Source organism: Melopsittacus undulatus, chromosome 3 (assembly GCF_012275295.1).
Source record: "Melopsittacus undulatus isolate bMelUnd1 chromosome 3, bMelUnd1.mat.Z, whole genome shotgun sequence".
Taxonomy (NCBI): domain Eukaryota; kingdom Metazoa; phylum Chordata; class Aves; order Psittaciformes; family Psittaculidae; genus Melopsittacus; species Melopsittacus undulatus.
Genome location: NC_047529.1, coordinates 45,225,251 through 45,347,146, shown reverse-complemented (window position 1 = coordinate 45,347,146; position 121,896 = coordinate 45,225,251). Strand labels below are relative to the sequence as shown.

At 37.9% G+C, this 121,896-nt stretch overlaps 1 protein-coding gene across 3 annotated transcripts; it reads left to right on the top strand.

Annotated features, from left to right (window-relative positions):
* The first annotated feature begins 659 nt into the window (after positions 1 to 659).
* On the top strand, positions 660 to 101,950 carry COL12A1 (collagen type XII alpha 1 chain). Of its 3 annotated transcripts, XM_031052759.2 has the most exons (66): positions 660 to 935; positions 3,514 to 3,621; positions 11,755 to 11,871; positions 12,622 to 12,765; positions 13,660 to 13,716; positions 14,400 to 14,663; positions 14,777 to 14,941; positions 15,410 to 15,583; positions 16,076 to 16,366; positions 16,567 to 17,169; positions 18,527 to 18,799; positions 21,068 to 21,340; positions 22,264 to 22,536; positions 34,096 to 34,365; positions 36,171 to 36,437; positions 38,441 to 38,633; positions 39,649 to 39,770; positions 42,330 to 42,479; positions 42,565 to 42,684; positions 43,841 to 44,005; positions 44,189 to 44,335; positions 44,976 to 45,115; positions 46,276 to 46,405; positions 47,390 to 47,535; positions 47,813 to 47,942; positions 48,738 to 48,877; positions 49,624 to 49,753; positions 51,178 to 51,317; positions 51,581 to 51,713; positions 51,815 to 51,841; positions 52,177 to 52,319; positions 53,939 to 54,068; positions 54,891 to 55,030; positions 56,106 to 56,235; positions 56,927 to 57,069; positions 58,087 to 58,216; positions 59,152 to 59,294; positions 60,770 to 60,899; positions 61,093 to 61,212; positions 61,846 to 61,992; positions 62,801 to 62,917; positions 63,327 to 63,473; positions 63,933 to 64,007; positions 64,570 to 64,709; positions 65,780 to 65,903; positions 66,093 to 66,236; positions 68,441 to 68,605; positions 69,761 to 69,799; positions 69,893 to 70,031; positions 72,161 to 72,303; positions 72,679 to 72,788; positions 77,857 to 78,006; positions 79,188 to 79,265; positions 79,882 to 79,968; positions 80,802 to 80,855; positions 81,382 to 81,477; positions 83,421 to 83,474; positions 84,962 to 85,015; positions 86,323 to 86,376; positions 87,516 to 87,587; positions 94,106 to 94,141; positions 94,251 to 94,317; positions 95,905 to 96,093; positions 97,232 to 97,300; positions 98,317 to 98,487; positions 100,866 to 101,950. In XM_031052759.2, exons 2-66 carry the CDS (start codon positions 3,549 to 3,551, stop codon positions 101,045 to 101,047), a joined length of 9,369 nt encoding a protein of 3,122 aa, XP_030908619.2. In that variant the 5' UTR covers positions 660 to 935; positions 3,514 to 3,548; the 3' UTR covers positions 101,048 to 101,950. The 3 variants fall into 3 exon arrangements, with proteins under 3 accessions (XP_030908619.2, XP_030908617.2, XP_030908618.2); XM_031052757.2 differs by lacking the exons at positions 11,755 to 11,871; positions 12,622 to 12,765; positions 13,660 to 13,716; ... (10 more) ...; positions 38,441 to 38,633; positions 39,649 to 39,770 and having other exon boundaries at positions 673 to 935; XM_031052758.2 differs by lacking the exons at positions 11,755 to 11,871; positions 12,622 to 12,765; positions 13,660 to 13,716; ... (10 more) ...; positions 38,441 to 38,633; positions 39,649 to 39,770 and having other exon boundaries at positions 678 to 813.
* The last annotated feature ends 19,946 nt before the right edge of the window (positions 101,951 to 121,896 follow it).

The following is a 121,896-nucleotide window of genomic DNA, read 5'->3' as shown; positions in this document are numbered from 1 at the left end:
TGCAAGGGAGAAGGCTGTGGGGACTCTACACCCTGTCTCCTCTGGCCCGGGGAGCTGCAACGGCCCCGCTACCAGCGGCACTCGAAACGACACACCTATAAGCTAATGGGGGTGGTTTAATTTATGTAGGAGGTACGGGATGAAGGCCAGACACACCTGAACGGTGTCAAAATGACTACGTTCTTCTGCCCCTAAGGCTGCCGGCAGCGGCACCGGCGCTACCCGCGCTTAGCTGCACGGCTGTCCCGGGGAACGGCCCCGGGGAAGGAGTCAGTGAGGGGGGAAACACGGGGACTGCGTGGAAGCCCCCGCTCGGGAACACCTTCCGCGCCGTCCCTCGAAGCCGTACCCAGAGACTCAGTTTTTCCACTGCCCTCCGTGTCCCCCGCCTTTGGGAAGCCGAGGAGGAGGAGAAGAAGGGAGGGGGCGGCGGGCCGAGCCCCTGCCTCCGGGCGCACTGCCGCGGCGGCCGCCCGCCTCATGCCGCAGGAATGTGCGGAGGTATGCGCCAGTTTCCAGAAGTGGATCCCCTTCCTTGCTGGAGTAGAGCAGCGCATATATCACCCGGTGGCAGCAGTCCACCTTCCCTGCAGTTTCGTAACCGCTTACGAGGGTAAACTGAGAGTTGGGAACAGCCCTCTATTAAGTAGCAGATTGAGAAGAGGTTCTTCCCACTTGGAGAAGGCAAGTCTTCCCAGACAGACCCCTCGCATTGGGAGCTACAGTAATCCAGGCGCCTCCTCTGTGCTCATCTATTGCCGCTGCTTCTCCTCCTCCTCCGCCGCCGCTGCTACTTGCTGCTCCCTCCACAAGGTGCCTCCGGAGCTTCATCCTTTCTTCTCCCTTTATCCAGGTTCGACGGCTGCTGCTGCTGCAGGCACCGCCGGAGGAGCTACCCTGCCACCGGCTCCGGCCCCCTGCAGCCGCCCTAGAAGGTCTGTGCCAGCGCAGGAGAAGGGACCCCCTGCCTTCCCCTCGGCCGACCCCTTCTGCCTGCACGTACCCACCACGCACACAGCTCCTTCTTATAAGCTTTATGGCTGAGGCTGGCAGTGCCGGGCTGAAGGCTGGCACATAAAGGTGGAAAGAGCATCTGTGTGTCTCTGCGTGTGCGGGCTGGGCATGCCAGCGCCGGCTTGCGGGCGTGAGGCCGGAGAGGTGGAGGAGAGGAGCAGAGCGAAGCGCCCTGAGGGGCTGCTGGCTATCAAGACCCAGGAAGGGCATGGGGGAACCCGGCGGTGGCGGTGTCCCGGCCGCGGTGGCTCCCTCCGGTGGGAAGCTCCGGGCGGAGCCTGGTGTCAGCGCCCGGCGCGCCTGCAGGCACGCTACTTGCTGCGGCTTTGGCAGGAGCTCTCGCTTCCGTCCCTTGTGTGTACAGCTGCCGGTGATGCTTTCTCCTCTTTCCAAGGTGGTTTTTTAATGCCTTTGATAGGTAGTGGTTTTTGGTTGTTGTATTTTTTTTTGTTTTTCCTGTGTAGTTTTCGTTTATGTTGCTTTTTCTGCTCGAAAGAGGTAAGCGTTGTGCACTGTGCGGTTTGGATATGCTTTGGCTAAGCTTTTGTAGGCTGAATTAGTGTGAGGTTGGTCTGGCATTGGTGAAAGACGTGTTTGGGTTTTTTTTGTTATTATTATTATTTGTTTAGAAGTGGTTTCTAAGATCATTGAGAAAACCTTTAGTCCTGACACAGTCTGCTTGTGTCCCTGCTGAGCCAGAAAGAGGATCTTCCCTCCGCTGCATCCAAGCTTCTGCACGCCTAAATTTGCGAGATTAAAACAGAGTGATTTTAGGTGGGCGAATGAATGCTTTGGCTGAGATGTTTTATATTTCGACAGAAAAATATGTATCGGAAATGGCAGACCTGCAGCAGTAGTCAACTTTTAGGTGCCTTTATGAGCTGATTAATTTCTGTTGCTCTTCAAAAGGATCAAAAGATGGCACTCCAAGCCCACACGACATTTCCATGACAAAAGTCAGTTTATGTTGAGTTTAGGCAATCCTTAAACTCGCTGCAGAACACAGTAGATATGCTCAGGGATTCCTGTTTCCCACACAGAACAGTGATCTGATTTTGGAACGTTTGGGATAATTTAATGCTAACCATGGTATTTCTTGTGTTAGTGTCAGGGAGTTGTTAACATCAGTATTACTCTTCTGTTTAGCCACTGGAAGTATTACTGGACTGAAACCATTGCTTAGTTTTTCTTCAGGCTCTTGGTGTTTTTATCTGCAGCACAGGCATTTGGCTCAGGCAAGTACATACAGCTGCCTGGCAGAAACCTGTTAAGTTCAGTGAGAAATTCTTGGATCTCCATAGCATCTCCTCACTAAATGTGCCTTGCTGGTTAGTTCTCTAGATGGCAGAAGGATATTATTTCCCCTTTCAGCTATTTCTGCAGACTAATGATTTATGTATGTTTCTCTTGTTTTGCTCTTGGCACATTCCTGATAAAATCTGTTGCCTAATTGCTTTTGGAATTCTCTTTCCTCCAGCCTAATTATGATATGTGATGCATTTATGGATTTTATTCAAATAAATTACCCCTCCCCTACTTTCCACAATAGAAAACCCCAAACTTCATAAACACTTACATGCATATGCAATGAGGACTGTTTGTATTAACCTTTACTTAGACAAGCAAATAATCTGGAAGTTTTACTGGGGTAATGTGGGAGTAATTTGAGGTGACCTAGAACGTATAGTTATGAAGGTAGAGATGCTTGCAATTGGGACCACTAATTTGGCCTAATCCCACCTATTTTGCTAGACAACCTGTAGTGGTGGCAAGACTCTTTCACCTGCCTGCTTTTTATAGTGTATTTTAAATCTATTTTCTCTCAGGACATGTAAATGAATTATCAGATGTTGAAACATCGTGGCTAGACAGATGTGTCAGGTTTCAGTTGTGTGTTGCACACACTTCTGTATAATCTATTTCAGACCAAGAAATGAATAGCATATTTGTGAGCAGAACCCCTCAAAAAAAGTTTTATTACAGTTTCCAAACTGCCTTGAGACCACTAAAACACAGCTAAGTAAGTGCTTTAACAGTTATGAAAAAGGAGCCGAATGAAATCTCCAGCTGAAAGAGACATTTAGTTGATCCAAGGCAGGAATGACCTCTGAATTAGCTATCATCACACATGGCGATGAAGTCATGGAGCTCCCTCCTGGCTCCTGCCTGGGCAAAGGCATGGATCTTCATTGCGCTTCCCTGATCAAATTAATCCCAACTAGGTTAAAGCTGTGTGTGCTCCCTGAGATTGGAAAGGGTTCAGCAACAAAAGGCACAATTATTGTGAGACAAGACTCTCCAGTTAGTCATGCAGATCTGTCATCGTCTTGGACAGCTTTCAAGTCTAGAGGTTTCAACCTGGTCCCGTGGGTGGGGCTGGGGATAAGGGAACAAAGTGAAATCCATGGTTTGTCTTTTTTATGTCTCATGAATACACCCACACAGTCCTCTAATCCACACGTATCATTTCCTTCTCCTTTCTCCCCCCTGTCACTGCAGATTCATTCATGTTGTTGTGATCTGAAAGGGCAGAAATGAAGACAGCGCTCTGCTCGGCAGTCGCTGCTCTGTGTGCAGCCGCCCTCCTCTCCTCCATCGAGGCTGAAGGTAACCTCCCCCCCCGCCCCCTTGCTCCCAGTGTCCTACTGACCAGCAAACCTCCCACCCAGCCTCTGAGCTACGTGCTCTCTCTCTGTTTTTGAGTATAACTGCCTCGCGTTCTCTCTTTCTCTCCTTTAGAGAAATGCTTCTTCTTCCTTGCCCAGCTCCTTCTGTGCTCTGTTTCTCCCGGCTAGTCTGCCGGATGGTAGCTCCCTCTCTATCTCTCTGGTGTGCTGTCCACACCACCTCACAGACAGGACATGGGCCGCCTTGGTGCAGTGCCCGAAGAGCCCACTGCCAGTGGACAGCCTGGCATGGCTGGGGCCTGCAGTGCTGCCCCTATGATGGATAGAGAATGGCCAGGCTCTGCTGTAGTCTCATTTAGTCATGTTGAGAGAGGAAACGGAAAACCCACCACCCAGCAACCCACAGCTTTGAAATAAAATACTCCAACAGAGTCTGGCTCTCTGCGCCTGTATGTTTTGTCCTGGCTGGGACCCCTGCCCCTGCCCTGCTGGCCTGCTGGCTCCCCAGCCTCCCCAGCTTGGCGCGGCGACCCCTCGCTGAGCCCTGGGGTGGCTGGACCCTCCCTTGGGGTGGTTTGGCCTCCATGTTGGTTTTGATTAGGGGGACTGCCACCACCATGGCATGTGGCCTGGGCACCACGGCAGGGTGGCTGTGCCTGGGCCAGGCCTTGCTGTAGCAGTCAGGGCCTCAAGGCTTTGGCATGTATGTGGCGCTGTCACCCCCAGTGAGGCCTTTCTTCTCCTCCTTCTCTTCCTCCTCCTCCTCCTCTTTTCAGAGCCCTTGCCAAGTCTCAGAAGGTTGAGGTCTTTGTCAGCCCATGGCAGTGTCCTGGCTCTGGCTGCAGAGACCCAACATCGGTCTGGGGAGACCCATCATGGACACTATACTCACTACAGCATGGCTCCAAATGGCCTGGCCATGGTGTGTTTGCCTTCCCAGTGGATTAACAGCATGTGTGGTGACAACCTCCCCAGTCACCATTTGTGTGAGCTGTGTGGCTTTGGTCATAGTAAGTGTTTCTGCCAGCAGTGGCTGCCAGGAGAAATAGAGATGCTGAAAATCCTGTGCTGAAATGACTTGCTTGACCTTCGGGATGTGACCATCATAGGGTGAACAGAATCACTGGCTGTGAACTCCTGCGGATTTACTGGAAAAAAAACCCAGAAGCCAGCCAACTGATAATTTTTTTCCCCTTCCTTCTCTTTCTGTATTGAACCGGAACAAGTTCTCTGATCATGGCCTGTGTTAAGCTTCTATGTCTGGACTTGGTCACTTTGGCTGATGGCTTCTAAAAGCATGGCGTGTCAGAGATGTCTCTGGGGCATTTGCTCTCCCAACAGTGTAGTACTTGCTTGGGGCATGCAGATGTAAAGTACACTGGCTTTCTGGAAAAAGATAACATTTCTGCCAGCAGTACAACATCTGGTCACCCTAGGAGAGAATCAGCTTGCTGCCTCCCTCTTGAGCTGCGTTATTGTTGGCTGAGGAACCAAAAAAGGTCATTTGAAGTCATTTTAGAGTTGCATTTGCAGGACTGCCATGCCAGAGAAAGCAAAGAAAGCAATGGGCAGTTTTGATGAAGGAAGGGAGTGGATGTATTTGTGTGTATTTCCCCATGTTAGGAGGGTGCTCACTATGATCTGGAGTAATGTTGCTGTTGTTCTGCACCAGGGATTACGTGTGTGGAGTAGGTTATTTCAAAATGTAAGTGAAGGTGTTTTATTTAGCTATAGTGTTGACTAAATCAGTCATAGCTTGAGTACTGTTAACGAAGCCACAAAAATGTATTTGAAGAAGCACACTGTTATTTAATAATGGCAAAAATAGATGTATTGCCAGACAAGATGGCCAAGCTTTAGCTCTCAGGTTGAAGGATGTGCCATTAGTAAACAAAACTGATCTTGTGAGTTGTAGAGCGCTCCTGGATAGGGCCTCCATTACTCTGCATTCAGAACTGTGTATTAAATAAAATCTCTAGTTCACAGTGATCAGTTTTTAATGAGAAACTTCTTCCAGCTTCAGAGTCTTGAAGTAGGAACAGAAAAATGTCTTGATCAGGAAGTACAGTGAGAAATAGTGGTGCTGAAAATGGAAATTCAAAGGTAGGAGTACCTTAGGATTTGCTCTGGTGGAAATTGCTTTTGTAAAGTTGGTTTTTTTTTTTGTTTGTTTGTTTTTTTTTTTTTTCATTATACTGGTCATTCTCCCTCACAGTTTTAATTTTGTACTTCAATTTTACATCAGTTTGTAAATTGCATGTTGTATCTTATTTGGTTTAGTTCTGGTACCATTACAGCTTAAATGATGCCTGCTGAACTGACTCTCTTCTGTGGACATTTGTCCTTTATTCTATTTTTCCAGCTTTCAGATTACATTATAGCAAATCTCTATCCCACCAGTCAGTTTTCTCTCACTCTCCCCCCCTCTCCATCTTGCTGTCCCCTCCACTTCTCTCTCTCATTTTGTTTTGCTCCTTCGAGTTTCCCTATGGTGTTCACAAGAGATGCAGTTTGAATTTTCTTTTCCTAAGGTGTGGGCAGATATTTGGTGGGATGAAAAAGTGAGAGGAGATATGGCAGAGGGCCTTTTGATGTGATAAAGATTGTTGATACAGGGTGGGAAGAAGGAGTGAAAGCAGAGGGAAGGAAAATATTAGTTCTATTTTTCTGTCTTCCTTCAGCTTTCATTTTTCAGTCTATCCTGGGAGTAGATCTGGTGTTTATCCTATACTGCTGTTCATAGATTCCTAAATCTTCCAGGATGAAACTGTTTCTTCATCAGCATCACAGCTGCTCTGCGAGTACTTCATGAGAGCTGTGCTCTGTTGCTCTTGGCAAGGCAATGAGTGACAGTAATGGTGTCAGAGCTTTTTACACAGACACAGCAACACAGGGGTTTCTAGCTGGACAATCACTGTGGCAGTAGAGGGTGTAAAACCAACATACAGCCTAAATGCATTCATGGCATTTCACTGGAGAAGCTGTTTGTTTACCCTGCCCACAGGGAAGCAAATCTGTTTTCATGCTCAGCATTTTTGCTCTTTTACAGTGAAATTCTTGTTTTATTTTGCAATCCTTCTGACATCTCTCAGCTTAAACTTCTTGTGTATGATGCTATATTTTATGCCGTTTAAAGCATTTTTTGCCTTTTTAGTCCTACACCATAATACTCCAGTGCATTCCCTGTGTGTCCTCATGCCAAGTTTTCTTTCTGTCACTTTATTTTTTTCCATCTGTGTTCACAAAAGCCAGGGAAAAATCTATGTCCTTTCACTAGATAAGATTTCTTTTCATTATCTTCATTATAGTTAAGCCAGGTAGATTAGTATGTGAATATCCTGTTAGTTATAATCTTAAGGTAATGCTGTGATGATGTCTTGGCTTGTGTAGTACTTCGCATTTCCCAGTAATGGGATTTTAAAAGACACAGGAAAGGAATGAGGAAATCGTTGGTTCTGTGTGACCTCACTGAAGCTGTGAAGGTGCTGACTTTTCAATGTAACAAAGCTTCTCATTGTTAAATGAGAAAAAGTTTCTCATGTAACAAAGCTTGTGTTGAGTACATTAATTTTCATTGACTGAATGGTTTAGAGATGATCCGGGATAGTTGAGACTTTTGAAGTTAACTACCTATTTGCTTTGGAACTGGTTGGTGGGACCATTATTTTGTTACCTTTTGGTGTCTGATTTCTATCTTTTGAGAAAGTAGTTGTTGATTTCCAAGTTCCCAAGGAGAGAATCACATAGATTGATGTGTGAAATTGAAATCTGTATATATATGAGGGTGACTATAAGTCCTTGGTTTTTTTGCTGCTAGTTAGAAGCAAAGTTTATACGTGTGTATGTTTAGACACACACATGCACATACATATATATGCACAAACATGTGTAAAAGTTAGTATATATTTATGCATGTGATTTGTGTGTATGCATGCAGTTATGTTTAGTTACGTAAATATAGTTAGAAATACATATATTTAAATGATTTTTTCAAAATACTTATGAGCTATATGAAGAAATTTCATATACATGTATAAAAGTAAAAAATGCAAACATACAGGTGACAATGCTGCTGGGTTGTGATTGCAACGAATATCTAGGAAGGCTGAGAGTCTGTTCTTGACGAAGTACCTAGGCAATAGCTCATTCTTTTTCCTATTCAGATTGGCAGTATTGGCTTTAAAGGAGCTTGCTGAGCATTTGATCTAGTTACTTGTGTCAAATCCATGCTATTTATTAAGAAAATAATGTGTAAGGACTTCTGGCCTCTTCCAGCCTCAGCAGGGCTTATCTTAGTGAGAGCAAGGCTAAGATTATTGTGTAGCTTCCGTGGCCTGTATGTTATGTTAACATGGGCTAACATATTATTTCACATGCTAATTATAGGGAGTCTTTTCCAGTGATGGAATTACAGACTTTTTTTTCCACATAGGGATTGTTGATGGTAGCTGTTTCCAAGTTACACCACTTTGAAGTCTGTTTATAGACTTATATATTTAAATTGCTTATCTTCTGATTATATTTTACTTTCTCTTATGAAGATATTAATTGGGATCCTCTGGCAGTAACATTGTGCTACGTGTTAAAATCTGTAGATTAGGTTTGTATTGCATACAAGCTAGTATAAGACAAACACAGCATAAGAAAGATGCCTTCCTCTATATTTTCTATTTGAGAAAAGATCCTGTTATTATACATGTATACAGGAGTGGCAATGAATTAAGTATATTATATTTGATTTTTTTTGTTTGTTTGTTTTGTTTGCTGTTGTGGTGCATAAAATAGGATATCCAATTGAGGAAGTTATCATAGTTCTAAGAGTGTTGGAAATTGACACTGTGTAAACATTACTGTCATAGAGCAAGATACTTTCTTAATATACTAAAAACCTGTAGGGGAGCCCTAAATTTCTCTGCATCAGCAGTGGAATCACTGTATGAAGGCAATACTATAACACCATTACATGTTACGATCACGGTCCTCTACCTTGACAAGTCAGTGAGAGGTTTGGCATGGATTTTGATGGACACAGGATCAGGTTGATCAGCAGTGTCAATACACTGTAAGCACAGGTACAACTTCACTTATGCAAATAGCCTGACATCAAGACTGCTTGCTTGAGTAAAGCTGCGCTCACACATAAGCCTTTTTAGGTTGCAGTTTTAAGATTTGTCCCTGTAATGGGACAAACTCCCACCACAACCAGGGGCATTTTCTTCCCAGAAGTCTGGTCTGATTCTGTATTACAGATTTATTATTTTTCCACTGGTGAATTCCATTCTGGAAGAAGAATTTTAACACGGTGAAGTAACAGTTGCTCTGTTTGATTATTGCAATAAGTTTTTTATCATCTAAATGTTTTGCTGTACTTCAGATCGACTTACTGCTTTCAATCATATGACCCTGGTTTGGTCTTCATCCTGCAGCTGGTTTCATATGAGTGAAATCTGACCCATGTGACGTTCTGGAGGTTGTTTGAGTATTGAAACCTCACAGGCCATCTGGAAGACATTTTGACAACATTGGATCCAAACTGGCTTTTTTAAACTCAGGCAAAGTTCCTTTCTGGATTTCAAAGGGAGAAGTGTTCAATGATTGAGTTTCATAAGTCAGCCACAGGTTGAGAATGAATGCATTTAAACTGCAACAAAGAAGACCAGGGTTAGGTATTGGGAATAACTTTATGATGAGAAAGACAGTGAGGCATTGGAGTAATTTCTGTGAAGTAATTTCTTTAAGAATGATCTGAGCAAACATGTCATTAATGACATGAGGTGGCTGATCATATCTTGGCTGTGGGATGGATGAGGGGACTTTCTGAGGTCCCCTGCAATGCCATTGCTCTAAAAGGCTGTGAACACCTGGATGAATGGATGCATCACTTCTGTATCAATGTGCTGTTACCTTCCAAGATCCACATCTGAATTTTCATAAAATGGATTAAATTCCTGTCAAATGTTAAAGACTTTTCCTCACAGTCAATTTTTTCAGTTTATCTGGAATCCGGTCATTTGGATATCAACAAGTTGGGCTGCTGCTGTCCTTCAGCAGTTAAAGCCTAAAGTCTCTGCTGCAACATGCCAATTTACTTGCAAGGTTGGTGGCGCTATTTTTTCCATGTACTGAATTTTTTTAAAAGCATGCTCAGGTCAGTTGTCTCTGCCTTTGCATTAAATTTGTCCTGAGCCATTGCTACTGAAACAATATTTTATAATGATATTCTTATCACCTAAGTGTATTTTACTATTAACATGTGTTGCATGATTTTCATACTAAGTAACTATCCTGCTGTCTCTAGCATTGTGATACTCATAAACAGAATGATGAATAGACTATGCATGCAGGTTAATGGTCTAATCTCACTGCCTGTGTATGGACAATAGGAAAAATAACATTTACTTCAGTACTAGCTTATCTATTGTATCAGTATTACAAAGCCATATTATCCTATGTTTGGAAATGACAGGAAATTAAAAGGAAAAAAGATGCCTACACAATTGGTTGCCAGTTTTTTTGAACTCAGTATTACTTATTGCAATTGGACAGTGTCTTTTCCTAAGTATATATTCTAGCATTGATTTCTTTATCTGCTCTTTATATTCAAAACTGAAACAAAATCTGGCACATGATGGAGGTCTTCCATGAAACAGAGAAGATCTGTCTATTAAAAACGCCTGCAAAATGGTCTCACAAGTAGTTAAGGAAAGTATGGCTGAATCTAATCTTACTTTGTAGACCTATTTAAACAATAATATGTAGTACACCTGCCATGCACTGACAGTGAGTCAGTAAAATACTGCATGAATGAGCATGCCAAATTTACAAAGAGAATATCATTATAAAATATTTATGAAACGTCTTTGTGTAATGAACCTTGTACATGGAGGCTTTTGTCCATCGTGGGAAGCTAAAAAATAATAATCAACATTTCATTTACATATGCATGGTGCTACAAAATAGCGTATGAAAACTATTTCTTCCTGTTACTGTTCAGTTATTTCTGTCATCAGCTCCTTCGAGTTTTATTTGCAGTCATTTGTTCAGATCATTGGTGCCCTCTTTGCTGTTTTCTATAAATTCTGTAAAATAAATGTCCATAAATATACTTTGATGTTGTCTTTTCATAATTAACCATTGTGTTGTTTGGAACCATACTGGCATTTTATGTTAAAATGCCACTACTAGTATGGGTACACCTGCTGCAAAGGGAACATGAAAACAACAGTTTACACCTTCGAAATTGTACATCAATCTGGTGTAAACAGGTAGAATCTTATTTTTGTGAACTTTTACATCAGCTCAAATATTTCAGCAAATTGCAGCCAATACAAGTCCCATTTGTTTTCCCCTTAGTTCCTGAATCCTTTGCAGCCATATGCAAAGTATAGTGGCTTCTAGGAACACAGGGGTGGAGCTCTCCATATTTAGAATAAAATGACACATCAGTACATTATTACTGATATACATTTTAAATGTATATTTGATCTAGACCCTAGCAGAAATTGGTTTGCTGAATATTAAATGCATAATATTTTCTTGTATTCTTAAAAATGCTTTTATCTCTGCCGAGTTCCTAGATTCAGTGAAATTGATAAGAAATACAACTATGCAGAGAGTATATTAAAAAGCTGATCAATTCTTTGATGTCTCATTAAGAAGAGTAGTGTGATCTCAATGTCCTAAATGATCTCATGATATTGTAAGCAGGTTATGATTTGGCATGCTTGTACGGATTGCACCCAGCATGTAAAAAAATTTCCTTTAATTGTTATGTGAAATGTTTGCATATGTGGTGATTATCTGTGAACTCATTGTACATGTATCCAAATGTGTTTTCTATTGTGCTTGATTTTGCTGGCCATTCTTGAATGTCTTGGCAACTCAAGAAACATATGTTCTGTGCTGTCCTCTGTAATGCGTATACTCTTTCATGTTTTGTCATATCTTGTCAGCTTTTAATTTTACTCTTTTTCCAACAACATATCTTTATATTTGTTGGAAACAAATTTATGCAAAGACAATTTTAGTAAGCTTTGCTAAAATTATTTTATTTATTCATTTGCCAAAGCTTGTTCAAACTGTTAAACATCCACCTGGTATAAATCTTTTGCAGTTAATCCACCATCAGACTTGAATTTTACAATTATAGATGAACATAATGTTCAAATGTCATGGAAAAGGCCACCAGATGCAATAGTGGGTTACAGGATAACTGTGGTTCCAACAAATGGTGAGTTCTGTAAAATTTTATTATGTCATTACATTTTTTGAAAACTTGGGCTTATTTTCACTTACATCTAACTTAGTGGCTATTAATGTCTTTGTGAAGTTTCTGGTCAAGACTGGGTAACAGCAAAGGGCATACAGGAAGAAGCAGTGATTGTTCCAAGTTAGAGTTTGTCTTATAGCGTTTACCCTTTGAGACTGCAGGTAGTAAGTTTTGGATGCCTTTCCTTTGTGAGGAGCAAAAGGAAGGTAGAGTTATCATTCTGCTACTCTTCTATGCTTTTACATTAGCTAGGGAATTGTATTATGCTTCATTCAAATACTTCTCTTGGGGGAAGTATTGCATGTGTCAGGTAACAATGCAGTGATGTCATATAACTTCCTGATAATTCTGTGTAAGACATCCATTATTCTATTTCTCTTTGAGAAATTATCAGTGTAAATGTGATACTGAATCAGAACTGGACCATGACTTGTTAGATAATGGTACATTTTGTATGTGATTTTTAAGTTTCAAATTTCCTGTAATTTATTAAACACTTCAGTAATTTTGATCATTACTGAGAATTGATTAGTTTGAAGTTTCATGTTTCAAAATTCATAATTCAGGACAAAAGAAAGCATGTCATTCTGAAATTATCATTGGAGTTTAGAGAGATTATTCTCTGTTTCATTTTTTTCTTCCTAATGATCAACTGTCATTGATATTACTAGATTTAAATGCTGCATTAACTGTTTTATATATTTATTGCAGATGGGCCTACTAAAGAATTTACTCTTTCACCTAGCACTACCCAAACTGTCTTATCAGATCTTATACCTGATATAGAGTATGTTGTATCAATAGCTTCATATGATGAAAGAGAGGAGAGTCTACCTGTTTTTGGCCAACTGACAAGTAAGTATGTGTAATACCAAACAATATAAAGGAGTGGTCATGGACAAAATATGGCTTTGTTCCAGTTCCTCAACAAAATTGCCACACACCTAAACTCTGATCAGATGTAGCTGTCTGAACAGCCTTTTTCAATTAAGAATAATTCCCAGTAGAAGCAGAGGTAATTTGCAAGTGATAAGAAGAGACTAACATGCGTATATCATGTCTGACCACCTGACAGAATTCTTTGCAGGAGGCCACTGGCTCTTTTGAGCTAAACCTACTTCCTATAAACTGCATGTGCTGAAGTCAAGGAGAAGGCTCTTATTGACCTCAGTAACAAAGGTATCCGAATGGCTTCCCATGTGTGAGGGAAAAAAAGAAGGCTAATTACTTTCATCAAACAATAAAATGTGACTTAGTAGATTTATATGATGGTAAAATATGAAACTAATTTTTTTATAATTTATATTTAATAGATAAAACATAAACCAAATTAAATACAAAAGTGTTAAGCACATTGGACTATCATCTGTGATGCATTTTGTCACATATACCAGGCTTCCCAGACAACCATGGGAGAACTACTTATGATGAGTTCCTCTATGTGTTAGAGAGAGGTAATACTGGTATATCATCCAGGGATGTTGTAGTTAGTTTTCAGGAAATTACTATATGAGATGTACAAATTCAGAGGATTCTTAATTCTTTTTGCATTTTCTATATTTTTTGTTGACCTGAATGTTATGTTGTCAAACCTGTAAGTACAGGTGATGTATACCTGACTTGCATTTATATTTTCATGTTCTGAGGCTTGTCAGATTTGTGTCTCTATTTTCCTACATGCTTTTTTTTATGTTTACAAGTTTAATCTGATTTCCTCCGTTAATACTTTTTATGTTGTGCTTTGTGCAGTTCAAACAGGTGGTCCAGGGCTACCAGAGGAAAAGAAGGTTGAGGCTCAATTACAAAGTAAGGTGTTTTGTTTTTCAACTTATCTAACACTTTAGAGATAGGTCTAGCTCTAGGGCACTATAAAGTTAAACTGTGTTCCTCTGTTACCTAGCAATGAAATTAACATGTAAATTGTCCAGAGCTAAGAAAACTTGGGAAGGGACTGGGGTGGAAGGGATTTATAGCTGCCTAAGTTGCAAAGTTGGTACTGAAACTAGGAATTTTATGCAACTAACCTGAGGAATTCTAAGAATGTCTTAGTCCTACTAACAAAAGACATTGTGCAATGGATAAAAGACATTGCAGAGGAACCTGTGCAGCAGCCTTTATGGGGAGAAAAAGATACAAAACAGAAGTGGTACAAAAGGAAATGTTCCTATAACATCAAACTGTTGCAAAAAATTTTGTGTGTGAGTTTTCATCTGGTGTGGAATAACAGATCTTGTGAAACAGCCTGAGAAGTGTCTCAAAACTGAATATCTAAGTGACAGCTCCCTTTTGATGATGGCAGGTAGAAGCCTTGTATGGGTGTTCACTTATGTTACTAGTGCTTCCCCGAGTAAAATATTCCAGATAGGAATGTCAGTCTATTAATCTGTTTGGTTTTTTACCTACTAAGTTTCTGTCAGACATTTTTCACTGATTTGTAAGAATACAATTGCTAATTTGCTAAGAGTTTGGTTTTTTTTTTTGTGTTCCAGAATGCTCCATAAGTGCAATGACAGATTTAGTTTTCCTGGTAGATGGTTCATGGAGTGTAGGGAGAAATAACTTCAGATATATTCTGGACTTCATGGTTGCTCTTGTATCAGCTTTTGACATTGGGGAAGAAAAGACGAGAGTTGGAGTTGTTCAGTACAGTTCAGATACAAGAACAGAGTTCAATTTAAATCAGTATTTCAGAAGAAATGATCTTATTGATGCAATTAAAAGGATACCTTACAAAGGTGGCAACACAATGACAGGTACAGATTTCCCACATATATATTTATTCAGCATTTCATTTTATAATCCAAATTTGCTTTAAATCCTAGTTCATTCAAGCCTAGTAAAACACAACCTATGGTGGTCTTTTTAGGTGAGGCTATCGATTACCTGGTTCAAAACACCTTCACTGAGTCTGCTGGAGCAAGAAAAGGCTTTCCCAAAGTAGCAATTGTCATTACGGACGGAAAAGCTCAAGATGAAGTTGAAATTCCTGCAAGAGAGCTTCGCAACATAGGAGTTGAAATTTTTTCTTTAGGTACGTTGAGTTTTCCTGTTGAGAGATTAGCATTCCTGATTGAGAGATTAACATTTCTGAAGAATAAGTTATAGTTTTACAGATTCTCTGTTTCAAGAAGTTCGCTATGCCACTCTTTCCATGTGTATGCCTTGAAATGGGTCGTTTGTGCCCTCAAGACATGCACAATAACAGTTGTGTTAATTTTATAGTAATTCTGTAGCTACTATATGGAGATAAGATGACTGACAAGCATGGTTTCGACCTTGGCCTTATTGAAGATACCACTTTATTTTCTCAGGTTAAAAGCATATTATGTCATCTCATTGCATTAATCATTATTTTGTAGTTTGATTATTGATAATGACAGAAGGCAGAACTGAACTGAACTCAGCTTTACCCTAGTATGTTCTGATACTTTATGAATACATTCACAAGTATCTGTATTTTATGGCCACTTAACACAGTCCTGTCTATTGCAACTTCTAGGAATTAAAGCAGCAGATGCAAAGGAACTCAAGCTAATTGCATCTCAGCCTTCACTGAAGCATGTGTTCAATGTGGCTAATTTTGATGGAATTGTGGATATACAGAATGAAATTATCTTGCAAGTGTGCTCAGGTGTTGATGAACAACTAGGTGAATTGGTTAGTGGAGAAGAAGGTGAGATATTTTATAAAAATGTATTTATTACTCTCAGTTTCTTTTAACACACATTTAAAGGGCTATCTCTACTTCCTTTGCTTTATTTTTGGAATTTGATCCATTACCTCATTTAGCAAGTGTGGAAAACAGGTCTCAGCTTTGTGCATTTAGATGCAGGAGGAAAGAATATGATGTAGTAGATTTGGTGTAACTCCATTATTCCATAATTTCAAGGGCAACACGATGTGCAGTTATCAGAAGTCTCATATAGCCCATCTGAACACAGGCATAATGTCTATAGAAAAACGTGCTAAAGGGGAAAAATCTTTTATTTGGACTGACCTGCAATTCACTTGTGTTTAGTTGTGAATAAAATATAAATAGAAAAGAAAGGGATTTTTAGTAAAGATTAAGCAAAACTAACTACATTTATTCCAGAACTAAAAATGTGGAAGAAAATATTTTTATAATTGTAATTAATATTTTGGGTTTGATTTTGATTGCTTTCAGTGGTGGAGCCTCCTTCAAATCTGGTGGCCACTCAGATCTCCTCAAAATCTGTTAGGATCACTTGGGATCCATCGACAAGCCAAATAACTGGCTATAGGCTGCAATTCATTCCAATGATATCTGGTGGAAAACAACATGTACTGAGTGTGGGTCCTCAGACTACTGCTCTGAATGTTAAAGATCTCTCTCCAGACACAGAATATCAAATTAATGTTTATGCAATGAAAGGACTGACCCCCAGTGAGCCAATAACAATAATGGAAAAAACACAGCAAGTAAAAGTTCAAGTGGGTAAGTAAGGAGCTACTATGTTATTTTCACACAGTAACTTTTTGGGGTTTGTACCTCTGATGCTTGTTTTAATGTCATACCTTTATTATTTATGAAAACCAGCTTTACTTAGCATGATTTATTTTCTTTATAAGCAACCAGGTATGTAATGCTGTAGCTATTGAATATGTGTTTATAGTGATGATTCTTTTTCTTTGCAGAATGCTCACGTGGTGTGGATGTAAAAGCTGATGTTGTGTTTTTAGTGGATGGTTCCTACAGCATTGGCATCGCCAATTTTGTTAAAGTAAGAGCCTTTTTGGAAGTGTTAGTTAAAAGCTTTGAGATATCACCTCGAAAAGTACAGATAAGTCTTGTCCAGTACAGCAGAGATCCCCATATGGAGTTTTCTTTGAACAGATTCAACAGAGTGGAAGACATAATTCAGGCTATTAACAACTTCCCCTACAGAGGTGGATCTACGAACACAGGCAAAGCGATGACATATGTGAGGGAGAAAGTATTTGTTACCAGCAAAGGATCAAGACCAAATGTGCCAAGAGTCATGATTCTTATTACTGATGGAAAATCATCAGATGCTTTTAAAGAACCTGCAATAAAGCTGAGAGATGCAGATGTAGAAATATTTGCAGTTGGTGTGAAGGATGCAGTACGTACAGAGTTAGAAGCAATTGCATCACCTCCTGCTGAAACCCATGTTTACACAGTGGAAGATTTTGATGCTTTTCAAAGAATATCATTTGAACTTACACAGTCTGTTTGCCTACGGATTGAGCAGGAACTGGCTGCTATAAGGAAAAAATGTAAGTAACTACTATTACTTAGAGAAACGTAAAAAATGCAGTGAAAAAAGATCTGAACCAATGTTTTGTGCTTATAGTTACCTCAAGAATTGCCGTTGATTAAGTTCTTCATATACAAATGATAATTTTAATAACTGGTTTTTTTTTTTTCCTCATTTTCAATGTATTAAAAGCAATGGAGGAAATTAATTGAAAAGGAGAGATGAAAAAAATATTGGAGAAATATTCCCCCTCTGTTCCTGGGTACTTAGAAAACTATTAAAGTGTGCATCTATCTAGAATGACCTTAGTGGATGTGCTATGCTTTTACATTCAGGGTCTTGAGTAAAACTGTTACTAGCTAGGGCCACTCTTCATAAGCTGTCCAAAATGAGGTAGCTAGTATAAGCTTGTCTTTTAGAATTTCAAAGGCAATGGAGCAATGCCCACACTGCCAGAGGTGATTTGAGAAATTTTTGTCCTCTGAAGCAGGTGTAGACAAGACAATATGAGACAGCAGATGCTAGGTCATGTGAATCTCAATCTAACTGTAAAAACTGAAATGAAGGTCTTCACATGCATCCAAATTTGACAAGTTTGGGTAGTGTTTAATGTTTATGAGATTTGTAAAGGAACAGCTTTTGGTCAGCTAAAGTTACTTGATTACTTGCACCCTCGGTGTCCCTGCTTATGTTTAGTAGAACACTAACACTGAATAGTCCCCAGTATTGATAAACCCCACTCTCTTTAAAAATAAGCCTTTTGTTTCAGGATAGCTTTGAGGAACAAACCAGCAAAGCAGCCTTTGTTTTAGAGGGCTCAAGCAGTCTTAACATCCCCACTGTTAGTCTGACTAGGCCAAGCAAAACAAGCCCAGGATGTCAGGTTTGTGTTTGTGCCTCATGTCAAGTTCCTTGTTTCCCCTTTGACTCCATTCCTGAAAAAAATACTGGGATTTATTTTGTCCTATTTCTCATCTAGATCTGAAAAAAACCCAAGGATTCTTAGTTCCTTTTGAGGATATAATGTTACTGCTGTTCATGTGACATAGGGAACCCAACCTGATCATCAGATTCTAACTTAAGTTTTCATAAGTACTTTTTTTTTTTAGATTAATTGTTCTCATTTTATCATGAAATCACTGAGTTGGTGCCTTTGCTCATTGTTGTATGACGTGACACAACCTAAAAAGGATCATAATAACATTTGATGGCTATAAGCAAGTATAGAAAACAAACGCAGTTGCATGTGCAACAAATTATCTGTTTAATTAGAATAAATCATATTATTGAGGGACATTTTAAATTTATTTTAGAGATTTTGTGCTAAAAATATTCTAGCAAGTATGCCTCATCTGTGCATTTTTATTTCCATACAGCTTATGTACCAGCAAAGAATATGGTCTTTTCTGATGTAACATCTGACAGTTTCAAAGTGAGTTGGTCTCCAGCTGGATCTGAGGTTTTGTCCTATCTCATTAAATATAAAGTAGCAGTTGGTGGAGAAGAATTTATTGTTTCAGTACCAGCTTCAAGTACTAGCTCAGTTCTCACAAACTTGCTACCTGAAACTACTTATGCAGTCAGTGTGATTTCTGAATATGAAGATGGTGACGGCCCTCCCTTGGATGGAGAGGAAACCACCTTAGAAGGTAGGCTTCCCATTATTCTCAGACACGAAAGAGTCATATGTTCAAATGAGAATTTGCTTAATTGAGGGAGTGAGTGTATGTGGAGCAGCCAGCTAAGCCTGAGGAGCTGTACTTGTATGTGGGATGAGAATAAACATAATTGTCTCTCAATGCATTTACTAAAGATATAAAATTCCAAAACTAGGCCCACTTTAATTTTTTAAGATTAGATATTATTTTCCCTGAAAGTTGGATGGATCCGGTGTTTCTCTGTAGTGGCCTATTTTCAAATAGTGTGTTGTCAATAATATATTCATTGACATGTATCAATCTTAATATACACTTAAATTGGACTAGATGATCGTAGGTTTTTTCCAACTTTATTCTGTTCCATTTAATAATTATGATTCTGATGCAGGAATGTATGCTGACTTTAACACGTTTAAAGTCTATCATGTACCTATGAAATTTGCCATGTCTACATCTAACTTATATTAATAGAAATTCTGTTTTACATACCGTAGGATTAAAGGGGGCTGAGTTTTTGGTCAGCTGTTTCTCATCAGAACTTCACGGGTCTGATCCAATAAGTTTTACTTATTCAAAACTTCCACTGATATCACTGAGAATTTATGTGATTAATGGCTGTAAATATAAGTGGTAGGCTGTAAATTTAATGGCAGCAGTAACTTTTCTTGGTAGAGTTGCTATGATGCATTTCCACTCATTTAAAGAAGAACAATGACAACAAATCTGATTTTCTATTCCAGTAGTTATATACTCAGTCTAGTCTAAATTGTGCTTTTTAAAATATTGATCCACTCTTTTTCATTATTCCATGCTGTCATTTGTGACCTTTAGTGATGTAAATGGTTCCAAGGGAGCAAAAGAAACAGTAGGGAAATTTATTAATTGCTCTTTAATTTTAGGACTGATGGAAATACATACTTATAAAATAGCTTAGTTTGGATGTCAAATTTTGAAGATACAGTTTTCACTGTTGGTGTCCATGTTTCCATGACTGTGCTAGTCAGAATGTTTTGGCCACACATAACTTTCCCTTAGGAAAACAAAATCTTGGCTGATAAAAAATGTAGCTTTTGAGTGTAAAGAACAGGAGAAGGAATAAAAATAATCAGTGTTCTCATGTTGTAACTGATTATGCCTTAAATAACTGTCAGCATCTTGATCTGATGATGTCCCAGTGTATCTGAGAAGAGTTCTTTTGCAGTCATGTAAACATCAGCAGCGGCCTGTGCAGATCTAACTAAAAATTTGGGCCAGACAGTTTTCTTTGTAACTAATTTTGTTTTCAAGCTTTTAAAGAATTTGAAATTGGGTATTGTGTTTCTCATGAGTAGAAAACAAGTTTGATTATTTAAAACTATGATTATTAATTGCTCCTTTCTTAACAGGCATGTAATTTACCATAGAAGAACAATCCTTTTGGCCAATAATGTCCTAGTTGAATTATAATTTAGATAGTAAACAACAAAACCCCAAAACCTAAATGACAATGCAACATACTGATAGGCAACTTGCAGTGCATTAGATCTTAATGGATGTTGGAAGGGTCAAGTTATTCTTTGGTGTACCCACTGAGTTCATATGAAATGGCCTGAGCTGCTGTATCTTTTGTCAAGAAGCAGACTAGATTAAATGATTCACTACACTTTTTCTTTAATTTCTGGGATAACAAGCTATTTTTTTGTCTTTGAATTTGTAATAAAAATCAGAAGCCTTTTTTAAAAACTAGATGCAATTTATATTGCAATTAATATATTTTTTATTGTGAAAATTTAATTTAAAGCAATAGAGTTGCTTTTGTGTTTGGATGTTTTCTTTTTTTCCCTGTTGCATTTCCATTCGTCACGTCTTTAAAATCAGAGAGCTGTCTGCGTGTAGTCAGCTCTCTGCAAATGAAGGTCATGCAGAAGCAAATGGCCACAGCAGAGAGACCTGTATATTTTGTTGTGTTAATATATTGCCCTACTAGTTATTCCCAAGTGTCCCACACAGTTCAGTTTGACTGTTACCACTAAACACAGCCAGGCTATCTTAAGTTTCAGAAATACTGAGATTAATGTACTTTTGGGGACAGCTTTGTTACACTGCTTATTGTAACTCTGACCCATAAATTTTCAGAAATGACTGAAACAATGGGATGGCAATATAAATGTTGTTTTGATAAAGTGGCTAAGCTAACAGAATGATTGGAATGATTTAATTTCAGATACTACTTGATTGAAAGCAAATATTTACAAATTATATGTTTATATTTTTTTGTAGTTAAAGGTGCTCCTCGAAACTTAAGGATAACAGATGAAACTACTGATAGCTTTGTAGTTGGCTGGACTCCAGCACCAGGAAATGTCCTACGGTACAGGCTTGTGTATAGACCACTTACGGGAGGAGAAAGGAAACAAGTGACTGTCTCAGCAAATGAACGATCAACTATTCTGCAGAACTTGATCCAGGATACAAGATATGAAGTATCTGTTATTCCTGAATATCAGTCTGGGCCTGGGAATTCTCTGAATGGATATGCAAAAACTGATGAAGGTACATAATCAATGCTGTGAATGTAGTAATCTTGAGAACTCCCTGCATGTTGACATATTCATACTGAGAATAACCCACATTGGCCATGTGTTTATCCCATATGAACAGGGAATTGTAAAATTACTCAAGCCTGGTTGAGAAGTAATTTAAGGCAATATAATTTACCAAAATTGCAATATTTATTTTTAAAATATAGGCTATTGAACCTGCAGCACCTAGCAGGCCAGGAAGGTAACCAGTGAAGAATCTACCTGTATGTTTAATTAATTGTCCTTGTGATTCTTCATATTATCAATTATATAAATTACACTTCAGCAAAAGACCTTGTTTGCACTTTGTTCTGAATGGCTAACAGGGAATAAATGAAACATTTAATGTAATAAAGTTATCACTTTGGCCTTAACTTGTATGAAAATGTATGATCCTCTAACAGGTACTATGCTTTATTAAACAAAATACGAAACAGAGACAGTAGAAATGTCCTGATCACTGGTGAAACTTCAATAAGATTTAAATACCAAAAACCAGAAAAAACTATCATCAAAAAGAACTCTGTAGGAAACTTTAATGTGTTTATTTCACATTTCACTGTCGATCTGTGATTTGATTGTGCAGACTGACTTCAGCATGGATCTTGGTGTGCTGAAGTTGAATATATATTCAGATGCTAGTATGTATAAGTGTTCCAGGACTGAGCCTGTTTTAACAGAAAAAATAGGAGAAAAAAGACTTTACTGGGCATTTTTTCCTGAGAATTGTGGGGATAGAATTATAGAATTATAAAATCCTGATTACAGTAGCAGTGTTAGTGCAGGCTATTCAGGAACAATTTTTTTCAGCAATAAGCCCTATGTTAACCTAAAAAATAAACAACTAGGTGAAGCTTGCTTTAACTTGTTTTCAACATCTTTTGACATGTGCAGTCCGAGGAAATCCAAGAAATTTGAGAGTCTCTGATGCTACAACATCAACAATGAAGCTGTCTTGGGGTGCTGCTCCTGGCAAAGTGCAGCAGTACTTTATAACATACACTCCAGTCTCAGGAGGTGAAACTAAGGAAGTGACTGTGAAAGGTGACACTACCTCTAAAGTGCTGAAAGGCTTAGATGAAGCTACTAGGTATGCATTGACTGTGTCTGCCTTGTATGCATCTGGAGCAGGAGAGGCCCTTTCTGGAGAGGGAGAAACACTTGAAGGTAATTATTTATTATTTTTGTGCAGTCTCTTAAAGGGTACTGTCTTCCCGAGTTTTCTGTAGAAGTAAATATATGAATGAAAAATAGGCATGCAAACATTCTTCTACTTTACAGGGATTTTCCAAACTTACTGTCCACTAGAGAAAACAGTGGGGTCAAATCACTGGTTGTGGAGGGGACTCTGGCTGTCTTGAAAAAAGTATTGTCCGAAGTACCAAAAACCTGTCTGTACTTCCATACCAGCCTTAGTAAAATATCTTTGTCTTATACCTCTCAACCTTACTCAATTTTAGTGTCAGATTGTTCTTAATGTAACAGGATTAATTAGTGGGGTTAAAGTATTTCATCCATTTGAAAATTTGCAGGATTTGTACTGAACTGAAACTGGACGGTGTTCAGGGACCATATTTTCGTTAGAGAAACAGCATCTAGTCTAGTCATAGGAATAATGAATCATATCCTGCTTTTAATTAATAGGAGTAATAACCTTGAGGTGAGCATTAATGGAATGCTAGCAAAAGTGTAAGTTGGAGCCAAAGACTCTCTTATAAAGAGGGGAGGCTGCTCTCCCTTTGCCTTCAAGCAGAGATTTTCCCAGACTTCTCTGTGAGCATTCTCAGTGTCCTCTGTTAAATGTCAGAGGATAGGGAAAGCTGCCTTCTCGGCCTTGAAAGGAAGTGTGACTGTGGCCTGTGCTGGCCATGTATGTATTGCTAAAGTCTGGCACTGCAGCTGTGTGGGTAAGGCACTTGAAAACAGCTTTCAGATTAATTACATGGAATTATATCTCGTTCATTGATGCTAATGGAGTTAAAGTAGGGGTACACTTGGCCCTCAGTTTCTCCATCAGTTTTTGTTTATGACATAGGTTAGAAAAAAAACAGAAAATCTATTTTAAACAGAAACCTGGAAAAAACAAGCAAACCATTAGTTCCGATGATTCACCAATATGCTGAATTAATCCCACTAAAATTTAGGCAGTTATTTGAACACTGCAGTTTGCAGCATGGACTCTCTAGGATTCTTCAGTGACTGATGAAGGAAGACAGACACTTCTGGAAGTCAGGTACACCACCTGAGGTCTCATTTTTCTTTCAAAGGAACATTTCTCTGTTCACTGACTATAGAAGGACCAACTGAAAGCTAGGCACCAACCTCCTGCCTGGCCCACTACCCAAGTCTCAAATGACTATCCAATTTACTGACTTGCACTGAGACAAGGTGCAGCCATCAGAGAATCAGGCACCTTGTGATTTATGTTGAAAAGTCCCTAACTCCCTCACTTTCACTACCCATGCAAGATCAAAAGCGACTCTTTTATGAGAAAAGAACCTGTCACCTGCCCATAACACTGCTGAAATCTAGGTAAAGGAGAACAAATATCTGAATTCTCCCCATATCCTCTAGAAAGGCCAGAGGTAATCATGACTTAATGAACTTCCCTGTTTGTGGGAATGCTTCCACTTTCTTTTGTGAGGTATTCTGAGTCTAACCCTTTTTTAAAGGGAAGAGAGGGGGGCTGAGCTGTAGCCCTTATTGTCTGGGAGAGTTTGAATTTACATCTCCACACTCAAGTGGATTCACAAAGCTGTAGTGTATGCTGGGTAAGAGTCTCCTTTACTCTTTCTGTTAAACCTGTACATCCAGAAATACAAATTTCACTCTCAGACAAGAATAGAATAGATACCAAGTAGACAACAGAGCTTGACACCCCTCTTTTTTTCTCTGTCAGTGGAGAGATGAATGCCTTGGTCTTTGCAAATCTTGAAAGGTGTCTGTCTCTGTGTTCAACAGACTGAGTTGTCCACTTCCTAAGGGAAATGCCTCAGATTTTACTGAAGGATTGACTAAGTTAACTGTTTACATTTGGTGGAAAGGTTTTCACTGAGTATCTTTGTAGTAAACCCAAGAGAACCTTTACTAATATGCAGCTCTGGAGTGATCAAGTGTGTTGCAAATTCATAAAATAAACGTAGCTTTTTAGCCTATCATAAAACTTGAGCAATAGAAAAGTCTTCTAAGTGTTGCCTAGAGCTTCAGTTAATACACATTCTAGATGGAAAGAGAAGTGAATGAAATACAACAGAATCGAGAATAGAGTCATCAGAAAACCAGAATTCAGTCTCAGACACTGTCTTGTCCTTTCCATACTCCACCTCCCCCTCCCTAGGAGGGCTCTGATTCTGATTTGGTCTTTCTGCAGTGGAAAATTTGTTTAAGAGTCAAAGAATTTAAAATGATAGTTGACTATAGCTCAGGAATGGGTTTATATGCAACCAGATGGATTTTAAAATGGATGTTGCACTTAAAAGGACACAGAAGCATTCCTGTAGAAGATTTTACTCTAAGCAACTGAATTAAAACCTTATGTAAAAAATTCTGTGACAGATTTTGTCTTGGGATCAATATGAATAAATAAATATCCTGTCACTTAACTGAATTACTTTCTATACAGTTCCTGAGTTGGGAGAAAATCAAATTAAAAAATACTTTTACCATTTTGGCAGGTACAGTTTTTTGACTCAAATGCATACACTTTGAAGATTCAGCTGGATTTGAAAATCCTGTCAGGGTACACTCCAGAAAACATTACTCTTTGTACTGAAGCTGTCTATTAAATTTTTCTTGGTTAGATAAAATGTTAGTAAGAGTATATACAGATGTCAGTCATTACTGGGTGATCAAAGGTAAAGACTAGAATACAAAGTTCTGTTTGCATGACAGCAGGGACATAAATCACGATGTTTTCTCATGGAACATCCACTGTGTATTTTAGTAATCAGCATATAGCAGTTTTGCGGGGTAATAAAAATACTTAAATTAGACCAAAACTCTTTGAACATAGTCCATACATATTTTAAAAGACTCTCTGACTAATGGTATGAAGGGTTCTCAGAATATCTGTTAAAGTATGTATAAGACATTTCACTGTATGGTACTCTCTTACCCCATTGAAGGGTAAAAAGACAAAACTTTTGAGGAAAGCCAGACAATTAAAAGTATTGCAATTTTGGAACTGAAAGGCAACATTCAAACTTCAAAGCTTAGCATAGAGTTTACTTGAAAAGAGAAGTCATGCTGCCTGTGAAGCTAAAATAAATACAGTTGGTCTTGCCTGAAACTTTACACAGGTCAGTGAAGTGAATACTTGACTGACATAACTTGTCTGACTGAGGCTGGGAATGGGACAGATCTTAACTCCTGGAGAAATAAACTTATCAACAGTAATGACAAACAAGCTGTAAAAGGAAGCATAAAGAAGTGTTAAGTATTTCAGTTAGTTTTTCCATGAGCCATGGTGTCTGAGAAACAAAATAGTGCAGTGTGTGCTTTTCATTGCCAACAGCACTGAAGTACTGAGCACTTAAGTATTTTCCTCTATCAGGAATCCCAGTGGGGCTTACTTGATGTCTTCACCATATGATTTCTCACCAAACCTACTCAGTCAGTGATGCCATAGTTGCTGGCCACTTCAGTTCATCATCATTATCAAGTGCTAGGCTTGAGATTGCCTTTCAAACTGTGACAGTTGTTGGTTTATGGTATTGATAACAGCATCTAATGAAAGTTAGTTTGGGTGCAGTGAACATTTCAGCACCAGTAGGAAAGTGTTAAAGAGGAGCTGGACACAGTAGCTTCTCCAGCTATTGTATAGTCAAGTGGCAGGAAATGAAAAATCCAAGGTCTCAGATGTTAATGGAAATTTACTGAATCACTAAATGGTCCCCTGAGACTGAGGGTATAGACAAACATTCTTACAACCTTCAGTAAAGATTTATTTTGCTGTGCATATAGTAGGAGAACTCATATGGGCTGGTACTGTATTCAGCTGCAAGGGCAGCCTTCAGCAGAGAGAGAAAAACTGGTAATTTTTTAGACTTCTCAAACATGATTTGCAAGATGTCTGCCCAGGCATGGATTGAAGGTCCTTCAGTTATGTATGTTATCTCCAAATTATTTTTAGTAGTTACAAATTTCCTTGGAAGTTCCTTCACTTCCTCTGCTTTTCTCTGCAAGGCATTTTTTTTCAGTGTTTTGAAGTGGCTTGTTTGTTTCAGGATACTTGGGAAGATTAATCCACACAAACCCAGCCAGCAATCATTCTGTGTACCTGGTATCATTTACCAGCTGGCTAAGCTCTGCTTCTTCATTTGTTTTTCTTTTTGCTAAGGATATGCATGCCCTTATTGATTCACTGCATAAAACAGAGCAAACGTTCCCCCAAGTAACTGCATAATCTCTTCTATAAACTGTTTGCATAGCTATCTGTCCCAGCTCAAAGATAAAACACATGCCAGAGGATCAGAATTTTAGGAACTGTTCACAGACAACACAGTATAGAGAGCTTAGCAAATGAGTAATAAGAAATTTTCCATACCATACTGGTAATTGTTATTCCAAGAGAATGGGTTATTGCTTTTCTGTGTTTTTGAAGCAGAAAAAGGGAAACAATACTTTTTCCCCTTTGATGAAGGAGTATGTTTTCCCTTTTCAGTAATCTGTATTTTAGGAAATTTATAGTGCTCAGATCTTTTATACAGCCTTTTTCAGTCACTGGCTGATTTTATCTGCAGTTATGAAGTACCATCTGAAGGTGAAAGTTCTGGAGCTTTATATTTCATAGTGCATTAAACACAACTGCACATACAAAATGTGTGCTGTAGAAAACTCTCCACTTTATCCTCTCACTTTCAAAAGTGCATGGTTATCCATCACCAGGCAGCTTTGGTTGGAACCCTTCTATAAAAGTGCCATGGAAAAAATTTCCTCAGACATATTTTGTTGGCTGTGATTCCCCTCAGCTCACTTGGTGTCACTGAAACTGCTAAACTAAAATAAGTCAGTGCAGGCTGCCATTTGCCATGTGGCGGAGCAAGGCATGTAACAACTGGGGGAACTAAACAAATTAGCACTGAATTTTATTTGATGATACATAATAAATACAAATTGAAGAATAAGCAAGAAATGTCCACAGGAATGCCTTAGGAAAAAGTCTTCCTCTTATTCCCAAACATCCCCAAACCCTCATTTTGCTTTCATTTTTTGGGGGGCTGATCATATGATTTTACCCAAGTCATTGTACACCAGAACTAACAGTGACAAACATGGTAAGGGCAGTGAGTATAAATGCAACAGACAAGTGGTTTGAGAGAGCTACTGTTTTTCTAATCTATTATTTAATAAGAAAGGTGGTTTTAAGTCTGGCAAGAATTTTTTTGCCCAAAGGCATGCTGTCAGATGAAAAGAACATCCTGTACATTAGCTGCTAAACAGATTAACTTTCATAATCTGCAGTTGTTTTACAGGAAAAAAAATCTTTGCTAGATTAAGCAATCTACACAAATGTTTAATCCTAATGAATGTTTGAAAAGTTTAAAAGCTGCAGTTCTATTTTACGAGTGTTCTTTTGCTGGCAGTTTTATATTTTTCAGAACAGACTTAGTATTTCAGTTACTAACTCTAAGCAGGGGAGTCATTACGTTTGTAATACAAATTTCATAGGAATTTAGAAAAAAAGGTCTTTTTTTTCTGGAAAGAATGGTGTTCAGATTCATGTCTTGCTTGTGCTGAGAAATTTGAAAGCGTTTCCACTTACATCAGCAAAGTTCCTAAGCTAGAAATGCTGTTGGTGTAAATGGACATAGTTCTTTTGAAACAAATGAGACTGCTAGTCTAGATTATCAGACATATCAACCCATTTTATTCTTGTCTTTGTAAGCTTTAGAATAAACTAGAGGTGTTGTGTATTAAGTTCAGGAGATAAGTTTGAGACCTAGTTTGATCACAGTATCTTTCCCTTTAGAAAGAGAACCTTTATGTTTCAGTGATATAAGTGCCTAGTCCTGCCATCCTGTTTGATAGGTGCCTGTTTGTGCTGTGAGAACTGGGCTGTACTAAATCAATATAGTACAAAAACTTGTCATCACTAGGTCACTTTTCAGTTTCAAGTTATTTCCGGTTGCATACATTTCTTAGAGCTTATATTTGGGGGGCCCCCTCCTTTTTGTTAGAAAATAGCAGTTACTTGGAAAAGAAATTATTTCGTTTTGCTGTTTCTATGGTACCATAAGAATGCTTTAGAAATGAATGACCTCCTACAGACAGCATAGTACAAATTCAAGTGACATTTTGTTACAATGATGTTTTTAGCATATCACAGGGACTTTACATAATGTTCAGACTACATAGTCCTGCTTCCGTCCTGGCAGAAACAAGGACTCAGTGTGTCCTCAGGAGATTTAATGCTGTTTCGTGCATTTCTAATATACATTTCAAGATTTTTGTCTTCTGTTAATCTGTGGAAAATTTTCTTACTTTTATACAGGAAATGAAATTTATATCAGGAAAAAAAAACCCAAACCCAAACAACCAACCCAATAAACAAACCACAGGGGAAGTTTGAATGAATAATAAAAAGATATTTCTAGACAGCTGAGATTAGTGTTACCTGATTAACTGTTGGAAAAGATAGATAAAATATTAAAAGGACTGAGTACGAATTCCTGTTGGCTTTATCCTAGAGCAGGGACTCAGAAGTGCTCTGTCTAAATTACCTTTGTTTTGGGTCAGAACTTTCCTGGTGTGTGTATTCTCACCTTTCTGCATTCCCAGTAGCAGAAGAGCAAGAAACTTTTTTCTACAACAGTCAAGTGAGCATTCCCTTTGTGTAGCAAGACCTTGACCCTCCCTTGCACTGTCCACTCTCAATGTGCCTGAGGGCTGGTACTCCAGGAATAACCCTCTACTTTGTGGTTTGGAGGGAAAGGTATCAGCTGACCAAAGTGACTGCCTTCTGCAATACTGAGGAGAGTTTGATCATTAGAGTAAAACCGTAAAGTGATCCTGCAACCATCTCATCTGGTGGGTGCACTTGGATCGTTGGCTGCAGCAACCTAGCCTGCCTACTTAATGGGATATTCCTGATGTAAACAAGGCAGGAATCAAGTATATGCCTCTGCAAGAGAAGGCTCACTTATATAGTTGATTCTGATCTTTTCAGATGCTGTCTTTTATCAGTTCAATGTTTAACTGAAATGAAACATGGCTCTGTGTGAAATTTACTGCTTCAGGTTTTGAAAGCTGGTTTTAAGAGCACATACAGGAAACTGTTTAAACTTTGGGTCCAAACAGCATGTACAAATCCCATTGAAATCATCTGGAGTTGTGTAAATGTTTCTGAGAGGAAAGGCCATTTGAATAACGCCATTTCATTTTTATGAATGTTAACATTTTAATTTTAGCTGATTCACAGTCTTGTGTTCAGTAACAACAGTGATTGCTTGAGAGCTATGGGAAGTAAGCCAAGTGGACACAGGGAAACTGCTTTATTATACTGTGTCTCTGGCATACTATAGTGAAAAAAACCTAACATGGAAAACGGCATTGCAGAAGTCCAGAACTGGGTGTAAAATCACCTGACTAAAAGTTACCAAGTTAATTTCTGAGAATGCATCTGTACTGAGTGATAGTAGAGGTTCAGGGGACTGTGGCCAGACCAACAGTGAGCTAAAGACTGCTTAGAGAATCTGATAGCCTGAAACTGGTGGCTGGCATGCTTGTCTAGGCAAGGGTTTGACCTGTCCACCCAAGCACTTTGTTTTACTGTGTATGTACTCACCACGGCTTACAGCTGTGTTTACACCAGCTGGTTTGGTGCTCCAGAATACCATACAACCTAATGCCTGTTAGGGGATAACTTTCGAAAACCAGCTGCTTCCTCACTTGCTGATGGCTTGGGGGCAGTATGAAATAATGAGTGTACTTTAGCTTCCATTTCAAGTTAGCAAATACAGGAGTCTTTTGATAACCACTTTTGAGCCAGCCAGCCAGCCCTTTTCTTTTTTAGAGTGCGCATTGTCCTTCTATGCTCCTTATCCATTCTGTTAAGCAAGTAGGCAAAAAGCAGACGTACAACAAGCATTTCTGAACACATGGACCAAAGAACAGAATAACTGCTTAGGGGTCACATTTGTGGATTTTTTTTTCTTTTTTTTCTTTTTTTTTTTTTGTGAAATGTAAGCAAGGTAACTAGGTATTTTTGTTTTTAACCCAAGGGAAAGTATCTCATAGGTCTAATTGTATGTTTGCTGGAGAGCACAAATATGTTCCTTGACTGTGAGTGTAGCAGCTTAGATAATATTTAATGGAATCCTAAGAAATTAAGACCTACAGTTGGACTGCATCTTAAACACAGGTGTTCTCCTAATACCAAAGCAGTTGTAGGAGATTCAGTGAAGCAGAAAAAAAGATGTCAGTGAACTTCCACCTCACATAGGAGGTGCAAATCAAGTAGTGTGTTATGTTAAAGACATGTTCTCAGTTGCAGTATAACATATAAAAAGTCTGATTTCCCTTAATAGGTAAGTTGTCTTGTCAGCAGTTTCCAACTATTTGAAGTAAAAATTTTCCATTTAGTTCTAGTGGTTTGGTAGGAATCCCAGTCCCTTTTCCCTCTCTTACCTTGCCTTATAAAAAAAGACATTCAGTTCCAAAGATTATTTCTTTCAGAACCAACAGTAAATGATGTTCATCACAGTCCATTCCAAACAAATTATTTTCCTCTGTTATTTAATGACCTCAATAATGACTTAATCATTAACGATTTAAAATGCACGATTATTTTTGCAGTTTCCAACATATATCATTAGCTGTAACGTCCAAAAGTAGACTTGCAAAAATTGTGCTGTGGTAGCAGATACTTTAATGCTGAAATCATGTTGTGGCAGAGCCATGTTTTAAAGTAGCCAAAATAAAGTGACTTGTATATTTATATTGCATTAAAATATGGAAAGAAAGGTTTTTATTGTGAGACATCTGTGCATTCTATCAAGTTAGGTTTTCCATATTTTTTCCATTTGAATTGCCTTTTTTTTTCTTTTTTAATTGTATGAAAAAGCCAAGGTTTTGGAGTAGAAGCTTAAGAGCAGACAGAAAAATTGGTGTAATTTACTTCTGAAGGCAAATCTTTTTTTTTCAGGCTTCCAGGAAAATCAGTCTTTGGAGTTTAGATTCTGCCTTGACTTTCATTTAGTGCAGTCATTGAATTCAGTGGGACTTCATGAAGTATGAGTTGAATCAAGCTTTTTTACTATAACTTTTTCACTATATGCAATGACTGTTGCTGTGAAATGAAAACCAAGTCAACTTTACCAAAACCTCTGTATCTTAAACTTTTTTGAAGAGAAGATGACACAATTTGTGCTGATTTATATTGTGAAACTAAAAACTTGTTTGAAGAGTAAAACTGTAAGAACTAATGCGGGGTTAGGATGAAAAAAGAATTGTCTGCAGAAAAACATGATGGGATGTCTCAAGACTGTGAATTAAAATTAGAAAAAAGCCACAACACAAAGGAATTATATTACATGCTCAAAAGAATTATATGATGTGCCCTATTAGCTATATTTGAGAATCAGCTTTGTGATTGGAGAGGTGTCTTCTGATTCCGTAATCTCTATCGGCATTGAATTTTTATTATATGGCAAGCACTGTTTTCAGATAGGTTAATATTAAATTTCCATTTGCCATTAAACCAAGTGGGATTCATTGGCTCAGTTTTAATGAAGTTTTGCTGGCAATGAAATAATTGCAAAATCAAGCTTTCTGCAGGTAATCCTTTGTGCTCCAGTGGGATTATATTTGGAAATGTTGCATATTTGCAATGGAAGTAAAAGGCAAATGAATATGAAAAGTGACAACACAGTATATGACTAAGAGCAACCTGTTGCTCAGTCTTGGACTGAAACTGCTTCAGGCTTCTCAAAACAGTGAGGTCTGTTCTTGCAATGAGTCTAAGCAGTGGAAATTGTATAGGTAGTGAATTTCTCTGTGTTCAGAGATTTTGAATCTGGTCCCATGGCTTCTGTGGTATAATATAAGGTTATAGGATATTTTTATCAGTGCACTAAAGCTTAATTGTGATGCCATGAGGCCATCTCAGGTGTTTAAGACCTCTTGCTAAGCAGTCTCTCAAGAATGTCTGTGCAGGAGAAAGACCACCAAGAATAAACACCAAGGAATCAAGTACTTCTGTGTATATGTGGATGTGGTTTCATAGATCCCTTTTGCAGATTTTGCTGTAGTGAGGCCATTGCAATAAACCCACCAGTCAGCGCTCCTTTCCTGCTGTCAAAGCCAGCCACTGCAATAGGAAAATTGAACATATGTTATAAATGTATGTTAAACATTAAACAGAAGCACTCTTTTCACTATGCCTCTTCAGACCAATGAGCTCCATTTTTAAGCAGTGGAATTACTCTGATGTGTTAGGTGAGACTCATGCATACAGCTGTCAGCTGGATTTCACAGACTAATGAGTTGTCTCCTTTGTTCCAAGCTGGCTGGAACAAACTACAGGGAGGAAAGAGGTACAAGTGTTATGAGTGGAAAGACGGGGAGTGTTTTGTACTTGTCATGGGGTTTAAGCCCAGCTGGCAACCCAGAACCATGCAGCTGTTTGCTCACTACCCTCCATCCTCCCCCTGCTCCAGGAAGGATGGGGAGGAGAATGGAAAGAATGTAATTCCCATGGGTTGAGATAAGAACAGTCCAGTAACTAAAGTATAAAACCAAACCACTACTGCTACCACCAATAATAATAATTATAAGGGAAATAACAAGGGAAGAGAATACAACCAACTGCTCACCACCCACTGACCGATAATTAGCCTGATCAGAGCAGTGATCTAGCCATTCCAGGCAACTGCCCCTAGTTTGTATACTGGGCATGTTGTGCTGTGGTATGGAATACCCCTTCGGCTAGTTTGGGTCAGGTGTCCTGTCTCTGCTTCCTCCTGGCTTCCCCTCCTCCCTGGCAAAGCATGAGACTCACAAAGTCCTTGGTCAGAGTAAACATTACTGAGCAACAACTTAAAACATTGGTGTTATCAGTGCTATTCCCAGCTGAAAGTCAAAAAACAGCACTGCACCAGCTACTAAGAAGGAGAAAAATGACTACTACTGCTGAACACAGGACAGTACTGTAAGTGCAGCATGAAGTAAACACACTACAAATAAGTTATAAACATAAAATGAAATAGCTGATAGATCTGGTGATAGTCTGGAAGATAAGACTAGTACTATTAAATAAGAAAATAAAGTCATCAGAGAAAGGACTGTTTGACTCAGGTAAAAGTCTCTTTTATTTATCACCTTCCCACCCCCCAAAAAAAGTTACACACATGAGGATGAAGAGGAATGAATGAAATAAATTTTTTTACTTAAGAGTCAAAACCTACCTAAATAAGCCACAGCACATCTAAGCACTTGCTTAATTCTAAGTGTTTGATTAATGCCATTTTTATTTGCGTATGCTAAATCATAACTGCCAAGTATCTTACATGGTAAGAGGTAGGATCATTCATAGTTTAAAGTTAGTTTTAAGCATTTTGTTGAAAAATCTGTCAATTTTCTCTTGGAATTACAAATGTATATAGTTCAAACTAATATTGATGAAAATGTTTGCTTTTACTGTTATGATGATTTTTACTTTTCCATTTGTACTTTGATAACTTTTGCTGTTTGTATTTTAGAGACAATTTGCTGTTTTCTTTCTTGTAGAGCGTGGTTCACCACGCAATTTGGTTACCACAGACATAACTGACACTACAGTTGGGTTATCATGGACACCAGCTCCAGGAGGAGTTAATGATTACAGGATAGTGTGGAAATCACTTTATGATGATACAATGGGAGAGAAGAGAGTGCCTGGAAATACAGTGGATGCTGTGCTAGAAGGCTTGGAGCCAGAGACTAAATACAGGATTTCAGTATATGCAGCCTACAACAGTGGAGAAGGAGACCCAGTTGAAGGAGAAGCTTTTACTGATGGTGAGTGTAGTGCACTATTGCCACTATTGAAACATTCTGCTTTTGATGAAATTATGATATTTTAAAGCAAACAGAACTTATTTTTCTTCACTTTCTCCTCCCCCCCCCCCCCCCCCCCCCCCAAAATTTCCCCACAAACCAAAATGCCATATCAGTCAATTCTGGCTTTTTTGGTCTGACCATTAAATAAAAGGAAAATCTCTCCTATGTCATGTAGATTTGGACTCAGCAAGAGTTACTTCCACCTTAAGATGTGATTTTGTCTCCAAATTACTCTAAAACCAGACTTTCACAGGTTTTGTATAACTGCTGGAAGTCAGGTGGAAGAAATATTACAGATCAAGAAAGAAGAAAAGATGTGAATTTCCATTCCAAATTATTGCCCTTTCCAACCTTCATGGTTCTTAAACTGTGTGATTACTTACTGGGTGATTTTAATGTTTTTTACCCTGAGATAATTTTTCTTATTTGCTAAACATCATGTAGTCAAAGCAGGCTCAAGCCTCTCCTGCAGTGCAGGCAAAGTAAAAAATACTGAGAGGCCAGGCATAGCTTGTTGCTTTATAGCAAGAACTGGCAAGTCATGGAGCCAGAATGAATGAAGGGATGCCCTGGATCAGCCTTCATGTTTCTGTTGTTTGCCTAAAGGGGCCATCTGAATATAAAGCCTGAGGAAGTGCTCTTGGGAAGCACTGTATGTTTACATGTTCTTGTACTCTTTCTTAAGCATCTGTTTTGACTACTGTTGGAGACAGACTGCTGAACTACTTTAACCTTTGTCTCTGGCCCAGTTGTTCTTAAGTTCTCACAAGAGTAGTGTTTGCTGCCATTGGTAAGAGCTGACTCCCCAGAGTCAAAGCAGACTGCTGTCCCACATCTTCCTTCTTTCTTCATGAACAGCAGTGATAGCTGTCCTGCCTTCTCCTGGTTAAATAGGCAGCTTAGCCAGATCATTTGTTACTTCTCTCAGTGTGCTGTCCAGGAAACCTGCTGTCAGGCCTATCAATAGACCCAGACCTGACACTAACATCGCATCTCTCTGGTATAAACACAGAAACTGTCACCTCCTAGGACTGGGAGACGATGCTGTAGCCTGCAAAATCTACCTTACCATGTGATGAAATATTGACTGATGCTGACATGCCAAGAAGGTTCTGTTTTGCCAAAACCTAGATGGCTTATTCCGGCTGACAGCCAGCATTACATACCTTTCAGTTCATTTCAGAGCATTTTTTAGTATTTTTACAGTCTGGAAAATATCTCTTAGAAGTTGAATGCTGCAATTTGTAGAGAAAATGCTTTATTAGTCCATGTGCATAGTGGTGAGTGATTTTCCAAGCATTTGGAAAGTCACTCATCACTGTTTGGAGGATAGTTTTCATGGAGCCCAACACCCAGCAGTTTAGGTACTTACCAGTGCCTTATAAGATCTGTAAATGCGTAAGTTAGACAATCTTAGCTCTACAGGACAGTGTGTTCATAAAAAAAACAGTGGCTTTATAATTTATCACTTTCATTTGGGAGTGCTCAATCCATTATTTAATAGATTATTGAAGAGTGTGACTAAATAAAACTTCCAATTATGCTGTGTCACAGTGGAGAATACACTTGTCTTTGTTTAGTCTATTACAATTGGAAAAAATAATTTGACAGTGGCCTGTGAGATTCCCCACAATCAAATACTGCAATTTTGAACAGGGCAATTTTATTTTTTTTAATGCAGCAGAGTGAATGTTGTAGGCATGCATTTAAATACATCTTTATGTGACAAAGTAAACATTTATCCATATTTTTACACTGAAAAGTGTCACAAAATGCCAGGACTGTGACAGTAGACAACGAAACAGAAAATACAATGAGAGTTAGATGGCAGCCTTCACCTGGGAAAGTCTTGTCATATCGTGTGTACTACCGACCACGCAGTGGAGGAAGACAAATGTTCGGAAGAGTAAATGCTCCTGCTACAAGCATAGTGTTGAAGCGACTTAAGCCGCGGACTACATATGACCTCAGTGTTGTCCCAATTTATGATTTTGGACAAGGAAAAGCAAGAAAAGCAGAAGGGACAACAGGTATGTATCACAAGTGTGTACAGGATTTTATAAGTAAAGTTTTGTGCCTAAAATTAATGATCATGATACTTAGAAATGTAAGGTGGAGTCTGCCAAGGTCATGAATGACTAGGCAAATTAAAAATATGTCAGATGTTAAGACAGTTTGGTTTGTTCGGAACTTCACTATGTCATAGCCTGAGCACAGGTTCTTGCTGTTGATATTGGGAATGTAAATATGGTGTAAAATATCATTGAAAATACTGGACTTGTTTTGAAAAACTGTCATCAGAAGTCGAAACAAGATATTTTGAGAGGAAGACCTTATAAGGACTAAATGAACTGCTGTCAGTTGCTTCACAATTTGCATTTTGGTTGTGGGCATTGATTAAATAGCTACCCAGCACCTTATTACTTAAATTTGTCTTCTTTGGTCATCTTATTTTTTGTGGAAAAGCTGAATTAATAAAAAGGAGGAGTAGGTGATTTTAAAGAGTTGTAATTAGAAGCTTGACCTCAGAGACTGTGGTCTACTGAACAAGCTCATTTCTCTCAGAAGCTGAAGCTTTAAAATATTTATTAAGTCCTGGTGAGGGAATTTGTGTGGTAAAAGCAAAACTAATTTTCTGCTCTGCCGTTAGCATGTGTCTGATGCTGGTCTTTATTTTTGTAAGGAAACGTTTTTTTGGTATCCAGATCAAATCAACCAGATAAATCTTAGATCATCCAGCTGCTTTTGATTTTTTTGTTCCTCTTGATATGGGATATGCCTCTGTGCTTTCAGTGTAAATAGCTGTGGTAATCACACTTCGAAAGAAAGTGGAGCCTGAGTGGTCTTGTTAGTTCAAGCTGTCATGGTAATTCAGGGAGAAGTATCACAGGAGGTGAGACAGAAAAGCTATACTTGAGAGTAGGAGTGTATCTATGGTTTCTCAGGGGAATTCACAATCTGTGGACATTTATGATCTTTCAGCTATAGCTAGACAATTGCATTGGCAAAAGGGCACAGAAAACTGTTTTTTGTTTTTCCCTCCACCTTTTCACTCCAAAATGGTAGTGGTGACTTTCTGTTTACTCTAATTCCCATTTTTGCAACTTATACTTAAGATTATACTGCTGAAGCATTTTCTACAACTGCACTTTAGATTTATACAAAGCAAAAGTGACACAGAAGCTCGCAACAGGCTTATTAACCACTTTGTCTATGAGGACTGACCTGCACTGGGTAGCTGTTAGTCTTCAGAGGAAGCTGCTCTTGACCTAAAAAACTCAAGCTGTTTGGCTGCACTCCTCTGAAGAATTATTTGTTGATATACTGCCATACCTGTGGTTGGTGAAGTTGCTTGAGGTGCCAGGCTCTGAAACTGTAAAGGGAGAGGACTGTTGGCAGGACCTTTTCTGTTAAAGGGTCCTTGCTTCCACTCTCTCCATACTCTGACCTCTGGGACCTAGAGCTCTGAAGAAAGAAGCAGCTTGAGAAGTCATATTGGCAACTGAGTACTGTCGGGTGTGATTTTTTTGCCTGCAGTGATTTTTGTTTTTTCCAGTGTTAGTTTGAGGGGAAGCTGCTTCCATTTCTCTCTTTTGGTCTATATGCCTCATCTATTTACTGCCGTATAAAAGAGGGCTAACTTAAGCTGCTCATCTAGTTGCTCCATAATTAACAGAGAGAAAGACTGACAGTTGTTAGTCCACCTGTTCTCAACACTTACTGAAGATCAGATGGACGTTTAAGATAGGTGAGATGAATCACTATCTATCCCTCAGTCTGTTGACTGTAGAGGGAACCTTAATAACAAGCCTAGCTCGCATACCTATTGGTTAGATAGATAAAATTAAGTGAAGTAAATCTTATTTTTTACCTCTTGATGCTTGACTTTATGTCAATGGAAAGGTACGAAGAGTTTAGGACTGCCATTAATACTGGATTTTCATAATGATTTTTACATAAGAGCATACTTGCTGATTTTTTTTTTTTTTCTGTAAGCAGACCTCATTTAAACCCCTTTTCCCCATCCTTGCAGCGTCACCCTTTAAGCCACCTCGAAATCTGAGAACTTCTGATTCAACTATGTCAAGCTTCCGAGTAACATGGGAGCCAGCTCCCGGGCGAGTGAAGGGGTACAAAGTAACTTTCCACCCTACAGAAGACAATGGGAGTCTTGGAGAATTAATAGTGGGGCCATATGACAGCACAGTCGTATTGGAGGAGCTTAGGTATGGATAATAATCAATATCTTTTTTTTTTGTTCATAACTTTATTTTGGAGTTTTGTTTAATCGTGATCTTGTATTGAAACTCTTGGCAGAAGTAAGAAAAAAAGTAATTTTGTCAATAAGCTATGAGGATCTTGTTATGCAGTCTCTGCAAAGCACCTGGCAGGGCTCTTTCTAAGATTATTCATTCACATCACTTGTGGTGTTCTGACAGGAACTAAAGGAGCAGATCCTGTATTCTGCGTTTTGCATATGAGAAAGCTATATCTGGGATACTGGAAAATGTTGGGATTTCTAAAGTTTCCTCCCAAAAGTTCCTTACCTCATGTTTATTAAAAAACCCATTAGTTTAGTTCTTGATCCATTTTCTCAGATAAATCAGGCCTGGATTTATAAAGTAGGCTTCAGATCATGCCAGAATCTGTTATGCAAATATACTAAATATATTAGAAATTTGATCATTAAAAGTCTTAGTATTATAGGATGGTTTGGGTTGGAAGGGAGCTTAAAAATCATCATTTCCTTCCAGAGAGTGCCCACATTTTCCCTAGCTTTTTTGTCTTCTATAGAAGCTTTTGTTGTTGTCTTTGATGTCTCTGGCCAGACTTCAGCTATCCTAACCTGATCCCTGGCTACTGAGAAAATTTCTCTGTATTCCGCCAAGGCTACCCTTTTCACCCTCTGTAGGCATCCTTTTAGTATGTGAGTTTGTCCAGGAGCAACTTGCTTATCCATGCTCCAAGTGGTTTTTCCTGTGTTGGGATGCATTGTCCCCGAGCTCTAAGTCTTAAAGTATTTGAAAGAAGAAGGCTATAAATTTAAGTGTAGAATCTAGAATCAGCTTTTAATAGCATCAAAACTTCGCTGTTTTGCGCAAAAGGTAGTCTTTGGGCTTCACATTTTAGCACCTTCTTTTCCATGGGGGATTTTTTTTCTGTGAGAATTTCAGAAGTGAAATGTCAGTGTTTAGCTAGCCAAGTCATTTTAGTTACAGTACATTTGTTTAACTGTTGCAGGGCAGGAACTACCTATAAGGTAAATGTTTTTGGAATGTTTGAAGGAGGAGAGAGCAGCCCCCTGGTTGGACAAGAGATGACCACCCTTTCAGATACTACTTCGGAGCCATTTTTATCTAGAGGTAAACATAATTAAAAAAAAAAGACCAGCATTTCCTTATCATATTTCTAATGCACATAAATATTTATTTACAGGATTCAGTGTACTCCCTACCCTGATTACGTAGCCCCTGGTCTAAAATGACCATTAAGTATGTCCCAGTTCATGATTCTAGTCCTTCGCACCCTTCGGATGATCTTACATAGATGATAACTCAGAGAGCCCATGCTTTGCTGATTAATCAAAGCCGTCTGCATTGCATTTTCAAGCCATACACATCTATGTTAAATCACATAATGTCAAATTCTTGAACAGAGAATGTGGCTCACCTACAGGGATGTTCAGATGAGCAGAAGAAGGAATTTTAAGCACATCTTTAGCGTTTGCTTGTCCTTATATGGTGACTCTTCCTTTTAAGACTAAGGTGTCATGAATAAAGATCTGTGATAGCTAGGAATGTCCTATTATTATTGTGTATTATTTAAGTTTATATTCAACACAACTGTCAGTGAGTAGTTTGTGATTTTTTTTTTCTTACTAGAGCAGGAGGAGATTTAGGTCAGAAATGCAATTGCTGAGTGCTCTCAGCTATCTGCATAGCTAAACCTTCCAATTATAGTTTTGATAGCAGCTCTCTTGGAGTGGTTAGTGGGCCTCGACATACTAATAGCTGTATTCACCATACTCTCAGTTGATACTGGATAAGGAGAAATTCAGGGTTCAGTTGTCCTTCATGAAAAGCATAAAGAATCAGATCTTTGCTTTTAAATAGCCAAGTATACATGCAGAAATAAAGACTTTTCTGCCCTTTCAAGGTTTGCATAACCATCAGAGAGAAATTGGTGTGGAGAAATAGCCTAACTATAAAGGCCTTTCAGAGTTAAATAAAGAAAAAGTTTCCAAAGGTTTCCTTTATTCTTTTCGCTTAACCTCTCTGATGCCTTTTTCCACTGTGTAAAAAATACCTCATGTAATGCTATTTGCAAAATTTTTAGAAACTTTTTATTTAATTACTGTCTCTTTCTGTCTAAAGCAAGAGAGTAAAATTGAAAAAAGTACATAACAGGTCATCAGTGACATTAAAGTCGTAACAACTCTGGCAGAAAAGTAATTGTACCTAGAGTGGTTTGTTAGTTTTTATTATGACAGCTGTAGTATCTGTCTTCACTGATATTGTCTTTAAGCTAATTAGGTTTACTAATGCATGGATTTGAGTCATGGTTAATAGGAAAAATGAATTTTATATCTGATCCTGTAAATATAATAGCACATTATTTTTTGATAGAAGAAAAAAATCACCCTAGGTCTGGTGCCTTTGCTAGAATTTTCCATGTGGGGAACTATGGTAGTTGGAAGAAAAAGAAAAGTCAAAATAGTTTAACTTTTATATTGTACATGAAGCTAATTGTAACTGCCATATTAAAGTTATGCATGCAAGTTTTTGTACTAATATGATTTTATTTAAACCGTATTCCCAACTGATTTTATTGTCCTGACTAAAGACTAGATCTATATTTTCTATGCAGAAGAGGATCATACTTTTAACCCCCAGGTACATGGAATAGTTATATTCATGAGTCTACAGTGTTGGATCAATTATGTGGAACATATATGAAATCACAATATCTTTCAACTGTGATGAGTGTGGCTGATTTTTCTCAATGGGATTTCTTCCATATAAAGACCAGAAGCTCTGATGGCAGGAAGCCAGAAAATTTGCAGCTGGTAACACAATCTACAGGAAAAGAGAGAGAGCAAGGATTTATTTTTTATTTTTGCAAATGGCTGTGGATAAAATTACTGTGTCTTTCTGTTTTGTATAATTTTTTTGTGATTTTCCTTGTGATGAAAACAATATGATGTGTATTTTATTCTGTAAGTTGTAAACTGAAGATATCTGGAACAACTTCCTTCCTTTTCAGAACATTGCAGCTTTATATAAATGTTTGCTCTTGTCCCCTCTTTATCTCTTGACTTGTGTTTATATTTGTGTATCTTCCCTAAATTGTGTTCTTTCTTTCTGGTATGTGCAAACTTCTATACCACTTGTATTACTATGTCTTTTTCCCCTGAAAATTCAGAAATGTTATTTATTTGAAAATGGTTGTAATATATGCTATTAAATCCTGCATTACATAGTTAAAAGTTTAGTTATCCATGACATACTAAGGTACTGTAAATTTGATAATGGCCACTGCCATAGCAGTAGTCAGTTTAGTAATCTTTTACAAAACTTCTGAAATCAAGTTCTCAACCATCTTTAAAGACCAAAACATATAATGACAGGGCAAAAACAGAAGAAGACTGGCCTTAGCATTTAAAAAGGCTTATTTATAAAAGGAAACATACATGAAGAAATTTATACAGCTTTTGCCATGGAACCAGTGACTAGTGTGAATAATGTTCACAAATAGGTCATACTTGACAGAGTGCCAGTGAATAAAACTAGAGCTACTTTGGAAGCTAACTCATGACATATGTCATATAAAAGGATGAAGAAAGAAAGTTATCTTGCTAAGGATATGTTTTTCTGATTTAAAGCTATCATACTAAGGTTGTATTTTTCTGGTTGACATGGCAGGTTTAGAATGTAGAACCAGAGCAGAAGCTGATATTGTGCTGCTGGTGGATGGCTCATGGAGTATCGGGCGGCCAAATTTTAAAACTATCAGAAACTTCATCGCTCGTATTGTTGAAGTTTTTGATATTGGTCCTGACAAAGTACAGATTGGTAAGTCCTCATATGTTGGAGGGAAAATGAGGTGTAACTGCTGCACAGCCACATAATAACTGAGTGACAATGGCTTTTTTACCAGGTCTTGCACAGTATAGTGGAGATCCCAGAACAGAATGGAATCTCAATGCCTACCGAACCAAACAGGCTTTGTTAGAGGCTGTAGCCAACTTACCATACAAAGGAGGCAATACTCTAACAGGTATGTCATACTACCAGGATTTTCCTTAAGCTCCAATAAAAATAATTCTAATAGATGACCTCAGTATTGTTCAGTGAGTTCAAATTTGTCCATAATGAAAGGGCCTTACAGTTCAGTATGTTTGGAAAAGAGCAGGCATAGCATAGACATATAAACTCAGTGAAAGTCTGGGGAAATGTGGTGGAGCACAGCTTGGGTGATGTCAAATTATCTCTCTGCATATGAGAACAAGAAAAGGAAGTTCCATGTCCATGTTCCGTATCCTGAGCTGCATCAAAAGGAGAGTGACCAGCAGGTCAAAGGAGGTGATCCTGCCCCTCTACTCTGCTCTCATGAGACCTCACCTGGAGTATTGTGTGCAGTTCTGGTGTCCTGAACATAAAAAGGACATGGGACTGTTAGACCAAGTCCAGAGGAGGGCCACGAGGATAATCAGGGGACTGGAGCACCTCCTCTATGAAGACAGGCTGAGAAAGTTGGGGCTGTTCAGCCTGGAGAAGGGAAGGCTGCTTGGAGACCTCATAGCAGCCTTCCAGTATCTGAAGTGGGGCCTATAGGGATGCTGGGGAGGGACTATTCATTAAGGACTGTAGTGACAGGACAAGGGATAATGGGTTAAAACTTAAACAAGGGAGGTTTAGATTGGATATAAGGAAGAAATTCTTTACTGTTAGGGTGGTGAGGTACTGGAATGGGTTGCCCAGGGAGGTAGTGAATGCTCCCTCCCTGGCAGTGTTCAAGACCAGGTTGGATGAATCCTTGGGTGATATGGTTTAGTGTGAGGTGTCCCTGCCCATGGCAGGGGGGTTGGAACTAGATGATCTTGAGGTCCTTTCCAGTCCTAACTATTCTATGATTCTATGATTCTATGTCAGGGTTGAGATGAAGACAAGGTGAGGACCTCGCAGGAGGCTAGAGGAGATCAGATAGGAGGGTGATACCTAAAAAGTCAGAAATTAGAGACTGACATGGCTGAAATAGTATCAGTTGCTGGTAAGTCTAGATGATAGGCTGCAATTAGGTTCCAGGTGCTTCTAGGGGGAAGTAAATTGTGGAATGATGATGTTGGAGTGAAATCACCAGGATGAAATACTCTGCCATGAGTAGCATATGGAAATAATTTATAGTGATGGTTACTTTCTTTGTATTGTTCTAGGAATGGCCTTGGATTTCATCTTAAAAAACAACTTCAAACAAGATGCAGGCTTAAGGCCCAGAGCTCGCAAAATTGGTGTTCTCATCACTGATGGCAAATCACAAGATGATGTAGTTATCCCTTCAAGAAGACTCAGAGATGAAGGAGTGGAACTTTATGCAATTGGTAAGTGAAGAGGTGACGTGCACCAGCCCCTTCCTGCCCATCTGCTACGTGCACAGAGAAGTGGCTACATACATAAGTACCTAAAAAGGAATTCAAATAATGTGTTTAGGGGCTTATATTCATAGCACTATGCTTCATAGCCACAATTTATAACAAGTTTTGTTTTCATGTCTTCTCTGAAAGGTATTAAAAATGCGGATGAAAATGAATTGAAGCAGATTGCAACAGATCCAGATGACATCCATGCTTACAATGTTGCAGATTTCTCCTTCCTGGCTAACATTGTTGATGATGTAACCACGAATCTGTGTAATAGTGTGAAAGGTCCAGGTACATAATTTTTTCAATCTAATTCATCCTTTTTCCATTTATGTGCTTGCACTGCAGATTCCTTTTATTACTTACTGGGAACACTGTGTAGCCTTGGGCTGTTTTTTCAGCTGCTGGTGTGAGGAAGTTAGGCAGACCACCTGGACTACCCTGCAGGGGTTCTTTCTTTCTTTTCAACAATGACTGTATTATACCTAACACAGCATGACATGGCTGGATGTGCCTTCTTTTCTCTCAGAGTCAGGAAGTATGTTGCTCAGTGTGTCACCTCTTTTTGCTCATTGTTGCAGATTCTTTGATGACACTTCTCCAGTAAGGAAAATTTCAGCAGCCCCGTTTTTTTTTCCATTATTAATGTCTGAGAGCCCAAAATCAGTTCTGAGCATAGAAAAACAGTAATGCTAGCTGATGGTTGTCCAGTGAAACACTGGTGTTGAAGATAGAGTAGGAATGATAGGGAGCTTATTTGGTCTTGAGTGTGACGTGAGCTATCTTCACACAGTTGTTTTAAGAAATTCTGAGGAAACAGAATCATAAGCAAGTACCTAAAGTTTTTTTTTTCCCCAAGCGTTTTTTGTCTAGTGTTTTTATTCCTGATGATATAAGATAAATTAATTTTGAAATTTACTTCCACTTGTAGGTGATTTGCCACCTCCCTCTAACCTAGTTATTTCAGAAGTGACACCTCGCTCTTTCAGACTGAGATGGAGTCCACCTCCTGAGAGTGTTGATAGATACAGAGTTGAATATTACCCTACCTCTGGAGGTAGCCCTCAACGGGTTAGTACTATATGTTCATCTCTGACATTGCCTATGATAACCTTGGACCTTTGCAATACACTAATGTCATTCTGAAGTTTGTGCTGTGTATGGTGTAAGAGTAAATGAAAAAAGGCCCCCAAGGTCAATAATATCAAGACTCATAAATGATACTCAAAATTACAAAAAGTAGGAGCATAAAGGTTACTTTGATTGTTTTAAAATCATGAATTCGGGAGAAAGACGTATATCTTTAAAATAGTTGACTGGTATTTATAGCAGTTCCTTTCTGTTCATATTCCACTGTCATATACTGGTTTAAATAAGCCTGCAGCAGAAATTTTCTGAGCATACTCAGGTGTAGGCTTACCATCCTTTTAGTACATTTTCTTGTTAGTAAAAAAAAAACCCAAAACCAGTGAGTGATACAGTAAGCTACTGCTTTGGTTAATATTATGTGATGGCACTTGGAATCTATGCCTAAGCATATCCTCCAAACTGCTTAATGCACAGGGTCAAACTCATCCTGTGGTCATTACTTCTCTATGCAGAGAGCCAGTAACCAGCAGCCCTGGTTCAGGCAATCTGAACTGCTCATCACTCACTTTAACCAGCCAGAGCAGGGTTTAAAAGACTGAAGTTAGGCACCTCTGTGTACCTATCTCTGAATTTCCAGTCTCTGAATGTGGCTTTTAAATCTTAACTCAGATTTGGCACAGGGAGAATTTAGTCTTAGTAAATTATGATCTCAGGATTTGGAGTTTGATTAAGGTTAGAGCAGCCATTCCATTGCACAATGACTTTACAGCTTGTTTGCTGGTTTTTGTGTTCGGCAGTGTTGTTAATGCCATGTGCTGTAACCATCTAGATTATCCTGGAGGTTTAAAACTTCTTTCCAAAGATGTAACATGTACCTCTGGCACTTTACTTATGTTGCTGAGTAATATAGAAGTGTGAAACGTGTAAAAGCAGGATGCACAGTGAGTGCTGCTAGCTATATCCAACTCTGTTGAGAATAAGCATTTGTCTGCCAAAACACATAGAAGATTAAGACCATACATATTTTTAGTTCCATACCAATGATTTCTGAAGAGTTTCACAAATATTTTTTTTAAATCTTAGAGATAAGATTACAAGTTCATTTGTTGTACAGTGGTTAACATTGCTTCTCTTTGATGTAGTTTTATGTAAGTAGGATGGAAACTACGACAGTTCTGAAAGATCTGAAACCTGAAACAGAATATGTTGTTAACGTGTTTTCTGTGGTAGAAGATGAAAGCAGTGAACCTCTAATCGGCAGTGAAACAACTTGTAAGTTAGAAATAGAACTTGTATGATATGTTACAGCCAGTTTGGCACCTGGGGAGCTGTCCAGTAGAACTGTGAGCTTTCTTCTTAGAGGAAACAAAATTTCTAATTTGAATGACCAAATTGTTCAGATCTTGGCTGGAAAACTTTAGCAAAGTGAAACTGCAATGTAGTAAAACACATTTGTCCCAGCTTCTTTCCAGACTCATAAAGCACTACTGTACATGATTAGGGAAGCACACATGAAATCTGACCATATACAAATGTATGCTCCTTGATTTTTATGCTAGATAATTAATTCCTGTTACTAGGAGCCAAAATACTATAAAAATTCATTCTAATTTTATAAAATTAACAAAAAGACAGTTCAACATAATTTTATCTTTTCTACAAGACAGAGCTTAGTCATGTTTCTGTTAGCTGTCTGCATGATTAAATTTAGGTATATTTAAGCTGAATGCAACATAGGGTGACTTTTCTCCCTCTAAGAATATTGAATATTACATGTTCATTTCACTTTTTTTATTGTTTTTTACTAGGCTTGTCATAAACCCTTAAAGTATGTACATGATTTTTATGAATTCTGTGGTATTTTTATGTGTAATAATTTGAGAAATACAGAAAACAAGAAAAAAGTACAAAAACCCTTTTAGAAGTACAGATCCCAAAACTGCCATGTTGTTTCGTATTAGAGCATTCATATGAGTCAATATTGCTTTTTAGAATATTCAAGTGTTCCAGTGTAGTCTTGTAAGATAGTTTTAACTGTGTGCCACAGGTTTGCTATACACATTCAAAATATGATGACCATTACTTCATTCTTAAACTAAGCACCACTTAAAATACCACTACTTGCAGATCACTTTCTATTACCCACAAAGTACCCTAATACCTATGTGCAATATTCTCAGTGGTGCTATCTTTGATGTGAAACATCAAAAGTGAAAAAGCTGAAGGAAATAAATTAATATGTGTTTTATTTGACAGTGCCAATTTCTTCAGTTAGAAACTTGAATGTTTATGATATTGGATCAACTTCCATGCGAGTGAGATGGGAACCTCTCAATGGGGCTACTGGTTATTTGTTAACATATGAACCTGCGAATGCCACAGTCCCAACCACAGAAAAAGAGGTGAGAGAATTTGTCATTACTTCCTGTACTCTACCAAAAATAAATTAAGAAAAACTGAAGGTTTTCTTGACCTGCCATTGTAGTCAAGAGAGACTGGCTTGTACTTCTTGAAGCACTGTGAACTTACTGGGATATTGTATACAGTGACATCAGTCAGGAAGCTGTAAATATACTGTGAATCTCACAAACAAAATTCCCATGCAGTTAAATCATTGCTTGTATTTCTGCCATTGCTTTCTTAATTTTTTAAACATGGTGTGTTACTTTTCATGTGCAGATGCGTGTTGGACCATCAGTCAATGAGGTGCAGCTGGTAGATCTCATTCCCAACACTGAGTACACTTTAACAGCTTATGTATTGTTTGGTGATATGACCAGTGACCCACTCACCACCCAGGAAGTTACATGTATGGGCATCTTGATTTTTGCTTTGTTAATGCTTCAGCAACATTTGCTTTTGATTTTATTTCATACAACAGTTTTTATGTATTCTGTTTTGTTTAGAAGATCATCTTTTCTGTGTTTTATGTATTTTTCTGATACTCATACATTTCCAAAAGATCTTAATGTCAATTTCAATGGAAAGAGACCAACTATTAAAAGGGGAATAAAAGAGTTTTCTCCTTGAATATTGAAGGAATTTGGATTTCAAATCTTGAGGTTATAGGGTTTTTAAAGGTCTCAATTTTGCTTGCATTAACTTAAAAGCCTTATTTCCAAATTCAGACATTCTCTTAAGTATAGAAATTTATAAGAAAACATGTCATGTCAAGAAAAAATTATTTAAACATGGCTTATTTTTATACTTTTCCTTAAAATTTTCTACTGTAAGAGGCATAGTTCTGGGCTAGATGCATGCAGTCTGCATATTCGTATGTTCTTAAAAAATGTTGAACCCTCAACCATACATAAAAAGTGGCTGTTGTCATCAAAAGTGGCTGTTGTCATCAAAAGTTATGATCTTAATCACTGATACTTCTCAAATTATTGTGCTTATAATTTACAAAGGTGAAGCTACCATAGTTCATAGCTATTATGCTTATTGCTGGGACAGTGGGCTCATACAGTGACCAGAGCTTTGAACTCCTCAGAAAGTTATTGCCTCCATTTCAATGAAATGCATTAAAAGAATATATTTCCTTCTGTGAGAGACCTATACCTCTGCCTTGAATAGCATTTTCACTTACTAATTATTTTTACAGTACCTTTACCTGGACCCAGAGGCTTAACAATTCAGGATGTTACTCACAGCAGTATGAATATCCTTTGGGATCCTGCCCCAGGGAAAGTTCGAAAATACATCCTAAGATACAAAATAGCTGATGAAGCTGATGTGAAGGAGGTAAATGTCAGGAATGTTTTTGAAAGTACTAGAAGGTGATTTTATTTTGAGGAGCTAGGTTACTAAGATAATAGCAAAATTAGGATTATAAACTACCACCGAGAATAAAGAATATCAGTTCATGATGATTGCAGTCAGGTAAAGAGTAAACTGGAAAATGAATAAGTACAAGAGAGATTTTGTTTGGTACTCCCCTCTTTTCCTTCCTCCAGACAGGAAAAGTCCTCAAACTGGAGAATTTTTCTGTGCTTTGATAAATAGGCATTGCTACTCTTTGGCAAGAGCTTAACACTTGCTTAACACTTAAGTGTTATCTTGCCAAGTTTACAGTGGGAAGACAGGATTATGGAATAAAGGTATATTAGCCCCTTTCACCCGCTGTCTGAATATGTGTGAGCATTGTTAGAGATGTCTTTGAGTATCTGCAAGCCTTCCATAATTGCACTGCTAGCTCTTGGAAGACTAAATGTGCTTTTGTAAGGGAAGGGAAATTTTCGAGATGCAGTCAGCATCCTCATTTCCAAAAGAATGAAGCAGTGAAAGATCCACAAATTTACTAGTACTTGAGAAAATATGCTTTGCAAGGGAGTAGGTAGGTAGCACTCATTATTCTGGTGTAAATTTAGGGGTTAATGCCAAAGCTTAGTGCAGAATACTTTTCTGTTTTTCAGTACAGGAATTTCTGACAAATGCAGAGTAAGAAATAGAGCAATTTACAACTGTTAAGTTGCTGTTTTTATTCTTAGGTGGAAATTGACAGACTGAAAACCAGCACTACTCTCTCTGACCTTTCCTCCCAAACACTGTATAATATAAAAGTTGTTGCTGTGTACGATGAAGGGGAATCCCTACCGATAAACGCAGAAGCTGTCACTCGTAAGTTTTCCTATGAATTCTTCTTGTGGTTATTTTTGCCTTATGTTCTATTTAAGTTGTGTGTGTTGTAATATATTACTGAGTTTAAGTGGAATTATAATTTAATCTGTGTAACAAATAGTTTACTTGTATCTGTAGCATTATTTGCAATATATAAATCCCAGGAAATCTTAGATGAATTCAGTATCTTACTGCAGTAAACACGGAGCTTGCAGTTTGCAGAGAGGGGACAGACCAGCAACTGAAACAAAATTACTTCAGTTTAGAGGCTGAAGGAGGCATAGTAAGAAAATATGAGGGCAGAGGAAAGATTTAGCAAGTCTATGCAGGAATCTAGGAAAGTGAGTAGGAAGATGGAACATATGCTAGAGGATTAGATGGAAATGATCTTGCTTCTGATTGAAAGGATTTTTTTGTACCATGGAATGCTAGAACCAGTCTGTACTTTTATAGAATGATAAAGACAGCATCTGAGAAATCTCAACAAATACAGTCAAGAAAATAGAGTTGCATAAATGGTAAGAGCCAGTCTCCCTACAAGGGATGTGACAGACTGAAGGGAGAAAGCTGTTATCAGGAAAGTTCTCATCCTGATCTAGGAGTGTGATTTAGGAAGATAGCTAACTAGAAGAGCTAGAGCAGAAATGAGCAATGTTCCCTTATCAATGCCTCTCAGTCTGGTATGGGAAAAAAGAGAAAAAACATGCAGATGCTCTCTCTCTCTTTCTCTTTCTTTCTTTTTTTTTCCTTCTTTTATCCAGTTTTTAATTTTGTAGCCTGGTGTGTTAAAAAATGTTTGTGAGGGTTTATTTGTTTGCCTTTATGCTAGCCTTTCTTTTATAGCTGTGGGTTTGTGTGAATGTATCTGTAAGGAAAAAGAAATTAATTTTTGTTTAATTCTCTGGTTAAACCTATTTACTCATTTCTTCCTGTTGACTATAAAATTTAGCTTCCTTAACCTGCAGTTAACCCCTATGAATTCTTTCTAAATAAGGGGTCTAATTCAATCGTGACTCAGTTGGCTTATATAAAGAATTTTAAGATCTGGAAAAAACTCATGTAGGAGCTTGACCTTTGTGTGTGTGAGTTTATAATCACTCCTTCTGACTCCAAAATATAAGAGCTAGAACTGCAGTTGTTGTGACTAGGCATGCGACATTTATCCTCTATTGAGGTCACTAGAGCTACATCTGTTTTATCAGGTGATGACCTAGTGATGTGAACCTAAGAAGGACAATTTGCTTATTATAGGTGGGGTGAGTTATACTACAGGACTTTGTTATAGTCATTAGAAGTATGGTAACTGAGAGATAAATATTCTGCATAATCTTCTTAATTCTTTGTCTATCTGAGTATTTCTGTTGTTCAACTGTGTTTATTTTGTAGTTACATTTTCTGAAATACTTTTCCTTTTCTCATAATAGAGCCTGTGCCAGCACCTGTCAATCTCAGAATCACAGATATAACCACAAATAGTTTCAGAGGAACTTGGGATCATGGAGCTCCAGATGTCTCTCTATATAGAATAACCTGGGGACCCTATGGAAGATCAGAAAAACATGAGGTAAGAATAGTCAGTCATTGTAAGATTTTGTGGGCAGTCTCTAAAATCGAAAATGTATTTAATATATAACCTATAACTTGCAAGCCCTCCTGTTGAGCTCAATGGAAATTGAGTGAGGAAGTGTAGAACACATAGTTACAGACATGTGTAGTGATGTTACTGTGTAAAAAGTTACTCGGTTATATCCCACTCTCTTGGTTTGCTCTGTTTTTATTTATTTATTTATTTATTTATTTGTATGTTTGTTTTAATTTCTCCACAAGACTATTTTAAATGGAGATGACAACAGTTTGGTCTTTGAAAATCTGAATCCAGATACATTATATGATATCTCAGTTACTGCCATTTATCCTGATGAATCAGAAAGTGATGACCTCATTGGCAGCGAACGAACATGTAAGTAAATGAAGTATTTCTGCATATTGTTATTCAGAGTTGTTAAAGCAGAAGGCATACACATACAAGAATTCTGAAAACGCTTTCTATTTTTTTTTTAGTACCTTTGGTACCTATCACCACACAAGGTAAGAATCTGAATTTTCAGGTATGGCTTTATTACCTTTCTCTAAACTGCGGTGGATGTTGACATTGAAAAGCTAAGATCTGTGTTTTTGGACAAACTGTGTTTGGACAAACTGTGTTTGGACAAAACACAAAAGTCTGTGTTTTTGGACAAATATTGAACACTAGGTTACAACATGTTTATTACTTTATAAACATTACAGTTGATGTTGTCTTGTACTTAATACATTTTGCTCTTGCTGAGACATTCATGCAGTCTTAAAAGTATGAATGAGGTGTTTGTCTGTGCTTTTTGCTTGAATTGCACATTTGTTCTTTTCTTTATTGTTTTTCTCAGCCCCAAAGAGTGGCCCACGAAACCTTCAGGTGTATAATGCAACTTCACACAGTTTGACTGTGAAGTGGGATCCTGCTAGTGGTCGAGTGCAGAGATACAGAATCCTTTACCAGCCTATCAGTGGGGATGGCGCTGAACAGTCGGTAACTAATTTTGGAGAGCTTCAGTTACTCAACCAGAAATGATAGTTCTGCAAAGTAACCCATTAGAATTAACTTATTTTCAAAGCACAATGGTGTATATGTTAATCACCTTTTAGATGAAGATTAAAATTTATAGTAAACGGGTATATATTCCCATCTTTTTCCTTCTCCACTTTCAAATGCAATATAGAATACTTTCTATGGATGAATAATAACTTTGGATACAGCTTTTTTTCCTGAAAATCATAGGATCTATACATATAACTAGAATAAAGCTAAAATGTGTTGAGTAACAAGTCAAACAGCACGTGAGGCTAGAAGTCACAGACATATAGTTGTCACAACAATATGAACTACCATGACTACTTCCATAATCCAGAATTTTCTGTTTTCAGAGTGTGGCTCATGTGCTACCAGAGGGATTTTGCCATGGAACATACTGTGGACCACACTAGGGACAGAATAACCACCCAGAAGTAGCAGTTGCAAAAATGAATCCATGCAAAACATAAGTTAGGGAAGTGTTTGAGGTATTTTTAGTGTCTTTTGATTGAGCAGCTGTGATGACAGGGAGAGTCAGTACTTTATGATCAGCCAACTTTCCTTGTGTCATCAGCAAGAGCTGTGTTGACTACTGACAGCCTACGCAACACAGCCTGGGAACAGTAATTCAGCCAGCCTGTTTATCAGAAATGTGGGCTACTTAAAAATGCCCTGTTCTGCAGTGGGAAGCTGTTATAGTTACTGCCAAATGACTCAGAGGAGCAGTCTCATATGAGAGCCACACTCATTTAGCTTATTCCAGTAATTGGAGATCACACGTGTTCAGAAGCGTATCTAGGAATGTTTACTTTAGAATCAGTTTCACATCCATTTTTACCCTCTTCTGAACAACATGCATTTCAGTTGAGGTTGTTGAACTGTTGAATGAATTGAATAGTTAAATGTAAGTTTAGTGAGAAATCACTAGAAGACTGAGGAACATCAGTAAGGTTAACTAGTATCTGTAATGAATTACCAGTACTGGAGTAAAAAAAGAATTATGATCATTCTGTCGAACTTTGTGCAAAGAATAGAATTAATAGACTTTATTCACAATGGGATAGCATCCAGAAGTGGAAGTTGAGAAGACACCTCTTTTTAAGGAGAGCACACAGAACATTCGTGCTCTGTTCATGACATTTTAATGTCAATCTGCAAGTAATTCTTGGTCATATGAGAATAATTCCATGTCTGCTTCTTTTGTTACTGTGGTATTTGACTAAACTGTAGTTTCTAGGAATGCAGTAGCAATGTCCCCACTGAAATATTTAAGGTAAAATTTAGAAAAGTTTTTTATTGGCACAGATCTAGCAATTGATATATAGTTGTGTTTATATGCAAGTTTGGAGGTCTTAAAGAATACTGGCTTTGTGTCACTGGACTGTCTAAACTTGCTAAAGTGAATAAGTACTAAATATTATTATTGTTCAATGTCTACTGTCAGTGTCAGTCACAAGAGCGTGCAGCATATGATATATCATATGGTTTTCCACTCCATGTCAAATGTTTATATAACATTAAGCATAACAGGGGCAGAATAAAAGGGATTATAATTCTTTTCTTTTGTTTTACTGCAGACTATGGTTGGAGGGCGGCAGAACAGTGTGGTGATACAGAAGCTGCAGCCTGATACACCATACGCTATTACTGTGTCATCAATGTATGCAGATGGGGAAGGGGGACGAATGACAGGAAGAGGCAGGACCAGTAAGTAACTTCTTGGAATTTTCTTTTTAGGTGTGAAACAACATTGATTTATTACTTTTCAAATTGGCTGACAAAAAATATTGTGGTGAAATTCATCCCATATGTAGCTGTAATTTGTCCTTTGGTGGGTTTCAAGTATCTAAAGTAAGGCCTGTAAGTCTGCCTGTAAGCCTGTAAGGCTGTAGAGAAACCTTGGGCAACCACCTTAAACTGGGCACCGAGCTTTTAGGGCTGAGAGAAACCCTACTGCTACTATGGAACTTATTCCTCATCTTAATCTGTTTGTTTTATGCCACAATTTAGTAAACATCTTCAAAATATCTGAAGGCAGGTAACTCTCATACGTGTGTTGCTAAGTAAAGCTTGCTATTTTCCTGTTAGCACCTCCAGTTCAGAAGCTTTACAGTATGCACTTTGAGACTCCACCATTTTACATGGACAGTGTTGTTTTGATCATGCTATAGAAAGCTCTGAGTGATTTACTACCAGAGGCATTTCAGGCATAAAACCAATTCACTATTTTAAATTAATTGATTATTTAACTATAAGGTTATTCGTTCATTTGTACTTAGTTTACTTTTGAGCCTGCAATACAAAGACATAACAATGTGTTTGGTGAGGAAGGAACCAAACATTCCTAATGAACTCATTGTGTAATTCTAAAATAGTGTTAAAAAAGATTTTTTTCTTATTATATTTAGCATTCCTTATGCTGTTGAATGGGTGTCGTGGTTTGTTCTGATTAATGAAAACAAATAATATTTAACATGAACTATTAAGCATGTGATATGACATTTCTGACAGCTCATTAATGTATTTCAGAACCTCTCACTACTGTGAAGAACCTGCTAATTTATGACCCAACCACTAGTACTCTGAACATTCGATGGGATCATGCAGAAGGAAGTCCTCGGCAGTATAAGGTGTTTTATGGACCTACAGCTGGAGGCGCAGAAGAAATGGTAAAGGCTTTGTGTGGATTTCACTGTCTCAGATAATTTGCAGCTCATGGTGTTAGTGGAGAAATGCTGCTGGGTGAAGTGGGTCTTGTTGATTAGGCACTGGCTTTTTTTCTGTTCATAGCTACCTCAGAGAAAAGGGAGAGCATCTTCATGAAAGCCAGTTACTCCCATACGTATTACAGATGTTTGATTTTATAGTAGACCTTCAGTGGTTAGTTCTTAGCATAGGGATTTAATACCACACAAAATTTTTTGTTTGTTTATTCCCAAGGCAGTGCATGTGAATGTAAATCTGACTTTAGGGTATACAAAAGGCTATAAAGTTAGCAGACCTCATTTATACCTATTTTCGCTACTCAGACGACATGTGACTGTAGGCAGCCAGCTACATGTGAAAGCAGAAAAATCCACATAGATATTTTATTCTAATCTCCTAAAATTATGTAATTGCTAGGGAGCTAAAACAATCTTGAACATGTGAAACCATGCTTCAGACTGTAAAAATGTTATTCCTTGCTACTTGTGTTTTTTTTTCCATGTCTGTGCAATTGCATGTGCCTGTGAAACAAGGAGTACACGAATTACCAGTCTTTCGATAACATCTAGAGAGCTACCAGTGATAAATATTCTTAAATACTGTGGAGTTTTACTTTATAACATGAGCTGCTCATTACTTCTCATCATAAGTTTTAGTGTTCATGTAATGTTTATTTTTTTATTTAGAAAGTGACCTTTTAATGCCTCTAAGCTGCTAAATAGTAGTCATTAAAGAGATCACAGCAGATTTTGTTAGTAGAAAAGGATCAGGACCCAAAAGTGAAGATAGCTTTTCAGGGATTGTATGGGAGAGCATAGAATTTAACAATCATTTTTGTTAAGTCCAAGACAGAACTTTCTTGAAAGGTAATTCCAGAAGATACCATGAACCATATGACTTTACGCTTCAGGGTCTGTAAATTTTTTAGCACATCCAGTCTAGAAATGAGATGTGGTGGAGGAGTGAGATACAAAAAAAGCGTAAACTTCTGCATATTTATGTAATGTCATGACTCTACCTTTCTTTTTAAATTTGTAGACCACAGTACCAGGAAACACAAACTATGTAATTCTGAGGACTCTTGAACCTAACACACCTTACACTGTAACTGTGGTTCCAGTTTTCCCAGAGGGGGATGGTGGACGTGTCTCTGACACTGGAAGAACCTGTAAGTAAAATTACAGTTTTCAAGAAAATGTAAGGATTTTTTTTGTGTGGGTGGCTCAGATAATTAGAAATTGATTTTGCATCGATTATTTTCCCTCAAAGTTAAAACATAAATGCAAGAAACTGTTTACCTGCTTGGGTATGATTGCAGCTCTATAACTTCACTTTCTGTGTTTTTATTTAGGTGGAGGCTTTCAGTCCATTTTTCTTGGGCAAGCTCAGCTCTTATGTTGTGCAGCAAACTTACAGTTTTAGTGAAATAGTAAAATTTTAATTGTAATGCCAGTAGCAATACTGGTGAACAAGTGGAAAATACTGGTGCTAATCCATAGTAATGTCCATACCATGTGCTTAAAATTTTTCAGGGAGCTTCCACTCCTAAAGTCAGCATGACATAAAATATGTAGTTTACGGCTACTTTTCATAGCTGCCTGATCAGCAATAGAGTTGCAAAGTGTTATGATCATACCTTCAATTTGCAGTGTAAACATATGTACTTTGCTGGCAGGAGTGTTTGTAAAGACTAATCACTAAGATTCTAAGATCTGTAGATTTTCGGGTAACAAAAGTAATATGTTTATCTTCGGCTGATACTCTTTTTTTGTTCCTTTGAGCACTGTTGTAAATTCAAGTAGAACTAGAACTAAAGAAAGCAAATCTCTAAAACTTAATTTAAATTATCCTTGATCTAGTGGAGAGAGGAACACCAAGAAACATTCAAGTTTACAATCCCACACCAAACAGCATGAATGTCCGATGGGAACCTGCTCCAGGTCCAGTACAGCAGTACAGAATTAATTACACTCCACTGTCTGGCCCAAGGCCATCAGAATCTGTGAGTAATTTGTTTTTTATGTTATGCCTTAAAAGTGTGCAGAGGATATTGCTTCCTTCAATGAGTGTAGAATAATAGTAATAAGCTCAGGCCAACTGTGTGCCCAGGAGTGTCCCTGCTGAAAATGCTTTGTCTGCAGGAAGTTAGTCCATTGTAAATAGATGTTTAATTTGGTGAAATAAAAGAAATAAGAAATAAGACTACTAGGTAAAGATTTGTTAAAATAAAACTTTTTTTCTTTCTTTTTTTACCTTAAGAAGAGAGAAGAAAACAACAAGTATTCATTAGTTTAATTATGACTCCAGATACCAATTTTATGTGATTTTACAATTAAACCATCTGTTTAGCGCAAATCATTAGTGTTTAAGTAGATCTTGGTGAGCAGTGGATATGGGTAAAAATTTGGCTTCCAGATGTGAAGTAAGAGGTTTTGGATTTGTGTAGAAATATAGGTGCAGTTTTGGAGCTAAGCTTGTGAATGTACTCACACCAAATGTATACCCATATTGTACATGTACAGATGGGTGTATATGTTTTTATGTAAGTAAGTCAAAGAATTTTTAATGAATTATTTGCATCTGTAAAGTGAAACTGCATATTACTTGCCACATAAGTGGGAACCTTTCTGTTAGTACCTGTTAGAAAACGTCGTTTTTATGACAGTAAATCATGAAAGAATTTACTTTTTTGTTTTCTGTTCCTGAATGTTTTTTTTTTTTTCTGAACCATTTTAAAGTAAAATGTAAAAAATAAAAACTCCATTTGCAGAATGAGAGTTCCTTATGGATTCGTGGTTTTGGGGTTTTGTTTTTTTGTTTTTTTTTTTTTTTTTTGCACCTGGTCTCAAATTTTTGTCAATGCTATTTGCTTATTTTAAGCCTGTATTATTTTTCTAGGAAAATATGCATCATGGTCATGTTCCCAATTTTTCTATATTTCATTCAAACTGCTAATTCTAACAAGACATTGCATAAACTGAAGGCTATTTTATATAGATGCTTTTTATTTCTGTTTTAGATTGTGGTACCAGGCAACACTCGTGATGTGATGCTGGAGCGCTTGACTCCTGACACTGCTTACTCAATAAATGTCGTAGCTCTGTATGCGGATGGAGAAGGAAATCCGAGCCAAGCACAAGGAAGAACATGTAAGAGGCAGTCAGTAGTTGCTTTGTGAAATATATGTTGAAATATATGTGTGAAGAATTTATAAAATTGGTTAAAATCACAAAGAGCATGAGCTGTTCAGTGCAACTCTGAGGTCAATGCATTTGAGTTATGGCTGAAGCAATTGTAAGCCTCCATGGAAGTGATCTTCTGCTATGTTGTCTGGCAGCTATTGTACCTGCATAATCATCAGTGTAATTTTCACTTGTGAAATAAGCTTAATTTGAATGTTTAAGAACATAAAATCTGTTACATGAAATGTGATTATAGACAAATAGCAGTTTATCTTAAAAAAAAAGGCACATTAAGATGGGTCGAATTTGCTATCAACAGATACAAATGTGCTTCATTTTCTGTGTCTTACATGATAATTGTATACATCAGCCTCCTCAGATGTTTTTTTGCTGGAAATGCCTAAACACCAAAACTTCCTCGTTACAATTTAACTTGTGGGATCTTAGTTGTCTTATGCTTGGCATCTTTAAAATTAATTCTAGAAATAACATGTAAATGAGCTGCCTGTGGCAATAATAGGTCACCCCTCTTTTGCTACTTCTATGTTTTTTCTGTTAAATCCCCACATTCACCTGAAACTTGTGACAGGCTATAGTTATATGTGTTTGCATGAGTCTGAGAAGCAGAATGCATATAGGTGGATGATGTAGATGTTTAGTTTGTGCATCCCTCGGATGTTGTCTCCCTTCCATACTGCTTCAGTTCTTCCAGTTAAGGTCCTATTTCTGTTCAAAACCTCAGGCACTTCTGTATTATCATTGACTAAATTTATTTTTATGTGTTTATTTGGGGTTTCAGGGACGGCCCTTAGCTTTGGTTTCAAAGCAGTATTTGAATCACTGAGGGTGACACAAGTGGAAGAATCATATTTCATACAGCCTTCCATATTTTATTTCTTTAGTGCCTCGCAGTGGTCCAAGGAATGTGAGAGTGTTCGATGAGACCACAAACAGTCTTTCTGTTCAATGGGACCATGCTGATGGACCAGTCCGGCAGTACAGAATCATTTATTCACCCACTGTGGGAGACCCTATTGATGAATATGTAAGTTCTGTAATTCTTTAGTGAGCACCAAGAGGTTCTCTGTTGATTCTTTAGGCTACAGAAAAACAATGTTTCTTGTTCTACATGTGGTACACTTTGTGTGCTTTGTAGGTTGTTTGGTCACTGTTGTCAGTGTTGAGAAGCTATTTCTATGAAACACTGGTTGGTTTATTCATAAATTTTGTGGGATTTTGTTTATTTGTTTTTCCACAAAGTTGTAGAATATGTATGTTTTAATGAACCAACTTGTGTGTAAAATAATGTGAGATGAGAGTCACATATTAATCAGCAGATTCTGAGCAGAACTTACTTTCTGACATTTAGTTCAAGCATTGTCCTGGTGAATAGCCATCTATTCATACTCTATTAATTATGAAGTCAGTGTGCTAAGATACAGAATAAAGACAAGCCTGCTTTTTATATACTGAAGAGAGTGGGTGGAGCATAATAAGAAAGCAACAGCAATGTTGATTCAGCATCTAACTTGCTTTTGTCAGGTTCAGTATGAATTGTGTATTTAATTTCCTGCAGCTTAATGATAGCATAAGTAAATCTGAAGCTTATAAAATTCTCTCAGTGTTTATAGGAAAGCCAAACTCAGAACCTATAGAGGTCAATAGAAGAATTCCTGCTGACTGCCACCAGCCAAAATGTAATGTGTATGGAGTGCTGTTAAAATGCTATTACTGCTTATATATTATTGCGTAAGGCATGCTAAAAAAACATCATTTGAAAGCTCCCTGATGGATCTGTTAATCAAGAAGCACGTATTTTTCAACACATACATCTTATTTTGCAGAAAATGTTTAACATTTCATAGAAACAGCAAGTCTCAACAATTTTTATCAAGTAATAATGGAAAATGCTGACTGGGACAGGCTTTTCAGATAGATATCTCGAGTTACTTTCCATAGTTTCAGTGCTTTATGGCCTCTTTATGGAGCAGTATCTCTTTTTGTATTATGCCTGTGTTTTTATTAGAAGAGAACACTATTGCTTCCCTCTCAGACTAACTTGTGTCTGTCAAGAAAATTATATCATAAGATGAGGGTAATGAAAACGTAGAAATGAAGCTCATGAATAGCATAATGGGAGACTTTTGACTGCCATCCTTATTTTAGGATTTTTTTCCTGTCTTTTTTATCTCCAAGCACATCATCATGACTTTTCTTCTTTCTGTAAGGGAACACACTGAAATCATGGTGACGAACTGCAGCATCTCAGTCTGATGTGAAGGCAGGGACTTAAGAGTCAATTTGATTTATCTTTTTTTCTAACCACAGTGTTTTATAATTTCAAGTAATACATATAATTGTTTATAGGCTATAACCCTTAAAATATCCTGACTGACTTTATCTACAGTGGACATAAAAAAAGTACACCAAGAGTCAAAACAAATTTTTGGTTCTGGTTGCTGTCATTATTGATCTGTTACAGGACTGTGAGTTTGTTTACCTGTTTCTTTTGTGTTCTAGACAACAGTTCCAGGGATAAGAAATAATGTGATACTGCAACCACTACAATCAGATACACCATATAAAATTACAGTTGTGGCTGTGTATGAAGATGGAGATGGGGGACAACTGACTGGAAATGGCAGAACTGGTAATTAGTTTTAATAATGTATGTTATTTTTTTAATTTAAAACACATATTCCTTGAGCACTTCAACATTGTTAAGGTTTCATTATGTTAACTATGTCTTTTACATGATTATTACCTGATAGAGTTGCAATGTAAGCTTGTAGAGGTTGAAAAGCAGTCACTAGTCTAATTAGAGCCGTTTTCTTTCTTTTTAGTTGGCCTGCTTCCTCCTCAAAATATGTATATAACTGATGAATGGTATACACGATTCAGAGTTTCCTGGGATCCATCACCATCCCCTGTTCTTGGCTATAAAATTGTATACAAACCTGTGGGTAAGAAAGCCTGTTCTTTCCAAACATATCCCTTTCAGAATAGTGAGTGGCTAATGGGTGATCTGAATAGAAATTATATGTATCTTGAAATGTTTGTGTTAAAGGATTTCTTTCTTTTCTTTGCTTACTGATTTTGATGGAAGCTTAAGTCTTATTATCAGCATTTTATACGAAGCACAAGGTATCAGTGTTTCATGCATTCAATTGCAGAGATTAAATTGTATGTTTAAAATATAATATGGTGGCTAGATAAAGTTCTGGACCAGACTTGTTTTTTATCTCTTTAATATCTTCTGTCCTTCTGAGTGTATGAACTGGTGTATGTGAGATGAACATCGGGCATTTAGGAATCTAGGTACTGAAGTCCTTCAGAATTTTTTTTTCTGTGACAGTACAACAATATGCATACCTTTCTGTAAGTTAAATCAAACACAAAAACTGTAAAGCTGTGCGTATGTTCTGTTTGCAACAGTCTAATATGCTACAATTTAAGAAATTAGTATGTTTTGTTCCAGAAAAAAAATGAGATTAGGAGTTAATGACATGTAAAAGACAGCAGATAGTTTTGTAGTACACCTAATTATGAATCTTTCTCTACCTCTTTACTTCATTAATGCATCCTTTCAATTCAAGGTTCAAATGAGCCTATGGAGGTTTTTGTGGGAGAAGTGACTTCCTACACCTTGCATAATCTGTCTCCCAGTACTACTTATGATGTTAATGTTTATGCCCAGTATGATTCTGGAATGAGTATACCTTTGACAGATCAAGGCACTACATGTAAGTAAAAATAATTTTGTTGTCATCATGCTATATACATATGTTTCTCTTAGATAATGTTGATTAAGAGAGGATTTTTAAGGTTGGTTGTTAGAAAACCTAAATATCCTCTCTTGGATAATATGTAATTTGTCTATGATGTAGACATGGGAACAGCAATGGAAATAAATCTTAAGTAATAACTCGATGATATAAAATTTTCTAGTCTGCTTTCTAAAATTGTATTCAGCTATAGCTGGAGTCAATCTTTAACTGTCTCCAGGGAACTACAAAATCTAACCATGCTAAGCAGGTCTAGGCTTTTTGCCACTCTGCTTTTATCTTGCAGGAATGTTCAGTGACTGAAACTTCAGCTTTTTAGAAGGAGATGATTTTGTTGATGGCCTCAGCTAAGAAACTTCTAAAAAACTCTTCAGTTAAGATGAATTAAGCATTCTGAGTTTTGTTGACTTGGTGCATTCTTTTCATACTGCCATATATATGTGTCAGATTCTCATTTTTAGAATTTTCTGATTTTATAAAGAACTCAACCTACTTCATATGAAAACTCATAAAATAGCTTGTTACCCAACATGGGAAAGGTATCAGACTTGGGGCCTTTGTAAATAGCTACAAATAGTAAATAGTGATCTCTGGGGCATAACAGAAAATGAAGAGATGTGGCTAGAACTGCTCTTTCCTTCTGTGAGTATTTAAAAAAAGCAAGTTCTGGACCAGAACTGCTAATATATATAGTTTTCATTTCTATGTACTTCACCTGTTATGTACTATTTTCCAGAAAACAATTTATCTGTTTCTCTGTTCACAGTATATTTGAATGTCAGTGACCTAACAAGTTACAAAGTGGGTTGGGATACTTTCTGTGTCAGATGGTCACCACATCGGTCAGCAACTTCTTACAGACTGAAGTTAAACCCAGCTGATGGTAAGTGCATTTAATTTTTTGCATTTTACAGAAACATAATTGTCTTATTTCAGTGACAACAACACTTATTTGAGATGGTAGCAAGCACCTACCAGAAGCCATGATACATCTGGTTGACGTTTAAATCTCTGAACATAACCCATTTTTCTAGAGTGGGGAAAGTTCTGTGAAGAGGGAGTGCTGTTTATTGTCAAGTTATCTTTCATTACTGGGAATCTGCTAGTTACCTGGGTTTCACAAGTACACTGCAATGTTGATATAGAAAGGCTGTTACAGGACAAGAGTAAGATTTGTCCCATCCACTCTGACCTCCTCTAATGAGGTTTCTAATTTTTACACTTATTTGTGCACATATTAAAAGGGAAATAGTGGTTTTTAACTTTCTTTCCATTGGGCTTTTTTTTGACAGGTTCTAGAGGACAAGAAATCACAGTACGTGGATCAGAAACAAGCTATTGTTTTACTGGCCTCTTGCCAGACACAGAATACAATGCTACCATCTTTGTTCAGACCCCTAACCTCGAGGGACCTCCAGTCTCTATGAGGGAGCATACGGGTACATATGCTGTAAAACTTCAGTTTTGACTGCAGAACTTGTTTCGTCTGTAGAACTTGTCTTGCTCCTAAATGGCTTTCAATACCTTTTTTTAAGTTATCTTTCCTGTTTCTGTCAATGCAATGTCAACTGGACTTTATGGGGAAAAGAAAACTTCTATACTCTTCTTCAAACCAAGTGTTTCCCAGCACTTGGATGAAAAATGGAGATGCATTATCATAGTACAGTGTTACTCAGCTCATGTAAAAGCATTCCTGCTACAATGAAATCATGTACCTTTGGTTTAACAATAGCAATACTCTCATTATTCTTGTAATACAAAAAAATTTATTTGCCAATGATGCATTGTCTAGGTTAGTGATAAAAGATTAGAATCTTTCCATATTGCAATATATTACATAATCTAGTTTTTCCATGAAATAAATAACTTATGTGAAATAAAAAAATGTTTCATTTCAGTCCTCAAACCTACAGAGGCACCAACGCCACCACCTACACCTCCTCCACCTCCTACAATTCCTCCAGCTCGGGATGGTATGTTTATTTGCAGAATTACTCATTATTTTTGTATAGTTGCTCCATTGCTTAAGAGTTTAATTCTATTTTTCATAAATTTAAATAGATTTAAACCTAGCACAGCATTTTAGGAAAATGAAGTCTGACAGCAGTTTTCTAATGCCATCTGTTTGCTTTTGAGCTTTACTAGACTTCAACATTTTCTGGTTTTGAACAGCAAAGTGAATACATTTAGGGAAAAAATGCATGATAACCTATAGCACTGCAGCAAGTCTGTGAGTCTATCTGCCCTGAGAAGACAATTTATGTTTTTTGTTAACTGCTCAGGAAAAAAAGAAAAGTAATTTAAAACATTGAAATTTGATTCTTGAGCTCTTTCTCACTTCTTGAACTTATCTTTGAAAAATTGTAATAACTGTTTTTGTATTGAGCATTAGCCATCTGCCATGTTGGCTGCATGGTAAGAAAAATTTGCTGAATATTTAGCATTCTTGAATTTTCAGATTTTGAAGCAATTTGCTTTATTTCACAGTGATATATGATTGATGTGTTTTAAGTGCTCCTTTTCTTGGTCTTTCAGTATGCAGAGGTGCCAAAGCAGACATAGTATTCTTGACTGATGCTTCCTGGAGTATTGGTGACGATAATTTCAACAAAGTAGTGAAATTTGTTTTTAATACAGTAGGAGCCTTTGACTTGATTAATCCTGCTGGAATCCAGGTAGGTTTGTTATTTTCATTTGGTACATTTTGGAGAGAAACTGAAGATGGAGCTGAATTACTAAAGTTGCATGTGATTTTCCTTTCTTTCAGAATGCTGTCATTTTTTCTTTGTATGAGATTGTTGTATGACACGTGTATGTGTATGCATGTATAATTATTTCTGAAATGTATTGGTCATTTTGTAAATGCAAAGGGAATTCAGTGTATCCTGAGAGGTTGCTATTCTAAAAGACAAAAATTGTAGTGTGTATGAATCCTCCAGGCAGAGAAACTGGGTTGATGTATGGCCCACATATGGTTAATTTTATATTTTTTTCTTTTCTTATAGGGCATCAACAACTAGAACACTCTCTAGTTGTTATACACTAGGTTTTCTCTGTTTCATATCAGAAATCTGTTTTGGGGTCAGTCTGACTGTTGAGTGAGGGTTATATTTTAATTTTTCAGTGCAAGAAAGAAGTCTCGTTTATATAGAGTCCAGCTGGCATGCCATAAGACTTGTCTTACGGAGCTGCCTAGAACCCCACTAAGTAGGCAGAAGCTGCTCAGGAGAGGCATTTGCAGAAGTCTCTTCATCCCATCCTAAAGATAGATAAGATGGGTCCACAAAACAGATAATTTCAGAATAAACATTCAGTGACTCTATTTCAGTATTTAAGGCAAGAGAATACACAGTTTAGTATATATCCAACTTTATTGACATTCTATTGCTAAATTATTTTTTTATTCCTAAACAAACCTGGAAGAGGGTTTGTAGATATTGTATGTCTGCTCAGAAGCAGAGAAAAGGCATCATAATAATATACTGCATCACAATAATAGGAATAATTCAATTATATGTATTTAAGGTCACATCACATTTCATACTCTGAAAGAAAGAAAGTGTTGTGTGTGTATTGCTGGGATGATATCAGTGTATGTAGATATGTCTGTGTATGCATAATCATACATATATGAAAAAAATTCAGTTATTTAATGCTTACTAATATACCACAATAAATATTTAAATTGAAGCTGTTGGTCTGAACATGGAGGTATGAGACAGCACTGTGATATGTTCCATTTCAGGTTTCATTTGTGCAGTACAGTGATGAGGCAAAATCTGAATTTAAACTGAATACATTTGATGACAAGGCCCAGGCCCTGGGAGCTCTTCAAAATATTCAATACAGAGGAGGAAACACAAGGACAGGTAATTCTGAAGGGTAACCATATTTCTTTAACATAAAATATTTTCAGAATCTGCCTCATTATCTTAATATTGCATGGCTGAACAATCAGGTTTTTATGTTCTGTTTTTGCTGTGTGGCTCTTGCCTTTTCAGAATAATTCTTTCTTGTGGATAATATGCCTGACTCCTTGTTCATTGTGTTCTTTGCAGGCAAAGCCCTAACGTTTATCAAAGAAAAGGTTTTGACTTGGGAGAGTGGCATGAGGAGAGGTGTTCCCAAGGTACTTGTTGTTGTCACAGATGGTCGGTCTCAGGATGAGGTGAGAAAAGCAGCAACGGTCATACAGCACTCTGGTAAGCAATTCACACTACCTGGCTGTTTCTGTGTAGCAATGAAATTATAAGTGGTGCTTCAGTTATCTGGGAATCCTTTACTCAAAATTTATGGCCTCAAAAACATATTCTGAGTATTTGGGAAAAATGAAAAACTACTTAAAGGACTTAGAATCTCTGAGCCAGGCTTACTTTTTCTTTCTCTAGCCTTCTGTCTGGGGAAGGATGTGGCTTCCCAAAGCTTTCAAGTAATTTCTCATGCATATTGTTTCATATATGTGAATTTTGGTTATTTCGTTCTCTCTTTGCTGTGTGGACCCCCAGGATCATTGTGAACTGTGCTCCATTTTACTGTTTTTGATGTAACGGGCCTGGCTTTTTGAGCTTTATGTTTTACCTGGTATAAACCAGTGGATCTCCATTCAAAGTATGTGTTTTTGGTGGAGCTGGGTCTGAACTGATTCTTTCATTGACTTTTGAACTGAGAAACGTAGCACTTCCTCTTCAGATTTGCTGAATGTGGCTCATGTGAGTCCAATAATCTATTCCTGTCCCTGCACCCATCAGTTCTGCATATCAGTGCCTGACCCACCTGGAGTTCTGTTCCCTGAGTAAGGAAATTATGTACTTCCTTACAGAAATCATAGACATGTAAACCACCAGCAGTTGTCATTTCTGCCTCTATGATCTGAAAGAATCAGTGCTGTCTAGAGGTTTTCTAAAGATGTTTAGCTACCCTATTCCTAAAAATCTCTACAGTCTCCCTGAATAGTCTGCTTCAGTACTTAACTAGCCTAATAGTTGGAAAGCTTTGCCTCATGTTTCACTTTAGTGTTTCTTCAGGCTAATGAAGCTATTGTCTTCCTTTAATTTACCTGGAAAGCAACTGATCTCTTTCCACTATAATGGACCTTCATATTTGAAGCCTGTTGTAATTTCCTCTTTCTGTCTTTTCTTTTCTAGACTAAACAAACCCATTTCCTTCAACCTGCTATTGATCATGTTTTCTCAACCTCTTATCATTTTTGCTCCTTTCTCTGCTTACTTTGGTTTCTTTGCATCTTAAATGCAAAAGCTGGGCAGAGTATTTCAACCAAAGCTTTACCAGAATTGGCTACAGAGGAATAATTATGATATTTCTGAAAGATTAAAAGTTTAAATAAAGATAGCTTTCTAATTTGCAATAAATGTGAATTCTGCTTTCAGTCTCCAAGTAGCATTTCCAATGTCTGTGCAATGTCAGTGAAATTTTATAGGATTTTGTTCTATATAGTGCTGAATTTTTCAATGAGGGTGGTTTTTTTTTTTCATCCTTGGTTTCTGGTATGGCAGCAAGGTCAAATTATTACATGGAGGCTTAGGTGGGAGAAGGGAAAGGAAGAAATGAGTCAGTGACAGAATTCTGTGAAAGCTGCAAACTAGCAGGAAACAAAAACTTGATGCAGAAGGCAAGAAAATGCTAATTTAAGGAAAATCACCCTGACAAAAAAGGAGATTATGCTCGTATATCTAGTGATATGGCTAAATTCTTGGGTCTGTGTTCTTGTCATTTGACTTAAACCATCTAATAACTAAATGTCTAATCTAAAATCATAATGTAAAGTCTTTTTGTGGTTAGTGAAGAGAGCAACAGATAGGCATCTGCAGACCATGGCTTCTTCTATCTTGAAGTTACTGTTTTAGGGAGGTGAGATGAATTGCATTCTGAATTTGCCCGTGTCCGTCTGTTGATTGCAGAGGAAAACTAGACAACCAGCTTAGACTTGTTAAAGTGGAAAGTAAAAGATTGTGAGATAAATACCACCCTAAAGAAGTGAAAGAGAAACTGAGAAGCATGCAGGAGATGGCAACAGACCAACAACTGGATAACTAATAGTCTGCACAGAGATGTTGCACACAGGACAGATTTAAGAAACTGTGGAATTGAGAAGACTGTACATTTTGTATGAAAGAGTGAGGGGAATATGTAGCCAAGGTTGTGTGAGATTGGATAATGCCCAATAAAAATCAATGAAAGAAGGAGGAGAAAATTAGGGTTCAGAAGTCAGTTTAATCCCTGATGGGCTTAGATAGGGTGAAAGGATCTTCAGAATGTATTCTCATAATGAAGGCCAGATAAAAGAGTAGGTAGAGTAATCAATGACAGAGATGGGCTGTGAAATACTGACCTGAAAAATGATAATTTATATTTACTCTATATCAAGTAACAAGTGTTATTTTTACAGGCTTCAGTATCTTTGTGGTTGGTGTGGCCGATGTAGATTACAATGAGCTGGCCAAGATTGCCAGCAAGCCCAGTGAGCGTCATGTATTTATTGTTGATGACTTCGATGCCTTTGAAAAGATCCAAGATAACCTTGTCACCTTTGTGTGTGAGACAGCTACCTCAAGTGAGTAGAAGACACTGTTTTCCCTTTTCCCAAATGAATGCATTGCTATTAGCCGTATATACTGCTACAGCTGTGCGGTGGGCTTACCCTGGCTGGGTGACAGATGCCCACCAAATCCGCCCTTTTACCACCCCCTTCAATTAGACAGGGGAGAAAAATATAATGAAAGGCTCATGTGTAGACATAATGACAGGGAGAGATTTTTCACCCATTACTGTTATGGGCAAAACACACTTGACATGGGGAATTTAGTTTTTCATTTATTACTAATCAGAGAAATAAAACCAAATCTTAAAAGCAACTTACCCCACCTCTCCCTTTTTTCCTGGGTTTATCTTTGCTCCCATTTTCCCTTCCTCCTCCCCATGAGCAGCACATGGAGATGGGGAACTGGGGTTGTTGTCAGTTCATCACATGCTGTTTCTGTCCCTTCTGCCTCCTCAGGGGAAAACTCCTCATGCCCTTCCTCTGCTCTAGTGTAAGGTTCCTCTCATGGGAGACAGTTCTCCATGAACTTCTCCAATGTGAGTTCTTCTCATGGGCTGCAGTTCTTCATGAATAGCTACAACGTGGGTCCTTTCCACAGGGTGCAGTCCTTCAGGAGCAGAATGCACCAGTGTGGGTCCCCCACACAGTCTGTGGGTGCTAAAGAGGTGCAGCTATAGTGTGTGATGCTGTTTTAAAATTATCTAAGTAAAGTTCAGTTGTTTACTCAAGTCAAATCCTTCTATGGCAAAAATGAGAACTTCTCAGGCCTGACATGTGCAACTGTGTTCTGCCTCAAGTGCTGGTTCCTGAAGAGCCATTATAAATCTGCAATTTTTCCTTGTGAATCTGACATCTATTATACAGCCTGACTCATGCTTTAAATATTCATGGAAAGACTGTGTCATTGTGCTCCTTTCTTCTTATGAATTAGATCTTAAAATATTTATTCCATAGAATTTGTTACAGTAGAAATATCACATTAAAAGTAATGAGTAAAGATTTTAAGAGTACATAGAGCAGAACGCAGCATGACAAATATAAAAAAAAGTTGACTGGTAATGCATAATAGCACAGACTTTTTGGTAATAAAACTTTATGAAGTATATATACGTTTGTATCCTGTTAGGTTTTATAGTATTTAATTATATATTTTTCCATGTCTTTTAGCTTGTCCTCTCATTTACTTGGAGGGATACACTTCACCTGGTAAGTAACTATCTAATATTTTGGTGTAGGTTCATTTGTGTCTTTTCCAGCTCTACAGTGTTTATATTTTTCTTTTTCTCTCTGGATTTAAAGGTTTCAAGATGCTGGAATCATATAATCTAACAGAGAAGCATTTTGCTTCTGTACAAGGCGTATCACTGGAATCGGGCTCTTTCCCAAGCTATGTAGCATATAGACTCCACAAAAATGCCTTTATCAGCCAGCCAATACGGTAGGTAAACTCTAAAGACTCATATTTAAGGCAAGCAGTTGAGGAAGGATTAACAGAGTTTATAGATGACAGCATTAGTATGATGTTATGGAAGTTGCATTTATTTGATATTCTTTTTTCTGAGTTCCAAGAAAAATACTCCGAAGAACATATATCATTGTTCTCACTAAATGCAAACCTATTTCTTCCATTGTGAACTGTTCACTATTAATCCAGTTGTCTGTTTTCTTTAGATATTATGCTTCTCAGCCATTTGAGTTGCATATAATCCATGGTTTGTCCTTAAGCAGTTGAATACCAGCCTCCATCATACAAAGAAAGAGCTTAGTGCTCCTGGAGGTAAATGGTTTCAGAATGGAGGGATAAGCACCACTTTTTTGCAGAAGCACCACCATGCTGCAGTAGGTAGCACATTGATGCCATTTGGGTAGTTTCTTCTCTACTTGAGTTGCCATATTTGGCTAAGGAAGTGGAGTTTTCAAGAGCCCACGGCCTTAGTGCTTGATTATGGAGAGGTAATAAATATATGGTCATTCTTGCCAACATTTTTGTTCACAAAACCCAAAAAGCACAGTTTTATTAAGAGGGGAGCAGTACCTCTCTCTTTTTCTTTTTACATTTGTTCCTCTCCTGTCTACTTGAGTGTTTCAAAAAAAGTCAACCTGAGTCGGAGGAGATGCCTACAGATAGCCCATTATTGCTATAAAATTTGTGAAAATTTAATCTTCTTTTCATACAAGCTTTTGAAATCTGCAATTCTGTAAGACTGGGTAAGGATCAGATCCCAGACAAGGGAGCTGAAGTATATGAAGAAATAACTTCTTTTTGGCAGCCTTCTCAGCTCACAGCTTTAAAGGTGGAGGACTTGTGGGCTTTCTGAGTTCACTGACATGTCATTATAGCTGTGGGAATGATAGGTCTCTGACACCCTGGATTTTTATGACCTAGAGAAGTAAAGATAATTCCATTTTTGCAGCTCTCTTACATTAAGATAAACCTTGCATTTAGCAGGGTAAGAAAGATGATAAAATGACAATAAAGAGACAGACTTCCTATTTATTTATTAATTTTTTTTTTAGAATGTTGTGATACATAGTCTGTTGTCTGCTGTAAGACATGGAGTAGGCTTACCAGCATATTTTGGGCACTTATTTTTCATCAGATGCTAAAAAATAAAACTCACTTTAGACTGAGTCACCAAAGTAATAAAAGCATCCTGATCCTGATGGCATAGCTGTTTCCATATCTGAAATATCTTGGTATACAACTTATAAATAGTGTTATATCTGCTTCAATATTTTCGTTTTTGCACTGTGCTGTGTGGTGTTGTTGACTTAGTGATGTGGTTATTACTGCAGTGTCCATAATTGTATGGGTACGTAAGCTTTGCCTAAAGTACAGAGAAGCTCCTTTCTCAATTTTGAGGTTTCTGTGTTTATGTTCATGAGGCCAAATCGTCTTCTTAGTTCCATTATAATAGTTAAGGAGAAGCATAAGCTACCTTCTTTCTTACAGTCGTCTTCCTGCATTCCCTCCCTTCCCCTTCAGAAAATGCTGGAGGCCATTTAATGTATGTTTCTATTTACTTTTGGCTTTCCGCTTTTTTAATGTCTGTCTGAACATCACAAATCTAAAGGTCTGCCATAGATGCAGAATCCAAATACATCACCAATTGCAGAGAATACAGTAAAAAGCTCCTTCACAGTATCTGTGCCTCAAGGGCAGCAGTAGTTACATGCTGTTTTCTGTTGCCTGTCAAAAACAGGCCAGAGCAATGCGGCAGTAGGTTTTTCTTTACTTATCATCAAGGAATTTTAAATATGTGTAGTTTATACAGAATCTTGCCACAAGAATACATCTCCAAGAGTTCTTGGTCATATTCTGGCTTTCTTCATAACTGTGGTGGCTGGACCAGTTAAAGACAGACTCAGTTCATTTTAAGAAATAATGTGGTGGTTTTTATCACAAAGTACTCTCTCTTTTGAGAGAGTAGTTAAAATGCTCAGTTCCATTAAACAATGTGGTTTCCCTGTTACTCTCATGTCTTTTCTTTGAAAAAGAAAAAATTATTAAGATCTTCTTTTCCTTATGTTTCCATGTGATGAAATATCTTCATATTATCTTAACAGGGAGATTCACCCAGAGGGATTGCCACCGGCATACACTATCATTCTGTTATTCCGTCTTCTGCCTGAATCCCCTAATGAGCCTTTTGCAATCTGGCAGATTACAGACAGAGATTACAAACCACAAGTTGGAGTTGTGCTTGATCGTAAGGATGATTATGTTTATTGCATATAGAATTAATACTTTACGTTCCTTTGCATGCATTCTTCTAAAATATTTCCAAACATGGTAAAAGGATTTTTTTTTTATTTTTAAGAGATTTTTGTTTTTACTTTGTACATCAATTACTTTTTTTTTTATTTTTTGACTAAGAATAATTCACCTAAGCTACCTTTCAACTTTGGTATTGCCTCTAAAACCTAAGAAAATACGTCTATGTTCTTATGGGTCATTAAGACCATCTGTAACCCTTGTTTACCAAATTGAATGGTATGCTACATTTTTTCTATAAGTGTATTTTAGGATGATGATTTTGGTAGTACATATGAAATGAAATTTATTTAATTTTCATTCATTGCAGCTTCCAGCAAAGTCCTGTCATTCTTTAACAAGGATACAAGTGGAGAGGTTCAAACTGTAACTTTTGATAATGATGAAGTAAAGAAAATCTTTTATGGAAGTTTCCATAAGGTAAAGGATTGAAATTATGAATTTTGCTTTCTAAAGTCCTGTTCTTTGAAACAAAAGACAAACAAGCAGAAGGCACTGTCAGTGACTGGTCTTTATGCAGTACTGTAAATTGACATAGAGACAGATCATGTAAAACAAGATCTCTGAAGTTACAGCTTTTCTTTGAACCAATTAAGAGGTTTGTCAAGATTGTCAAGGTGGGGGGATATACCAGAACAAGACATGATAGCCTGATTTCTGAGACATGAAAGAGGAAGAATAAATGATAAACTGGAAAGAATAGGAAAGGAAGCTGTGGTGAGAAAAGATTGGAGGATAGTGTAATAGTTTGAAATCATTAAGAGAAGAAGAAAATGCAGCCACAGAAAGTACATAGCTGTTGACTTATAAAGGCAGGGAACCAATTTTTGGAGATTAATAACATATTGAATAAGATTCATATGGTTAAAAAACATATTACATGCATATGGATATTTTGCATGTATGAATGTGTATTGGTATGTTTCTGGCTTAAATTTACTGGCCCTAAAATGTTACAAAGTAACATTAACCTTTGAAACAACCATCATGGGAAATAGCCCATAAAAGATGGTATAATCTCTTTGTGATTTAGAATGAAGCTCATGTTTTTTGAATTGTCAAAATGGCTAGTAAAATCCTCATATGTTACTGCATCTGCCTTCAAATGTGATAGTTTTGTGTTTGCTTTTCTCATTTTGTGCATCTAATGATAAAAATTTGATCCTGCCAGGCTTCCTTACCGCTAGTTATCAGGAAGTGTTTGACTCAGGCTACATATGTATCTAGAACACAATTTAAAAAAGATTTTCTTGCTAGGTTAAGTATGTATATATAAGATAAAGTGAGTTGCAGTTGCAACATTTTCGGTCATCTGAAATGCACATTCTCATTTATGCACATTCTTTTCATTTATCTCCCTTTTGTTTAGTTTAGTTTTCTTCTGATGACTAAATATTGCTGTAGTATAACATTTGTTTTCTTTATGATACTCTCTCCTTCATGACTGGTCATTATGAGCATTCCTCGGAGGATACTGATAAGAGGTTGTCTCTGTCAACTTCCTGGTACTAGAGGCCTCATTGTCAACCTGACTGCTAGGCTGAAAGCAGAGAAAGACATCTGGTGCCACCTATTGTGACTTCATCTGTTAAAAACACAGATGACTACAAAAATCACACTAATATAAAAGCTATTGGTTTCCTCAGAATTTGACAGAGGATAATTTTCAAATTACTTAGTTATATGCAATTATTCTTGTTTATAATTTATTTCATGGCTAATTGTTTTTGCATATATGAAGAAATGCTTATGTCATTGACTTTGTAGCTGATACTTATGAGTAGGTTTGGATTGTACCTGCCCTTGGCTTTTTGCCCTCTCCCCTTCCCCACCCCCCTTTTTTTTATATCTGAGTAGGAAAACTGAATTTTAAGGAAATGTGTTAACCTACTGGCATGAGAAAAACTGTCAGTAAACTCTAGCATATATTTTGTTTTGGTATAAAATCTAAGTCATCACCAAGAAGGAAGACACAGAACAGTATGGAGCATGCCTCATTTTAGATTTCAGTGTGAGTTGAGACTTCCTTTCTTCAAGTCACTGGTGTGAAGCTTTCTATATGCTGCACTGCCAGCAGTCTGGTTTAAGTATCTGCTGCTGATTTCATAGACATTGAGTTGTTTTTTTTTTCTTGTAGTTCCTCTAAATGTGATAGAGCTGAGCACAATTGTCTGACAGTGCTTACAGTGAAGCGCTGCTCATTTATCAGAGCAAACAGGGAACAACCTGCAACCCCAGCAATACTACCAGTTATGTATAACTGTTTAATCACACTTGCTTATGGAAAACAGCTGGCAAATAAAATCCAGAATTTTGTATTATTTTAGTAGTTAAATACATACGAACAGAAAGCAATCCTAAAATGACAAATGATGTACAGCAGTAACAGCCATTTGCAAATTGTCTTAAAGCTGTGGAACTCTGAATTTTTGCTTGTGAGACTATTTCCTAAGCAAAAATATATGTTATTTGGTGCAGTGTGTCATTCCCCTTCTTTATTTTTAATTTTTCTTCCCAGGAAGGAATCAAAAGTTCAGGTGTTGATAGCACCTGAAGTAACAGGAATAGCCGTGATTTAAAGAGCTGTATTTGGGATTTTTCACCATGTAACTGAGCTGACTCTGGATTCTCTCTGAAATGAATACTGAGTGCTATATGAGTCAGGTTGTTAATGATACCACCATGGGATTCCACAATTCACAACTCACATCTGGGAAAGCCCTATGTATCAGCCATGTTGATTAGTTCCCAAAATAAAGGATAGCAGTAGGTTCAGCTGGGTGAAGGAAGGCAAGTAAGATTCACACATTTCAAGAAGTACTTTTGCAATTTCTCCTACCATCCAGTTTCAAAGAAATGACAAATCTTTAGAATGCATGAATGTGTTTTCCAAAATATCACACATTTTTGTGGTTTTCATTTGATGACTTACTGGCTCATTCAGTGAAGCACAGTTAACTACACCTAACTGCAGGGAAATTTACTTTGGCATACTTGAACACTTCGTGTAACATAGCTATGGTGAAAGCTGTTGAATCTGGCAAATCCCATAGGAAAAATACAGACTGCCTGAGACAGTCGTTAAATTTATAACTAAATGTTTCGGAGAGACAGGCGACTTATACATTCTTATTCTTACCATGCTAGACTTCCTTTTAGATTGCAGTTTTATAGTAGTTAGTTACAGGAAATTTGATAATGAGTGTATGTCTTTCTGCTGATGTACATATGGGATAATAGTTTGTTTAACTTATTGATGTAGTTCATTTTGCAGTAGATCAGAACACCATAAAAGTTTATCTTAGAAGAGGTCCAGCAAGAAAGATTAAAGTATGTTTTCTTTCTTAAAACCTCAGTTCCTTCTGGCACTGAAAATGGTCAGAATTGATACTTTATGTTGGTGTGTTCGGAATTGAAGAGAATGTTTCTGCTAAGATTTTGTTTTCAATAAAAATGTAGCAGAATTGAATACAGAGATGTTTTATCTACAGTAAAAACTAGATGCCTACTTCTATTAGATTTGTACCTGGACTGCGAGATTCAAGCTGGAATTCAGAGCTGCTGTTAAATCAGCAGTTAGCTGGCTGAGACAATAACTTAGGGAAGCTCTGCTTATTTTTGGTTGCTGGGATTGTTTCTTCTTGGATGAATATGTAGCGCTGTACAGTCACTGCTGTTTGAACATTTTCAAATAGATGTTGTAATTCAGCACTGGATGTAGATTCATGTCTCCTAAGTTATGTCTGCAAATAAAAATACCTTTGCTATGCAGATGTCATTTACTTTATTTAAATTCAGTCCAGTAGAAGGATTTGCATGTTAGATACCTCGCAGAATTAATAAATTATGTATGTGATGAGTTTAAACTGCTTGATGCATTAATTAATCCATAAATTTTAATCATATCATCAAATGACTGAGTATATGGTGTATAAATTATAATGAATTCAAAGTTCTGGCATGGTACTTCTTTTATTTTGTGGAAAGTTTGGTAGACAATATCAAACTATACGTTGGACACAGTTATATTTTCATTATTTTTTAATTTGGTCTAGAAACACTGTTGAGAATGCTAATTAAAAACCCACTTGTATACACAGCACTGAGAATTAAACTGTGATGCCAACTGAATTTTGGATGACAAAAGTGAGGACAGTTTCAGAAGTCTTAATTCCAGTTACCTAAAGCACATAATGTTTAAAGAGTGCTAGATAAACTATGCTGATGCCTTGGAGACAATTCTGCATGGGAAAATATTTAATATGGAAAAAAAGATCAAATTCTCAGGAGATTGTTGAGGCACTTGTTGACTCAGGACATTTAAGGGAATCTCTATTTCAACTTCATGCTGTGCTTTTTAAGCAGTCATCAAATAGCAATATGTTTCTGAAGGGTTATGTAGTATGATAATGGAAACTTTAAAACATAAATACATACTTCAAGGATTCTTTACTGCTTATCTTACTGTCTTGATATTTTAACAATTAAATAGATGTTATAATATTGTACATAAAGTATATGCAGTATGTAAGGTATATAAAGCCACTGATATCTTTCTGTAGCCTTAAGATATTATTCCATCAACTGCATATTAGATTTTCTAAAATATCCAATCCTTTTTACTTTCTTGGAGACTCCTGAATGTGTTTTGTTTTCATAGAAATGTAGGAAATAAACTTGCATAACATTTGCCATCTGTACTATAATTTTTTTGGAATAGTAAACTTCAGTTTTGTTTGTTATTCTATTTAAGGTTTACTGTGTTTTCCCAAGCACTTAATTCTCTTGGTAAACATGCTCTCACTTTGTTAGTCATTCTTTTCACCCTTCTAAGTTTCCATTTTTTCCAATAATTAATCTCTTCCTCTTCTTTCCTGTTTCTCCTTATTTTGGCATATGTTTCTGTAGCCAGTTTTCTCATGGAAATTTCTCTCCTGCTTCTTCCATGAATTTGTCTTTTTCTCAGCAGGCTTCTCTGTTCACTTTCTGTATCTCATGCAGCTAATGCCTCTGATTGAGTCATCTGTGGAAACTGAACGCTGGATCCTTGGATCTAAATCTGCCCTATGAACTACAGACAGTCTATTAGCCCACTGGCAGTCACAGACTCATAAACCTCTTGTGTGGTCTTAACCATCAGAAAAGGACAAGAAGAGCTTATATTCATTTCCTCTCAAAAATTCTTTTTATTTTTCACTTTTATGCCATCTTAAAGCAATGAAATAGATCACTGTAGTTCAACTATTAGATTAAATAGTATTTCTTAGCTGTACTTCTATATACATCTTATGGACCTACAACAAATTTTAAAGAGGTTACTACCTTCATAGCTTTTCCTTGTGTCTGATTTTTTCCACCATTTGAAAGCATAGCAGGGTTGCTAGGAAGAAAATTTAAAACTATTACCTAAACAGTGAAATTATATTAAAGTATTAAAGCAAATATGCCTATGTGCCTTTTCTAAATATTAGATTAAACTTCTTTTCAGGTCCATATTGTTGTAACTTCATCAAATGTGAAGATTTATATTGACTGCAGTGAAATACTGGAAAAACCAATTAAGGAGGCTGGGAATATCACAAATGATGGCTATGAAATACTTGGGAAACTTCTAAAAGGCGACCGGAGATCAGCAACAGTGAGCAATAAATATTAATCCATTCATTAATGCAAGCCCTTGAAATTTTCTGAGGAAAACTATTAAAGATTTAGGATTGCTAAGAAATTGGTATTGTACTTACAGCTTTTAAGTGTCTGTACTTCAAGATGCAATCTACTCAGCTGAGGAGTTTGGGTTTGATACCTTCTCATTCTAGCTAGCTGAAAGTTGCAGTCAGATAAATTCAAACAAGAGCAGAAATGTTTTTCTTCTGATAGAGAGAGCATTTAGTCATTGGAAGCATTTACTGTGTGTTCTCTATCATTGGAAATCTTTAAATGAATAGTTTTGTTTTCCTAAAAGACATTCCTCAATGGACAGATTTTATTTCTGTCAAGACCTGTGGTGTGTCTTACTCTAAGTGATCAGAGTAATCTACACTGGCTTTATGATCTATAAGCCTATAAGGAAAAAGTGGCTGCTTCTATGAAGGGCACATTAATTATCTTAATGGATTAACTATACTATCAGTGCTATCACCTGGGCTTCATATTAGAGGATTTAAATCTGCACTCTGACCCATGTGTGCAAACCCGAACACCAGACGAAGACTCCTGGTGCTCACCATCAAATGTTTGGTTGCATGTATCAAACTACAGGATTATAGCTCTTGGGGTGAAAAAAGAAAAGCAAACATTTTTACTGTACAGTCTACATAAGTCCCAAATTCAGCCTTTTTGAAGAACTTTTCTTTGGTAATCTCAATAGAAAGTTCCATAAATGAATCTGAATTAATACATGACCCAAGGACTTCAGTTCTTAGAGCTGGTCCAAAAGATTTTTAGCCAGATTTCATTTTGAAGTGCACAGGAACTCAGATGATGCATAAATTCGTTGGTAATATTCATTCAGTATTGCTAAATATTTCTTCAGTCATATATTTAGCCCAGAGCAATCATAAGTGTTTGAAGTTCTTGTAACCTTATGTAAACTTGGTTAATTTTTTAAAAAATTTATTTTATTCCATGAATTTTATGTATTTATAAAATTTTTTAATTTTAAATCATTTTTTTTGGCTGTGTCAAAAAAAGAAGTGAATGTCTGAACAATGTTAACTACATAAAAATAAACTAGTTTTGGAGTAATTTTTAATGATAATGCCACTAGATTTCATAAATAACAACTTTAATATCTTTGAAGAGTCCTACTTTCTTTTACAGTTAGAAATCCAGAATTTTGACATTGTATGTAGTCCAGTTTGGACTAGCAGAGACAGATGTTGTGATCTTCCTTCTATGGTAAGTATAAATAAACCAGCAGCTATTCAGAAAATCATTAGTAATAGCAAATTTAACAGTATTAATATTACCCTGGTATTGTATCTCATACTATAGACAGCTAATCTAAACCACAGTTGTTGGAGCAGCCAGTGAACAACACCAGATTTCAAAGTTTTGTGTCTGAGGGAGGTGTATAATGTGCTAGAATTGAGTTGCTTAGGAATGATGGAAAAAATGTCAGTTATATTTTGTATTCCAATGATATTTAAGATCCTAGGTGTTATGAATGGAGTAGTTGTATTATTTTATCTGTTCTTAGAGTAACATTCAAAAGTAACTAGTTTATTCTTTGTCATTGCAAGCTGATTGTCTAATGGATATAAATATTAGAACTAAGGAAACTGCATATGAATTTGATTTTACCTGTATGTTGTTAGTGTCATGTATAGCTCACAAAGAAAACTGGCTAAAAATATAGAAGGTCCTGTAAAAAGTTTTGGAAACCGCTGGTTAGCTGTGTATTTTACTTGAAAACATGACAATAGAAAATCTTGCTGTTAATGTTTTAGAAAAGTATGCTGCCATCTAGTACTTCTCTTTAAAATGACAGTAACAGTTGTGATTATATTTTCAGAGAGATGAAGCAAAATGCCCAGCTCTTCCAAATGCGTGTACCTGTACTCAGGACAGTGTGGGACCTCCAGGACCCCCTGGACCAGCTGTAAGTAACTATTTGCAATGGACAGATTTTCTCATTTTTAGATTTATGGAAGTTGTTTTGTGAAACAAAGGTCAGTCAGAGAGAGATCAATGCATCCATAACATCGTGGTAATCTGTTCCCCTTTCATCTTAGTTTAAACCACAGTTGGGCATCTCCTACCAACTCTACTTATTTGTATAATAATCTTTTTTCCATATTTCAAATGTAATCACTGTGAATAGCTACTCATTGTTTGATAGGTTGAAAGAATGTGGCCCAATCTCAGCTGTCTTTCACTTCATGTACAGGATATTTTTAATGGACTGTGCAAATATTTTTCCTAAATATAGAATCAGGATTTCACTCCAAGGAAAGATTCTTTACTCAGTCAGGGAAATAAATTAGCTACTCTTTTTTTTGTGTGTGGAGAGATAGCAGTCTGTGGGTTGGATATCCTCCTACCACTATGAATATAAAGGAATTATACTCAGCCCAGTAGTACTTCTACTTTGAAGCTGTCAAAAATGCTGCATCAGAAGTCCAGTTATCTGCCAATCTACTAGAGGTGTCCAGAGATTTTGATGAATATAAATTGCCGAAGTTTATATCTGCAGATACAAAAATGACAATAATTTTTCATGGGCTAAATTGGTAGGGTTGAAGCTGGTGTGGTTTAACTGAGTTTCTGGTGCAGTTCTTTCCTAGTACTCTTTTTAGTAGGGTGATCTATGTACTTCAATCCTTTAGGCTTTCATATAAGTGTTTGATAAAGAAGATTCAAAATGCACACTGGTATGATGTACCCTTGCTTTCCCTCAACAGAATAATTTTTCTTTCCAAATATTCAATTTAGGGTGGCCCAGGTGCTAAAGGTCCCAGAGGTGAAAGGGGTTTGACTGGATCATCTGTAAGTATCTTTCTGGAATGCATCTATAATGTTGCTACATGCTTACCTGCATGAAACTTTGTATGTTTAATTATATGCTGGGCTAAGAATGGAAATTAAAAATTTATTTGGAAATATATCTATATGTTTTTTATGTGCAGCCTATGTGTTGAGACTGCATATACACAGTCTATGCATATATGTAGCCCTGAAAGCACTGACTGCACATCAGGAAACTACAGTACATGCATCAGGGTGTTAATAAACACCCTGTGGGATTGTTTTTCTTTCTTCTGTACAGAAGGGACAGCTATACTTCTGATTAAATGCTGCCAGAGGATGTGTTTTGGCCTGGGACTGCCAGCATGAATCAGGGAATAGCTTACAAAAGGATATGCCACTTGAATAAGTGTTTCCACAGTTCTGAAGTTTTAAATGTATCTCCAGGCTTCTGATTTACCTCAAGTGTCTAACCCAAAGGATTTTGTAGTTACAGATCTAAGCAGGGGTTGTCATTTACAATCTTGCTTTTATTTTCTGCTTCAAGGGGCCACCTGGTCCTCGTGGTGAGACGGGTCCCCCTGGCCCTCAAGGTCCCCCAGGTCCACAGGGCCCCAATGGGCTATCTATCCCAGGTGAACCGGTGAGTGGCCATTCTGTGTGTGGCTGGAAATGTGTGTGTAGTCAGAGCTGTCCATGGGGAATGGTAGTCTTGGAAAAGTGTGACAGCTTTGCCCTAACATTATTTTCCCCTGCAATGCAGTAGTATTACAAAGCAGGTCTCTTTCAATACAGTTGCGTTTTCTATCCTGATACATGTGCTTATGGTATGCTCTTGAAGGGACAGAGTCTAAGTGTTCTAATGTACGTTGTGCTACTCCATTTTCAGTCACAACTTTTTTGTAGAGTTCCTAGTCCTTCAAATTCTAGGATTCAAAACTATAAAGCTGTGGTGCAGGAAAATTAAGCACACAGTATTACTCTGAATATTTTCGCAGAGGTTTACATGTCTAACTTTTATTTTTGATGCTCAAATCAGTAGCTGAAAGTTCAGAGAGGCAATGGGTTCCTAGATCTAGACATACAAAACAGACCTTTGCTCCTAGGGGGCTTTCGTGGCAACAGCATGCATGTTTTAGTGAGAGGCTACTTCCAATTTCATGAACGTGCCTTCAAAGCCAGAGCAACTTTATTAACATTGATGAAGTTTCCCCAGATTCTGTTTTTTTATAGCAGATAGCATAGGTAACCTTTTGTCTACATTCTGAATATATTGACTGCTTTTGCTATATTTTAATAAGTAATCATCCCAAAAGCAGGAATATAATTTTGATGTTTCCTGTTTAGCTTGGAATTTAATATAATCAGGAACTTTTTCTATGAAGTTTTTGATTAAAATATAAAGTTTATGGAGAAAAATAGAATTAGTGTCCAATTGCATGCTGTCTCATTTTGCATTTGAAACTGGGTTACCTTCTCAGTATGTAAAGTAATTTGGGAAATGGAAAACGAAATGTGCTTTAAGATAAAGATTAAGTACACCTTCTGTTTTGTAAGGACTACATAGACAGATTTTTTTAACCAGTGTAGATGCTTTATATTTTTTTGCTATATACTGTGAGGAAAAATTTCAAGATGACCTAGAGGTGCCAAACAGCAAAAAAGGCCAATCACATTCCTTTTACATGTGGAATACAACTGTCCTGGATTCAGCTGTAGCAGTCATTTTTCTCCTTCTTAGTAGCTGGAGTGCTATGTTTTTGACTTTAGCCTGACAATAACACCAAGAACACATGCCAGAACACAATAGTAAATATATGTATTTATCATATTCAATTTGAAACCTCTGAAGAACAACACTGGTGGAACTTCTCATTAGTTTACAGTAAGTTAGAGCATGACTTTTGAGTCATGTAATTTCATTTTTCATATCAATTGTAATTGGCAGGATGTGTTTACAAATTATTTGATTATTGTGTCCTCAACAATTATTAATGCTGGATCATCATGCAAGCCACTGTGAAAAATAAAAATTGTATTGTCAATTTTAGCTCATGTTGGCTTATTTCAGACCATACATTTATACTACAGGGCTTTAGGGTATGTGGAACACAAGCTGGTTGAGAAAGGTAATGCATTGCTTCATTATATGCTCTTTCATCTTCTGTCCTGGAAGTGTGTAATACCTTTTAGACCATGAGATAGAGAAAAATAGAAATTCTTTAAAAATACCAAGCTTTTAACTTTGGTGAGTGTAGACTGCTATATTCATCAGTTGAGAAAGGTAAAGGAGTTTAAGAGAAAACATGTAACCCTTCCCTGCTTTCCTGCCTGTGAAGACACTGATATCAGTTTCTCTTACTGAGAAGACATGTCACTTATCAAATGCATTTGCAAATATTTGCAGGAAGATCAGTATTGCTTCTTTTAAGAGGTATATGTATCTTGCCTTATTCCATAACACAGAGTTGGCTTATAGATTCCTTAATTTAAGTATTTTGCATAAATATTTTGTGTCCATTACAGAAATTAATTATTCTGCTGATCTACTGTAGAATCTCTAACAATAATTTATGAAAATTATAGGGTCGTCAAGGAATGAAAGGTGATGCTGGCCAGCCTGGACTACCAGGGCGATCAGTAAGTAGATGCTTAGATAAGATAATGTTGTTTCAACATTATTCCTGATGCAGGTTGGATGCTGGACATCTGTCTTTGACATCACTAAAAATCGTGGACTCTTCTCATACCTTCCTAAGCAATAGTTTTGGAAACACAATTATCTTACACTTAGGAATGTGAAAAGTAGGAAATAGTAAACCATTCAAAACAGCAAGAGTGAAAGAACAGCTGTACTGAATCAAGCCAAATATCCACCTGGGAAGTAGTGAATGTACAGGGACAAGCCTTTGGATTAGAAAAAGTACACTGATAACTCCCCAGGAAGGTCCCTCAACTTCTGATCACCTGCATTTGAATGTCTTCCTAATATAAAGGTTGCAGAACCTTTCCTGAACCCCTCTTCAGCAATGTTGTCTAATTTCCTTCCACTTTAGGAAGTCAAATTGTCTTGGGGTATTAATCATATGCTTTCTGAAAGAAGAAAGCAATATCAAATTTCACTTATTTGCAGGTTTCTCTGTTGTAAATTAGGATTATGTTTTAAGGAGAAAAAAATAAGGACTTTTTTGATAGATGTGGATAATCTAAGGTCATTGATCTGCACATGTGGTGGCATAACTAATATTCCTTGGTTACTTTATTATCCTTGATTTTACTGGGGATAGAAATACTACATGGGAGATACTTAAATGGTCTTGTGGATTTAGTTTTATATATCAGATAAGGTCAGTTGTGGACCAAAGGCCTTGTATTCTTTACCTGTTTTATTAGTCCTTATAATCCTGTGTAGTAATGTTCTGTAGAAAGCAGTGCTAAATTTTAGTGTATGGTGAAATTAGACAGAAAAGGGGGAAGAACACGACAACATGATACAAGACTGTTCAATATCCAGTTCCTACAATAATGGTACTAATCCTACAAAATGCTGAATGAAATTATCCCTAGGTGTTCTCTAATGTAGCCTACCTATTTAATTTTAGGGGTTATTCTTTACCCAGAAGTTAGAAGGAAGAGAAAGAAAGAATTTAGAATATGCACTGTAAAGCAGCAGAATGTTAAAAAATAGGACAATGGGAGGGGGGAAGAGGGAAGAATAATAAAGGAAGAGTCTAATTTTTGTTTCTTTGGATACATTCTGATTGGTGACTGCAGCTATGCTTTAGCACCAAGTGTTAAAGCATTAGATGACATCTATAAGTCATGCTTGTAAAGGCAGTAAAGCAGATATACCTATTTTATATGAACAGTATTGAAAATTATTTTTGAAGTTGAATTATGGTCTAATAAAGAAATGGAAGTAAAAGCAGAGTGAGGGTGAAGATTCTTGTATCATGTATATGAAATAAATGGTTTCTCCTAAAGGTTTGTTTTATTTTTGTAAATGCAATAAAGCATTTAAATAAAGACAGTTAATATTTAAATATGTGCATATCTAATGGAATGATTAGCATAGCAGTGATGTTTGTTCTGTCATGGATGCAGTTTATCATTCTTTTTCCCTCTAGGGAACCCCAGGTTTACCTGGTCCACCTGGACCAATGGGACCTCCAGGAGAAAGGGTAAGATTTCCTCATTTTAACTCTGAAAAGACCAAGTAATGGTTTTGGTGGTTTCGTTTTCTTTTTTTTTTTTTCCCTTTGTTTTGGTCCATTGCCCTCCCCCACCTCTCTTTCTTTGTGATATCTGTTTTCAGATGCTTTTTCAAAAGGAGTTGTTTTATCAGTATCTAGTTTGAGAGGTAAAAGTGGAAGGACTGGAAAAATCTAGGAGTGAAAACCTTCCCAGATAGCCATAGGCTAGCCAGATATGTACTATAAGAATTGCAATGCTTACTCTCCGGACTGGGTTCTTAGATGCCTGCTCCCACAGAGCACTATGTCCACTGAGCAGAGCTCTGCTGAAGTACTTAGCCTTGCTGTCTTCCACATACTGTTGCTGCTGCACAGGATCCCTTTGAAATTCTGGTTTTCTCAATGTCTGGGAGATATCATATCTGTGAAGAATCTGGCTGTGGCATTCTTACTGTGAAGATGAAGTTTGCTTCTTAACTTTTGGCTGTCTGGAGCTAAGAATGGGGGATTCTGAAATCTCTCATTTTTGAATGGGGGAATTCTGAAATGCCTTCATAATGAAGGACATGCACACAGGTATTTAACTGTGGAGGTGTTGCAATCCCTTTCTTCTAGCTTCGGGTTGGCTATGCAAATCTCTTTTGTCTTCACAGTGGCATATCACCTTTGAAATGACTGAAGCAACAACTTACATTTACAGTCAAAATTACTAGCTGAGATTATATACATTTATAGTTATCTTCTCATGACCGTTAGTAGCTGGGAATGAAAATAGACCACAATATAGTATCTGCTTGCCAAAAAGCATACCATTGGATTGGTGGGTCATTAGTGGACCATGGACCACCAATGTTAATATGTGCATGCTATGTTAGGCTGTTGAAATGGGATTTTTCAGCATCTCTTCTTGCAGGGGAAGTATCTGAGAGGAAGGTTGTCCTTCATTTAAGTAGAAACCTCAGATTTTCCAGCTAATCTGTGAGTGAGAGAACAGCAAAATGAGAAATCTTCTCTGGATAGAGCAATGATTCATTTTCTTAAAAATGTTGAGAGAGACTCATTCTATATTCAGTTAGTCAACAGCTGCTGAACATCTTGTGAGTTGGCTGAAGCTCTCTTCCATAGCCTTCTACAGTATTAGTTGTGATTGTTGTTTTTGTAAATTACATTATGGATAGGTTTGAAAATACATGCTAGTAGTAACCAGGAGTGTTGCAGTTACATGATCTTAATGGTCATTTTAATCGAGCAACAGTCTTAAATAAATCGCTAACCATGGTTTTGTTTTTGAACAGGGTTTCACAGGAAAAGATGGTCCTACAGGTCCCAGAGGCCCACCAGGACCAGCGGTAAATATAATTTTGTCTTTGATATATTATGCAATAAGAGAACTGATCCAAGAGAGAACCACGTTAACATTCAGTTTCTGTCAAATATGAAATGGATCCTTTTTTCAATATCCTAAATAGATCTGGGAAACTTATGAGCAAACAGCTGCATAAAGCATGTATTCACAAACATTCATAAGAATGGTTTTGAAACTGATATCTTTCAGTGTAAATAAGGGAAGGAGCAGTTAACCTGGTACTTTAGCCATGATCTTTAAATGCATAGCTAGATTTGCTAAAACTAATCAGCTTATTACTTGTATTCTTGTAAGAAAAACAAAACCAAACCCTGTTCATGCAAGTTTTTCTTGACAAGAATATTTGAGGACTAGTTTTTGCTTAAAAAGCTACTTTGTGTTTTGTGGGACCATGTTAGAAAACATCCTGGCTGTTACAAGAAAAACTCATGCTGGATTAGACAGCCTAAGATAGGCAAGTTGCTGCAGCTCCATGTTGTCAGGTCGAACCAGTAGCAAGGTGGAAGATGTGTTCCTTGTAAGCAAATGCACAGAGCACACATTTACACCAGGTATTAAATATAACTAGTGTGTATATAAATTATAGACAGGAGTCTCTCGGGCAGGATATTACATGTGTTCCCCCCACTCTCTCACAACTGTCTTTCTTATGCTCCTTTATGGGTGTTCAAATAAGCTTTTGTCACATAACCTAACTCTAGTCTTTCATTTGTTCATGTTTATCTAGTATCATAGAATGAATTTTATACACTTCTTGTTGTGGACTTTTACATGGATCACAGATCTGCTAGATGAAGTTAGAAGGCCGAACTGTCTTGTACTCCATTAGGAATCTGTCAGTAAGAGTGATCCCAAAAACATGTAAAAACTCTGAATCTTTAGATTCAGAAACGCCTCTTAATCTATGGTGTTATGTAAAAGGACACACTTCCATGAAGAAGAAAAATATTTTTTTATGAAGGAAAGTTTTCAAGCCTGATGTGTACCTAGCAGAAAAAAAACCCCAAGACTGATACAACCCATTTTCAATATTGCTTTTCACTCAGTGCGGTAACACATTTCTTATTAGCACTTAGGCAGTTGTAGATTTACACAATTCATTTTACATGTTGTCCACTGTAGGGTGCCCCAGGAGTTCCAGGAGTTGCTGGCCCAAGTGGAAAACCAGGAAAACCAGGAGATCGTGGGACACCAGTAAGATAATGATACACTTACAGTATCAAATTTAAAATTACATTTTTTTGAGGAATATGAGACTTCTTGCTTTAAATACTTGCACTTATGACAGTGGTTAATACAGCGGAGCTGACCTAAGACCGCAAGCCTGTGTTTTTCAAACAATTTTATTTTTACAGTATGCCATTTTGCTGAGTTTAATAGTTGGGGCTGGAAATTGTGGTCTCTGGTTTCCACTAAAAAGATCATAGACTGTTATGTGCCAAGACATATATTCCTACACTGCATGAGCATGAAGAACTAGGTCAGCAAAATGACTGGAAAGTCTTTATATTTGTGCATGTGTATGTGTAGTAAAAGAGGGGTACACTGCTGAAGGCAGACGATCTTTGATAATTTTACATAATAATTTCTGGTTTGCAAATTTTTTGTGTCTTTTACAATGTAATTGCAAAATTATTTGGGGGTGGTTTCTGTGAGATCAATTCAAACTTTTAAAGTACATCCTGAATAGGGAGAAAGAACAGGTGTTGCCTCCCACCAACAGTTTCAGGAGAAATTTTAACTGATTCATTTATAGGATCTCTGAGAAATTATGTTTGACTTAGGAGTGGAGACAGCAATTGAAATGAGAAGTCATTCATTACTTCTACTTAATGTCTGGCAATCATTCAGAATTTTCCATCCTGTTTCAATGTCATTGTGTATACAACGGCTGGATAATTTGGAAGAATATGTAGTAGGCTGTGCAGCTTAATGGTTACAAAGTGGAAGTTCCCAGGAGCACCTGGAACCTGGGTCACTTTCTCATATATACATTGAGTTCAGTCTGCATTTGCCAGCCTATAAATCCCATTTCTCTTTGCAGTAGAGGACACAGTCTTAAGAAAGCACTGAAGCTATCCTGGCCTTAGACATACAATTGCTAATGTGATATTCCTGCCAGGTCAGATGCCTGATAGACAGCCAGTGCACAAGGTGCTGCAATTTGTCCACAAGTGAGCTTCCAAGTACCAGGTATATCCAAGTTTTCCTCCACCTGGGACAGTGGATAGCTGACCCAGTTCAACAGTGAAGATCTTCTGTAGGTAAATGATGTGCATAGAAGGAAATTTGGCTGCAAGCCCAGTTTCAGTGCTTTTGCAAAGCAAAAGTAGTCAACTCCTGCCCAAGCACCATGTATAAGTTGTAAATTCTCCTACACTCTAACCTTAAGAGTTCCTTTCAGTTAGAAATACATTCTCCCCACCCCACCCACACTACCCACCCCCCCGGCATTGCACTTTCTTGTAATGGGACACTGTGCATCACGCTTACCATTTCTTATGTTTCTAGAACAGATCCCAGCAGGAATTCTGGCTTGCACCTTGCACAGATGTTTTATAAGATTCCTTGTGGACAGAATTTCAACGCTTTCCTTTGTGTCCAGCATTAGAATTGCCAAAGGTGCAGCCTGATAGCCAAATGCAACTTGCAGTGTCATGGTTCAGGCCTGCCCAAATCTGTAACTTCCTGTCCTGGAGAAAGATAATAAGGTTTTGCTTGCCTCTGATAAATATAAGGAGTAAATAATTTTTGACCTGATCCTATAATTTTTTCTTCTACCTGAACAGTCTGTATTGCTGGTACATTGCAGCACATTTCAGGTAAAGGACCCCTGCAAAACAGGGAATGTTACACCCCAAGCAAAAGATAAACAGTTATGCAAATTACAACAAGCCTTAGTGTTGTGAAAACATTCCCACTGACTGCAGTCAACTGGAGCTCTTTCCTGATGTGTTGAATACCACTAATGTGCTAAGCTGAGGCAAACCACACCACAAATGTGGCTGCAAACATTCCTCTGCCTCAGTGCATACTTAGACTAGAACAAGCTGATACTTGAATTGCTAGCTGAATTTTCATGGAAATAGGAAATTCGACTTTAATCTGCTTTTAAGTACTTCCAAGAGAAACTTAGGTAATTTTTTCTCAGTGTAGTACCAAAATGACTGGAAAAGGAACAGTAAGAATACAAATGAGTCAGTAATCTCTTGAGAACTGAGCACTGGCTATTCTAGGGGAGGCTAAAATATCTGTTCTCTTTCTGTCTGTCTGTTCAGAGAGTGAGAATTTGGTAGTAGTCCATACACATTTCATGGGGTAACAACCAGCGAGGGTAAGAAAAAGTCAGTAAGCTAGAAGAGGATATTGACTCAAGAAGAAATGGGTATTTTTTTTCTGTGAATGAATGTAATAGGAAATACAAACCTATCGGAGATGAAAAGTCCCAGTACTGCTGTTTTATAGGTGTGAGAGTGAAAATGGCAATGGATGAGTAGACAAAGTCATCTTAAGGTACAGCTGTCTTGTTTCTAAAATAGGCTCTGTGATAACAGGGTCTGACTTTGTTGACTGAGAAAATCCCCAGGACATAGTGCAAGGCATTTATGTTTTCCATACAGGGTGCTATTAGACTGATGTCTCCAGGACCAAGTTCAACATGAAAACCTTTAAAGAGTAATCCTGAGCACATAACGGAGATGTTTGTTGGTAGTTAAATCAGGTTTTGAGAATTTTACATTCTCTGATACCTTGTGTTTACTGACCTTCCATCCATCCATTCAGACATCCTAGATGAAGTTTCAAAAAGACACTGCTTTGGGAGCAGCAAACTGGTGGTTCTTGCGTGGAGCAAACATTCTTTTGGGGAAAAAACAATTGAGTGCATTATCTTTTAAAGTAAAAATAGCAAAACTTCCTTTGTTTTGTCCTCCTTCAGTCATAGAACTTTGCTGCAGCCCCAGACCTCATCCCACAGCTCAGAAAAATCCCACATGCAGCATAAACTAGCTTTTCCTCACACTGACCTCAAGTGACTCCCTCATTGCAGGATATCAACAAAATAGAATGTCAGCAGCAGCTGCTGCTTCTCAAAGCGCTGGCAAGCCGTTGGCTAAGTTGCACTTTTTTGTCTATTAAAAGGAAATAAACTGAAACTTAAGAAGAATTCTAACCAAGTGGGAGGAAGATGCAAATAGTAATTCAGTAGTTGCAGTTATAATTTTTTTTAAACCATATTTGTAAAATACCTGTGTGGTATAAAATTAACTTTGTTGTTAAAATAGCCTCTAATCTTCAAATTTTAAAATTAGATTGGAATAACCTATAGATTTCCAGTCATAAAGCTAAATACATCTTTGCAAGGTCATAAATTGAAGAATGAGGCTCATTTGAGTTCAATTAATTGTAAAATTGAAGGTATATCATATATTTTATTATTAATACAATTTTCATACTATAATTAAAGAATGGCCTTAGCATTTTTGTAGTCTGGGGACCTTTGTTGGCAATACTTTTGAGCATTGCTGTACATTTGTTACCAGAGCACCTTCCTGTCTTACCAACATTACCTGTGGCTGAAGACAGTCTGAAGAGCTTGGCTAGTCAGCAGAACCATTTCTAGAAACACTACATAGGGTTTAAACATTTTAAGTTTGCTTTTTTTTTCCTCTTTTCTCTGTAGTTCTGCTGTGTGGATGTGATAGCAAGTGAATCCATTGGAACATGGCATTTTAAATAATTGTTAAAATACTGACAGGATAGTAGACCAGAAATCTGATTTCTGGTGCTGGTGCTTGCCTAGTGTAAACAAGAAGACATACTGTATGATTTGCTTCCTGTCAAAACAACATGAGGTTGTACTATGAAAACCTTAGAAAAAATGAAAGTAAAAGAGCAGGTATTACAAATATGTACTCAGAAAGGAAAGAATGTTTGTAATTTTGATGGATATATTATGTACATATTAGTAATTGTTTGGTGGCATAATTTACAAGAGAGTTTCTCTTCCCCCTCTACTCTGCCTTGGTGAGGCCGCATCTGGAATATTGCATCCAGTTCTGGGTCCCTCAGTTCAAGAAGGACAGGGAATTGCTTGAAAGAGTCCAGCGCAGAGCCACAAAGATGATGAAGGGAGTGGAACACCTCCCTTATGAGGAGAGGCTGAGGGAGCTGGGTCTCTTTAGCTTGGAGGAGACTGAGGGGTGACCTCATCAGTGTTTACAAATATGTAAAGGGTGGGTGTCAGGATGATGGAGCTAGGCTTTTTTCAGTGATATCCAGTGATAGGACAAGGGTGTAAACTGGAGCATAGGAGGTTCCATGTGAACATCAGGAAGAACCTATGTACTGTAAGAGTGACAGAGCACTGAAACAGGTTGCCCAGGGAGGTTGTGGAGTCTCCTGAGTTGGAGATATTCAAGGCCTGCCTGGACAAGTTCCTGTGTGATGTATTCTAGGATTCCCTGCTCTTGCAGGAGGGTTGGACTAGATGATCTTTTGAGGTCCCTTCCAACCCTTGGGATTCTGTGATTCTGTGATTCCGTGATTCCAGTGGTACACTTATGGCATCATCAATCTAAATCTTTCATTTGAGTCTGTACAATTAATTTTGCATGAAAGATCTGTTACGTATGATGCGAATGTACTGTATGCCAACTGCTCAACTCAGTGATAGATGAGCTGCCTCATATTTTCTGTAGCATGTCATGGGGTATGCAACAGTGCTGGAAAGAAGCTCAGAGAGCATACTAGGTTCACACCCTAACGTACTCCATAGGAATTTGTTTGCTCCAGACCTCGATAGAAGTCTATGAGACAGTGCCACTGCATTCAAATTATATCTTTTGTGAACTCAGTGGAATGGTTTGTTGTCTTGTGTTATTGAAATAAATTGTGGGTACTGTAGGAATGTTATGAAAAACAGCTGCAGCCCACACTTAGCCTTTGCTTTGTTAATGGTGATAAACAGAAATACTCCTTAAAGAAATACCACCATGTAAAAAAGTAGTAATTCTTATGAAGTATGTGTTAGTATGTGGAAAGCAATGCAGAACAGCAGATGACCATATTGGTCTTTCATCTCTGAAATATGCCTTTGAGTTCAAATATTAATTTAAGCTACATGTGAAAATCCATTTGAACTCATGATAGCCACTTTTTGTTGAATAACAAACATAATGTACTCTTTAGACACATTTCTGACAGGTGAATTTACAACAGATTTTTAGCACTCAGATGTGTCCTAACTCTGCATTCACTGGTCACCTGTAAAACTCACACTGGCCACTTCAGGAGCCATAGTTATGGCCAAAGTTTTGTTTGTACTGCCCTAGAATTTAGCACACATGGTATTTGTCTCAGTGAGTGTTCAAGAGCATTGGAAGTGCCATTTGTGATGGTTTCCTAAGCAAGTTTTGCAATAAATATAGGGTTTTGGTTTTGTTTGGTTGTTTTGGTTTTATTTTTTTTGTTTGTTTGTTTGTTTTCTGGTGTTTTTTGTGTTTTTTTGTGTTTTTTTTTTTTGTATTTTGATGTCAAAATTAAAAAATAGCTTTAAAATACTGCAGATTTTCAAATTTTTCAAAGGGCCACATGATTGTGATTCTAATCTTCTGCTTATTTTAAATGGGCATCAGCAACTTCTACTGTGGCCAAAATCATGTCAAATAGACCAAAGTAAGTTATAAACATCCTTCTGAGATCATTGCTATTTTGAAAAACTTTAAAAATCCATCATAATAAGCATTGTAATTACATTTTCTTTGGAAAGTATGGTTTCCTCTTTCTCGGTGTTTTATTTTGCTAGCAGTGTAATGCAAACATAAGGCTAAAATCTCAAAATGTTCTATGAGAGATGCACACACAGAATTTTGTATGCAGAGTAGATTGTGTGTGCTATCACCAGTTCAGCAATTAAAAACATCTTTACAGTATACCTGATGTTTTTCCAGACATAAATGTATAAATATATAAAAATTAGAATCAGTCCTTCTGCTTTACTTCTTAGACAGTATTCTTGAAAAATGAAAAACCCACAACCACTAGAGCATTCAAAGGCAAATGTGAATTGCTGTTAGACAAAAGTTAGCGCTGGGCGGTTGTCAATAATTGTATAGCAGCATAAGTTAAGACTTCCATGAGACTTTTATAAGACTAGAAATGGTTGAAAATTCTCAGGGAATAGAATAAGTACTTAATGGTGTCTCCATCTTATGTGCCATCTCTTAACACAGGGTCTGTTTCTCGTGGGTTCAAGAAGACAACTACCCTTCCTAGACATGTGTTATTCTTCTTAACTTACCTTCCTTAATGATAAGTTGGCTTAAGACTTAAAATTAAACAGTCATATATAACTCATACAAGACCATTCACCATTTACAGAAATGTAATTCTAAAAATTAAACTTTCAAATTGCCAGTGTGGTTCCAGTATCAGAATATGTCAGTTCCTTTGGCCCCAGTTTGAATATTTCCTTCAGATCTTTTTCTTCTGCATCTGTCAGCGTATTTGTTCATACACAAAAGATCACTGCTTGTCCAGTCTTTTCTGGCACCTGCTTTGGCATCTTTGAAATGTAAATAAAGTTCAAGGAGGACGAGGTCTGTTTTCCTGAAGAAGCCAAAATGTGTCCTAGAGTTGCATGTCTCAAACTTATAGGTGGGGTGGAATAATACAATCCTTCAGTTGCTTTATTTTTACTGTATTTATTTTAGGGTGCACCTGGAATGAAGGGAGAAAAAGGTGACAGAGTAAGTCTTCTTTAAAGTCAGATTTTGTCAGATTTTTTAATTTAAAACTATATCTTTAGAAGCATAGATGCTTAGTAATAAAACACTTGCTTTGGTTTTGATTATTTAGGGTGACATTGCTTCTCAGAACATGATGCGAGCAGTTGCAAGACAAGTTTGTGAACAACTGATAAATGGTAAACAGTATTGCTTGCTTTGTTTCTTAATCTAGTAATTTACTACTTTGTAAAAACAAAAAACAATGTTTTAGATTTAAGGTGAGGGATACTGGCCACAGAGCATAACAAGAGCCTGAGTGATCTCATAGCTGTCTGATGCCAATGATGTGGTGGAAAAAAATGTAGCACTAAATCTTTGCCAGATCCAGATGGCTTGTGTGATCCTGAACTAATCTGTGACCTTTGGAAATATACATGAAAGTCTAATGTTCTGTACAAGGAAGGTGACCTTTCCTTTGTCAGTTTGGTCAAAAACTACTTCATCTTTGTATAAAATCAGCATACATTTTCTCATTAAACATGTTTTATCTTCAGAATGAATGAATCGGGGAGAAAAAGGATACTCACTGCTAACAGGAAAAGAGATGAGTGTTGGGTAAATACTGTGCACAGTATCAGATGTGTTAAGCAAGTAAAAATTATATTTATTTGGAGAAGCACTCCAGATTGATTTTCAGTCCTCTACTGCCACACAGTGCAGCTCTGCAGCCCAATGAAGTATTCTGTACAGTCTTTGTCCCTGAGGCAGTACTTTTGCTATCAGTACATCTTCCAAAAAGGACAGAGACAAATGTGGCCATAAACTGTTCTTAATATTATTTCTATAATCAGGGTAAGTTCTGACTCAGATAAACGCATACACCTTTTTGATCATTAAGAATGCTTGTGCACAGGAAGGAGGACAGTATGTTCTTTTTATATGTCTGTTATGGCTGCTATTTAAAACATGTCTGTTAGTTAGTTAGCACAGAGGCAGAAAATTACATTCATGAATGTTTTATACTTATGAATAAGGATGTATCTGAGATCTGTTAGCATCTCTTTTTTGAACACCTCAGCCTTATTTTTTTTCATATTCAGTTCATCTTTTCAGATACTAATACATACACATACTAATGTGTAATGGCACATTACAGTAATGGGGTAGATAAGGCCACCCATTAAGGCTTCTTTCTGCATTATTTCAAAATGCTGTTGCTTTTATTCAGACACCTTTCTTTGGAAATTAAATTTGCCTATATGCAGAAGGTATATAGGTACAAACCTATACATCCTGCATGCTTAAAAAGCAACCTTATAGACTGTATGCTGCTGTCTCTTACCTGAATAATTTATATTGTGTTTGTGGTAACTTCAGAGATCTGAAAGTACATAGAAATGTGATACTTAACTTTTAGAAGTGTAACAAGTCTTTTCTGTTCTTCAGAGTAAAAATAACCTTTAATTAGGTCTCTAAGAGCAAGAGTATTGTAAACAAATGCTTATTTTGTGACTTTAATTGCTTTAAAAGTATTTTTTATTAATGTTACTGGCTTCTAGAGGTCCCTTTCCTTTCTTTCCTCCGTCCTCCATTTATGTTGTAACTTCTTATCAGACATTCACATTATGTCTACCTAATTCACCTCTACTAGTTCACCACTAATTTATTGAATGGGGACAAGGATAAAGTTTAATGAAGAGAGATAAATTGTTATTTCTTCCCACTATGATAAAAAACTTTCATTTCACAGAGCTTATTGAACCATTTTGCTTTCCTTTTTGAAGGTCAAATGAGCAGGTTCAATCAAATGCTGAATCAAATCCCGAATGATTATTATTCAAACCGTAACCAGCCAGGGCCACCAGGACCACCTGGTCCCCCAGGAGCTGCTGGGACTAGAGGAGAGCCGGGACCTGGAGGCAGACCAGGATTCCCAGGACCTCCTGGGGTCCAAGGACCACCTGGTGAAAGAGGTGGGTAGATTCCAAGACAGCTGTATATTTCACAGTGGACATAGTGCAGAGGCTGCCAGAGAAGCAGTCTCATCCATTTACCATGTCAGATGTGGAAGCCCACACTTAGCAGTAGCCTGTTAGGTCAGCTGGATTGCATGAGGGACACTGATGTTCTGGAGGACAAGGTTAATTACACCAATACTTTCCTCTCTCTCCCTCGCTCATGTTTCATAAACCACAAGGTGGTATAGCATTTTGACTGCTTCAACAGGATATCCCAGGAAAGTGAATGTTCTCAGAACTCTTCTGGCACTAAATAGCTACATCTTGAAAGGCTGTTTGGAGTAACACAACTCTTTGCAGAACAGAACTCTGATTAAAGAGAGAAAATGAGTCATTACAAAGAAGAAAAAGTAGGAGTTGAAAGAATTAGGTCTATATCCTTGGCTCTTTACAGCACTCTGAAGGAGGGAAGCAACTCTGAACTGAGTTTTGGTATACGGTAAACCTATTTCATGGATACCTTGGACCACTGCAATGACATGCGGTGTCTCTACTGTACTATGTTGTGACTTTTGCTTATTCCAGCTACTCTGGAATGAACTCAGTGCTGTGTTACCTAGCACGTGTTTTAATATAGTCTTTAAAACAGACTAGGAAAAAAAATCAAAGAATGAATTTCTGAATTCTGCTTTCTTAAGCTTATTTCATCATAACTGTTTCTAAGAAGGTATAAAGCATCTTTTGTAGGAAAAGTATGCAAGCTTGAAAATACCTTCCTATTTGTAGCTTAAAATAATAACATTCTGTGTTTTCTTAAGTATCTCAAAGACTTTTCTAGGTCTGAGAAACTTTGTTCACACGAAATTACCTCTGCATCCTACTTTATTTTTAGGTTAATATATTTAAATACAAATTATTTTCCCAAATGCGCATTTGGACATCTGTACAAAATGAAGTTTGACCAGCCTTGTTGCATTAAGTGATGGGAATTAAATATTAATATCAATGAGAGAGCAAGAAGAAGTAGTTGTCGATGTGGCTTCCTTCCTTTGGGGTTTGCTGGTTTTTTTGTTTGTTTGTTTTTTTTTCTTTCTTTTTTTAATTCTTTGTCTTTGGTTGGTTTTTTTTTTTTATTTTTATTTTTATTCTGTAGGAATTCCTGGAGAGAAAGGTGAAAGAGGGACTGGATCTCAAGGACCACGAGGTTTGCCGGGGCCACCTGGTAAATATTCTTATTTTGTCAGATTACAGAAAAGCAGAAGAAAAAGACAAAATTTCTTCATAAGGAACTAGACTACATATGGTGAACATACATGCTTTTGACATGTATTAGAGTTTACTGAAAAAAAAAAAGAAAGATTTTTGGATGTGGCTAATAGGTGTTTATCATGTAATTTATTCATCTGGCATCCTTCCTTGTGTGAAAATGTATTTCCTGAAAGTACATTGTCCAAATACTTGATGGATATTTTCATAAATGTTATCAGATGATACTTTTGAAGCATCTAGTTCAATCTTTCATAGGTTAACATGTGATTACAGAACTACAAATTGCCCCTGACTACAAAATACTCCCACATGCAGAGTTACAAGATGACAGAGTCAGATGATTTGAACACTGGTTTTGGTCTTCGTATCATGCGATATTGTTCACTGATGCCTTGGCAGAAATCAGCTGCATCATTTGTTTCTGCTTGCAGCTTACTAGGCTAAAATGGTTTTTTGTTACAGGACCCATAAGACGCAGCAAATTGTAGCCCCAGTTACTTGGAGCTTTACTTTTTCTGCTAACCATAATGAGATTGGTTCCAAAAAAAACATTACCTCATCTATCCTGGGGCCACAGGGCAGCAGGATTAATGTACTCCTATATTTTAATTGAAATCCAGTGTGCTTGTCTAATCTAGTAGTTTCCCTTGAGATCTCCGTATCTTACACAGAGCGGAAATAAACCAGAGCATTCATTGATGTTTCTTACTTGGCTCAAATCTTACAAAATCAGTTTCTGTGAATAAATCCTTAAATAAGCCACACACAGGGAAGCAACTAATGATGAGTCATATTTCTAGTTTTCTTTTGTTTTTCTTTCTGTTGACCCCCATATAGCAGCAAAGTGTAAGTGTTTTCTCACCAAAGACATAACCTAGTCTGTGTAGTCTAGACAGCAGTAATGTTAGCTGTTTTGTCAAGCTGGCTCTTAAAGAGAACAACCTCCCAGCCTTTGAATTCTAAAATTAGGTCCACAAGGAGAATCTAGAACTGGTCCACCAGGCTCCACAGGATCACGAGGACCACCAGGGCCACCAGGTCGTCCTGGAAATGCGGGTATTCGAGGTCCACCAGGACCACCAGGATATTGTGATTCATCCCAATGTGCTAGCATCCCTTACAATGGCCAAGGATTCCCAGGTAGGTTATGAACAACTTCACTTGCCTTAAATAGCCTTCACAAATGTGGCTGTTCATATTGAGCTGCTTTACATGAGACAGTCCTGCTAGTGTGGACTTACTGAATCAGCAGGAAATGGTTGCAATGAGCAGGCCTGCCTCGTTGTAATGTGCAGGTATATAAGCAGTCATTTGGACTTTGATTTACTTGATTTTATGTGTGGTTGGCTTTAAATAGGAAGTGGTAACTAGATATTTTAGTGTTTTGTTGTTTTGTTTTTTTTTTTTAACATAGATGGTTAGTAGTTGATAATGTTGCTCTTAGGATTTAAGTGACCGTTTTCTTCTTCTTCTTTTTCCCCTTCATCCCCACCCCTTCCAATCGTCTTCAGAACAAGGTTGAATTCTCCATGTTGTCTTGAAAAATAAAAAGAATGCTGTGGTTAGCAATTTCCATGTGTCTCTTTTTGAGCAATGTCAGGATTATTTATACAAAATTAATACCTGAAATAAAAATTTTCCACAAATGAAATGCATTCATTTATACAGTGTAGACAACAGAAACCCACCACTGTCCTACAATTTCTACCAAGTTAAGCACCATGGAATCTCTAATTAGCCCTGAGTAATATCAGCCTTCCCCTTTGTGATGTAGCTCAAAACAGTAGGCTGCTTCTAGAATCAAAATAAAGGCTCACAGTGGCTGTCAATTTCTGGCTGGAAAGATGCTACTATATTTTAATATGGGGATCCTGCAGGACCACAGTATTGTTAACAAATTAATATGGATGCATTGCAACACCTCAGAATTAGTGTATGTGATACTACTATTGGATATGTTTTGGTGTAGCATATTGTGCATGTACCCATGAAAAAAAAAAATAAATATATATATATATATATGTACACACTTGCAGATTCAGTGCTCCTGGTTAAAGAGCCAGGTGGTTGAGCAGATCTCACACAAAATTCTTATTTAAATGAAAAAGAAAGAAAAACCTACCTGTGATTCATCAGTGTTTTCTTGTAAACAGCTATGTATACATATATAAATATATGCCTATAACTTAACTGTTATGTATTTAGTTGGATGAAAGTATGTTTTTGCACATCAGATGGACTTTTTAAAAAACTAACATCATCTTTGACCTGTTTCAGGTTTCGGCTAACACATTTTCTAAGTCGCCAGTGCTGCTTACAGTTTGAATACATGAAAATCCCGTTTCTGAGATGTTTGCGCACGTGCTTAGTAGAAAATGAGTCCGTATGGATATTTCACCACGAATATGGTTTTTGAACCATGTTGGTCTCATAGAATGGGGAGATTCTTTTTACTAACACAACTTGTGAATGAGATAAAGGACAGTGATGTCAATTCATTAAGCCTGTTGCATTTCAATAGTAAAATAGACAGACTTTCTTTTTTTTTAAAAAAGACCCCGACCATCAAAAGCCTCAGTGGTGAAGGAGGCTTATAAAACTACTAACCAGCAAAGGTAATGCCATTAAAAGAGATAGACTTAACCTGGGAAATGAGAAATGACTTATGTAAATAGTAAACTAATTGTGGCTTGTAAATGATTTGTATGGGACTGTATCCACTAAAATCTGTTAACAACTCTACATGATGCTTTTGCATAAAAGCCTGCTGCTGCTTGCTATATGCTGGAATAACATCTTTGATGACTTATGAAATCTACCTGTCTGTTGCTTGTTACCAACATGTCAGAATCGGGGCATGTGCCTTTTTTTCCATATGTAATCTTGTTGGATTCTGTAACTACAGTTATAAATACCAAAGTTTTATAATTATTTTTCTTCTGTTTTGCTGTAGTTTTTGGTGTTCCTGAAGCACCAGCTGTAACTCGGTTTGTTACGAGGAACAGCACGAGAAAATGACATGTACTGTATATTGCCGCTGGTGATAGTTATGTCTACACTTACTTTCCCATTCTCAGAGAAAATTAGTATATGCCAAACCCACCTGTTCATTTTACCTGCTTCATGTCTTCTACTAATTACACAGTTTAAAATAAAGTCCAGTGCTTGTATTTACTGAAGTAGCTGTAAAATATTATTTTAATTTGATTTGCTTTGTGATTTTCTTTTTTTTGTTTTCATAGTTCTACAATAATTGGTCCCTTGCATAATTTAAGACTCTTTCTGCAATGTTTTGTGTATTATAAATACAAAACCTTTTAAAATTTTATCCTTTTACTGCCAAAAACTATTAATGAACAAAAGTGAAAAAATATCCCAGTGAACTATTAATTTATATATTTATTATATGGAAATAAGATTGGACTAACATTATGTAGGCAAACTAACCTTCATTGTATTTGTGGATTCAAAGACATGTGATAACTATTATGTTCAATCGGACAACTATTTTCAACCAGAACCATACGTGCCTGAAAGTGGACCCTATCAACCTGAAGGTGAACCCTTTGTAGTACCTATGGAGTCAGACAGGAGAGAGGACGAGTATGAGGACTATGGAGTTGAAATGCATTCACCAGAATACCCTGAACATATGCGCTGGAAAAGATCACTGTCAAGAAAAGCACAAACAAACCCATAAAAGATCTGTGTCTTGTTTTGGTTTTTTTGGTTGGTGGTTTTTTGGTTTTGCTATTCTTGCATTTGCAGATACACACAGGGAGAGCGCATAATTTCTTTTGCAATATAGCTTTCTGGTCTTTCATATCAGACGCACCCCTGTTTTGTATCTTGCTTATGTGGGGATAGCAACATGTGTACCTAGAGACTTCATATCATTCTGGAAATGCTTGTAAAATACTTCTGCTTATAGTGTCTGCCTACAGGTTAATATGTGCATTCAGTTATCCCAGTGCTGCCTTTTCATTAAAATAATGTAAAAACAAATAAATAAAAAAGGAAAACAGAAAAACCAAAACAAAAATAACCACAGAGCTGCTGCAAATTTTCTAAGGACTGTCTGCTTTAGCTCTACATTCTTTTTCGTTTTCAAATGCATGTTTGCAGTTCAGTCAGGTCACAGGTCTGCATTATCTAGCTAAAAAGAAAGACACAAAAAATTCTCTCTCCTCCCAATATCATTGTCATTTTCTTCTATGCTTAGTTATACTTTTCAGGGCATGTACTGCTCTTATACATCTCCTTTAAACACCACAAACATTAAGTAGCTGAAATCATTGTATCAACTGGATACAGTTTAATAATGCCTGAAATCTCCTTGTTGTAGACACAGTAACATTTATGCCAAATTGCAGTCAATCCTGCAGAGATGGAATTGCATGTTTATGTTGTATATTTAGTATGGATTTTTTTTTTCAGAATACAATGTTTTTTAGTTATCAAAAGCAGTTGGAAATTGTTTGCAAGACTATGGATATAGAATTGCTGCTTTTATATTTTAACTGCAAATTGTGAATTTTACTGCCTTATATTATTTATTTCTGAAACGAAAGAGGCATTTTTCAATAAAACTACTGAAAATTTATGTTTCTTTATTTTTTTTTGAAAGGCATGTGAGACTGATGTGTGTGTATTCTGTCAGTATTACTCAATCACTTGGAAATGTCAGGTGGCAAAATCCACTAGAATGGGGATAGTCTTAAAATAGGTACTTGAGCTTGGTGTCTAGAGGTGGGTGAATGAAAGCAGGAAAGGCTTCCTCTGTCTGAGGTATGAATAAGACAGCAAAGACTCTACAAGTCATTTGGTGAAGGAAATGAAAGAGGGGCTCTGAGCTGCAGTTTCTTTTTTGTTTTTTTTTTTTTTTTTTGTTTGTTTCCGATGGATGGATGGCTGTTGCAGAAAAATAGACTTTCCACTTGAGGAACGATTGACCTGCAGTGGGTACCTAAAGCTTCACAAGCTTTTAATTCCTTGTGTGCTGTGAGCATTGTAGCCATGGCAGCAGTGAATCCAGTATAAACAAAGAGTTTGCTAGAGGAAGTGTGTGTCTGGTGTTTGCTGAGTTCCATCCTGCTGGGACCATATGTAAGCTGGCTACTGTCTGCTCAGGAGTTCGTCTGTGTCTGCTCAAGATTTGATCCCAGTGATGGCAGTGACATACCTTACTTAGAGAGGGAGGCAAGGATGGTTTGGAAAAAACGATAAAAGTGCAGTGAGCCAGAAGAGTGACTTCTAATTCAGGAGGAGAGAGTGGACTGGTGGTTATCCTCCCAATCCGTGGTATCTTAACCAAGGTCTGTCAGAGAAGTAGAAAAGGCTTTTACCACAAAAGCTGGAGCCAAGCGTTTCATTGTGAAAGCTGGAATGCCATTTCTTAGGATCATGCAAGACATCTGTCACAGAAGGGAAGCTAGACATGCAGGCTGGCTTCCTGATCACTGAATTTTACCCTGCACTGGAAGCTATATGACACATTTTAGTGTCCAAAAATGGAAATTATACGACAACTCCATATGCTGCCTGACTAGTTATCAGTGAAATGAAATCCAAAAAAATGGCATTTCAAAGAGTGATTCTGATTATAGTCATATGCCTTTTAGACTGTAGGAGAATAATTTCTAAACTGAGGAACATTTAAGAGAGAATCAAAGCCATTTATTCTTAATGTTTTCTTCTAATTGCAGAGAGTTAAGTATCAAAAGCATGTCCTGCAGCTTCATGTGCAGTAAAGAAAGTGTGTGTCTGGCAGAAATAATGATGCTGCTAAAAATTTGGAGAAGTGATTGAAAAGTTTTGTTTTTTTTTTCTGAATTGTATATAAAAAACGATGTTTTGTGTTGATCTCCTACTTGTTTTTTTTTCTGCCATTGTGTCCCCAAGGCAAGCTTAATCAGATGCCCATATATTCTTAAAAAAACTTCCCTTCTGTCCTCCAAACAGAAATTTTTACTTTGTTTAAAACATATATTTCAAATTATTTTTCTGTTTCTTCCCCAAACACACCCAGTGCCTGCCAACCATGCCTCATCTTCTTTATGTTCCTTATAGGATCAGTCTTAACAGAAATGCTGCTGTATGAGTCATGCTCACCTCTGAACTTGAGATAAACGTATTTCATATAAGTATCCCCATAATCCTGAAGCCTGGTTAACACTCCCTTCACCTGTGCCACAATGTTTGACAGGCTTCTTCTGATAGTGCATTTAGAAGTCGAAAGGAGTTTCACTGGCTCATCCAAATATTGAGTAGATACTTGAAATGTTTGGACAGCGTACAAACAAGTATTTAGTGATGGAGACCAACAAGGCGGAACAACTCATTTTCCAGAATTCTCAGAGGAATGACTCTTGAGGAGGTGTGGGTGCTGATGACAATTCTCGGAAAGCTATTGCAAAGCTGAGCTGAGCAAATCCTAGAGAAATGCAAATTCAAACAAGTTTGGGTTCCTGAGTATCTTGTGCACAACTGAGCAGTTTACATAGTCCGGCAGTTTTAAAGACAGAAAATGTTTAAAAGCTCGGTTTTAATTTTATATGCTTTCTGTCCTTTTGGCAAAAACTGTGGATAGGAACGAGCAGGTGGGAAAGGGCTGCTGCTTGTTTAAAATTAGGATGGAGCATTTCAGAGAGGACCTTAATGAAGACAGTCTTTGTGCATCCCACAAATATTTGCTCAGAGATCAAGTTCTTTGCATTCCTGTTAGTATGGATAGGAAAACTGCACAAGCACCCAAACAGCATTACTGTTTATGAGGCTAAATATTGTGGTAGTGCAACATGGCTGAGATCTCTGTGCAATAATAGGCAAAAATGGAGCAGAGGAAAGCATGTAAAGAGTGTCTCCGTTAATTTTATTTCTGTCATGGTTTTGCAACAGTCTTTTCAATGCCGTAGCACTGACTGCACAGAGATACTTGCAAAAGAAGATAAAGGCACAGTGGCTGATTTTGCAGACATGAAGAGTTTCAAGCAGCAACATAAGCAGTTATCTTTGTTCCCATGAAGATCTCTTTTTGTATAAAAAGAAAAATAAAAAAGGCGTATTAGTGATAACTTGATCAATCTATATAGATCTTGAAGGCAATAATTCATAATAGCAAGTTTCCAAGCTAAATTCCACCCTGCAAAACACATTAAAGGAGTCACATAGTCCTGGATGTTGTCCACTGCCCTTAAGAAGAGAAATAACGTGTTGATATTTTTGACTGTAACTCAGGCTAAAGTTACAAATGGGAGAACATTTTTGGTAGATACTGCATTGTGAAAACACTAATTATTTCCATGTCAGCTTTTTAATATAAGAATGAATAACTTTGTATGATTTTACTTTAGCTGCCCCATTGTACATACTGACACGAAGGTAGTATTTCTGGTCTTCAAAGCTGAAAAGATCAGACCACCTTACAGCCATCAAGGAAACACAGCTTCTAACAAAGGCTTTACCTCTTTCAGTATTCTGCAGAAGACCTCAAACTTCTGCCTTGATCATAGAGTTAAAAGATGCACAGCCATCACTGTCATGCTCTGGAAAAAGAGGTGTGAATGAAAGGAAATTTTCTCAAAGGCTTCTCCACATCTGAAGATTTTTTAGATGACATTCAGCTAAAAAGAATAGACTCCAACAGTGATTTTAGTGCTGATACACTGTTAGCCTCTAAAAAGAACTGCTCAGTTGTATTTTCACTGAGTTATTTTTCTGTGCTCTTTGTTTAATGTTTTCGTCTCATTGTGTTTATTCTTTTGTCATGCATGAGATCATTGAGCTAATTGTGACAAATTGCACCTCAGAGAGTGATTCTGAAATACAAACTGAAATCCTACCTCTTGTAGGATCAGCTGTTTTGCCACTGAATTTAGCAAGGCTCAATTTATAGTGTTGCTTTCATTTGGCAAATCTGTTCTGTAAGCTTAGAGATGTAGAAAGCCCTTAGCAATGAGATATTTGCTTTTGGATGAGGAAATGCAGCAAGGCCATTTGAAGCTGTCATCTGAATGCTGCTCTCAGTTTCATTTCTGGGCCAGCATTGTTCTGAATTTCTTCAGCATTGAAAACCACTGTTTGTTTCTGAACTGTTCTTTCAGATTGGTTTAAAGCCCAGTTTGACTTCCACTGTCTTTTATTCCTGTATAAACAGTCCAGGATGTCTTGAAGGTTTAGTTCATGACCACTGTACCTTTTCTTTGTGCAACCCATATTTATTCCTCACTGGAGTGATGCAAGCTAATCACTGGATTATCAAGAGCTGCTGCAAGTTTTGGGATCATGACATTTCTGGGTGCTCACTTTGAGACACTCATTCATCTCCTAGTTTCAGAACACAGTATACCTCTAATAACAACCACTCTAGCCAGCCTCGAGTTATCTTTCAAGTCACTGCCAAGATTATTTGTATAATATTAAATATTGACCAAAACAATAAAAATAGAAGAGAAGAAATAAGATAATTTCTGTCTCTTATTTTCATAGAATGTTATCCCTGCAAAGTTCTTCAGTTAAAAATATTGAAGGAGATGGATTCTCTTCCTTTAAATATAAAGTAGAAAAGCTTCAGATACTCAGGAAATACCAGAAAGGAGAAAACAAAAGCTGTGTCTTTTTCTATTAGAGGTCACCTAACCAGAGATTTCTGTCATAAACTTCACCAGAATTATAGGTCTCTGAGCAAAATAAAGTTGACAGAACTCCAGTATTGACCATAAAAAAGGTATTCCTTTCTGGGATAAGCAGAAGTATATAAAACTGATAAATACCTTGAGCAATACTGGTTTTACAGCTGCCAAACTGAAGCAAATGTGAGATGTTTATCAGTTATAATGGCATGCTGTTTATGTTTCATAGCAACCACCACTGGAAAATTGCAACACATTATTTAATGTTTGCAGCTCCAGGCTCTGTTCATGATAATGAACAGAAAAAAAAATAATTAAAATTACTGTACAGTGTACAGTAACAGTTTTCTCTTTAAGTTATGCCATCTTGTCGTGCCCTGCACAATCTTCTTTCCCTTCCTTTATGCCCTCTTTCCTGCCTGAAGCTTATGTGCTGTTCCCCTCTATTCAGCCCTGCTGTCTGTGCAGCTCTGGGCTCCCAGGTGATAAGAACAAGGATATGTTGAAGCAAGTCCAACTGAAGAACACCAAGGTGGTCCAGGGGCTGGATCACCTGGCAATTGCAAGGCTTGGGGTTCTTTATCCTGGCAAAGAAAAGTCTGACAAGGAGGGGTGTCTGCTGTCTTCAACTTCCTTTGCCCTCCCGCTATTCCAAAAGTTTGGTTTCTTTTTATATTGGTGGCAATATACAAATTAAAGATTAATAAAGTTCCCAGGATTACTGGATCATGCACTCCATGTGACTTGCATTTTGCTACTGCCTGTCTTGCATCTGAAACTGTAGTTTTGGATGTAGGGGTATAGGAACAGAATTTTAGGGTTCCTATTGCTTACACTTGTAGAAGTATTGGTCTTTTCAATTGTCCCTGTATCTTTCTTAACTACTACCTCTCTTCCTGCTTTTATCTTACTGTCGTAATAGATTAACAAGCAGGAAGTCTTTGTGTAGATTTTATTATTTTCTTCTTCACCCTGGAAGTGATCAAGGCCAGGTTGGGCAGGGCTATGAGCAACCTGATCTTCTGGAAGGTATACCTGGGCATGGCAAGGGGATAGGAATTAGGTTAGGGTCCTTCCTTTTAAGGTCCTTCCAACACAAACCATTCTATGATTCTATGATTCTTATAAGTAGCTACAAGTATCAATTACAAAGGGAGATGGTTCAAGACATGTTTTTAACTCAAATCTGTCTTCTATCTAGTTGCAAGAAACAAAACAAGTGCTTTTTTGTACACGTTTTAAGTTTTTAGTTCTAGAAGCTCTGTTGATGTGATAAATGTCAGCACAATATCAAATAAAGGGTACTCTGCAGACTTGGGTTTTTCTTTGGCAGTTCTTCAGAATACCATGAACATTTTCTGATGTTATTTAGCAATGCCCTTGTGTACAGTATATCTGGAAGAAAACTCCTGGAGGCAGTAAAATCCCAGTGAGTGCATCCTCCAAGGTGGTATCCTGAGGTTATATTTCTCAATGTCACTAGCAGAAATATTTTCAGTAGCAACAAAAGTCAAAACAGAGCCAAACATTTCATCTGTCTGTCCCATTTCTCAAAGGCATGTCCGAAAGATATGTTTTCCCTCTACAGCACTCACTTCCCCAAAAACGAGACAAGAAATTTGCTGGTGAAATAGGTGAAGCTTTTAGAAATTTGAAGAGAAAAACTTTTGAATGTAGAGTAGAGATGAAAAGCTTTACTTTAGACAATAGTGTGAAACTAAAGTGTTTCACGATACAGAAAAGTGGTGGCCCAATGTAAGTTCCCATCCATAGGTCAAGAAAATCGGGTAGAGACAACATCTTGCACAAGAAATATGTACTACCACAGGGTCACAAATTGTTCCCATTTCTTCCTGAATCTGGGATATTAGAGGTGATTAGAAAATCAGGAAGGGGAAAACAACATCATTGAGATTCCCAACAGTTTCTTCAATGTAATAGATTAATTAGCACAGGCCCAAACACTGAGCTATGACCAGAGCAGTGACAGCTTTATCAGTGACCCACAACAGCAAGGCAAAAAAAAAAAAGATATTCTGTAAAGGCCGTATCCATCTTGCCTGGACATTGTCTTTATTTAATTCCTTCAAAACACAGCCTCTTCCTCCAGCTGAGGTAGGAGAAAGTTCCTAACTTTTTGCTCAGGTAAATGATATCATGGAGAGGTTATCAAGCTGTGATTCTCAGCACCTGGTCCAACAAATTCCTAACTATTCTCTTATTGTGCTATACTGGCACATTTGTGAATCCAAAAGGTTCAGAATAAGGAACTAAAGTGAAGATCAAATGTGATGGAGCAAAGGGAAAAGTGCACAGGGGAGCACCCAACTGCAGTCACTGGCTCGTGTAGCTTGGTGGCTCCATTTTCTCCTAGAGTAGTCTGGGAGGAAAGGCTATTTTTCCAGGATGGAAGAAAGCTTACTCTTTATTGACGAGGGAAAGAGAATGGAGAAGCACAACTTGCTGTTCTACTTTTGGTAGAGAATGTTGTAAGGAGCTCTTGCTTAGTAGGTGTCCTCTTTCAGACTCCACTTGTAGCAATTACAGAAATCAAGGTAATTTGCTCATTTTCATGAGGATCACCACTGCTCTTGAAGAAAAGAATGTTTTAATGGTTATCATCAGGGCTACTCCTTCACCAGGCTGGATGGTAAAATTGTACAAAAGTGTCCCTTACTAGGAATATCTGGGCTGTTCCTCTTAAGGCTAGAGGTGTGCTGTGAGGAGCAATGGCTGTTGACACTGGAAGATGACTTAATGCAGCATGACCTTACTGGAGGGATGGAATAAAGTGAGTTGTCACTAAATAAAGACAATGAGGCCTCTGCTGAAACCAGAGAAGTGTAATAAATTAGGATATTCTGCATTAAGATATTATGCATATAATACCTGGACTACAGACACTGGAAAAGATGTAAAATGGAAGAAATCCCACAGTTTTGTGCATGAACCTTCATTATTGTCTTTAAGGCAATGCTATTTATTGTGATTCATTGAGGTCAACTGGGGGAAAAATGATGAATATCGTAGCTGATGATCTACAGGAATATAAAAACAGAAAGTAAGAGACTTGGACTTTTAAATAAACATACTCATCAGCCCTTTCTGGCAGAAGATGCACAGATAAAATTTCTACATACTCTAAAAATACAGTAATTTGAAACAGGAGGTGATCGGTGTGTTTCTTCAAAAATGCATACTTTCAGAAAAGTGAATAATGATTGCTGTATCCTGCTTTATGCACAAATATATAGAAATAGTAACTAGAAATGTAGAATGAATAAGAGCAACAGCCAGTTATTTATAAATCTTGTGCAAAGCGTTTGACCCTGTGCAAAGCGTTCGACACTGTCCCACATGACATCCTTGTCTCTAAATTGGAGTGTCATCAATTTGATAGGTGGAGCACTCTGTGGATAAAGAACTGGCTGGATGGTCGCACTCAAAGAGTTGTGGTCAACAGTTCAATGTCCAGCTGGAGATCAGTAACGAGTGCTGTCCCTCAGGGATCGGTGTTGGGACCGGTCTTGTTTAATATCTGACATGAACAATGGAATTGAGTGTGCCCTCAGCAAGTTCGCCGATGACACCAAGCTGTGTGGTTCTGTTGATACGCTAGAGGGAAGGAATGCCATCCAGAGGGACCTTGACACACTTGTGAGGTGGGCTGATGCCAACCTCATGAAGTTTAACCATGCCAAGTGCAAGGTCCTACACCTGGGTCGGAGCAATCCTAGGCACAGCTACAGGTTGGGCAAAAAGGAAATTCATGGTAGTCCTGCGGAGAAAGACTTGGGGGTGTTGGTCAATGAGAAAATGAACATGAGCCAGCTTCAGTGTGCACTTGCAGCCCAGAAAGCCAACCGTGTCCTGGGCTGCATCAAAAGGAGCGTGACCAGCAGGTCAAAGGAGGTGATCCTGCCCCTCTACTCTGCTCTCATCAGACCTCACTTTTAGTATTGTGTGCAGTTCTGGTGTCCTCAACATAAAAAGGACATGGAACTGTTGGAACAAGTCCAGAGGAGGGCCACAAGGATGATCAGGGGACTGGAGCCCCTCCCATATGAAGACAGGCTGAGAGAGTTGGGGCTGTTCAGCCTGGAGAAGAGAAGGCTGCATGGAGACCTCATAGCAGCCTTCCAGTATCTGAAGGGGGCCTATAGGGATGCTGGGGAGGGACTATTCATTAGAGACTGTAGTGATAGGACAAGGGGTAGTGGGTTGAAACTTAAACAGCAGAGGTTTAGTTTGGATATGAGGAAGAAATTATTTACTGTTAGGGTGGTGAGGTACTGGAATGGGTTGCCTGGGGAGGTAGTGAATGCTCCCTCCCTGGCAGTGTTCAAGACCAGGTTGGATGAAGCCTTGGGTGATATGGTTTAGTGTGAGGTGTCCCTGCCCATGGCAGGGGGGTTGGAACTAGATGATCTTGAGGTCCTTTCCAATCCTAACTATTCTATGATTCTATGATTCTATGATAAATGGATATTTTAGGCAGCTCTCCTCAGAATTTAGCTCTAGATGAAAAGATATTTAAAGGAGACATAGACAATAATCTTTCAGCTGAGTACAGGCTATGTCAGAAGAAGCAATATCATAGATTTCCTGAAATAAAGGTTTTCTTCAACAGTCCTTCATGACAGAATTGATTCAGGTGTGTGACTGACTCAGTCCATTTCCAACATGTCTCAACTTCAGTCCAGTTGCATTACTCATGAACTTATAAATTCCTGCCTTAAGTCAAAAATTATCTTTTCACATTATGAATCATTCTGTCTCTTATTCAAAGCTGAATGGGCAATATTACATCCATACATGACTAGATATCAAAAGAACAATGTTTCCAATTTTCTGCATGGTAATATTGTACATTTTAATAGATCTACCTTGCATAGTAGAGTAAATAAGGAATTCATGATCTCTCAAGAGAAAACATACGATGTTTAGAAGTACTTCATAGAAGTACTTCTAAAATAGTCTCATAAAATGTGGTAAGTTTCAATCTGAAGTTAGAGACAATAGAGAGGGAAAAATATCTGTATGGGCATGTGCAGGTACAGTTTCATTTCAGATCAAGGTACTGATCTTATCCAAAAGTGCTCAGAAAAGTCAACTCTCCCTAATTTTTATTTGTTGCTAACAGTCTTTATCTGTCTTTCTGTAAGTATTGTAATGCCTCACAAATATATGCAAGGGAGTACATAACGTTGGTTTTACGGTAACTTACACACCAAAAATTGTATGAAAATATTTGTCAATATGAAATAATGCTTCTGGGATACTTAGTTACCATACTATATGGTCAACTGTGCTTTCAGAACCCCCAAGAGATCAAAATAGCTTGTATTTCCTATGTTGACTGTCTTTTCTCCTTTTCTTTCTTTTCGAATTCTGTGTAAACAGAGTGAATAAGAGATACATTATGAAAAAATGTCTCTTGTGATTCATAAGATGTATATTCATTCTCATCATTTGATGTGATACATATTTCATACACTTAGTCTTTTGCAGCTTCAAGAATGGCTCCAGATACAGCAGCTGGGAAGTTCTTACTGAAATACCAACAGTGTATGACATTTTGTTCCAGTTTAAAGTTCACCCAACTTTATCTGCTACATCTGATTTTGTTGTTATTCTTTCCACGGGATCACCAGCTACACAAAATGCTGCAAAATTACACATATGTCTAAATTCAGCTTTGGCAGTCAAAATTTATAACCAGCTTTTCTCACTTTCTTAGTATGTAGGTTTTGGCACATCACATTAGACTATGGTTATCCTGTAACATTAGCAGCATTGTGCATTGTACTGTGGGAAAAGCCACATCCCAGTCTGGTGGAAATTCCATTAGAGGAAGAACTAGTTCCTTCCAAACCAATTGGGTTTTGCCTTTAATAAACTCTTTGGAAATGGATCAGTATGGAATTTCATGAATTATGGCAGTGTTCAAGGCCAGGTTGGACAGAGCCTTGGGTAACAACATGGTCTAGTGTGAGGAGTCCCTGCCCCTGCAGGGGAATTGGAACTAGATGATCTTAAGGTTCTTTCCAACCCTAACCATTCTATGATTTCTCATAGGTTTCTGTACCCTGAGTTGAGTTAAGTTTAGTTTTGCTTCCCAGAAAATTCAGCTTCTGTTTCGACACTGAGTCTAGTTATACTGTGGGTCCAGATTTTAAGCAGCTTTTTAAAGCAGGCTGGTTATCCCTGCAGTCATGGCTAGCTAGGTCCGCTGAAAGAACACAATTTTTGCCAACGTTCAAAATCAAACTAGCATATCTACTTAGGTTCTAAGTGGGAGGTGGCTTGTAAAAACCCATTTTTAAATGCAGGGATGGTTTATGTGTGCCTACCTTGAAAAGATTATGTAGTCTTAATCTAAATGAAATGGTTATCTTTTCAAGAATGCCTAGCATGTAAGAACTCATTATCTTGCTTCAATGAACATGAATATAGAGGTTAGTGTCAGAGAAAACTCAGATAAAAAACTGTTAACATGTGTCTTGGCTAAGGTTAAGGGAAAGTGATAGCTGTTGTCTGGACTTCAGGAAGGCTTTTGACATGGAGAAGTTGATGGTACACAGATAAGGAGATAGTGAGGTGGACTGAAAACTGGCTGAATGTCTGAGTTCAAAGAATTGTGATCAGTGAGTGATGCAAAGTCTAGCTGGAGGTAGCAGTGGTGTACCCCAAGGGTCAATAGTGGGTCAATCCTGTTCAACACCTTCATTAATGATCTAGATGATGGGGCTGTGTACTCTCTGCAAGTTTGCTGCTGATGCAAAACTGAGAGGAGTGGCTGATACACCAGAGGGCTGTGCTGCTGTTCAGAGGGACTGCAAGAGGCTGAAGAAATTGGCTGACAGGAAACTTATGAAGTTCAAGAAGAAGTGTGAAGTCCTGGGGAGGAACAACTTCATGCACCAGTACATGCTGGGGCCACTCAAATAGAAGCTCTGCAGAAAAGGAGCAGGGTGTCCTGGTGGACATCAAGTTAAATATGAGCCAGCAGCAAAGGCTAATGGTATCCTGGGCTGCACTGGGAAGAGTGTTGCCAGTAGGCTGAGGGAAGTGATCCTCTTTACTTAGTAATGGTGAGGCCACACCTGGAATACTGTGTCTAGTTCTTGGCTCTCCGCTATAAGACAGAAATGGACAGACTAAGGAAAGTCCAGTGGAGGGCCACTAAGTGACTAAGATATTACAGGAGCATCTCTCCTGTGAGAGGAGGCTGAGAGATTTCGGACTGCTAGCCTAGGGAATAGAAGGCTCAGGGCAGATCTCATCAATGTGTATATATGCCTGATGGTGAGAAAAAAGATCAGAGAGCCAGATACTTCTCAGTGGTATCCAGTACCAGTATCAGGACCAGAGGCACTGGGCACAAACTAAAACACAGGAGCATCAGGAAAAATCTTTTTCACCATGAGAGTGACTGAGCACTGGTACAGGTTGTCCTGAGAGGCTGTGCAGTCTCCATCTTGGAGATACATTCAAAAAATTATCTGGATATAAGCCTGGGCAACCAGCTCTAAGTGGCCCTGAGCAAGAAGATTGAACAAGATGACCTCCAGACGTTGTCTTCCAGCCTCAACAGTTCTGTGGATCTGTGATTTAGCAATTGGCTCTTAATTCCTGCAATGCAAAGTGGATCATACCTGCATACAAAACACTTGTGCAAGTATAATAAAATGAATGTAATTTGAATTTCTGGCACAATTTCTCATGCTGTAAAAATATTTGTTGAGATACAGCATGCACATGTTCTTAGCAGTGTTTTATGATCTCCTCAGATTTTGAGGTCTTCCCAGTCTAGCCTTCCCCCGCAGCTCCCACTGCAAACTTATCTCAAAGAAATGTTGAGTATCCATCATTAACACAGCAAGTTTCCAAGTACTGTGACATGAGTCATGTAAATTCATCCAGTCACTGTCAAAGCATTTAAAACAGAGGCTTATTTTCATAAGTGAACCCTTAGGGAGGTCAACATTTTAATGTAAACAAATGACAAAACACTAAGTGATTGCAGTTTTGGAAGAGGATGGGAGCCTGATGTGTGCAGAGGTGGCTTCTGAACATCTCTGCTGGGTCCTCTATGACATAGTGGTGTTCCAGGCCCAGCATAATTCCTCATCCCAGGTCATATGGCACTTCATAGCTCTGATCCCACACACAGCAGAACTATGTGCTTTGCCTCAGGGGACAGCTTCTGCCATGGTTTGAAAAAATGGTTTTGAGCTGCTTTCAGGCAGCCCTGAATTTGGAGCAGAACAGTCATTTGGTTCATGTATAGAATTGAAAATTAAGGCAATTAATCCTACTGAAAAGCTTTTAGGGAAAGAGCCATCCTAGAACAGATGATCAGCAATGGAATGGGGAGGTCATAAAGCATCTGATTTTGACTGTGCTCATTCAGTTCCTGCTCTTACCCTTTTCATGGCACCTTGCAAAATAAGAAACTGTAGTCAGCACGGGGAGCAAGATTTCTGCAAGACTTCTTTTTTTTAGATTTAAAATGTGAGGCAATAATGAATTCAGCTCTTTCTGTCCCATTGTGTTCTCCTCCCTCATTGTAAGGGACTAAAAGCAACGGAGGATAAAATGCCTCTGTGGCTGAAATGCTCTGCCTTTAAATTAACCATTAACTGTCAGCCGGTGAAAGCTTTGGGCATGGACCGCAGTGCTAACAGGAGTACCAGTGACTACCTAAGGGGAATCTTCTTAGCCATTAGAAGAGGTGTTTGTTAAAGTAGTATCCTCCTAACAGCAATGATCCAGAGAAGATCACAGACAGCTGTCTTTCAGTGTAGCAAATTATTGTTCAGATGCAACATCCTATTTTGACATTATTTCTGAATTGTTCTTTTTGGAGAAGTAGATTCAGGCCTTTCAATCAGAGCTTGGTTTATTGCCAGGATTCACCAGAAATACAGCCACAAAGCTTCAGAGAGGAACGAGTTATATGTCTTCATCTAGATGGACCTCCTTGGTTCTGTTGCATTCAATGTACTGACTACAAAAAGAGCATCTGATCGTTTAGAAGATAAGCTAGCAGTTCTTATCCCTTCCAGGAGGACTATCCATGCCCCATAGCTCTTTCTAGCTACGCTGCTCTTCAGGAACAAGGCTGAAATATGTTGTGTCAGCTGGTGGGAAACCGCCTTCAGACCTTTGATGAATAGAGGAAAGTCTTGATCACTTGTTTTCATTTTTCGCCTGGGGTTATTCAACATGCCAAGTCTAAAATTAATGCTCATGATGCTCTTAAAGGAGAATGAAAGCCTAGCACTGAAGGCTTTTAGGGGTTGTGATGTCATGCCTAGAGACGGGTTTGTTGATGTGATTGAAAATGAACTTACTGGGTTTTCCCATTGCTTTTGTTTGCCCAGTACAGTCTGTTCTTGCAGTGTTTGGTTCCCAAGAAATATTTCTGAAAGAAAAACAATCAGTATCTTTTATATCTATAGACAACTTCTCTTTTGATCTTTTATTTGTCATCTTAACCTTTCTGTTGTGATATCATAATCCTCCTTGGCCCTAATCCAGTATTGCTCTGTATTGGTCAATGGTCTGGATTGCTGAATGGTGTGACTGCAACTGGGAAAACAGGTTGATTCTTACATTTTTCTATCCTGTTCTTATTTTTCCATCCTTGAAGAGCTCAGAAACTTTGTTTTGGATGTGTTCAGATTTATGATGAACACTTTGATCACAAATTTGTATAATTTAAAAAATGCTATTTTGTAGTGTTACTTCAGATCACAGGTTTTGGAAATTCATGAACTAAAAGACATTGCCCTACCTTCAGACCCAGAAGCAGTCTCATAAGAGCAAGGACACAGTAAATAGATTATTTTCATGGCACCATCTTGGGCTGGAGGAGGACTTAGACCATTCTTATCAAGGGATGATTTTGACATGTGTGGATTTCGAGTTGCAGCTCAGCTGTTACTCCTCACTGTATCTTTTCCCTAATCTGGTTAGGTAAGGTGGATTTGTGTCTCTGAGCCTGCTTGAAGAATGCCTTGGCCTTATTTGCACAAAGGCACTATAGTAAATCACATCTATGTTGTTACCTGTGTTGCTGAAAGACATACACGTTAACACTGTGGAAATAAATGTGGGATACAAACTGCTTGTGAAGCATGGTAAGGTCAGCCAGAGCTTGACCAAGTCAAGCATAACCAAAGCAATGACAGGCTGGTGGGAACAGCACACCACAAGCCTAAAGAACTAGCATACACACACAGAGATGGTTGTTTCACAGTAGTTTGGTTCTTAGCTCGGCTGACTGAGAGACTCATCCTGGCTCTGAGTAACTGGCTCTGAGAGCCTCAGGCTCTATTCCTGCAGTGACAGCCAGGTCTTTCTCAGGTGGGAGCAATAATGGGGCCATCTCTGTCAGTGTTCAAGGCCAGGTTGGATGAAGCTTTGGGTGACATGGTTTAGTGTGAGGTCCCATGGCATCCCATAGCAGGGCGATGGAACTAGGTGATCTTAAGGTCCTTTCCAACCCTAACTATTCTATGATTCTATGAAATGGCACAAGGAACTGCCTGTCCAGTGCCTGGCTCCCAGGGCTACCAAGTGTCCACATGGATAGGCACACAAGGAAGGGGGTTCATCTCCTGTCGTCCTGGTGTCCTGGAGTGCTATGTGGACATTGTGTCTGGACAAGCTGTTCTATTACTATTAAACCCCCTAATTTTAACTTGCGTCACTGATGCGTTCACAGCACTAACACTGTACTAATGCAAATTAGCCCATGTGTAGCCAAGAGGCCCCAAGACTGCCACTCTCCAAAAGGTGCTAGTTGAGCTCCTCCAGGCACAGAAGTTAATATGCTCTCTTTGCTCTCACATTGAGATCCTTTCCTAACAGCTCTCAGGGAAAAACTCTTTTTGCTCACAGGCTGTGCAAAGAGCCAAAAGCTTGCAGTCTGCCAAGGTTTTCCATTCTCATAGCAGCTCAGTTCAACTATTACATTTAATGAAACATCCCATGATTATTTTGCGATTTTGGCAATTTAACAAGAATTTTTGTTGGTGAAAACAACCAATGGCTTCCACTACAAACTAGTGTAAGTAATTGATATATATATAACCAAAAGACCTGGGGGTTTAAGTCCCACATAATTGTCATGATTATTTCCCTGGCTATTGTGATTGCTGCAAAGTTTCATAAAAGGCTCAGTATTTATACAAATATCTTCATAGAGGGAATCGTGTTTCAAAGCTTTTCTGTTTGTTTTGCTGCCCATTATAGATACCGTGTTATATTTACTAAACATTTATTACTTACTCATTTGTAATTTGGGGTGTGGTGACTCACAGTGCCTGTCTATGCTTCTTTGGGAGTTTGCTATGAAGAAGGAAACTTTGTGCTAAAGCACTTGGGTCTTTATTTTGGACCATTAATTGGAAAAGATTTGCAGAAGCAGTATGTATGTGCTACTACGTGGAGAAAAAGCAGGAAAAGACTGCATGTATGTTCTAGACCCATGAAGTATTTGTGGTGGAGAGAATGGAAGTAAACCAGAAGTCTTTCCATTCAGTGCACTAGATTTTGGATCAAGTCTTGTGTATGTAAGTGGCGTCCAAAGGTCTGAGCTGTTCACAAATGGTCCATGTCTGTTGTAGTTACCAGGAAATGCAGAGAACAGGCTGGAGTTCAAAGCTTCAGCTTTTTCAAATCCAAGTCACACAGACAAAACTAAAGATGCCATTACCCAACCTGCTGCATTCCTCCAGAGTGCTGAGTTTCCCTGTGATCCAACTCCTCAGCTATTAAAAAGTAACAAAAACTTTGCTGGTTAGAAGTATATTAGGCACAAACTGTTAAATCTCAGCAAAGGGAAGGAGTCATTCTGAAAATGGTCATACATATAGTTGGGCTGCAAATTAAGGGTATAGTGACTTCCCGAACCAGACCTCTGATATAAATAAACCTACAGAAGCATTGACTTTTGAAACAAAGGTAGGTTATGTGTAGGTAGGGGAAACTTATGGGAGCATTCAAATCCTGGCAAAACTGATAGCCAAAGAGTGATTTAGGAAGGGATTACATGGTACAGTGTCTGCCATTATAGGGATTAGACTTAGTGAATATATATACTATGGTAAATACAGTGAAAACTGCAAAGTATGCAGGTACTGAGGTAACAGCAAAACCACACAGATTTCTCTGTATGCTGTGTGAGCTATTGAAACAATTAGTTTGAGTGCAACATAATGTCATACTACACTAAAAGGTTAGCATGGGATGGAACTAGATGATAAGGTAATTTCCAACCCTAACTATTCTATGATGCTATGATTCTATGATGATTGTATGTACAATATTTGAGAGATATTGAGTGCTTTGAACTTGAATTACCCCATCTTCCCCTTAAGAAAAAATCCAAAACCAAACCAATCCAAAACCAAGCCAACCAACCAAGCAAACAGGAAAACAAACTGAAGAACTCCAGTCACTGGAGAAAAATAGACTATTGGTAAAATATTTGCAGGGAAACTTTACATGCACAAATAGAAAAGGTCTGCAGAAATCATTGAATAAAAAAAAATAACCAAAAGAATTAAGAATTTGTTGCTCTTTTTTTGAGAAATGGTGGTCTAGAAGATAGCTGTTTGCTATACTTGAAAACAGTTCTCTGTGAGTAGTCCTCAGTAGGAGGATTTTTTTGCAGCTCCAGGTAAGCATAATCAATGACACATTCATTCACATGATCAATGCTTCAATCAATGACGCATGCAACTGCATTCAGAATCTGCAACTTATTGCCAAGAGGTGTAGTGTCTATAACAAACAGGAGTGAGAAGATGCAAAGCCTGTTGTGCCTTGCTTATAAATGCCCTGAAAATGATTAACAATTACTTTCTGCAATGGGAGTCCTATAATCTGACCTGGTTTATCAATCTCAGCTTCAGGAATACAGAAACAATCTTCAGCTTTACTGCACTTTCCATGTCATGACAGAAGAGTTTTATGCTCAGATTGTTACCAGTGTGTCCATTGCTGCTGAGGAAAGTGCTAGTCATACTGTATCAAAGCTGGACACACCACAAACCCTTTGATAATTATTCATTAATATCACTTGATAATTTTTAATTATTTGGGGAAGTAATGGAGAATTCTCCAGAATGGTAGCCAGCTATCTCATTAAGACATGAAAAATAGACTTGCAGATAAATTATGAGGTTTCCTATTTGTTCTGGGCATTCTTCATGTCTAGCAAGCACTCTGATTTTGACAAACCCCAATGAAATAGGATCAGAATGAAACACTGACTTCAGAGTTGAAAAATGCCATCAGAAAAGTATCACTGAAGGAAATTATGCCTTCTTGTCACAGAAAATCTATTTAAACCTTCTTCCACCAGTGGTGACAACAACAGACAAACAGTGCTTTACTTACTGGTAAAAATAAAAGGTGACTCACATAGGCAGTGTGGGTGAGTAAAATATTGCAAGGCTGACTTTCATATTTGACCAGTGTAAGGATTATATTGCAGACCTTTTATGGATGATTTGGAATATTTGTGAGCATAGAATGAATGTGGGGGTGAGAAACAGCTTTTTTCCCACATAAGCCACTAACCACATAAATCTTAAATCAGCTTTCAAGATATAGTTCTGAACAAACCCAGTTGCACTGGGGTGACCTGTAGGAGACCTTTTTAGTGTGCAGAAAGAGCAGGAAACAGGAGTTTGTGCCCTTTTCAGAGTCACTTTAGGACACCATAAGTCCTGTGAGAATAAAAGTAGAAAAACTTCTCCCTTAATCAGAAAAGCTGTTGCCCATGATCAGGTCATGCCTGCATACTCCAGCCCAGCTGGCACAACTGCACAGTCCATGTAGACGGAGTCTGTACAAATTAATGTTTGGGAAAATGGGAGTAGTTTGGGTCTTCCTGCATAGTTTTCAATATTTTCGAGTCAAGTCCAGTCTTGTGTTCTCAGCCCTGGACTTTGACTTCTAGTCAAAGCCATCCTCTGGGGTCAGGATTTTCTTCCCATGTGTCATACAAAGAGAAAGAAGATCTCCATTGGACACTGGCTAACTGGAGCAGTATGTGCAACTTAGAGCTTTTCCTGGGAGTCAGGATGGGCCAAAACCACTATGCAGAGATCAGCTAGGTTCTAACCTGACCCATTCTGCAGTCCATCATGATTTTCATCAACGACCTGGATGAGGGAACTGAGTGTACCCTCAGCAAGTTCGCTGATGACATTAAACTGGGAGGAGTGGCTGACACACCAGAAGGCTGTGTTGCCATTCAGCGAGACCTGGACAGGCTGGAGAGTTGGGCGGGGAGAAACTTGGTGAAATTCAACAAGGGCAAGTGTAGAGTCTTGCATCTGGGGAAGAACAACCCCATGTACCAGTACAGGTTGGGGGTTGACCTGCTGGAAAGGAGTGAAGGGGAAAGGGACCTGGGGGTCCTGGTGGATAGGAGGATGACCATGAGCCAGCATGTGCCCTTGTGGCCAAGAAGGCAAATGGCATCCTAGGGTGCATTAGAAAGGTGTGGTTAGTAGGGCAAGAGAGGTTCTCCTCCCCCTCTACTCTGCCTTGGTGAGGCCACATCTGGAATATTGCATCCAGTTCTGGGCCCCTCAGTTCAAGAAGGACAGGGAATTGCTTGAAAGAGTCCAGCACAGAGCCACAAAGATGATGGAGTGGAACACCTCCCTTATGAGGAGAGGCTGAGGGAGCTGGGTCTCTTTAGCTTGGAGAAGAGGAGACTGAGGGGTGACCTCATCAGTGTTTACAAATATGTGAAGGGTGGGTGTCAGGATGATGGAGCTAGGCTTTTTTCAGTGATATCCAGTGGTAGGACAAGGGGCAATGGGTGTAAACTGGAGCATAGGAGGTTCCGCGTTAACATCAGGAAGAACTTCTTTACTGTAAGAGTGACAGAGCACTGGAACAGGTTGCCCAGGGGGGTTGTGGAGTCTCCTACGTTGGAGATATTCAAAGCCCGCCTGGTCAAGTTCCTGTGTGATGTACTCTAGGTTTCCCTGCTCTTGCAGGGGGGTTGGACTAGATGATCTTTTGAGGTCCCTTCCAACCCTTGGGATTCTGTGATGCTGTGATTCTGTATGAAGACAGGCTGAGAAAGTTGGGGCTGTTCAGCCTGGAGAAGAGAAGGCTGTGTGGAGACCTCATAGCAGCCTTCCAGTATCTGAAGGGGGCCTACAGGGATGCTGGGGAGGGACTATTCATTAGGGACTATAATGATAGGACAAGGGGTAATGGGTTGAAGCTTAAGCAGCAGAGGTTTAGACTGGATATGAGGAAGAAATTCTTTACTGTGAGGGTGGTGAGGTACTGGAATGGGTTGCCTGGGGAGGTAGTGAATGCTCCCTCCCTGGCAGTGCTTAAGATCAGGTTGGATGAAGCCTTGGGTGATATGGTTTAGTGTGAGGTGTCCCTGCCCATGGCAGGGGGTTGGAACTAGATGATCTTGAGGTCCTTTCCAACCCTAAATATTTTATAATTCTATGATTCCCTCAGGCTCATGCTACAGTCCCTCAGCAGGGTTCCTTTACCTTCTCACTGAGAGAAGCTTTTTGCTGAAGGGTGACTCCCTTTGTACAGAATCATCAGATTAAAGTGGGCTTTGCTTCCACTGTCCAGGGCAGATATCAAACCTGTAGAGACAGAGGAGCTTTGAGACATGGATACTAAGGATGCAGCCTTGTGTATGTGGCCTTGGTTAAGCAGATTTTGGAGCTAGGTCTGTCACATGTTGGCATTCCTGGGAGAAAATATCAGACTTGCTTGTATCCCCCCCCTGTGGTTTTCCTGGTCCTGTGCTCTGTATGTTCTCCCACTGGAACTACAGAAAAAAACCTGCTTCATGATAAGGCTGTCCTATTTTACCTTTCCTGTACACCTCCTGACTTGATTCTGT

Excerpts from the sequence above, each read along its gene's own strand:
- COL12A1 (XM_031052759.2), top strand. The coding sequence starts at position 3,549 with ATGAAGACAGCGCTCTGCTCGGCAGTCGCTGCTCTGTGTGCAGCCGCC. Across the intron at positions 44,336-44,975 it reads TAATAGTGTGAAAGGTCCAG|GTGATTTGCCACCTCCCTCT; the intron begins GTACATAATTTT and ends TTCCACTTGTAG. Across the intron at positions 47,943-48,737 it reads CACCACCCAGGAAGTTACAT|TACCTTTACCTGGACCCAGA; the intron begins GTATGGGCATCT and ends TTATTTTTACAG.